Consider the following 121,896-nt stretch of genomic DNA (forward strand, 5'->3'; position numbering starts at 1 on the left):
CTATGGTTTGAGCTACAAGTAAAATATATGTGAGCCCGTTAGCAAAACTATTTGAAAATCAATCTTGATTTGAGATTGAGCAATCATTTGTTGGGTGTTAAAATGGACACCAATATGTCTTCGCATAATCATGTCGCTGGAATTGCAAAGGCTGCTTCTCATAAGATTAGAACAATTTTCCGAACCAGAAAACTGTACACACCTCAGCAATTTTTGATGCTTTATAAAGCTCAGGTCAGACCTTATTTGGAGTATTGTTCTCATGTAAGGAGCTCCGCCCCTGAGCATACCCTGAAGCTGCTGGATTGCATCTATAAAAGAGACGTCCACCTGATTGGAGACGCGAACATCACTTGCAACCTTGATAGTCTGCAACATCGAAGGAAGATTGAAGATTTGTTTCTCTTTTATAGATACTTTCTAGAAGGTGTTCAGGTGACTTGGCACATTTAATTCCACCAAGAGCATATCAGAAATACGCGACAAATTGTGGCTGCTCATCGTTTTGAGGTTCAATTCAGTACACCTCGAACTTCACTGTTCAAGAACTCTTTCATTTGGAGAACTGCTTCTATGTGGAATAAACTTTTCGAGAACGTTTTTCTTAATGAATTTATTCTTCAGGAAAAAAATATTGCAGATGGAGCTACCAAACAACCCCATGATTTGTATTTTTCGAAAAAAAAATATTTGATTATATCAAATATATCAAAAACATGAAAACATGTTTTTGATATAGGGACGAACAAAATGAAAGTTCGCCAATTTACAATACTGAAAAGACGACTCTGCTTGTTCCTGTTCCCGAATGATATTCTGAGTGAATCAGAACAGCAGGTCAGATACTTTGGTTCATCAGCAATTTTGAACATGGTAAAACTCCTCCTAAGGCCATTTTCATGATTGAAATCTATTCGAAAAAGTCATTGATCTGGACAATGAAGAAATATCAGATTTTGAAAAAGTATTATATATGATTGTTCAGCAAGACTCATTCAAATAGAATTAAAGAAAATATACCCTTGAAAAAATCAAGTATTCCATATACTTTGCCTGTTTTTTGGCATTATGACAAATTTTTGGGATTCGGAAGATCATTACAAGGATTATTTACAAGGCGTATCTCATAATTTCAATTATCAATATTATCAAAATAATAAATAATTCAGATAAGTCAAAAATTTTGGATTGCGAAAATACGGCAAGCTTTTAAAAGCATTTCTAGAAACTGTAAACACTGCAATGATAAAAGTGTTAATCCTGAACTTCCACTAAGTTGCACAATCCCATCATGCAAATATGAACGAATAATTAGACCTTATTTGAACAGTTGGTCAATACTCCAACCCAATCTTGATAACAAAAAGTTGAGTTCTAACGAATTCATAGATGTACTTTGTCAATTCAGATATCAACGTGGATTACTGCAAGAGATACTACAACTCAGCTGAATCAGAATTAGATATAATACAAGTGGCTCCACACATAGGTGGTGTATAATAAACATGATTCAATCCGCTAGAAAAGTAATGAAAGAAATTCTGAAGTGAAGATTTCCTCAAGAGTAAGTAATATCGTGAATTCCAGACTACTGACTTGTATTTCCTTCGACCACTCCAAACTCGACTCACAGGTTGCTATTGCTACACTCCTGATAAAGTAGGTAGCTTTCTTTATAATCACAAGGTCTTCCGACGATCCCATAATCCTCCTTCTCAACCAAGTGTCACCTTGTCTTTACGCTTGGCTGTACCGTACTGAGAAAGGTTGAGTAGCTAGAAACATTTGTCAGCGGTTTGCCCATTTTCCCATGAGTGCTAGTCCAATAGTTCCTCCTCATTGATCTATGTCATATCACTCAATATCCACCATTCATATTTTTTTTATCTCGGACCCGGATGTCACGCAAGTCGCTATAGCTGGACCCGTGACTAAGTAAGAAGCTTTCCTTGTAATCACAAGGTCTTCCGTCGATGCCACAAATCTTCTGTTGGCCTCCTGATAATGAATTCGCTAGTTTTTTCAACCCTCTTTTGCCTATCCTTTACACTTGGCTGTACCGTAATGTCGAAGACTAAGTAGCCAGAAACAGTAGCCGGTTTTTCCACTTTCCCACGGGTGCTAGTCCAATAGTTCAATTCCATTGATTTATACTATATCACTCATACCACCAGTCATATTTGTTTGATCTTGGACCCGTATGCCACGCAGGTTGATCTTACTTTTGTAGCAGGTGGAACATGATATTTCGTTTCATGTTCTTTACCTTATTGGATATCAAGTGCTTGGATATTCGTAAAAATTCACAGATATCCTTTTTGGTGGGTATAGATTTGCTGAAATTGGATTGGTTTCTGGATTTGGAAATTGAGTTCCTCTATTTTTTTGGATTTATTGCTGTTGTCAGTGATTCTGATAGATGAATGTATGAGAGAAATCAACTAGGCCGCATGCTGATGACGTATTGAGGCAGCGATTGGTATGAGTTGGTTTGCGGTAAACAGGATGTGAGAAGAAATTGTTGTGTTTTGTGATAATTATGTCCAGAAATGAAAATGAGGTGTTATTTTAGACATCTATTGTGATTTTTGAGTTGGAATGTAGAGAAACTTCAAGATCAATGAGGCCATATTTTTAATAAAGTAAAACAAAAGGGTAAAAATGACGTTCAAATGGAATGGAAAGCAAAATATTGTATTCCTGAATTTTTCCAACAGATTGTTGATGTATAATCAGAAAAGGTAAAGAAAAGGCTGAAGAAGTCCCAACAAACGCTATGTAACAAGCAGTAATATACAAGTTTCGTTAGTGAAACCTCCTGTCAAATACGATCAAATGCCTTGGAAGTATCATATGTGAAAGCACAAGACTTCCCGTGTTTCTTGATTTCATTAATACAAAAATGTTTGGCATGTGTGAGAAGGTCACCTATTGACCCTAGCTTCAGGAAAACAAATTGATGATCGCTCGAAATGTTGAAGCAATCAAAACATTCAATGATGTATTATTTGCCAACTTTCTCCATGATTATCAATATCGTGGCTAGTATAGCTAACAACCTTTAGTTTAATTAAAATTAAACCATACCGCCGCATCAAAGCTTGATTCATTGAAACGTCATTCTACTCATAACCGGTAAAACTATCCCACGACAAAGTATAGTGATAACTAGAATCGAGTAGAATAGAACAATACTATTTGCTTTATAAGTTTGCCTAACCGAAACAAATTACAACTACACTCAAAGCTTCCAATTCAATTTCAACATCAAACGCTTTGCGGAAACAATAATCATGCTTTGCAATCCGTAAAAAGCCAGTACAAGTTGCCAATTGATTGAGTGACCGAGTGACCACGATTCACATTACGTTTGCCGTTTTTCATCGATCACTGTTCTTCAGAAGTATGAAGACTGTTTCATTCTTTCTTTAAGCCCATATTTTTCCTCCAATTAATTTTTTCCAACTAACATTCGGTTAGTTGAATTTAGACTCAATTTTCCTGATGACTCTTCTTCTCTGCTTTGTGCAAATTGTGACTGACAGGGATAATAAGCATAATCTGATCTACAGAGTACACCTTTGAATCCTATTTCGAATGAATAATTCATTAATAAAATCGATTTTTAAATGAATGATTGCTTAGATCCCGTAAAGCATAATTATCCCGTAAAGCATAAATATGTAGATCTAGTCACCAGTTGATGGTTTATTGTTGAATAATTATATACTAGTAGGTACCAAAATGAAAGTGTTATGTTCGCTCTCATTCCCCATTCTCAAATCATTCTAGCTATTCGATTGATTGCCTATTATATATTTTGCACCTTGGCAAATCAATCATGCATGTCCGAAGTATTTTATTAGTCATAATGGCAAGCCTGTTACAATTCTGATTTATTTTCTCTACTCATAGAGGATATTTTTCTAACCAGTTGTAGGCGTACTAACTATTTTGTCTATCCTTAATCTTCGTTGAGTACTTGTTTTTGAACGCAATGTCCCCCAAGTGATAAATATCGGTTAGTTTATCCTACTCTGATGTCAGAAGTCATTTTTCTTGAAGAAATAAAATCAAAATAGACAGGATGTATTTTGTAAACATTACCAATGTTGTTTCTATCGATAATTGAATTGAATCAAAGTTGCCAGTTGTAGAAATGCGGGTTACTTCATAGTACTAGATGAATAATATATTTTTCTAATTTTTTTTAGTTTTCTGTATTCTGTACACCTACTTATTATAAAAAAAATTACGTCCTACCGCTGCCACTAGTTTTATGAGTCTATGGACGTCATTCAAAGACTCAAATTACAACTTAACACTACACTTCAAAACTATCGGCCTTGTAACCTCGTAAACTGTCACTTGTAACCTCGCTTATTCTTAGTTCTGAACCTTCAGGACGTAGAAATAGTTAAAATTTACAGAAATCACCCTGTCACATAGGCTTTGCCCTGTAAGTACGTGAAATAAAATAGGTAAGAAACAAATTCTATATGAAATGGTTGAAAAAGAAAAAAAATAATGATGTGAATAATGTACCAAAAACTTGAAAATAATTCGGAAGGTCCTAAGTATGTAATCCGCCATTTCGTAGCTGCGGCCATCTTGAATTTGCATCCTTTTCAAAGTGTACTACTATTCTACTAGTCAAATCCTGTCATTCAATTCCCATATTGGAGTAGTTGTGAAACAATAAGTAATCCGCCATTTTGTAGCTGCGGCCATCTTGATACGAAATGTATTAAATTGTATTGTTCTCAAAACTAACTGTGTTTTCCAAATATTAGATCAATCTGTTAACAGAAAGGGGTTCAAACGGGGCAAGCTAAATAAAACCGTTTCAAAATGTCCTATACCACTTGTCCACCTTCGTCACTTCTTGATGAAAAAACAGCAATCATCTCTGTTATTGTTGATATTTGTTGACTTTTTCCTCCATTTTTGACACGTTTTCCATTTCATATTTTTTATATGTCTAGAAGTATAAAAAATAATCACATATAATCGTTTCGATTTTGCTTCTTTGATTTAATAAGGATCATATTGTATGCAGAGAGTTTCTTATGTGATATTTCATTTTTAAACTTTTTATTTTATACTGTTTGCATGTTTGCAAGACAATCTGAACACAAAGAAACCAGTTTTTGCCAATTTGACATTGTAGATTGTAACATACTAATTATTTAAACTTTGCCTGGTTTGGTGATCCAAAATATTTTCAAATGCGGTTTTATCTATTGGTTGGGAAAGGGATCAAAAATGTTCGTAGATAAACAATTCAGTTTTGTGACGTTTCGGACTTTATTAAATCCATCATCAGTGCTCTAAAATAAAATAATTCAATAAGTGAACAGTATATGAAAATACATATTGCAAAATTTATAAAGTTTACACAATCTCATATTATGTAGAAGAGAAACAAACAGGTGCACTTACCAAGCATTAGTTATCCATGTCAAAAAAACGTTTAAAGTATATGTGTCGGACAACATAGGTACAAACGAAAATGAGGACTAACCAAATGAAAACACATACACTACAGTCACATCACATTGATATCGTTTTCATTTTTAATGTTGAAAACGAGCCACCTTGAATAACTTTTGGAACAATGATTTTCAGGAAAAATAAAAAAACACCCCAACAATAGTATACAGGGGACATATTTTGGCATGTTCACATTTGATCTAACTTTCCCTATCGCAGCCCCAGAGCATGTCACCATTTTTTTAAAGGGATCAATTGTTTTGAATTATCAGATGTTGCATGATGAACAGATTTGAATAATGTAGAATTCATTGAGCCACCCTGAATGAACTTCTGTATAATCTGTTACTTAGGTTTCATAGGTGTTTTTGTGAAGTATACTTCAAAAAAGTCTTATTTTGCCTAGTTAATTTTGAATTCGATATTCTCTTCATTTTGTATTCGTCTCATTCTACAATAACGATCACCTACTAGGTGAAGTTACAATTGGTGTTTCTGTTTTTGTGAATTCTTGAGAAGCAATGGTTTATACGCTTCTAGAGAGGATTGAAATAGTGACTTTGTACTACCAGAATGGAAATAGTGTTCAATGTTCAATGAAAATCATCCAGGAAGAAACGTACGACACAAATACGTTTCGGAATTATTGAACAAATTTATGGAAACCGGATCTGTTAACAATAAAAAGCATAACCGTTCAGGAGTTATCAACGATGAAGCTATTTGAACTGCAGTTAGCACGTAAGACTAGTGGAAAATTCGCAATCTCTCACTAAGTTATCTCGAGAATCAGAAATCAGTCGTACAAATGTTTTCAGGATCCTTCATAAGTACAAATTTCATCCATATAAGATTAGACTAGTTCATGAATTGAACGAAGATGGTTTCAATAGACGTATCGAGTTTTGCGAAAGTCTCATACTGAACGGATCAACTTGCATCAGAATTTCTTGTATACATTTTTTTTTCGGATGAATGAACGTTTAGTTTGAATGAAGAGTTGAATCGGCAAAATTGTCGATGTTGGAGTGATACGAATCCTCATTTATACCGTCAAGTTCATACTCGACCACCTCAAAAACTGATGAATGTTCGGGCAGGAATTTTAGGTGACCACATCGTATAACCTTTTTCAGCGATGATAATTTTACTAGTACATCAATAGGGATATTGAGGAAGATATAAAATTATCCTTGTTTGTACCAACGGAGTTTGTACAAAAGAGATTGGGAAAAAATTTGTTAGTTAACAATTGAATAACTTTTTGAAAAATGAAACTTTTTTTTTCTACGGGACTCGATTTATTCAAGTGTTAAGAAGGTACTAGATTTCTTTCAAATTTCTAAAATGACATTTTATGTTATAAAAAAATTATTTCTTTTGATAAACTAGCTTTAGCGGTAGCGCGCGCATGCTGTAACAGCCGCGCGGAACCCTATTTTCAACGTCAAATTAAAATTATAAATATTGTAGATAGAGTTTCAGGAGTAAGTACTTTTTTATCGGAAATTTCCTCCTCTTCAATGAGCTTTTTTCAAAATTGCTCAAATATTAATAGTTTTTGAGTTATTAACGAAAAACTAAATACCATTTTTTTAATCTTATTTTATTAATAATAATTGCAATTTTTGACCTGCACCAAAATCCTTCAAAAACAGTTTTCTAGAGGTGATTCCAAATCGAATGAGCTATCGCTCATACTTTTAGTACCTTTATCTCTATTTTTCATGTTTTTGAACTTGTTGATTAGAATATAAGGCCAGCACGTTCCTTTAATATCGTTACAATGTCAGCTCACTGACACAACTTCACTTTTCGATAACTCAAAACGATTTTTTGTTTTTTTTAATGTTTTCTGGGGTCACTGCTTAATTTGGACGTCGATTGCATTCTGCATCATCGGTGTCTCTACGACCCCGTTTAAAGTCAGCAAACCAACGTTAAATTTTTGTTTCTGATGGAGCGGAATTCTCATAACACTTTTCAAGTCATTGCTTCGCTTGAACAGTATTTTTTCTCATCAAGAAGCAGAGTAAAATTGAAACACGAAATTGTTTTTGGTCCAATTTTGAAACTAACAAAAGTAGTATCACTCTTAGCACAAACCTATGAGTAGAATATTATGAAATTTCAACAGCTTTTTTTGAATGTTAGTACTAACTGAAGAAGCGGTGAATGCAATAAGACTAACGCCATCTTTGTGTAAGGTCCGAGACTTTTCAGCCCATGTGGTAAAATGATTTAAAAGCCGTTAACTTTTTGTCACGCAAATTTTTCCATTTCCAAAATTTTTCCATAATTTAATTTTTTGTTTGCTTCAATCAGTATCTGGGTGTATGGACAAAGTGCAATTGTGCATGACTAGTGATTTATATTAACGTTTTTTTTTATTGAAACTTATTGAATCAACCCGTTCCACATTCTATACTTTCACTAATATAGGCATGGTTTAATTAACTACAACGTGTAATCGTTTGATGTTTAATTGAAACAATACCATATTGCACTAAGAAACAGGTGTGTGAGCAAAAAAAACTTGTGATACCTACTGCAGAGCTCATGTCAATTATGTGCACAGTTTTGTATCATCATGAGCCAAAAATACTGGTATTTTAGAAACTTTTCAACTTTTGTATGTACTATAATACTATTAATGATATCAACCTATTGTGCTAGCAATAGGAAATTCAATATTTGTGTCTGGTGTTGATTTCAGTTGATAGTCCTCAGAATCCGTTTTTCATAAACTAACTATCATGTAGAAATACGTGTAGTTAACACTGATCAGTTTTGATATAGCAATATGTTAAAGAACTAAGAAACGGTCAATGTACAAAATCTACCTTTTATGTTGAACTCTCTGATATCGACATACATTTCCCCGCATTCAATTTGTTTTCAATTGAAAAATTTAATTATGAAACAAAGAGTTTTCTTCACCTCCTGGTTAGTTAAACGCGCGTCGTGAAAAATATTGCATTTCAGGTGATTGGGAAATGTGCTTGTTTTGGAATACAATTTTTGTGTGAACGGTTAATAGTTGTGTGAACTTTCAATTATTTCTTTGAACAAATTCTTCGACATGGGGATCACTTACTATCAAAGACCATTGTTCAAAACTCGTTTGCCAAAAATTCAAAAGAGGTTCTCATTTCATTAAAGTTCAGTCTTGTGAAGACCTACCACCAAATACACTCCATTGGAAAATGTATTCAGTTTCTTGTTATTGCTCACGATATCATCATCGAAGCAGCTAGAAGAATAGACCTTCAATATGTCTTCTAGTAACAACTGATGGGGGTCAGGATAGATTAGCTTTCGTGATTACTTTCGTTGAAGACAGGGCAATCCTTGACCTTCTGGCAATATTATGTTGTCCAACATATTGAGAAATATTTTACACCAGCTAACTCCAGCTAACACTCGTTGTTACAGGTTTTACGGTTCTGTATCAATCATACTATAGCTCGGTGTTACTCATGATACATATGATTTGATAGTTCGTTCTGTAACCTCTGGCGTAAAATGAATCTATTGAAAACACTTTCCCAACACAAGAACAAAAATAACGGTCTCTTCGGGTTTCGGATAGATACTATTTTTTTAGGGCAAAATACAAGCACTACAGGAAAATTCTTAAGACGCTCCAAGAGCCGGTGACAGTGCGAAAGTAGTGATTATCATTGTATTTGAATCGCTGGTTATTTGGAAAAACGTTCCCAGAAAGTTTATTTCACATAAACGCAGTTTTCCAGATGGAAAAGATCTTAAACAGTGAAGTTCAAAGTATACTGAGTTGAACCTCAAAATGATGAGCAGCCACAGTCTGTTGCGTATTTCTGATATGTACCCCCTAGCAAGGGGGTTGAAGGCACAGGTAGAAGGCCTAAAATTTTAAATGGAAAGTGAGGCGAGTGATATATCATTTGAAAGGGCACAAAATTCTCTTTCCAATGATACCTAACTTGTTGTATTTACTTGAATAGTTATAAAAAAGCAAGAACATTTACTCGATATTTTTGGTGTTAATGAAAATGCGGAAAAAACGGCATTTTTATCACTACTACATTCCTTAATTTCTCTCGTGCGTTTTTTGGTTCAAATAACAACAGTAGATAAGTGTACAAAAAGAATTTAGGCAAACGTTCATTGATGCAGTTCGGTTGCTTTTGAAATTATTTCAACTTTACTGTAAAAATGATTTATTCCATTCCTGAACGAGTTGAAATTGTTAAACTTTATTATCAACATAACAGTTGTGCTAGACTTACTGCTCGTCTCTTTAATAACAGTCATTCCGAGAACAATGTGAATGATTCGTACGCTGCCAAGTTAGTCCAAAAGTTTGTCAATACCGGATCTGTCTGTAATGTGAAACACCAGCCACGGAAACCGATCAGAAATGAAGCAGTGGAAGTCGCTGTTTTGGGACATGTTGAATTGAATCATACTCAAAGTCCCCGTCAGCTTGCTGCAGCCTCATGTGTCTCCCGATCGTCCATAATACGGATATTAAAAGCCTATAAATTTCATCCGTACAAAATTAAATTAGTACAGGAACTCCATGAAGATGATCCTGATAGAAGGCTGCAATTTTGTGAACAACTGAGCCAGCTACTAATTGATGATCCGCACCTATCATTCAACACGTGCTTTTCCGATGAGAGTACATTTTTTTAAATGGAGCTGAGAATAGGCATAATTGCCGTTACTGGGATGACAGTAACCCACACTTCTTCCGAGAGGTCCATACCCAGTACCCTCGAAAAGTCAAAGTCTGGTGTGGCATATTAGGTAGTCATATCGTAGGGACATTTTTTATTCCTGGGAATTTAACTGGTGAGGTCTACCTGAACATGCTTGAAGATACAATTGATCCTCTCGCAACAGAAATAATTGAAAATGACCAAAATCATGATGATGATGGGCTTCATTTCCAGCAAGATGGAGCACCTCCTCACTATGTTGCTCCGGTAAGAGAGTTTTTTGATGACCGGTTTCCTGGACGGTGGATTGGAAGGAGAGGCCCCATCGAATGGCCTGCCAGGTCACCTGATTTATCGCCTTTAGACTTTTTCCTTTGGGGACACTTAAAAAATAAATGTTCTGCTACGCAGCCCGTGTCCATAGAAGATCTTCGCCAACGAATTACATCAGAATGCAGAAGTATAACACCTGATATGCTACAGAATGTTAGAAATAGATTTGAACAAAATCTGTATTATTGTATGGAAGCAAATGGGTCACATTTTCAGAACTTGCTGAAGTAGATTCTACTAAGTCAATTACACATTTCAAAGTACTGGGTTGTAGTTGTTTTTCTTCATAATACCTACATGTTTGAGTGAAATACAACAAATTAGGTATCATTGGAAAGATAATTTTGTGCCCTTTCGAATGATATATCACTCGACCCCACTTTCCATTTAAAATTTTATGGTTGTTACACATCTTAAATGTGTCCCCCTCAAAAGCAAAATTGACCTGTCCGAGCATTTTTGCGTTAAGTTACAAAAAAAGGAGAAAAGCAAGGTGCATACTTTTCGTTGGACCACTCTGTATATGAGAACAATACTCCAAAGAAGGTCTGATCTGAGCTTTATAAAGCATCAAAAGTTGCCAAGTTGTGTCCAGTTTTCTAGTTTGGAACAGTGTTCCAAGCTTTTGAGAGGCAGCTTTTGCAATTCCAGCGACATGATTGTGCCAAAACATATTGGTGTTCATTTCAATCCCCAACAAACTCATCGAATCAAAAGGCGGAATTGTCTGTCCAGTTCGGAGACATTTATCTGTTTGGAGAAAACCGATGCCTAGGTTTTTGTGGCATTGAATTGAACCTGGTTACTTTCACTCCAATTCGAAATTGCTTCTAGATCCTTAGTGAGATAAACAACCTCCTGCTGCCGGTGAAGATGTGCATCCGCAACCGATGTTCCAGAATCGAAATGAAATGACGAGACAAGTGTGCTGCCGTCAGCAAAGCAATATATTGGATTCTTCTTTTTTTCCAATAAGTCGTTGATATACAATGAAAAAATGTGACATACGATAGAAGGTCGCCTGTTGCTCCGAAAGCCATATTGATGATTGCTCAAGATGTTGAAGCCTCCCAAATATTTGAGGATATGGTGGTTTATGACTTTCTTCATGATTTTCAATATCACTGATAGCAAAACGGAGTGAGTTATAAAATTTGCCCTCCTTACACTTGTATGAAGTTCTTTATCACAATTTTTATATTTTGCAAATTTTTGTTACCATCATTTTTCTCACATCATATTTTTATAGTTCACCAGAGAAACATTCCTAATCTCATTTGAGACTTGGATAGCACCAGGTCAAGGAGCTGTTCAATTTGAATGGACCATTTGTAGTAATCATGTTTTTCCAAATCTCCAATTCAATTGGAGCATCTATCGACATATAACAATACCTGGAATATTATGGGATAATTTGTTTCATTTACTTCCATACCCAGCCAGTCAAAGTCTGAGATTCCTCATGAGTTTCTTTTTTTGAATAAATGGTGATTTTTTAAACCAATTTCACTAAAAAATCTGGTATTCCATTTTATACTGTACTATTTCCTTTATTAATAAATAAAATATTTCGGTTGCTGATAATCAGTTATTCCACTCAGTCTTCAACTGTTTACACTCAACTCATATAAAATACTAGCCACCTGCCCCGGCTCTGCATGGGTGCAATGCCGATACTAAAAATACAAAGTTTATATTTATTTAACATACATGATATAATAGAGAAACACTGATATAATGTGATGTCGTAAATGTGATGTCGTAAATACATCGTTAACACATTTTTTTGCGCTCACATTGTAAACCCTGGCTGAACCCTACGAGATAGATCATAATAATGTACTATCGGCCCGGGGACCGATACCGCCGCTGGGGTACCATATTGATCTATTTTAAATGCACAACGTATTTAAGGTACTTAATTGGATGAGGATTACAATGTTAGCGCAAAAAATTGTGTTTATTTACGACATCATATTAGAAACCTTTAAAATTATCAGTGTTTCTCTACTATACTTATCATGCATATTTTATAAATATAAACCTTCCTCTTGATTCACTCTATCTATTAAAAAACCCGCATAAAAATCCGTTGAGTAGTTTCAAAAATGTATGCATATATCATCATGTGGAAACAGTTCTATTTTCCAAACCGTAGCAGATATGAAGACGAATAAATGGGGAAAAAATAACCATTGTGGAAAATAGTACAATGATCAAAGAAAATCTACAGGGACTTTCGATCTTCTCGAGTTTTACAGCGAAAACTGAAAATAATGTACTTTTTAGTACAGTTCAATGGTTCAGCTCAGTATCACTGACGCTGCCTTGCATTGAACGCTGCAGTGAAATATATAGAACGAATCTCTTTCGGCGGTCGATGTCGAAGCTTGGCTTTGCAACTACCGCCTTGAGGAGCTTCACTCATCTTTGATATTTGTAGATTGAGTCTTCTTTCGATCCCATAGACGGCATCTTCTTCCTATGGAAGATGTCGTCGTCTTTGCTTTTAGGCTTGAACTCTCCAGGACAGTTCCGTGTTTCAGTCTAGCATCACTAATGAGACTAGCATCACTAATGAGACTAGGGGCCTTGCAGTGAAAGATGTAGTGAAAGACAGATATTAGGTTAGGTTAGGTCCAAAGTGAGTGGGTCTATTCAAATCTCCACCACAACCAGCAAGGGTTTATTATGGCTCACACCTATTCACACTCGATCAAATAAACCTAGCTTCTTAACGAAGCCAATTTGATCGTATGGTGAGTGGTTTTTCAGGTCAGATGGTTAGAGTACAGCTTTGCCGAACTCCAAAAACCTGATTGGCTCCCCAGCGGGGCAGGCACAAAGTATGCCAAACAGAGGCGACACACACTGTCTTCCGACAGTCCGAGTCTCTGCATATGATGATTCAAATGACAGTGGCCTGTAAGAAGGCCTGTTAGACATCGTAGTTCATCCCTACTGTAGCCCGACAACTGTTTGGCAACAAGCTTCGAAGGGTGAATAAATACATTGGAGTGAGCCAACCCTGGAAGAAGTACATTAATCTTCTTGCATCCAGATATTCAATATTTGTTTGGCAAACCCTAAAGCGATGCCAGGTTCTGGTCCGATGAAGTTGCTTGCAGCACCCTCCTTTGCAAGGAAGTCAGCAGCATCATTGCCTTCCAGTCCAGTATGGCCAGGAATCCAGATCGGAAACAATCTGTTAAGTCTTCCTATTAAGGATAGTTGTTTCTGCCAATTTGCTACCAATTTAGACGTTACTCGGTAGGATCCAAGAGCTTCCAACGCACCAGAACCGAAAGGTGTTTTTGATCCATCTGTGAACCAACAACAATCTGCTCTTAATATTTTCTTCTCCTGGAGGATCCAGTCCTCTCTACTCGGGAACAGTACTTTATGAGGCAGTTCTTAGTTGACAGTAGGAGGCATAAAGTCAGAGATCATTTTCAGAATGAATATGACACTTCCAGGGTCAACCAACTGTCAGAAGACAAATATCTGTGATCGATGTCGAAACTTGACTCTGCAACTGATCGCTTAGGGGAGTCTCGTTTATCTTTGATATTTGAGAATTGAGTCTTCTGTCGATTCCTAGAGGGAGATGTCCTTTTTAGGACAGACCAATAGTTCAGTCTGATTGGACATGCTGGTTCCAAACAGCGCTGTCTGGTGAAGGATCACAAGTACCTACATTTCTTAACAAAGTAGAGATCAATTTTTCAATAATGAGTTTCAAAAAAAAGTATCTACTCTTACAATAAATTTCACACCATTCTTCTTTGTTCTATTGCTAATGAGTAATACAATTTCGTTAATTCGTTCTTATTATAAATGAGATCACAATTTCAACATTTTCCGGTTTACAGATACGTATCAACGTAATAATTTAATTTCACTTTGCTGTCAACAGACAGTGAAATTTTAATAACCGTAATTGTTAATAGTGAATTTGTATAAAAAACGATTTATTTTTGAAATCATGTTGTTTCGACAAGAAGTTAAATCACATCTTTTGACGTTCCATTATGATTTATTCACCATCATAGGTGTGTTGACTGGGAAAGAAGTGATCATCTTTCATAAGCAGGCACTATCGTTGAATGCGGAATTCTTTGAGTTAATTTGTGTATACAATTGTTGACAGGTGTAATCAATAAGAAATGAAATACTTCTTGTCGGAAATAGTGATTCAATTATTTTGACTAGTGTGTGAACGATTTTTTTGTTGCATAGCCTTGTTCAATTTATTCTTGCAAATTGTCCGTCGCAGTAAATGACATACTAGTATGACATAAATTAGAAACAAAAAAACTGAAATTATTTTAAGGTGACTTTTATGAAAAAAAATACCTTTACTATAGTTGTTTTTCGAATTCAACCTTCAGTAATCTGCACAAGAGAAAGGAATGTGGGAAATTTAAAAAAATGTAGCACAACACATGATTATTCAACCCAATGAAGTTGGGGTAGTCAATTTTTTTTAAAATATCAGGAAAATGAGGAAAAACAAAATCAGCAAAAAAAATTCCTAAATTTTATTTCATACATAATTATAATTACCCAATTCGTGCACCTTTGCTTGATTCAAACCATTGAAAAATACGGAAAATGATTCAATGTCAATTGCATCTTGTAACAGCGGAAACAGTATCTTCAAAACTAAGGATCTGGCAAAACTTTCATGATTGATTTCTGAGATGTTCAATTCCTCTCAGGAAATTCATATGAGCTCTGAAATAAAAAAATGAAAATGAATTGAAATCAGTGTCACCTCTTTTTTTCAACAATTAATTTGTGAATTGAAGGGGTTATATTTTTAGGAGTGATTAATTTTTTGGGAAAGAAAGTTTTTGGCTTTCTACTACTCCATCTGATACGAAAAAAGGGATGAGAGAATCTTCCAAAGAAAGGAAGGAAGTAATCAATTTGAAAATCTATACATGAATTTAAAGATCATGCAGAGAAGTAACTTTCAGACACAAACTGAAAGAAAGTCACAAAGAACACTGTCACCCTCACTGGTATACACCGATGTTTCGCCTTAAGACACTTGCCCTAAGGCTCTTCAGTACCAAATTGGATTACATTATGGAAATGAAGTGTGTGTATTTTCTATAATGTTATCCAATTTGGTACTGAAGAGCCTTAGGGCAAGTGTCTTAAGGCGAAACATCGGTGTATACCAGTGAGGATGACAGTGTTCTATGTGAGTACAATTTATTACCATTCATTCAAAGTAGAACTCATGTGAATGATATCTGATTCTTATTCCACAACAAATGTTTGAAATACAAACTGAGTAGAGAAAAGTGTCTTCTGTATACTTCAGTGTTCATATAGAAGTATTTATTTCGAAAGAATTATTTTCTTTCGTGTAATTCAATGTTTATATGAAAGTAGCTGTTTCAGGAAGACTTTCTTTCAGTTTGTGTCTGAAAGTTACTTCTTTGCATGATCTACACATTCATGTATAGAGTTTCAAATTGATTACTTCCTTCTTTTCTTTGGAATATTCTCTCATCCTTTTTTTTGTATCAGATGGAGTAGTAGAAAGCCAAAAACTTTCTTTCGCAAAAAAAATAATTTGTATTTTTTAATAGATAGATAGTGCTGATTGACTCCCGATTAAACAACGCATGGAGCTGAACATTTGAGGTTTTTCAAACCTCTAAAAGTTGTACGGCTTGGGAAACTCTCACTAGAAATATTACAGATTTTTATTTCAATACATTTTGGTGAAGTGGAGTATATAATCAGAATAAGAAGCAGGGTCGTAGTAAAAAATAATATTCCTTTGGATGATCATCAAATTACTGAAACTCCCTGAAATATTGAAATATGTCATAGTATCAAAATATCTATATTATGAGAATAGTACCAACAAATAAGTATCAACTGCTGCAAAAAATACAGGTGCGTTTTTAAAATGTGTGTTGTGTGGGAGGGCCGCCATCATGTTGGTAATATAACTTAAGCCTTGTGACAATCGATACATTTGATGAATCATTTCGAAGGAAATCTCCATGAATTTCTTAGTTCAAAGAAATATGGTCCTATGACCTAATCCCCAATTATGACCCCCAAACATTAACCGACCATCTGTTTTGGTTATCGACTTCCCTCATCCAAAGTAGGTTCTCTGTTGAGTACTAGTGCATATTGTGTCTCTTTACTCTTTATCATGCCATTACTTTCAAATGTGGACTCACCAGAAAACAAAACATGTTTCAAAATATTCGATTATTCGCTAATTGAATTCAATGAATTTTCGCAATACCGAACTCTGGTATGATGATCCATTTCATAGAGTTCTTGATGTAATTCAATTCGGTATGGATGAACTTATTTTTAATCATCATTCTGTTCATGGAAGTACAGTAGAATAATACAACCAGTAGGCTCTGTTAAAATGTGATCCGCCCGAGTTGCCGGGGACCTTGCTCTTAGGATGAGATTCTCATACAACGTGTTCAGTGCTGTAGTATCGAAGGATTCTACGTTACCACGGGCATCGTATTAGTTATAATAAACGGTCAGAAATTGATATTGTGTTCATCTGCTGTCATTATTGTCTTTAGTTTTTGTAGTTGGTTATAAGTAACTTACCACAAAATCTTCTATAATATTCTTAAATATCGTTTTTATATGAGCCCACGCCTATGGTAAAAGAACGAAATTGGCTCCGCACTTCGTTTCGAAGTCACCGAGAACTTTGTGAATTCATGAATGAAAGTAGTGTGAGTGGGCTTACTGGTTGATTTTTACTATGATGGAAGTATGACTTTTACTCAACTCTTTTGCAATTTCCCTCGAACTTACATGATAATTTTCAACTGTTGAAAGCATTGCCGCTAATTCATTTTGTTCTTCAGTTGCAATTTTATTTACTACTTGCCTCTCCTTATACTTGACACTGTCTGTTTTCTCAAATCTTCCTTTAACCCTTCTAAAACTCTCTGGTCGTATGTACCTTGACTTGAAATATCGAACAGCATACCTACTGGCTAATGATCGATTTCTCTCAAACTGTAGATTATATTCATCATTTCTTCGGTAGACAACTTCATTTCGAGGAGAAAATAGTAAATTTCAATTAGAAATTCATGTGCTTAATGATTAACTATCAAAACTGTTGACAATTCCTATAACATTTAAAATTTCCAAGGATGATTTGATATAATCGAAACAACGTACATTTTGAGTAGATGTTACATGAGCCGCTCTCAGCGATTAGAATAATATGAAGTACGATATCCTGATACAATGAATAGACGATCCAGATTTTTCGAAAGAGATGTCCTAATTTCCGTAGGTTTCTATTATCTTGCTAAGGAATTGGCCTACTGCGAGAAAACACCGAAATTATGAGGAAAATATATTGCTTCAAAGAATTTTTTGCTATATTGCAAGATAAATAATAATTCAAGTTCGAAGAGAAATTGTAGATAAATTTGATTAAGGACTTTTTCATACTTTTCTCAAGAATTAGATACATTTCCGTTGGAAATAAAGTAGGAATCCCTACATTTTCTGATATATCATAGTGTGGACTATTCTGGGATGGCTTATGTACAGATTGTTCCATTTGAAAAGGCTGAGAAAAATTGGGTTCTCGAGTTATGTTAACCCCTGTATAGAAATGAAAATACACTGTCCCCAAGGATATTTGGTAGAAAAATATCCTCATTGTATTTGATCGAGTATGATACATTTGGTGTTGAATGAAGTTGAATGAACTCATATTTTGACATGAATTCATCTATAACTTCCACCCGATATAAACCAAAATAACCCTTCATTTTTGAGAAGCAATCTGCCGTAAGAACTTCATTCGAGTGAAAATATCTGGAGTATTCCATAGAAAAAATCATAAGTTTGATCTGTCACACATTTATTGGGCATCCTGTAGATATAAGTGATAGTTATTTAAACATAGTTTTCATTAATCTATACAACTTTTTCTTGATTTTTGTATTTCTGATAGGCAAGTAGCAATCATCCACCCACCTATCGTTTATACCTTATATAAAAGCCAGAGTCGACTTTTCGGGATAATTCATCAGTACCAGAAAATAGTCAACTCCGTCAAAAATGTAATCTACGCTCTAGCTATTACCGTTTACGAAATCCCCATGCATATAGTTGAATTTGAGGTTGACACTGCTATCTGAGAGTAATATCTTGAAATATGTTTCATTATCAATTATTATTATCAGTCGGTCGGTAGCCGGGCGGTTCAACGTGGGTGCTTTGTTCACTGAGTCAATCGACCGATGTGTGAGTCGATGGTTCAATCCCCAGGCTGAACGATCGATTTTTACTTGCTATTGTCCAACCCGTGTTAGGAATCACACGTTAAAAGGTAAGATCTCCTTAGTACTTAGCTCGCACAAGTTTCGATAGCTGGTTAGCAGAAAAAATGTATTTCAAACATATTAACTATATTTGAATTATCATTGAAGCAGTTTACCTAAACTTCTGAGGTTTTGTTAAAAACAGTTTCGAACGTTGTGAAGCTTTTCAGGTGAAATATTCAGAAACTCAGCAGTTCCTAAAGCGTTGATGTTGATTTACTAAAAATGTTGTTTATTTTTTTAATTGTGATTCGACAAAAAATCTATTGAATCAAAATCGGGTGACCAAGCAGACCACTCCACCGATTCTCTTCGGCCTATTAATCTACTAGGAGAAATGTCACTCAAATACTGGTAATCATGAAAAATAGATAGGTTCTCAACTTTTCGGAATATCAACTCAATCTCACTATTTCACTCAATATACTCTAGAATGTTCATCAGTTTCAATGTGATTATCCAGGAGATACTAAATGGAATAATGATCTGTTAAAACCAGCTGTCCAGCCGCTAACCAGATGCCCCCCCCTACGAACGACAATTCTCTCAAAAGTCGAAACTTGTGCGAGCTGAAGACTAACGAGGTCTTACCTCTCAATGTGTGATTCCTAATTCAGTGCTTCTACTTTCAACAGAAGATTGCAAAAATATGTATGTTTGTATGTATGTAAATATGTATGTATGGAGGTACTGCACTATTTATAAAAAATACTTTTGATTTCCACCCCTCAAACTTACAGCTGTATAATAGTGAACTAAATGCCGAATTTTGCGGCATAGAATTGATGAACAAGCAATTAAAGCAATACTGATGAACGCCGTGATAACTATGAGCAATTTTTTCTATTTATACAATAATGACTGTGAATAGCCAAATGTTCAATATACAAAATAGACCAAATGGAAAAAATCAGAAAAACTATAGAGCTGGGCTGAATTTTCTAGTGCATCGTCTTTAGACTTCTCCTCTCACACATGAGAGGTTCACAAAAAAACGTACATACAGGAAATAGCAGCCACCAACGGTTTCTCGAGGTGTATTGTAGATAATATAATAGGGAAGAAAAAGTTTAGGTTAAGAATGAACAAAATCTTTACTTTTAAAAACGACAAAAGCCAAGATAAATATATCTCAGTTCCATACCACCAAAGAACTTTGGAAAAATGTTCAAGGTTAGTTAAACAAGTTACCAACAACAGGCATCTATAGATGCCTATGAGATGAGATCTATAGATGCCAGAAAGGTGGACAGGTCACTGGGAGACATCTTCTCTATATCGGCATGTGTAGGCCAAGACTCGCCGAACACATACTCTCTTATTGACGATAACTCCGGGCACTCGCATAGGACATGCCTGACAGTCTCATCTTCCTGTTCACACATCCTGCATAGAGGTGTGTCCACTAGCCCCATATTATGGAGGTGTTTCCTTAGTTGACAGTGGCCAGTCGGAAATCCTACTGTTAAACGTAGATTTTTCCTGGTCATCGCCAGATATTTCTTCGGCGCCAGCTTCCCAGGGTCGCCCAAGGTGATCCTGGCAAGATTGCATCCTTTGATTCTTTCTATCCCATCTCTTTAACGATTGAGCATGAGTGTAACATTTGGCTGGTTCCGCGATTGTCAAAGTCATCAGGCCATAGGTGCCACTTGGTTCTAAAATTCTTAGTCCAGTCGCTTCTTTGGCTAAAGAGTCGGCAATGCGATTACCTTTACTCCTGTCGTGCCCTTTAATCCACCTCAGGATAATGTTATTATCTACCGAGGCTTTGGCTAAATCTTGGTGACACTCTAGTACTAGCCCTGAGGTTATACGTTGTCTGTTCAAGGCTAATAGGGCTTGTTTGCTGTCAGTGCAGATTGTTATGTTTTTGCCAGAAATTCCCTTCCTGGTTATTTCTTTTGTGGCGATTGAGATACCAGCCAGTTCTGTTTGGACCACGCTGGTATTTCTTCCCATTCCCCACTTAATCCTTAGGCTTAGTGATCTGGAGTATACTCCACATCCTACTATCAATAATATCAGTCTAGATGGTTATATTCTCGCAAACCATTTCTGTAGAAAAATAAGAGAACATGGAGGTACTGCACTATTTATAAAAAATACTTTTGATTTCCACCCCTTACACTTACAGCTGTATAATAGTGAACTAAGAGCCGAATTTTGCGGCATAGAATTGATGAATCCCAAAATTAAAATCATCATTGTCTAAAGGTCTTGCAATGGCGATATCGATTTGTTTTTCAGTAATCTAGAAAATCTCCTAAATGAGATGGTGAAGGCTGGTACGAAAATAAAAATCTTGGGAGATTTCAACATTGAGTTTAAAACCGATTCAAATGTCCTCAATGAGCTCCATTGCCTACTGCGTTCTTTTGGATTAAATATTATGATACATGAAGACACTAGAATAACAGTCTCATCCTCTAGTCAAATCGACAATATTCTCACAAATTTGAATAGTGATTATATTCATACAGGAGTTTTTGAACCCTGTATAGCTGACCATAAGGCCCAATATATCATTTCAAATGAAAAATCTAACTAATCAATAAAACTAATTATTCCAGGAGAATAACCAAAGCAACTTTGACTAAACTAAAATCCTCCCTTTCGGAAACGAACTGGGATATTTTTAAAAGCTCTACCGATGTTAACATGCTTGCTTCATATTTGTCCAATAACATGCCTCTAAGGAAATCCACACCTATTACCAATAAATCTCCAGTAATCTGGTTCGACGATTCCCTGAAAACTTTCAGAAAGACATTGACTAACGTCAAACTTATAGCTGACGTGAGCAAAGATTATTCTGATGTTGAGCTATATAAGTACCTAAAGAGGGACTATAAACAGCAAATAAAACTTGCTAAAAAACGAGCTTATGATGATTACATTCGTTCAGCAAAAAATTAATCTAATGCTTGCTGGAAGATCATCAATTTCGAACGAAATAAAAGAACTTGTCAAATTGCTTCCCATATCTCACCGGAAAATTTCAATGACTTTTTTGTGGATATTGCAGAAAGTATCATAAAATCTTTACCTAAATTATCAATACCTGATTTACAAAACTTTAAAAATTTTCCAGCTCCCTGCAACACCTTTTTTCTCAAGCTCGTTACCGAGCTTGAAATCATATAAGCGGTAAAATTTCTAAAAGATTCAAACTGCCTGGATGTCCAAGATTTAAATAGTTCTATTATCAAGGAAACACTCGACATCATACTATACCCGTTAACCATGTTAGTATATCTGATTTTTGAAACAGGCATATTTCCGGATTCTTTTAAGTTCTCCAAAGTGATCCCAATATTTAAAAAAGGAGATATTTCTTCCTTTGATAATTTCCGTCCTATTTCCATTATCTCAATTTTTAGTAAAATTGTTGAAAAATTTCAAAAAAGACGCCTAAATTCCTATTTTGAAACAAATAATTTTTTCTAAAACTCCCAATATTGTTTCCGCAAAGAAAGATCCACCTCGCAAGCTGTTTTAGATATAGTTGGATATGTCATTGATGACCTTGAAGATTGACTGCATACTGCCATTACACTTTTTGATTTATCTAAGGCTTTTGACTGCGTGTCACACGCTATTACTTGAAAAATTACAATATTATGGGGTGAGAGGAGTTTCGTTAACACTTATCAAATCGTACCTCACAAATAGATATCAAGCTGTTTCTTGCAATAATACCATTTCTAGTTTCAAACCTATAGTACATGGAGTCCCTCAAGGATCTATCCTTGGGCACTTTCTTTTTATCATCTACGTAAATGATTTCTGCAATTTTATGGCGCCAAATAAAACAATTCTTTATGCTGATGATACCACCTTAATCTACAGAGGAAATAGTAGATATGAACAAACTAACAGAAATATCGGAAGACATTGAAAATAAAGCTAATACTTGGTTTCTAACAAATAATTTGAAATTAAATACCAATAAGACACAACGTCTTCAATTCTCCACTGTAGGCCCCTCAAATGATAGTGTGAAATTGCTTGGCATAACACTTGACAATACTTTATTTTGGCATCAACATACAAATCAGCTTAGGAGCAAGTTATCCAGCACTATTTATGTTCTACGACAACTTCAAAATATTACCAGCTTCGATATATTAAAAATTACTTACTATTCGCTTTTTCATTCTCACATTGGTTATGGGATTGTTCTTTGGTGAAACTCACCTGGTTCTCTCAATATCTTTAGGTTACAAAAGCGAGCCATTCGAATATTGGCAGATGTAGGTGTCAGCCAATTTTCAAAAAACTAGGTATCATGCCTGTACCAATGTTATTCATTTTTCATTTGCTAGAAATCCACAGAATTGCGAGTACCTTACCTAAACGTTCTAATATTCATCAGTATCGTACGAGAAACGCTTAAAAGATCTGTACAAATCGATATCGTCTAGCTAAATCACAAAAAAATTATTTGGATTACAACTTGACTGTTTACCAGTCAAGCTGAAAGATCTTAGTATGAATAAATTCAAACAATCCATTAAACAACTACTATTGGAGGGCAAATTTTACTCTGTCTCTGATTACCTAGGGTATTTTAAAAATCGCTCCTAAGTCTCAACATACAAGCAACATACTCATCTGACTACCGTAAATATGCTATATCATGTTGTTCTTTCATGTTTTTAATGTTAATATTTATGTTGCTCTACTTTTTATCTTAAATTATATTTTATACTCATCCGATCTGAAATTACTTTTGCCGTGCGTAAGCATATGTAACAAACTTGTCATGACTTGCTACAAATATGTAAAGTGTAATGTTGTTTAATAAACTTCTATTCTATTCTATTGTATTCTAAGCCTTCTTTGGTTTTTGAGCCGTCTGTATATATGCCTATTGCATTTGTAGCATCTCACTCTGTGTTCTGCTTAATTTATATTTTGTAGGGTTAATTAAACACAAACCTGGGTTCAATTTCATCACTGGTTGCCTGCATCAGAGGTTGCGCAGTAAGCACTTTCCGCCATAGGCCCAGCCTCAATTAGCCCATTCCTACTTCGAGGTAGGACACATTGTAAATTTGATTTAAGACTAGTAAATAAACCAATATTACGAAATTAATTCAAGACATTTAAGACGCATGTACCTAGAAGAGATATATTATCTATATAAATAAAGATAACTTTGTGAGTATGATCAGTTTGATTTTTCTCTTGAAGGTGATCACTTGGTGATCGAAACACGTGTGAATTAACGGTTTGGTGTTGGAAAAAACTCCAGTAATATTTATAGAGCAATGAAATGAAAAACGATAAGGATTGATTATGAAGTTCTCATCTAATAAGGCGGTATGTTGGAAAAGGATATACAAATACAATAAATAATGTATATGAAATGAGAGGGAATATGTGCATCATGAATGAAACATAATGAACTGATGAGTGTTAATTTTAGGAAAAAATAATGAATGCAAAGAAAAACAAATAGTTTAATATGAAACAAGGAAGTAGTGAGAATATAATATCATAAAATATATGGCCAACTGAAAAACAAGGATGAACTAATCACCCAAGAAAGAAATAAGCACACATGAGATTGAAGCAGAAGTGAGAAATTACCAAAAAGAAGCTGGATGATAGACAAAATAATTTCGGAAGTTTTGATAATCATTTACATTGCAATTCAGATACTTGGTTTTTAGGTACATCATGGTTCTGACATTATGGTTGAAAGGCTCCCAATTCCCTCACAATATGCTGAAGAAGATGCTAAATAACTTTCGGAAAGGTTATATGAGTTGCATAGATAAATATTAGTGAATTTCAGTATATATCACATGATGTTTTGTCACATGTGATTAAGAGGAAACAAATTGAATGCGATAGAAACTGCCGCGAGTTCGAGGGTTTTTGAACCCTCTGTGTTTCAATATTGGTCGGATATTCATTCCTTCTCAACTTTTCCATGATTGTTCCTTCCACACCTGTTTCTTTTTTTTCTTATCTTATTCCCCAGCTTTGTTCATCTTTTTATTATCTCCAGTCATAATTTTAATTCTGCGAGCGTTCCTGAAAGGAACCAAGTGTCAATTAACAAATCTGAACTACCAATCATTGTAACCTTTCTAAATACGTCGAACAGGAAATGTTTATTATCGGAAATATTTTACACATGACAGATGCTGAAGAAGCTATTCTGGAGGTCATTATAATATTTACCGTTCATAATTATCACATATTTATTGTGAAAACATACGAGATTACTTTCATTTCTTCATTTTCCGCTTCATAAATAATGAAATGATTATAAAATGAAACCATTCGGTATTGAAAATAAAAAACTAGCATAATTGAATAATTCAAATATAAGATAGAAACTGCACACGTCTCTACAACTATAGTTATCTCATAACTAGAAAAAATGTAGCAATTTGCTTCTTTATTGTTTTTGTTTCCTATGTATTACGATAAATATGTCATTATAAGACTAGAAATCGATCTTGTGGCGAAGACATCACTTTCCCTTCAACTACTGTGATGAAGTAAATTTGATGTACGATTTCTAATGATGAATCAATTTTTCCATTTTGATAGAACATTAATTTAACCATCTTCGAATCTCTCATAGTTTCCAAGATCCCAATGGTGAGGATCGAATTTGAAACATACTGAATAGTTTCTAACACAAAAAATATAAACATGGAGTTGAGAAGTTGAAACGAGGGTACACCACGAGAAATTTGTATTATGGTGAAGAAATTGTTGTTTCCCAACATTCATTATTTGTTAACAAAATCAGAATTGGTTGAAGCTGAAAATAGTTTTATGTCACCCTTCTTTATATTACCGTTTGAACCCATAAACTCCGTGATTAAAGTTCTTGGGATCGAATCCTACGTTTATAACTACCAATTTTGAGCATTTATATTACTCTTCGGAAAATTCCTCACAAATGAATCTCATTTTGAAATATTCCTGATATCGGTCATAGAAAAAGTATAGTATTTTACTCGCAAGAAATGGCATTACACGCGACGCTGTAGCAGATCGAACAAAATTCCCCAGAGGACATTACAGCCATTTTGGTCATAATATAACGAAAAGTGTTAGGTAAGTCGGAAAAATTCTTGCTCCCTGGAAGCTATCTTGGCGTGCGCTGCCTATACCGTTGGAGTTACATGCAGATAATGTACCGTAAGATTGTTTATCTCAAATAGTTCTAAATAAAAGTCCGCCATATCATATATCTACCTATATTCCTATGTGATAACCACTATATGCAAAATACTGAATAAATACAGTTAAATTGGATTCTTTTTTGCAATACACATTTTAGAATATCTGTCAAATTCTTACATAAATTGATACAATTGTCGTTTTAAGTATTTGATATATATTATGTATATTACGCGTCGTGCCTACTGTAAGACGACGGTGGACGATACGCGGAAGTAAACGGGCGCTCTGAGCAATGAAGCGGCATCGCCGAGAATGCGACCCGAATGTGGACAGTTGCGTGATGGGCAGACGTCGTTGACGGTTGTGTTAGTTTTGCGAATTTCTTTATAGGTAACATAATTCCGATTCTCGAAGCTATTCATTACTCAGTGCGGTTGGCATATTTTTTTAGTTCTTGAATTTTTAAAGTAAAAATATAAATTTCTAGCTGTTGCTCGCTTTTATATTACCGTACAGCCGAAGCTACTGAACCTAGAATCTTGAAATATGCAGGTGAGTTCTTTGTATAGCGTAAATAAATTTTCAAAAAAGTTATTTTTATCTTGGACCTAAATTATTCAATAGCCTGTATGTGTAAACAAAAGAGTCGCTTTATATTTCGAATTTTAAGACGCTATTGAAAACCTATCTCATTCAAAAAAACTGCTACATCATCGAGGATTTTTTTATTGTATTATATTATGGTATACACTGAATGGTCATCTTCATTGTTGCTGTGTTACTATTTTGTAAAATAAATTGTATACTGTTTAACAAAAGAAACAAATATTGTAACTATTATGTCCATACATAAGTAATTACTTCAATCTGATGTAGCTTTGTAGTTTTCAAATAAGATTCACATGTAAGAATTTTTGTCACTTTAGTAACCATTTTCGTGACCACCATGTACGCCTTCACTTCTTCAATCTAATTCTGTTCGCACAAATCACTGTTACTAATATCAATAGTTCTTCCTCTATATTTGAGCAAAAACTGACCGGCCTTAACATGCTATCAATTGCACACAAACATACATTCTCCCACAAAATTTCATCAAGATCTCCTATTAATGGTCGAACAGCTAATATCTAACGTTGGATTTGGTGTGTGACAAGAAGTGGTATCCAATAAATTGGTTTTATCACTTATTGCATTTACACTTGCTTTTTTATCATTTCCAAACCCGCGAAAATGTTTCTTCGTTTTATCAATTGTCCCTTTGGATACAGGCGGCGTAAATTTTTATGAAATAAACAAGCAACATCCAGCTCATTAACAAGTTTACCAACGAAGAGGTCGCAAAGCATTACTGCCAACCACTGCTGAAGATGCCCATCACAGTTATGGCCAAAACGTTCGGATCTAATATTTCCATTGGACCATGGTTACCCAGCCCAGATAACCAAAGTTTGAAATATCCATTTGAATCCGGGTTTAATCTCCATAACCTTTCATCTGTATACTTTTCATTTCGTGTATTTCTGTTTAATTATTTTTCTAATAAGTAGTCATTGAAATTCAAAACTATAACACTGCTTTGACTTTGATGAAGACCTACCGATCAAATCGAATCCAACAAGTGAAAATTGGAAATGAAATAAGTGGCGAACTGACTGTACAAATTGGTATACCGCAAGGGACCGTTTTGGGACCGATACTTTTTCTCTTTTACATTAACAGTATAACAAAAATCACTAATTTCATAGGCGATATAATATGCTATGTCGATGATACTGCTCTAATTTACACGGGAATATCTTGGCATGAAATAAGAGAGACAGTAGAAACAAATTTACAAAAAATATACATGTGGTTAAATGTTAACAAGACAACGTATCTGACCTTTTCCCCCTCCCTTCGTGATCAAAACAAAAACTACAAAATGAAAATGCATATATTGCACTGTGATAATCAAAATACTTGTGACTGTCAGACCATAGAACAAACCACATCTATAAAATACCTTGGAGTTATATTAGATCAGCACCTGAAATGGACGTAACATATCAACTTTGTAACAAAAAGGCTCAGAGTATTAATTCACAATTTTTATGAAATACATGACATACTATCAAATCCTCTCTTGTCAAATCTATAATAAAATATTGTATTCCTGCTAACGGTGCAACATTCAAAAATGCTTTTAGCGCATTACAAACCACTCAAAACATTCTATTAAAAATTGTCTTTAAAAAAAATATACTCTTTTCAACAAGTGAGTTGTATCAAGAAATCGACATCTCAAATATTCATTCACTATACATTTATCATTGCCTAATAAGAATGTTCCATAAACGAGCAGATTTCGAGCAGAAACATACAAGACATAATCGATCAAAAATGAACCAGGACGTAAAAATTGAATTGTTTAATAAAACGGTCACCCAGATTTTTTTTTCTTTTATGGTCCAAAAATGTACAACATATTATCTTAAAATATAAAAGATATAACATTTTTCAAATGCAGTATGTACTGCACCCAGAAAAATTTCCAACTGTATACTGAAATGAATACTTATAATTTGTATATATTGTATACATAATCGAAATTTGACAATAATACCCCTAAGTGGTTATATCCCATATGAAACGATTCAAATTATCCAATCTCATTTGAACCCTAATTTTAAATACTCTCTCTATCCTCTTTCTATATTCATAAAAAGATTCACTTATCATTTGAATACACTTACATAAGATATACAAATGCCATGCTGATTTAGACATCACAAATCAAGCTATATTTGCCTAGTGCGAGTCTACTTCAGTGAGTCATTTAAAAAAAAACTCATAGAACTGTTCAATATCATTTCTATTTATTTCCACATTATTGATTGTTTTGGATATTGATGTTTGTATGTAAAATCGTTTTGAAAAATATATTGAATTGAATTGAAATTGAATTGAATTGTCAACTACTGTTTTGTCAGACATTATTTCAAAGATAATTAATTATAACATTTTATTAAAACAATGATAAAAATAAAAACAAAAATAAAAATGAATTGGCGCTCCGGGGCGACTTCATTGATTCCATTGCTTTTTCAGCTGCAGGAAAACCCGGAAAAACCTGCAGCACCACATCATCTGAAGATATTGATCTACCAATGTCCTCTCTCTTATAAAACAAAATGCAGGGGGTGTCTCCAGAGGCTCCAATAGATTCAATGCATCGCCAGAATACTTCGTGACACAAAGTAAAGTAAAAAAAAAAACATTTATTATTATTTTCAATTTCATAGCATCAAAAACAAAGGTTAAATTGGTTTTTGCCACTGAGTGTATTGCAGTAAATTTCTGTAAAATAAATTATACATAAAATATGTCTGGAATGTTCTTAAAAATATATAACTGAATGATAAACAGGGTACTGCAGTTGGCAAATTGGCCACTTATACATGACACATGAAAAGTTATTGTTGAAAAGTGTGCAACTAAAAATATCTGAGTTTTTTTTTTATCACACCACCATTTATTGATTTTCAAATCCATTACTTCTGGTTGATATACACTGTATATTGAATACTATAGATTATTCATTTCATGCTTTAACTGGTTCGAAAACTAATGCTGAGCAAGCTAATTTTGATAAGAGATATCGGACTCCACATTTGTGACCTTTGTAAAAGAGATCTCAAATATTCCATCTCTGTTGAAAAATTACCAAAAAGTAGATAATATTCAAATATATTCTTATTTTAATGAATGTGCAACTTTAATTTTCTTTACCAAATCACAGTGAAATGATTTTGTAGAATGTAATGTACTCAAAAGATTACTTAATATTTCTCAGATGCGTTCAAGAATTTTAATGAAGCTTATTGCAAAAATTGGAATTCAAAAAACTTATTGTTCTGCTTTGCTTCCTCCATCACATCACAAATTATCACTTATGTATACAGAGTATTCAAATTCCGATCTTACCAAAAACATTCATTAAATCCCAGGGAGGTTGCTAATGCTGATATGTTTCAACAAATATAAACTTGAAGTACACTCCTTTATGCAAGTTGTGTTTCGAAAAGAAATTTCATCAGGTCTTTACTGGTAAGAGGAATTTTCACATTGTTGTTGACTTCCCCATTTCTTTTTGGGTAGGAAAAAAGAATCACAAAATTTTTACCTAAATATTTAATTTCCCAACTCACTTCCAAAAAAAATAGATTATCAGTCAGATTGAAAACCCCATACTTTCAAACTACCTGCATCCCTTTTTCTGTCATAGTTGTCTTTATCGTCACAAGCATACGCTAAAAGATAAAGAGATGGGTGCCAAGCAACAGTAAAAGTGGCTGCTTCCACTGTAATATCCGATATTTTGTCACCTGTTTCAACAAAGCCTATGTCGATGATGAGATCTTCTGAAGCTGAGGCTAACAATTGCCCATCATGGCTGAATGATATTGTTCGCACAGGCCAGTCCATCCTAAAAATTATAACGTGATATAAAAAGTAGAAAAATTAACTAATAGTTCTATATGTCTTGTTTTTCAAAGGTTCATTTATAGTTTTATGAAATCGTATTAGCAGATATTCGGTGTGTGCACAAACATATTTCTTGTATATAATAAAATAAAACTGTTTTTAAGGATGTTACTGATACAAACTGATAATTCCCAATAGATGAAATGATTATAATGTATTTTTAGTATAACTTGCTCACAATAAAAAAAATGTTTCAGAGAGCTGAAGGGGACAACTGACAGTAACACTGGATTCAACCATAAATCAATCAACCATTCATTTATTTGATGAAAACCCCTATTTTAGACTTTGACAATTGATGGACTGTGAAATCTCACATTAACAATTACATCAATTGCAATCTGCATTTAATAATTTTTTTATATGTTTAATGAACATATCAATGTATTCAACTGAAAATATATATAAAATATGTAAACAACATAAGTATCTGAAGGAAACACACTTGGTAAACTTTTGTTTGACCAAAAATGCTAAACAGAAGTATAATTTGTCATTGGTTTGTAATGATTAAACATATAAAGTGCTATGGAATAAAACTAATACAGAAAAACACTTTAACACAAGTAATAACCGTCTTTTATTATTGTACTCTTCTTCTGCTAGTTCATTGAAAAACATAATTTTTCAGTTGATTTTAATAGCATTTTAAAAATATTTTCTGTATGTAAAAATCACATTTCTACACTTAATTAGTGATATTTACCTGGTTGTGCATAGTCATTGCATAAATTTGATATTATCATCATATTATTCAACTGAAAATAGGTTTATTATGCTCTTGAATTTTGTTTATATAGTGCCTAGTTCTCAAAAAAGAAAATAATAAAAATAAATTCCTACATGCATGTGAGACTATGAGACATAGAAACAAAATTAAAAGTTTTGTTGAATTTTTTTCATACATCCATTTATGTGATAAACAGCCAATCTTACAGAGTTCACTTTTTTGTGTTGTTTTGAATTTTCCAAATTTAAATGAAATGATATGCAATGATGTTTTTTGAAAAAAGCTTTTTGGCTTTCTACTTGTCCATCAAAAAAAAAATGTGGGATACTTCCAAAGAAAGGAAAAAAGATTAAATAAAAACTCTTCATAAATATATTAGATATTCACAGAAGTTTCTGACAGATACAAACTGGAAGAAAACACAATTTTGAAACAAGTACTTCCACATGAACATTGAATTAGAAGGGGGAGAAAAAATTTTTTTGAAACAATTACTATCGTATGAACATTGAAATACATGAAAATCAGTTTTTTCCGTTCAGTTTGTATGAAATTCATTCATTCATTCATTATGGAATTGAATCAGAAAAAAATTATAGAAATGCTACACAATGTGATATATGAACGAGTATTGATATAAAATGTCACTTACATGGAACACTATCACCCTCTAAATTGAAAGAAGTATATTTTCAGGAGAGATTAATTTTTGGCAAAGAAAGGTTTTGGCTTTCTATTCTTTGGAAGATTCCCACATCATTTTTGTATGAAGATGAAGAAGTAGAAGGACAAAACCTTTTTTTTCAAAAAAACTATCACTCTCTATGGTGTTTCAGGACAAGACAGTTGTCTTATCAGTTTTAGATAACATCACAAGATAAATCACTCATTTTCTTCATAACATTATGACTTTCTGTCACCGAAAGAGACAAATCTGCTCTTGTCAAGATCACAGTATGTATACACTAGGAATCACACGGTAACAGGTAAGACTTCGTTAGTCCTTAGCTCACACAAGTTTCGACTTTTGAGAGTTATCGTTCATAGCGGCGTGATAGCGTGTTAACGGGAAAACAGACAGATTTTTCATGCAATTAGTTGATCCCAGTCAAAGTAATTTCGTAGCTGGGATAACAATAACAAAACAAGAAATGGGTTTTTTTATACCAATAGTTTCAGAAAAAGTATTCCAAAATTCAGTTTTCTTCTGATCTAAAGGCATATAACAAACTTTAATGACATAAAGGCTTCAGTAAATCTCAATATACTCAAGAACGAATTGAAGAAGCTCTTAATGAAGGCTTCAATAAATCTCAATACATTTTAGAACGAATTGAAAAAACTCTTGCCTGAAGATTGGAATCCCTTGCTGATGTGAGGAATATTTATCAATATTAAAATTGCAATATTTGTGAAAATCCTTGATGTTTTTTGATTACCTTGTGATGATCAACAATTATTATAAGATGGTTAGCCACAGTTATCTGCTCTTCAATAATTTAGTTGATGATATTGTAGGGACTTCACTGTTTTTTATTATTCAGTTGATTTATAACTTGGCAAATACTTTTTTCTACTGGTTACTGGTCATATGTTTTCATGTGGGTTTTGTCAGTGTCTTTGTCAATGTTCTTTCCATAATAATAACTACCCCAATCAATATACCATCAATTAGAAAAAGTAACACATCAAAATTTTGTGAGAGATCAGAAACTCATTTTCTATATCATGCATTATCTTTTTTTCAGTCCAAGACTTACCTTGTAAAAACTCTCTGACATGCAAGTTCATTAATATCCCAAAGAGATACCAGGGCATCTGCACTTCCTGTTGCAAAGTATTTCCCAGTAGGATCAAACTCTATACAAATGCATGTTCCTGGATGAGCCTTTAATATATGTTGGCGTTTCAAATCTGGATAACTACAATATGGATTTATGGAGAATTGTTTTTATTCAAGGGTTAAGATACCAACCTCAAAATATGAATGCATCCTTGACCATTAGTCAAAAAAAATAAGTCGCTGGTATTGTTCCATGATATTTCATTGACCTCAAAATGAAATTGTTCTTCAGCTTCAATCTTATGTGTTCTTGCATCTATGAAAGAAACCAAATCTTCTTTATTTCCAACAGCAATAGCTTGACCATTAGGAGACCAAGTTATATTTATGTTTTCCCCTTTAGTGTTTATTGTGGCAACACATTTTTGAACTCTAGTATCCCATATTCTAACAGATTTGTCACCACTAGCTGTGCTGAGGAGATCAGGATGTGTTTGGTGCCAACATAGCTGGTCCACTGAACCACCATGTCCTTTAAAAGTGTGTTCTTTGTTCTATAATTGAAGTGAATTAAAAATTATATGGTGGAACTAGAACTTTTGATCTTAAATGAATCTAATGAAATTACATTAACATTATATCCTGACGACAACTTGGTTGATACAATGTTCGTCCAGAATAGTATTTTCAAAGTTCTGAAGTGTAAAAAAGTGATTTCACTAGATGCAAAAAATGCAACACTTCTCTACATATTCTTACCAGTCTGTCTCTGTCTAATGTATAAACACACACAGATTTATCAAATGAACCTGATGCCAATCGTTTTCCATCACAACTCCACCCCACTGAGTGTACTTTGGATGAATGCCCTACATATTCTTTAGATTTGCTGTGAGTTTTGAAGTAATTTTGGAGTTCTTCTATTTTTTCTTGATACCTTTTCATCTTTGAATTTTGAAATATATCATAGGAAGATATGTACAGAAAATCAAATAATCATTAGTCCTTGTTACACCACCAGTTCAGCGGAGGTCTAATCTGGTCTCTAAGCTAATAGCAGTATTGCAAAGATCCAATAATATTATCACAGCATTCAATAACACTTCCTAAGATCCTAAGAAACAGAGTTTTCAACGACGATCGTCTCTTTGGAAATTTATCACAACAAACATACAAATGCAAACAAGTTTGTTAGGTTAGGTTAAAATTACTTCACAGAATAAGAAATAATCAGAAGGCACTCGAACACGGTACCTGCCAACACAAAGGCGCCGACATCGAAAATTCAGATTGTGTTCAGAGAATCTTGAATTTTGTCATTGAGGGAAAATATGACTACTCATTCAAATTGTGTATGTATATCTAAGAAGAAAAATGAGAAATGAAACTTTATATGTCTTTTACCACTTTTATTTGTAACCAACAACGTTGTCAAAGCCAGAATTTTGAATGGCAAGTTCCAAGGTGAAAAATATTATTATTACGAATACCTAGTATACCTATATATGTATATGTATAAATATATATATATATATATATATATATTAATATATATATATATATATATATATATATATATATATATATATATATTAATATATATATATATATATATATATATATATATATATATATATATATATATATATATATATATATATGTATATATAACAGAATAATTAGTGACTGGATTAACTATAAATCGGTTCAATTTGTGAGGTTGCATTCAATAGCTGGACTGTTTTTTTTATCAACTGTCATTATTTAATGTTTTTTTATCTGTTTTTGAACCATGTTATATTTTATTCTCACGTTATTGTCCTGACGAAGGTGTGAAATATACCGAAAGCTTGACATATAACAAAGAGTTTTCTTTGTCACAGCCCAGCTATTGACTGCAACCTCACAAATTGAACCGATTTATATATATATATATATATATATATATATATATATATATATATATATATATATATATATATATATATATATATATATATATTATTAGGTATAACAAAAAGGATTTGAAGCTTTATAACTCCTATTTAATTATATGTGAGCGCTTTCGACAGCTGTAAATTCAATCCAGGAGCGAGTCTACAGAGGAGATGGATGTCGAGTTTATGACTCCAACGGACCTCCCTGTAAATTTAGTTCAGAAGCGAGTCTACAGAGGAGATGGATGTCGAGTTTATGACTCCAACGGACTTCACTGTGAATTTAGTTCAGGAGCGAGTCTACAGAGAAGATGGATGTCGAGTTTACGACTCCAACTGACCTCCCTGTACATTTATTTTAGGAGCGAGAGCTGCGGCGTACGCAGAATCAGTCTATGGTGGGGGAACTTACTCCCCACGAGCCGGTTAGCAAACGTTTGCGCTCAAGTGAGGTTTCACCAAAACTAGAGGCGAAAAAGCCCTGCACGGCTGAACCTAAGGCATCGTCAGGTGTAGCTGAGGTGCAAAAACCCTCATATGGGAAGGTTGTCGTGGGTATCAAGGTGGGAATCTTGCAACTGGACTATGCGACTATCTCATTAACAGAGCATATACTTTGTGCCTGCTCCGCTGGGGACCGAATCAGGTCTTTAGAGTTCGGCAGAGCCGTACTCTTAATATCTGACCTGAAAGACCACTCACCATACAAACTAATCGGCTTCGTTAAGAAGCTGGGTTTGTTTGCCCGAGTGAGAATAGATATGAGCCAGCATAAACCCTTGCGGGTTGTGGTGGAGGGTCGAATAGACCCACTCACTTTGGATCTAAACTAACCTGCACTGAGGCATTCGGACCGCATAAAAGGACAAACAGCAGGTTGACACGTTCAGTTTGAGTAGAGCCTTGATGATGACAGTACGACCAGCTATCGAAAGCGCTCGCATATGAATAAATGGGAGTTATAAAGCTTCAAATCTTTTTTTTATCAAGTATCGGTCAATTCTATCACATACAAATGAATACATATTCTCAATGAAGCTGATTGTTTGATTTGGTGAGTGATCTTCCAAGTCAGCAGGAGCTGAAGAGAATTTTTCATCAGTATTGTTTCATCACTATGTGACATTTTTGGATATTCTCAATGCAACTTGGATCTTACCCGAGTACACTTATACCTATACATTTTTATTGTTCTCTATTTCTTGGTTCATTCACCTTATTCACTGAATATTAATATTCATTCACCTGATAACAAGGATGGAATAATCAAAAACCTCCATCTCTTTTATTTCAAGGTCACGACAAGCGGGCATCCCCGATGTAGCACGTGTACGTATGCAATTCGTATTGCTGTCGATAGACAAAGAACTACGCTAGTGACACTGTGAAAGGTGTCAATGTCAAAAGTCCGGTTTTTTAATCTGCAGAGAATTTTATTACAATCAAAATTTGAATTTCCATAATATAAGAACGCAATGTCTAAACCTTCCAAAGTGAAGTCAAGAAGGAAATATATCAGTCCTGTATTTCATTTACAGTCTAAAGATGAAGATGATCAACACATAACCAAGGATGTAGTCAAGAATGTCCGAAAAACTGGTCATTTAAATTTGTCCTCCAAGCATTTGGCCTCTGGTAAAATTGCCAATAATTTTGACACACAAAATTTAACCAACTGATAATATTTCAGTACCAGATAGAATGTTTTCGATTTATGCACAAACAGATGAAAGTCAAGTAGACATAGATTTTAGCAGAGGTATTAAGGAGGATGAAGCATGGTGGAACATCAAAACATTAACAAACTTGGATTTAAGTTCCAATGTTTTAACACACATCCCAGGAAAAATAGGCATGTTTCAAGACTTGGTGATATTGAATGTAAGGAAAAAATATTTATTTGATTGATTGCACCAATAAATGTTGAAGATATGGAAATCTGTGGTACTTGAAGGTTAATAATAAGAGGGGATCATGCACCAGTTTCAAATCATATGCCGCACTTTCCTTCAAAAACCAATTTTGCTCGGGTTTCTAAATCTCACCATTGGTTTGTCTGGTGATGGTACTGAATAATACCTAAAGCACATACCATTTTCCAGAAGTTAACTGGTGTTGTCAAAGCCATCAGAGAAATGTGATGATCATTTCATAAAGAACAGACAAGTAACAAAAATTTAACTTACGTTTTGCCCTGTTGAAAAGACGAGTTTTTTGAGAATAATAACTCTAGAACCAAGATGTTTCATCTAATAAGCACACTAGGTGTTTGAATCAAGAAAACATGCCATAAGAAGGATTCTTCTATAGAGGAACTATCTTACACAGCTAAATATGATTCAAGTGTGGAACTTACATGTTGTCAATAAATTCAAAACTTCAAACATAGTCAAAATTCATTCTTTGAAAGTTCACTAATCCCACTCCACAATTTTATTTTCTTATGTTCAAAGTCTTACACTGAATTGGAAAGATGAAGCTAATTCTGGAGCAAATTGTATCCAAGCTATCAATAATACACTTTCTCTATACAAACTGCATACCTACATATTGAAGAGAATTCCTAGAGGAACAAGAATGTCTGCTGCAAAAGCTTTGGTGAAGCTATTGATGACTGCATTTAGAGCAATTCTTCAGATCATTGGGAGTATTTGCTTTCATTCACCTAACAATGCTTTTGCCTTCCACACATAAAGAAAATCATCAAGTAAAACAATTTCAATTCCTGTCTAAAAATATATATATTCCAAAATTCTAGGACCTGATTAGAATGCAAACAAATTTTTTCAAATGTAAATTGAATAAAATTACTGTAGGGACCTCACTTTGGCAATCCATATTTTTACTTTATTGAACAGTTTTGCTGATTTTGATGGCTCTATGTTATCTGAACCTCAAGATGAAAATCCTGCTGTTTGTCAAGAACCATTATTGAAAAAACTGTAATCTCATAGTCAACAGAAAACAAGTTTTGAATGTGACCAGATCATTTCTCACAGGTTCAGCAGAAGGAATAAGCTCTTATACTCACCCACTTAGAAGAGTTGATATTGAATTATAAACCAGTTATCAAACTATAATAAAGCCAAATGGAATATTGTTAACACTCTTGCCACACAAAAAAAAATCAATGCACCTGATATCGTTCGGAATGGAAAAACTTTGAATCCATTTATGTCAACAGCTTCAAAAAACATTTTTCCTGGATAGTCAAGTCACCTTACTATTAATCTACTTAAACTGTAGATATGGATGAGGGGTTTGTTCAATAATTTCTTCTAGTCAACATACTATGTTTTTCCGCCCGCTCTCTGAGAGAAACGTTTTACAAATCAAAAATCAATTGAAACATTGCAGATGCTGAAATGTTTTATGTTTTTCCCAAACAAATTTTTTTGTGCTCTATCAAACCTTCGACATTTTTAATAAATATGTTTTTGAAACACAGTATTTTTCTTGACAGACTGAAAATATCAGAAGTCATTTCCTTATACAAAAAAGGTGATCCAACAAATATATCCAACTACATAACTATCACATGAGGTACTTGTATATGTGAAGTATTTGAATCAGCTGTAAGTGAATGACTCCTTTGATTTTCAAATGAAAACGCAATGTTTTCAATAAATTGATGGATGTAGCCGTTACTACGGGAAATCATTATGAAGAAAAGACAATTGAAACTTTCTATGTTTTTTACCACTTTTATTTGTAACTAACGTTACTGCAGTTGCGTCCTATACGGACATTTTCAAACTTACTTACTTGTGACAATGTGGGTACGCTAATTTGAAAACCGGTGAGTAAACTAGATTGATTTGATCATTAAGCAGGTTGCACCCACAATGTTTATGCTTATGCATTTCCAAAAAATCCAAATAATTGAGTTAGCAACCCTTCCAACTTGTTCACGATATGGAAATCTCATGAAACTCAACATTTGAATGTTCCAAATTCTTATTCACAGCTGAAATGTTAAGGAGTTCCACTGATAATTCAATTTGATGCAAGAAAATGTATAACGGCGGAACATGAATAGGTGAAAAAAAATATCCAGTGCATAATTATGTTCCAAAAAAACTTTTCAGAAAGTAATAAAATTGTGTTTTGTTGAGTGGAGAGGTGCCATTGTATTATCAATATTCAATAGGATATTTTGAAGTTTGTTGATATGGTCGAACAGTTTACATTCAACGAATATGCAGATATGTGGTTTTAGCATGACGGTGCTCCTCCTCATTTTACTCTGATTATGCGAGACTTTCCACAATAGATGAATTGGTACCAATCTTAAAAGCCTACATGTGTGTAATAGTTTCATTCAACTAGAGATACAATAAATTGGCGGCAAGTATAAACCAAAGTGAAAAGTATCCAGATTATAATGGTGGCACTGGCAAAATTTGTAAAATCTTATACTGAATCTAATGAGTGGACTATTCATAAGGAAAGGCTTGATCAGCACTTTGAAGTTAACAAAATCAATGAAGTGAATATTGAAACTACAGTTCTACCTAGTTCTATTGGACCTACAACATACAAAACTTATTCAAGACTTGTCATCCTGCTCTTTCGAAAGAGAAAAGTTATGTGATTTGTTGTATTCGCAAGTTTTAAAAATTTAGCAATCTTTTTACCTATAGCTCCGAATCTATTGATTCCGAATTTTGAACTAATTTCATTTTGGTGTTGGTTATAGTGACTAATATAGGCAATCCAAGATCTTTCAACTTACCTATTTTCATTTGAGTGCAGTATATTTGCACGACAAGCTTCCATAATTCCCATCTTCAATGTAACCTGAGGGAAAACATTGAAAAATATTAATAGATTAGCTTTATGGTGGTATTAATTAAACCACTGAACCACTTAATCCATACAATATTATATTTATCAAAAATACTTTTATGAAGAAATTCGAATATGGAAAGCAATGTATTTTTACTCAATACCCTGATAATTGAAGAATATTTTTAAAAAAACCTATGCAGTGATATCTAAAACTTTTACGTTGAAAATTTTTTAGTAACTCCACTTCTTCATCTCAAAATTCTAATGGAAGCTTGATGTGACACACTGTCACTGAATTAATATATTACAGACAGGGGTACAGACTGTTTTATTTTTCATAACACACAAGCCAGTAAGTAATCGTAAATGTTGGAATTGAATAAATTAATTAGAAGTAGAATATAACAAATTAGTAGTTTAGCAACTAATAATACTAACAACAATTTTGAGTTTAAAGTGGATACCTAGAGGCAGGATTTCAGATAAGTTTTTTTGCAAAGCCTATGACCATGCATGAGCAGAAATTGAACAGTTTGAGACAGTTCATGAGGCCTATAAACCTAAAGGTTATACTGGCTTGTCTTGAGATGACAAAAATCTTGTTGGGTAAATCTAGAAGGTCATTCTTGATTCCTTATTTCTACTCATGGCACGAAAGTAGACAATGTTCAGTCATTATCTGGCACCTTCAAATATTTCTGAATTTCAGCAAATGGGTCAGACAGTTGAGCTCTTTGTGAAAAAGAATAATGATACGATATTTGTCGTGGACTTTTCAGCTCCTGGCGGGACGAATATCGTCCGAAAAGAGGAGGAAAAACGGATAAAATATCGAGATTTTCTCTTGGAACTCCGCAGACTCTATCCAGACCACTCTGTCAAGATGGTTGTTCTGATTGTTAAGTCCTTGGTGGAATGATGCCCTCTCTACTCTCAAATATTAAAATCAAACCGGCTTGCCGCAGTAGGGCAGAAATCTTAGCCGGACAGATGCAGGAGGCTGTCATTCTTGGCTCACTGCGCTTGTTCATGCAGCTGCAGTTTCGTAAGAATGTATCATCTTTCCCTCCCACCGATTTCCTGGAGTCTTTGAAGTCCACTAGATACTCGTTAGGACAACAAGAGGATTGTTCTGAATTCTTGGGGTTCTTGTTGAATACTCTTCGTGGGCAAAACAATAGCAGAATCAATACTCCTGACCACTCTGGATTGAATGATTCTGAGCAGTCTATCTCGTCTTGTGCTGGAAAAATCCTCACTTCTTTACTTTGTAGTAAATGTTCAAGAGGTAGCAAAAACCTATGTGAATTTCTGGAATTTCATCTAGTATTTCCTAATATGACTAATAATCAGTCCGTGCAAAGCTTATTGTTAAATCATCTGAAAATGGAATTTTTAACAGGTGATGATCGACTGTATTGCCTAACATGCGTCAAACTAACTGACTGTTATAAGGAAACAAGTATATTTGAGGCACCAGTCATCTAATAATAACACTGATGATCTTCAAACAAGACTCAAACACCAAACAAGCACCAAACTCTTTCAAAGTTTCGAAATAGATGAACACTTCAATCTAGCAGACCACTATTATAATATTCATGCAGTCATTGTTCACTGTGGTTCTGACGTTGAATTTGGTCATTATTACGCCTTGGTCAAAGATGGAACGGACTGGTTTAAGTTTGACGATAGTCGTGTCACGAAGTGTTCAGGCGATATATTTAATTTATTGGAGCCTCTGGAGGCACCCTACATTTGGTTTTATGAGAGGGCATTGACAGATCAAGATCTTCAGATGATGTGGTGCTGCAGGTTTTTCCGGGTTTTCCTGCGGCTGAAAAAGCAAATGCGCCACTGGAATCAATTAAGTCCCCCCGGAGCGCCAATTAATTTTTATTGTTGTTTTATAATTTCACAAATAATGATCACTTACCCCACGGTATGGGGAATGGTCGTTGGATGATAATGCTGGCGCGCCCTCCCGAATGTATCGGGGCTTCGGGGGATAGGGCCTGACCAGCGGACACTACGGTGAAAACATATTAATAATAATAATTACGCACTTATTGTACTGTATATATGTTTACTTTTACAAGAGTTGAAAAATACATCCTTTAATCACATTTTCCTTATTTCTATTGAATAAGACAATACTTGTGTGCTTTCTTCAATATTTTATTCAGCTACCTACTTGGCTGCAGATATATTTTTTTCAGTAGTAGTAGTATTTTATTCGTGTTGATGTCAGTGTTATAAATTATATTCAATTATATTATATAAACAATATGGAATAATTCCTATTTCTAGCAGTCTGAGGTCACCCAAGCTCAGCTTGTATTGTGTCCTTCAGGCTGCTAAGTTTTAACAAGAAAATTGTAATATAGGTACTACTGTAAATCTGTCTAATAAGGTAACATAGTTTGGTTTCAAGAGATAGGTTGAATGGTGACATATGGTAATTGATATAAATATTAATATGATTAAGATATGGTAATTTAGAGGTATAGAGGCATACAGCAATTTCTTATTCAGTGGCGATGACAAGTTTCTCTTTTCAACTTTTTATCAGTTTTCTGTAGGTTTCACAAATGATTTCTTTATACCTCTGTTACTTTATATTACCCTTCATTAGTATATAACAACTTTGTACTTGTTTTGTTTCAGTTACAAGATAACCTGTTAACAGAACTACCTGAGGAAATTGGTAACTTAACAAAATTAACCAGACTATGTTTAAACCACAATAAAATTAACAAACTGCCTAAAGATTTTAACAAATTAACGGAGCTGAAGTATTTATCTATGAGTCATAACTATTTGGAATGTGTTTCAAAAAGTGTTGTTGATCTAATCATGTTAGAAAAATTGGTAAGTAATTTGTCAGCATGAATATGTGGGTTTGTTACTTCTGCATTGAATAAAACAACTGTATTGATAAGTTACTTTGCTATTTTCATTTAAGGATATGTCAAATAATGCAATACAAAAATTGCCACCTGGAATTGGATTTTTAGTTCGTCTGATGGAGTTGAATATTTCAAACAATAAACTCACTGAATTGCCACCCGATATTGTTAATCTAAGAGGTAATATAACAGTAATAAATATAATAATGCCTATTGTATGACATTTCGATTCTTGACTTTTATCAAACCAAAATGAAGTCAACGATTTTATTATTTGTCATGTGACATCTGCATTCAACCTCCACAAATTTCACAAAAACACCGGATTTTTTACAATTTCATATCTTCGATGTGCATATCAATAGTAACTAGATGCTCTGTAATGGAATGTTTTGAATTGGCTTTCTGTTGGATGTAACCCATTTCTGAAAATGTTAGTTCCATAATTACATTCCTGGCAATATTAGGAAAATCAATAAATTGATGGATACAGCGGTTTCTACGTAGTAGGAAATCATAATGAAGAAAAGAGAATTGAAACTTTCTATGTTTTTTTACCAGTTTTATTTGCAACTAACGTTACTGCAGTTTCGTCCTATAAGGACATTTTCAAACTTGAACTCCTTATAGGACGAAACTGCAGTAACGTTAGTTGCAAATAAAAGTGATAAAAAACATAGAAAGTTTCAATTCTCTTTTCTCCATTATTCAGAAAATTATTGAATGAAATACAATCTCTATTTTGGTATGTATAACCATCTCTGTACATTATAATTGTTTCATTTTCATGTTCGTCATTAACTTCAGCTATTATTGTGATAAATTAAAAGTCAATTCTAATGAAAGCAAATTCTTCGGCGTAGGAAAGTCCACCTTTTACTTCATTTCATACAAAACAAAAGTCATCTTTAATCCCAATATTGTGAATCGGAAGATGAGAACGTGTAACTTTGTTTTATAATAGAGTTAACAGAAATTTGACTTGGGTGTAATTGGTATTACCTGGTATTTCCATCGTCTATCCTTATCTTTACCTTTGTCTCCTCGGGTTTCTTTATTTTTCCTTCTCTTCTTCTGTATCTGTTGCCACCTCAAAACAGCCACACTTTTCAGCCTACAGGAGTGTCCTACTGGACACTCTATATATAAGGTAAAATTTTTACTTTTAAATAGAATCAAAAACTAACTTATGGAATGAGTTTTTATATGCTGCTTTTAGCATCATTGGTTAACTCAAAACCAGTAAATGTTTTCTGTGGAATTCCATTCTGATAATAAGTATAACTTCAATGATGCCTCTAAACATTAGTGAGATTCCATCACAGAAATATACACCAAAGATTGATTTCATCCTTATTTACAATTTGCTCAGTTGCATACTCAAGTAAGATAAAATTTTTCATTAAAACACGATTGAATGTTGCGCGGGAACACTGTCAGTGAGGCTCCCTTAGGAGGTCGCAGGTTTTACTGTAGAAATTGGCTATTGATAAGAAAGTAGGCATGGCGTGTCTCACCTCTCACAATTTCAAATTTTTTTACCATAGAGCAGATAATTGTTAAAAAAAATCTGTTTTTCCAGGTAATGAATAATGGAGAGTATATATACTCGTATTTGAAATGTCAATGACATTGAAATTGATGAAAGTTTTTATGAAGAGAGCTGTCAATTTTGACTGCAACCTAAAACTTCATCTCTTTATCAAAATTTGATTTTTTCTTATGTTGATGAAAGCGATAAATCACAAGATAGCTTGCGGCTTCAATTCATTTTGTGAAATTAATTGCAAATTCATTATTCTGATTCATTTTTTCACATTTGTTTAAAAAAATCTGCTCAAAATCCTCAAAAGTCGAAACTTTTGCGAGCTAACGATTAAAGAGGTCTTGCCTTTTAACGGGCGATTCCTAGTAGAGGTTATTGGTCTTTAGGCAGTGAAAATCGATGGTCCGGCCTCGCGGCTTGAACAACCGTTTCACCTGAGGGTCGATTGGACGAGTGGAACCAACCACTCATGCCATCCCAACTGGCTACCATTCCATGTGAATGGTTACTTCTGAATTAAATTCATTTGAATTTATCCAAATCTGCATGAAATCCAGCTATAAAGAGTGTTTCCTAACTACGATACGAAACGTCAGAGGGTGATTCGTTAGGTCATTTCAAGAAAAAAGTTCTTATGAATATAAATCCGGAGTTGCTTCGTTTCTGAGCTACAGGGCGTCGATGTTAAAAATAAACAATATTTATAAGATTTTTAATATCCTTACACCGATTTGGTTTTTTGAAATAATAACTAAATTGAAATTATTAGGTCCAGTGGAGTCTCAGTGGGTACCACAGCCAACAATATTGGGAAAAAAAGGACGCCACTGACTTGTAGTTTTTTATTTTTTTAGATTATTCAACTAAAAATACAACTTTTTCGTTGCTTGTATTTCTTTCATATCTAGCTACGTTTTCACAGAGACCAGGTGACAGTGATAGCACAGTGCTGAAACATTTAGAACGCTACATGCAAGATTATGTGAAACTGGGAGTATTAATAAAAATGCAGGTGGTGGAAGACCAGAAACTGTAACAACGCCTGAACGAGAAGCTATACTTGACGGGATAGATGAAGATCCTTCAGCTAGTACCAGAAAGATTGCACTGCAGGTGGAAGTCAGCCCAAAAACCGTATGGACAGTTCTAAAAAGAAACCTCCTACATATCACAGTGTCCAAGCTCTACTCTACAAGTATAAATTATTGCAAAACAATGTGGATGCTATGGAGGTGTTATCTTTTATTAATTTCTGTGTGCCTCATTTTAGAACTAGACGTATAAAAACATTTTACAGCCGACTGGCAAGAACCAATTTGTATCTCAAGTCACCTATCTTTAGCATTTGCAATAATTTCAATTTAATTTCAAGTTTGTGTGATATCAATTTTGATTCCCTAGAATATATTGTTGACACTGCATCTCAGTATTTCATGGAGAATTTTTAATTTTCTGGTATAGTTTTTTTTTTATTATTTCATTTTATTCTATTATAATTTTGTTATTCATTTTCTCAAATTGTAACTTCGTAATTATAAGGATCTATATTATTTTTTTAACATACTTAGTTAACCCTGTAAATGGTTTTTAACTGTTGGGTAATACCCAAGCTATTTTTATTATTATCTTCTGCTTTGGGATTTTCACCTAAGATTAATGTGTTGCAGGTGGTTGATTCATACGATGGTACACAATAATAAATTTTTACCAAATATTTCATTTACAGAAGAAGCAAATTTTTCACGAGATGCTATTATAAACTTTCACGATGACCATTTTTAGGCCGACGAAAATCTCCACGTAATCGGAGTCATTTTCAGCAATAATTTTCGCTGAACGTTTGGGTAGGAATGATTGGTGACTACCTAATTGGCCCATTTTTCTTACCAGCAAGATTAAGAGGTGAATCCTACACTGACTTTCTGCGAGATCATTTACCCAATTTGTTAGAAGTGCCGATACTTGTAAGAGGCATCATGTGGTTAATGTACGACGCGACATGGCTCCAGCTCATTTTAGTGTTCAAGCTCGTCAGCATCTCGACATCATCTACCCTAATCGCTGGATTGGACATGCAGGACCTCAAAATTGGCCAGCTCGCAACCCTGATATGAATCCTCTGGATTTCTATTCATGGGGTCACCTGAAGGCTCTTGTTTATAAAACTCCTGTACTATATGTGAATGACTTGAGGAATAGAATAATTGACAATTGCAATTTCATATGGAATACTCCAGGTATTTTTGAACGTCTCAGATAGTCAATGACAAATCGATCGCAGTCGTGTATTTCATCGTAAGGTGTTTATTTTTTGTTGTCCATGTTTTTTTTTTCTCGAAAACTAAGCTTGATATGAAGAAAACACAAGCGACGAAAAAGTTGTATTTTCAGTTGCTTAATCAAAAAAAAAAAATTCAAGAAGAAGTCAATGGCGTTTTTTTTTCTAAAATTTATTGGCTGGGGTGCTCGCTGAGACGCCAGTGGATCTAATAATTTCATTCTAGTTCGGTCTTATTACTTCAAATAACTGTAGCATGTTTCAACCAAATTGGTGAAAGGATATTTACCGTTTTTTTTGTGAACTTCAACGCCTTGTATCTCAGAAAGGAAGCAACTCTGAACATATGTTCATAGAAACATTTTTCTTAAAACGACTTAACAAATCACTCTGTATAAGCTATACTAAACATATTTAAACCAAAGAGAAGCTCAAGTCATTTCCTTAACCTTTTTTTGAAAATGACAGATGTCTTTGGAAATGCTTCATTTTCCTTTCCACTATTTTTTCATTTATGTTGGTAGTATTCACAAGGATACTACACAAGAGTACTAAGAATGTGACATCAGAATTCCATTACTACTGCTAATAATGACAACATTTTTTTGAATTGTTAATTTGAAATACTTTTTCAGGTTTGTTGAAATTCGACATCAGTAATAATAGTATTAGGCACATGCCAGATATGGGAGAGTTGAGAAAACTCCAATGGTTGTATGCTCAGCATAATGATATTGAATATATTCCTAGCTTCAGAGGGTGTGAACAACTCCAAGAACTGTATTTGGGAAACAATTTTTTGAAGGTAAGACCTTGCGTTTTATTGGGTTGACCTCATTCTCAATCTTTTAGGAGATACCTATAGAGTTTTGCGAAACCATGACGCATCTGAAAATTTTAGAACTCCGAGATAATCAAATAGAAGTGATTCCTGTTGAAATAACTAATTTATTCCACCTTTCGAAATTTGATATAACAAATAATGATATTAAAGAGTAAGTATGTCAATTTATATACCTACCTAAGTTTGTTAATACCTATCATTTGTTTCATCTGAAGTAGATGAGCAAAGAGACTTCTGGCTCACCGGGAGTGGGGGTAACCTATCAGCGTCATCGAAATCGACGCAGGATGGAACGAGTATCGTAGCGATTTGAGCGTGGAACTCCGCCCCTCGGCCCCCTTGGTACTTCACCTAACCTATCGGCCCCCTTGGTACTCCACCTAACCTATCAGCTCCCTCGGCCCCCCTTCAGTCACGTGATTTTAAATAAAAAAAGTTTATAGTTATGGGATTCGAACCTGGGTCGTCCGCGCCGTAGACATTGTCCTTAGCCTCTACACCATCGTAAGATATTGAAGTTAACTGCGAATGTTGGGTATTTATAGCGTTAGTTTTGTCGGGACCGAAATTGACTCATTCATTATACTTGACAGCATTTTTATTTTTGATTTCCGTAGAATGTAATCGTCATTATCATATTGAAGATAGGAAAATATACTTAGATTTGGGAAATAATTAATATTTCATGTAAAGATGTATATGTGTGTGTAAGAGCGAGAGGCGCGTGTGACGTAATCGATGCACAAATTTACGTGGCTTTGCGTATATTGAGAGATTCATTTGAATAATTTATCGTACAGAATTGTTTCATGTCCTGTTATCAGTAACCGCACAAAAATAGGCGCTCGATTCATCGATACAAAAGTATATGGAAACACCAAAGTTATAGAACACACAGAGTCATCTATGAGTCACTAGCTGAACTATCTATTGGTTGAAGAAGGACACTGTAAACACTGGACTCATAAGACGGCATCTGTCAAATGTGAATACATGCCAGCATGGCAGGTTCGGCGTTGCCAGTTGTACAATGAATCATTGTTTATGGGGCAATGTGGCGTTGCCGGTTTAGGAATTAATCGTGAACTACTCGACGAAAATTGGAAGCGCGAAAATGATATATTAATAATAATGAATCAGATTTAAGAAAAAACATTACAGATTATTGAGGCTGTATCGTTTCAAAGTGTGATCCCTCAATGTTACAAGGTATCTCAAAATACATCATTGAAAACAAACATGGCGTCGAAGTGTACAGGGTGCGTCGAAATACATCATTTAAGAAAAAACATAACAGTTCCACGAGGCTGTAAGTTTTCAACGTGCGATCCTTCAATGTGTACAAGGTATCTCAAAACACATCATTGAAAAACAAATATGACGTCGAAGTGTACAGGGTGCGTCAAAATATATCATTTAAGGAAAAAAACATGTCGATTTGAAATATGATATTAATGTGTATACGGGGTGTCTCAAAATACATCGTTGAAAACAAACATGACGTCGAAGTTTACAGGGTGCGTCAAAATATAACCAAGAAAAAACATGTCGGTTCAACAGAAGTCTAGAATTCCAACATGACAAAAGGGTACAACGTCTCGTATCTCTGGGTTTTGGAATTAATCGTGAACTACTCGACGGAAATTGGAAGCGCGAAAGTGATATATTTTATAATAATGAATCAGATTTCAGAAAAAACATTACAGATTAATGAGGCTGTATCGTGATCTCAAAGGTATCTCAAAATACATCATTGAAAACAAACATGGCGTCGAAGTGTACAGGGTGCGTCAAAATACATCATTTAAGAAAAAACATAACAGTTCCACGAGGCTGTAAGTTTTCAACGTGCGATCCCTCAATGTGTACAAGGTATCTCAAAATACATCATTGAAAAACAAATATGACGTCGAAGTGTACAGGGTGCGTCAAAATATATCATTTAAGGAAAAAAACATGTCGATTTGAAATATGATATTAATGTGTATACAGGGCGTTTCAAAATACATCATTTAAAAAAAAAACATGTCGATTCAACAGAAGTCTAGCGTTCCAACATGTCGGAAGTCTCGTATCTTTGTTAACCAAGTTAGCATCATCAGGAGAAAGAGGAGATCCAAAAGTGTCGAGAGGTTAAGCTTAGTGGACTCAACGTGAGGGCGCGAATGGGGGAGCGAAGTATTCGACAATGACATTTCAAAATACGTGGTTTTCCGTGCGTTTTCGATCGTTTTTCGTGCGTTCACGATCGTTTTTCGTGCGTTTACGATCGTTTTTCGTGCGTTTTCGATCGTTTTTCGTGCGTTTTCGATCGTTTTTCGTGCGTTTTCGACCGTTTTCCGTGCGTTCATTCGTTATCGTTTCATCGTTATTGTCGTAACGGTTTTTCGTGTTTCAATATGACAGTCATTTATCATTTAACGCGTTTCGCTAACCAAGTTAGCATCATTAGGAAATGACTAAAGTCCATGCTTTGTCATATGAAGATTCATTTTGCGAATTTTCAGACTCTTGAACGGAACCTTGTGGAACACCCAACCTAACTTCTGTTACAGAGTAGTGTAGGTCAGCCAATCAGAATGGAGACATCAAATATTGCTCGATTGATTGTGCTAGATGAAATTGAACTGGAGAATGAGGGTCGAATCATAATAATAATAGTGATAAAACATTAAAAGCTTGAAAGTGACGTAGTCAGCGTGGGAGGTGGTGGCGTGTGTGAGGATTTGTGGAAATAAATGAGTTATTACAAAAAATAATAGCGCAACTGTCAGAAGGGCACTGAGTTGTATATTCACTAATAATGATCGGATCGTCGCACACGGCACGTCAAATGAAAGGATAAGAAATTGAGGAAGAATTGCAAATTCAACAAACTTGTAATTAAAAAATGTTGGGTTATGAACAACTATAAGTTTATTCCAATTGCAGAAGCTTGATTCAAAACGCAGAATTTATTGACAAAGAAAATGAAAAAATCATTGGATACTGAAACATATGATATATTTGGATTCCTTAGGGTGAGAAGATTTCGAATCCGTCAAAAAACGACCACTTCCGGTTTTCACTTCCGGTCCTCCGATTTCGATGACTTCAACATCAATGGATTCGTTTAGATGTCATGAAACATAATTAATCATTTGTCGAAGCCAAAAGGGCCTTATAACCTATTTTCATTATACTAGCAGCAACAGACCGATGTGGGTACTCATTTCAAATGATTTCATTTGTAGATTATGAAAAGTATGATATACAGTGCCCAATGTGAAACACCATAGAAAGAATTGTACATTTAAAGAAAATCATTGAACATATTTGAAATTAAAAGTTGTTGGGTTATGAACAACTACGAGTGTAATGTAATTGCAAAAGTTTCATTCAAAACACATAATTTGTTGACAAAAAAATGAAATAATCATCGTATACTGAAACATATGGTATTTTTGGATTCCTTAGGGTGAGAAGGTTTCGAATCCGTCAAAAACAGGTCACTTCCGGTTTTCACTTCCGGTCGTCCGATTCCGATGATTTTGACATCAATGGATTCGTTTAGATGTCAAAAAACATAGTTAATCATTTTACGAAGCCAAAAGGACCTCATAACCTATTTTCGCTATACTAGTCGCAACAGGTCGATGTGGGTACTCATTTCAAATGATTAACTGTGTAGACAATGAAAAATATAATATCGAGCGCCTAATGTGAAACAGCATAGGAAGAATTGCAAAGAGAATCATTGAAAAAACTTCGGATCGCCACGTACATCATGTCAAATGAAAGAAGAAAAATTGCAGAATTCATCAACAACGAAAAAACAAATATGGTGCAACATGTCAGAAGGGCACTAACCCACATCTTCATTAATAATAACTGAATCTCAACGTGCAGCAAATCAAATGAAAGGAAAACGAATGCAGAATTCATCAACAGAAAAAAAAACCGAGACGATGCCAAGAGGGCACAAAGTTGTATCTTCACTAATAATAGTCGCATCATCACATGTAGTACTTAAAATAAAATAGGGAAAAAAAGCAGAATTCATGTGTTTGTTGCGCTATTCAAATCCAAGGTGACATGGATCAATGTCAACGCTGAATGTGCATATAACAAAGACTCTTTGATTTTCTTTTGTTTCATTTCAGAATATGTCATCACTAATTTTTATATTCAAACCCAAAGTGACATTGATCACTGTCAATGTCGAATCTACATCCGGAGATACGCAGTTCTCAAAGCGACGAAACAAAGGCTCTTTGTTTCATTTTAAAATATGTCATCACTCATTTTACTATAAATACGTCATGCATGGCGAAATGAGTTAGTTGCATCCGTTGAAAGTGATACCAGTGATAAGTGCACCGATTCTATTTGAAAGTAAGTGTTTTAGGTTTGACTTTTTCCTCAGATGAATTTATTCAAATGTAATTTAATTGAAAATTGGTGAGAATTGTTGAATCCTTTGATTTCCAAAATTTTTCTCGATATATATGTTGGATGATTTCAGTCAAATGTTTTACATGTCGTGGTTTGTTTGAGATAGTATTCGCATATATTGTGAATCAAAACATAAAGCTTTCATTTTTTATTTTTCACAGATGGATTTACAAAAGTTGAATGCAAGTTCGATCGTGAAGAGAAAGCCAAGTATCAAAGTAGCAGATTTGCCTGTGGAGATGCCGCAGAGGATATTCACTGCCAAAATCGTGAAAGGAAAATTTGGTGAGGCGGTCTTGTTAGCTTTGGGAGATAAAGTATCATTTCTGCCCCACCGAGTGACGGAGGCGTATCGTCCTCACTTAGAAGAATGTTCATCAGGAAAATACGCTATTGTGTTCAAAGGGTTAATAGACATTGGGAAACCGAATCTTGTCGTTTCATTTGAGATTGTACAAAATAAAGGTTAGTATTGTTTCCAAATTTTTCTTTGTTTTATAGGCAAAGAGTTTTTGGGTGTATACAATATTTTTCATTCGGGTCAAAAATTCTCACTCACAGATATGATCCGCATAAAGTAGTGTTTTCATACAATATATTTCCTTCACTTAGTACGTGCAGAATATGTGTTTTAAATTCTTTATTTTGAATGACACTTGATTTTTTATTTTCATTATAAGTGTAGCAATTACTTCATAAAAGACGTTACCCTCTCTGTTGCCAAAACATTTTTTTTGGTGTATGTTTTTATTGAAAAATCGAATTTATTTCAGTGTATTTTTTATTGAAAAATCGAATTTATTTCAGAATAATACATCAACGTGTGCAGTATCAGTCAGAGTCATCTCAACAACAATATTCAAAACCGTCATAGCAACCTTTCCAGAACGAGATTCAAATATCAGCAGTTTCCATTTTTTTCAGTCTAAAGTTGCACATTATGAGGCTAGAATTTGTCGATATTCAGTGATTTGTTGGACAAACTGCACCTATTCAATATATATAAAACCGTAGTGAATTTGGAAGACTTTGAAGATTCATCGTGGTGTGTTCCAAAATTCAAGAAAAACACGCCGTTCTGTATGGGTCATTTCAAAGGAAATTTGTTCAGCTGCAGTCTCAATAACGTTGATATTTTATATAAATGGCTTTATAATATACTACCAAAATAAATAAAATACATATCACACACATCTTTTTTTGAAAATGAAAACTTATCTTATACAGGGAAAGTTGTCAAAAATATGCAATAACAAAAAATTATATACCAGATTTTATAGAGATGAAGAAACATCATATTGAAAGATACTAAGTTGACAAAAACAGGACATTTTAGAAATAAAGGAAAAAATTTTGTCTGTCATTTTAAATTCTGATTCGTTGGGTCGATATAACAAAAAGTGGCATTTTATATCTTGAATTTTATTCAGGACATTATTATAGATGATTGACATTTGTCATTAAATTTCAAGTGTGATATTTGGAAATTCATTTCGTATTGTAGTTTTTTCGAAATTCCCATTCAAAATAGCATCCTTTGATATAGATACCACCGGACGAGTCTATTATGTGTAGATAACCTGAGTTTCAATTGTTCGGAGTTCTGAGTTCTTGTACATATAAACATAACAAAGTAACGATACAGACAAATATGAAAAATCGTCATAAAATAATTCAAATCCATTCAAGTGAATACATGAATTGAAAGATATTTTAACCTCAACTTCGATATTCTGAAACAAAAACACACAGTATTCACAATTCCATCTTTCGTTATTCCAAGTTCATAGTCATCAAAATTGATTCGATTATAATATATATAGGAATATAAAACTATCTTCAAATACAGTTGCATGAATGCACATCAAGCATTTTGTCGTAGTACGGTGACCGGGGCAAAGTTACAACTTCAGCATAATATGAATGTTTATAAATATTAGGGAAGGTCAAGATCATCAACAGGTATTAAGAAATTTATTCGGTGTCCAAAGCTTTCGGAATACAATGCAAATAGTTTTCTTTATGACTATTCGTTCGATATTAAATATTATTACCTCAAAATATATCGAAATCATAACACGTTTGCGATTCATTTTTTCAGTTACATTTGAAAAGTGAGTTTCAGTTTGCAGAAATAATAGCCCACACATGTTGGAAAATTTCTATATTGAATTCAACAAAAATCGAGATACTCCAAATCGTGGAACCGTCAGTTACACCATTCCAGACGTTCCAAACAGCATATTTTTATTGTACTATAGCGATAAACAGATTTTAAAGCGGAAATACGGAAAGCGAATATATACGGAAAATCGTGGATAACGGAGCTTTTCAGTAGGAATACTATTTTAAATTACCATACCATAATACTGGAATACATTATCTCAAATGATGGATGAATATCGATTAACTTCGTGTCAATGTTGTATTTAATATCTTGAATCTTATTCAGGAAATTATTATAAATGATTGTTATTAGACATTCATTTTCAATTTCGATGTTTAGAAATTCATTTCCTGTTACAGCTTTTTCAAAATTCCCATTCAAAATAGCATCCTTTGATTTAGATACCGGACGAGTTCATTATGTGTAGATAACCTGAGTTTCATTTTTATGACAATGTCGTTTGGTGTGATCACGAGTCCATTATAACAGGGAGTGAAATGAATTCTCAGACATATGAATATAACAAAGTAACGATACAGACAAATATGAAAAATCGTTATGAAATAATTCAAAGCCATGAATCGAAATACATGAATTGCTTCGATATTCTGAAACAAAAACACTCAGTATTCACAATTCCATTCATTATTCCAACTATCTTCAAAATGCACATCAAGCATTTTGTCGTAGTACGGTGACCGGAGCAAAGTTACAACTTCAGCATATGAATGTTTATAAATAGTGAGGTAGGTCAAGATCTTCAACAGGTATTACGAAATTCATTCGGTGTTCATTGATCACGAAACGGTTCGTAAGCTTTCGGAATACAATGCGGCTGATTCATCAAATTATCACTTCGTGTCATTACATTTGGAAAGTGAGTTTCAGTTCAAAATGTCAGAAAGGCACTAAGCCAAATCTTTGTTGATGATAGTGGAACCTCAACGTGCAGCACATCAAATGGAAGGGAAACGAGTACAGAGTGAATTAATCGTGAACGACTCGATGAAAATTGGAAGCGCGAAAGTGAAATATTAATAATAATGAATCAGATTTAAGAAAAAACATTACAGATTAATGAGGTTGCATCGTTTCAAAGTGTGATCCCTCAATATTACAAGGTATCTCAAAATACATCATTGAAAACAAACATGACGTCGAAGTGTACAGGGTGCGTCAAAATACATCATTTAAGAAAAAACATAACAGTTCCACGAGGCTGTAAGTTTTCAACGTGAGATCCCTCAATGTGTACAAAGTATCTCAAAATACATCATTGAAAAACAAATATGACGTCGAGGTGTACAGGGTGCGTCAAAATATATCATTTAAGGAAAAAAAAACATGTCGGTTTAAAATATGATATTAATGTGTATACAGGGCGTTTCAAAATACATCATTTGAGAAAAAAAACATGTTGATTCAACAGAAATCTAGCGTCCCAACATGTCGGAAGTCTCGTATCTTTGTTAATCAAGTTAGCATCATCTCCAAGACATATTGGTGTCCATTTGAACCTCAAAAAACTTATTGAAGCAGAAGGTGGAACCCCAAAAAATAGGAGATATAGTACACCAAGTCAGTGAAGAGCGGCATTTTTCTGCAGAAAAATGTTTGAATTTCTTCAGATTTTCCAAATATCTATGCTTCTATCTACTAAAGTTAAGTATGTGTCGGTAGTGTGTAACGAAGGTTTCCATTAAATTCACTGGTTGCGCCTTCTGGAGGATGTTTGTTGCGATACACCATAGATGACAATATTTATTGTTTATCATTTCGAATCCGTTGAATAGAAGGGGTCTGGAAATAGAAAAAAAAAACAACGTTTTAACGCTTTGTAGACGTGTTTGATGCTCTATGACCAACACCCGTTATCCATATTTTCATTATTATCCCGATTGTATGACTACCAAACATTCAATATTATCGGGATTGAAGGGAGCTGATAGGTTAGGTGGAGTACCAAGGGGTCCGATAGGTTAGGTGGAGTACCAAGGGGGCCGAGGAGCGGAGTTCCACGCTTAAATCGCTACGATAATCGTTCCATCCAGCGGCCCCCTTGGTACTCCACCTAACCTATCGGACCCCTTGGTACTCCACCTAACCTATCAGCTCCCTTCAATCCCGATAATATTGAATGTTTGGTGGTCATACAATCGGGATAATAATGAAAATATGGATAACGGGTGTTGGTCATAGAGCATCAAACACGTCTACAAAGCGTTAAAACGTTGTTTTTTTTTTCTATTTCCAGACCCCTTCTATTCAACGGATTCGAAATGATAAACAATAAATATTGTCATCTATGGTGTATCGCAACAAACATCCTCCAGAAGGCGCAACCAGTGAATTTAATGGAAACCTTCGTTACACACTACCGACACATACTTAACTTTAGTAGATAGAAGCATAGATATTTGGAAAATCTGAAGAAATTCAAACATTTTTCTGCAGAAAAATGCCGCTCTTCACTGACTTGGTGTACTATATCTCCTATTTTTTGGGGTTCCACCTTCTGCTTCAATAAGTTTTTTGAGGTTCAAATGGACACCAATATGTCTTGGAGATGATGCTAACTTGATTAACAAAGATACGAGACTTCCGACATGTTGGGACGCTAGATTTCTGTTGAATCAACATGTTTTTTTTCTCAAATGATGTATTTTGAAACGCCCTGTATACACATTAATATCATATTTTAAACCGACATGTTTTTTTTTCCTTAAATGATATATTTTGACGCACCCTGTACACCTCGACGTCATATTTGTTTTTCAATGATGTATTTTGAGATACTTTGTACACATTGAGGGATCTCACGTTGAAAACTTACAGCCTCGTGGAACTGTTATGTTTTTTCTTAAATGATGTATTTCGACGCACCCTGTACACTTCGACGCCATGTTTGTTTTCAATGATGTATTTTGAGATACCTTGTAACATTGAGGGATCACACTTTGAAACGATACAGCCTCAATAATCTGTAATGTTTTTTCTTAAATCTGATTCATTATTATTAATATATCATTTTCGCGCTTCCAATTTTCGTCGAGTAGTTCACGATTAATTCCTAAACCGGCAACGCCACATTGCCCCATAAACAATGATTCATTGTACAACTGGCAACGCCGAACCTGCCATGCTGGCATGTATTCACATTTGACAGATGCCGTCTTATGAGTCCAGTGTTTACAGTGTCCTTCTTCAACCAATAGATAGTTCAGCTAGTGACTCATAGATGACTCTGTGTGTTCTATAACTTTGGTGTTTCCATATACTTTTGTATCGATGAATCGAGCGCCTATTTTTGTGCGGTTACTGATAACAGGACATGAAACAATTCTGTACGATAAATTATTCAAATGAATCTCTCAATATACGCAAAGCCACGTGAATTTGTGCATCGATTACGTCACACGCGCCTCTTGCTCTTACACACACATATACATCTTTACATGAAATATTAATTATTTCCCAAATCTAAGTATATTTTCCTATCTTCAATATGATAATGACGATTACATTCTACGGAAATCAAAAATAAAAATGCTGTCAAGTATAATGAATGAGTCAATTTCGGTCCCGACAAAACTAACGCTATAAATACCCAACATTCGCAGTTAACTTCAATATCTTACGATGGTGTAGAGGCTAAGGACAATGTCTACGGCGCGGACGACCCAGGTTCGAGTCCCATAACTATAAACTTTTTTATTTAAAATCACGTGACTGAAGGGGGCCGAGGGAGCTGATAGGTTAGGTGGAGTACCAAGGGGGCCGATAGGTTAGGTGAAGTACCCTCGGGGGCCGAGGGGCGGAGTTCCACGCTCAAATCGCTACGATACTCGTTCCATCCTGCGTCGATTTCGATGACGCTGATAGGTTACCCCCACTCCCGGTGAGCCAGAAGTCTCTTTGCTCATCTACTATCTAAGTGCATTATCTAAGTGAAAGAAAAATCATTTTCTCCTCTTCGAACATCTGTTTTGACCTGTTCATTTGAAGCAATATTTTTGACATATAAATATGCTACTACTAGTGGAGTGCCTGGAACATTCAAAACCATAAAACCTCGGATTAGAGTTATAGTGAATGAATTAATATGATCGATGTGGGATATTGTTTTTTAAACTTTAAATTGCAATGTTTACCCAAAATTTTTTTGTGCACTCCATTTTTTCATTGTTTAAACAAATTATTATAAAAAATTAATGTTTGAACATATATTTTCACTTTAAACAGTATTTTTTTTATTTATATGTTAAATCTCACCTGAGTAGACATATAGGAACATTTTTCAACGATACCTGTGTATAAAAATAGCAGTAGGGATCTCGAACATGTAGAAAAACGTGGAGGGGAGAGCGGTGCGACAGCTGCTATGTACAATGGAATTTCTCGGCCAGTTTAATTATGAATGAAACGTACTCTATTGTGTACATTTAAAAAAATAAGGTAATTAATTACGACTAATGAAAAAAAAAATATTAGTACAAAATCTGTTTATTTAAATATATTACATTGTTGTCTACATCAAATATTTTCTTCTACTTCATCTATCTGTATAATAGAAGGTGAAGGTGAAGTATTGGAACAACTATTTCCGCTGCACTGTAAACATGCTACACTGCAGTATAAACCACTTTTTCTGCATCCACACGCAGCTTCACATCCCTTTTTGCAATTACAAAATAACATTTGCAATAAATTATCCGGAGCAGGTAATTGATTCATTGTTATTGGGATGTACATGTTATTGGAAAACTTTCATCCCCAATTTTCAATAACTACGTCATTTCCTAGCCATATCTGAATTTGTAGGTAGGTACACTCTTTTAAGGTGCTCAAACGCTGCATCAGTTGTTGGAGGCAGTGATGACAAAAGAACACTCGTATTTCGTATAACGTAGCCTCTTTGTACGAAGCACAGAAGCCTAAAGAATGACATATATTTATTACTTTTTTAGAGCCAAATTTCCTATGAAACATCACAGCCAAAGTAATATGAAGTGGCGATAAAAAAGATCTTGGTCGTACAACTGATATGATTGCATGCGCAATTTACATTTCTTCTCATATCTCGGAATTGTTTCTGCATTATTTTTCTCATCTCTTAATATTATTTCAGATAGTAAAAAATTTAAAGATTTTGGAATTGATTCACCAACATCTTGAAGCATTTTGTCACTTGGCGTATAATTTTCATTATCGTACACTTGGGCTCTTATATCTCTCCGAATAATTTCGCTCGCCGCTTTCAGAATATGAAATTCTTCTTCTTCTTCTTTACTATTATATTTTTGATTGTACCAATTTTCTGTTAATACATCATGGTTAATTTTTTTAAAACATATAATGGTATTGGACCCAAATTTAGTTGAAATGATAATATCATCGTGAAAGTGTTCTATATTAGTCGTTTTTTAATAGTTTTTCCATCCGGGATATGCTCTGTAGTGATGACGTTTTTCAACTCTTGCATGGTAAATTGGCAATCATCATTCTCTTCTATGTACTTGTATATTTGCTCCATTGCTGCATCTACCATCGACATTCTCGGATTAAGTTTCTTTTCAACATTATTGAGGTGAATTGAATTTTTCAGCAAATTATAACAATCCGAATGATATTTTGCTGCAAGGGTCTGTAAGTCGGTTATACCAGAAATCCCCTTTGTGGATATCTCAATAATAATCAGTTTTCTGGACGGCTATAAAATTCGTGATGGATTCATTTAAAGTTGGAGTGTTGATGTATGAAATCTGCCTACGCCGAGCTTTATTTAATTTTGCTTCTTTTGTTTTATCAGCTTCTTGTCCGCAAAGAAAACAGTTTTTTTCCCAATTGAAGTTATTGAAATTCGTGCTACTTCGAAGTTTTTTTTTCGGAGGCGATAATGAGAGATTTTCACGGACCTTATTTTTAGACATTCCAATATACTTTTTATTAATATATTTTTGTCGACAACTTGAATGAGCATAAACAAATTCAGTTTGTAGGTGAGGTAACAATCCATCTTGTCGTTCAGTTGAAGCAGCTTGTAAAGAGGTTACTCCTCTACTAATTTTTATCATTTCACCTAAATTTGAATTTGTTTCGGAAGATGAACCCAGGTGTATACATATTATGCAGTTATTTTCATCAGCCATGCTGCTAGCCGTTGGTTTATCCATTGTTCGAAATCTAATAAAAAACAATTGATAAATAATTAATTGCATTTGATTTATTATTATCATATATATTTTTTTATTGAAACTGATCTTTAATTTTCGATTTATTTATTATTAAATTAATTCAATAATGAACTGTAGTTTTCAATCTAATCACTTTCCAAATTAAGCAATACAAAATAATTTATAATAGTTCAATATAAAAACGTCGTCTTCAATACATCTTCCAGTACAAAAATGTACAAGAATTTTTCACTAAAAAACTAAATTTTCACTGTTATAGAAGCACAATATTCATAGAACACATGTTACTTGCAACTAAACTAGCCGAGAAATTCTATTGTACATAGCAGCTGTCGCTCCGCTCTCCCCTCCACGTTTTTCTACCTGTTCGAGATTCCTACTGTTATTTTTATACACAGGTATCTTTGAAAAATGTTCCTATATGTCTACTCAGGTAAGATTTAACATATAAATAAAAAAAATTACTGTCTAAAGTGAAAATATATGGTCAAACATTAATTTTTTATAATCATCTGTTTAAACAATGAAAAAATGGAGTGCACAAAAAATTTTTGGGTAAACATTGCAATTTAAATTGCACTATAACTCTAATCCGAGGTGAAAACCCCCAGGCGCTCCACTATACATAAACATTTTAATACTTACAAAATGTTGCAAACAACAAGTTTTGAGAGGAGAGATATTAGCAGCCATTTGTTTGTTTATCAAAATTTAATAAATATACACTTTGAATTTACCAAGAATTTACTATAAAGGTTGCCGAATACCATGGGGTTGATGCCACATTTGCAAACGTTGAAGGTAGACGGAAATAAACTAAAACAAATCAGACCCGATATAATTCAAACAGGAACTAATAGAATTATGAAGTATTTGAGGGAAAAAATAAGTGAAGAGGATCTGCAAGCTATGAATATCCCTTCAGATGTTTCCTACGATTGCAAAATATTTCCCGATAGGTAAGGAAATTAATACTTCACATTCAAAAATGTTGATGACTTTTAGTTGCACTATTTCGTAGGTATACCATGAGGAATGGCAATGTTTTGAATTTGGCAATGAAAGATATATCTGAGATTCCTGAAGAATGTTTTCTTGAAGCTAAGGAGGCGAATGTAACGTCTGTAGATTTATGTAAAAATAAGTTCCACAATGTTCCTTCTGGGTATGTCATACTACACTAAATGTAGAAAGTGTATACGTATCCACTCTGTAATAATTTTTGACTTATTTTATTTTTTTCAGACTGTTATTACTTTCAGATCGTTTGACAGAGTTGAACTTGTCCTCGAATCGTCTATGTGAGCTACCGGACTTTCTTTCGGATTTAACAATGCTGAAATTCCTCGATTTGAGTAAGAATCAGTTGAACTCTTTACCAGAAAATTTTTCAAAAATGGTGTTCCTGAGAGAATTGGTACTGAATAATAACAAGTGAGCGAGATTCATATGATTTACTAAATGAGGCTGACGACATACAGGTCGAAACATTCTGTTTCACTATATGTTTCGAATAGTGTGCGACGCCCTGAATTAATACATTTCATAAGTTTTGTCTATAACACAGTGAAACTTGGTGCTAAGTTGAGAACCACTAACTAGATAAAAACGAGGTATTGATAATTTTCATACTGAATTTTTATCAACTTATTCAGTTCACTAATTTATAGAAACATTGTGTCTACTCTAAGGTATCATATATGTAGTTATATGTGACACATTTTACAAATACTGAAAACAAAATAAGCTTCTCAAATATACTGAATTTATTCAGTATGACAGTCAATTCACTCATTTTTGCTGATTATGGAGTTACTCTGTTATATCTTATTCAACACAACAGTATATAGGATTTTTTTATGAAGTGGGGGGTTTTCAAAAACTAGAACATACAAGTATGTATAGAGATTACTATGAATTGAACCGATTTTGTTAATATTGTTCATTTGAATCCATTTTTTTTTGGTGTCAATGGCATCGACTGGTTGGTCATTAGCGTCTTGTTCTGGTCAGGAATATTAATAACTCCCTGATCCATCTAGGGAACGTCAAGGGCGTCGCCAACGGGGGGCAGTTCCTCCCCCCCTAGAGATCAAATGTAGCTAGCCGCAAAGCGACCAAAGTGCGAGCAATTGACTTTCTTATCTATTAATGAATTCCACATTGCATGACAAAACGTAAATAAATTCACAAGGTTTAATGTATATTGTAGAAAGTATTGAAATATTCAGAATAACATTAAGATTTTGAAATCTGTTTTTAAAGTCGCCACCATTATCATCATGATTATATCAGATTTGCCATTAAACAATGTAAAAATATGTAGGTAGGAAGTAGGTATGGTGTGTGTTGTGTGCATTGCATTTCTTTCTACGACAGCCGTTCACCATCATTCACGTTAGTTTTGTATAATTTGTATGCGGCATACCGGCATATATAAAGTAGAAGTTATTGTTACGAACATACAATTTGAATTGGTTTTGTGGACAATGCCATCTATAAGTGTAAGTGTTGATAAAAAAACACCTACAGCCTACAGTTGAATAAATCGACTACAATCCTTGTAAACCTAGTATTGCTACTCGACGCTAGATGGCGCTTGTTCAATGAACTCTCTGGAATTTGGTAGCAGTTTCTAGACCGGGTCAGATGTTACCGTACATTCTAGTATGATATTCGTTTGGGTATATAAAGACTTGAGCCGCTGTGAGCGAATCACTTTTTAATTGGAAGCGATGAACGAAACAAGCTAAACAAGCGAATTGGAAAGCCATTATAAGACTACCGACTTGCCTGTATTAGCCGCGGTCAAAGCGTCGGAACACGATTTTACTTTCACTTAAAAACCACCGTGAGAATCCGTGACAGACGAAATTAAAAAGGAAGCTACTGCTGTTGCGGAGAAAGTCGGACTGGAGGAGTACATTACATCCATTACATCAATGCCGCGTTTTACGGGGAAACAACGTCATAGAAGCAATCATCCAGCAGAAAGCCCTTCAGAATACTGGAAGAGGTCTTTAGTAATACCATACTTGGATTAAATTATCACCACCCTTGAAGTACGTTTTGCTGAAGAAAACACGCCATCATTCGTATTATCTGAGTTACACCCGGCGCAGATGCAAAAGATGGCAACTGAAGATCTGAAACAAACTTGTGAATCTATTGCCCAGTTTACCGAACATAAAGAATGAAATCGAACTTTGGCAGCAATTGTGGCACGATAGGATTAATCTAAACAGATCTTACAGTTGTTGATGTCCTAAAAGAAACAAATTCCTTCTTTCCCGAAACGGAGAAAGCATTGAAAATTTTGAACGCTTTACCATGCACATGTACAGTAGAGCGATCCTTTAGCATCATTAGAAGACATGGCTAAGAAGCACCATGGCAGAAGATCACCTTAATGGTCTGGCCATAATGAGTGTACACAGAGCTATAATAAATAAAAACCTAAATAATTTTAATGATAAAGTGGTTCAAAGTTTTGCAGAAAAACCCCGCAGGTTATGTTTTAATCGATTATTATTTTTGTTAAAATAAATAATTATTACTGTGTTTGAAAGTTTGATATAGTTAGTTATTGTGCTGTCGAGGGCTTGTGAAGTTTTAAACATTGATATCGGAACCCTTCCTATTACAATCGTCATCGAGGCAAAGACTTCCAAAATGTAACGCTTCATGCTTTCGCCTGTACCAGGCGTTCAATTTTTATCCTCCATAATATTGCTCCATTGCCCCCCCCCCCTTAGTCATAAGCTGGCGACGCCTTGGGGAGCGTCATGGGTATTCGCAGTCCGTCAGCCATGTAACCATTATGTAACATTGCAGAATCATCCCAACTTCAACTAGATAAATACTCTAGTCAAGGGTAGGGCTTAAATGAATCATTTTTATGGCGAAACTATGAAAACCGTGTTTCAAAATGTCTATTGAATTTTTTCTCAAACGAATCAAGGGAATATTATTGTTGTTGAAGGTTTCGGGTCCCCTGGGAAGGGGATTTGAGGTTTTACGCTTTCATATATTCCATTGTGAAAATATTCTTAATTCCTATACGAATTCAGTCTGATAAAACAAAACAAAAAGTAATATGAATAACTCTTTTTTTTGTTTTAAAGTAAAATGTCTTTTTTTTTAAGGAAAGCCATGCCTATAATATTTTTTGTACAATTGTCAAAAAAACTTGACACTTCTGCACCTCTAGTGATGCGTAAATGTTTACTTTTTTTTTCATTGAAAAAAAAAGTATATTCATTGTGAAGGTTCATTCATTTCTGTTCTACTTTCTAATTTCTACACAAGTGAACATTTTTTTCCCTTGACAATAACTGATTTTTGGCAAACTCAGTTTTTATGGAGGGCGTGTTACAAGTTCAGCGAATGCATTAGATAATAATTGGTAGATTATGTTGAAATTGTCGTCTTCAAATTTTGTTTGAAAAATAAAAATGACACTTTTCAAAGGGTCGTAGAAAACTTTGTTGAAAATCTTGAATGATACATGTTTGGGCAACACATTGAAGAAGTCAATGGCTTCTTCCTTATTTCACCATTGAATGTTGTCTATTCAGTTTTTAGGTCGGTAGATGGCGAGTGCAAACTTTTGTCAGTTTGTAGAACTTTCGCAATTTTTTGAACATTCAAAAATGCAAATAATTAATATGTGTAAATGAACTAATGGGTTTGAGATTACATATTACAAATACAGCAAAACTAATATTTTCTCCTATTCAAAGATTCGAAAGATATGTATAACATAGTAAGTTGCATCTGTATGTTAGTATGTTGAACTGTTTTGCTGTGCATTTGTTATATTTCCAAAGCTTTTTTAATTTTTCAAACACATGAGAAGGACAAACATGTATATATTACAGAAAAACGAAGTTATGATTGCAAATTTAATGAATAGTGTAGAACATTATTACTAGCAAAAGATGAGTTCTTGAATTCATCAGAAAAAATTCCGATGTATCATAAATAAAATAATATGTGAATCTATCATTCAGATCGATCCATGGAATCACTGATGAATTCAAGAATTTGTTTGATATTAGTAATTTGCATAACATGTTAGGAATCACACGTTAAAAGGTAAGACCTCGTTAATCCTTAGCTAGCACAAGTTTCAGCTTCTGAGGGTTGTCGTTTCTAGGGGTGCGACAGCTGGTTAACGGAAAAACAGATTTTTAAACAGATTCTCAATTTTCAAAAATTGAATATTGATTTTTTTTTGCAATTTGAACGATGTTTTGTTCATCGCAGACTTATTCAAAACTACATGTAAAATTTCAGAATTCTTGAAATAAATGTAAATTTATTCTCTTCAGTCTGATCTTAAAGAAAATATTAATTTTTTTGTTTTTTGAGAGCAGTATGACTTGTTTATACCAATAACAAATAAAATTATTTTTAGATTCACTAAAATTCCATCTTGTGTATTTGATATGGTTGGCCTGGAAATTCTTCTAATAAAAGAGAATGGTGTTGAAGAGATATCAATTGAAGGTCTGAAACTTTTGAAAAGGCTCGCCACTTTAGATCTTTCTAATAACAACATTCATGTAGTACCACCAGAACTCGGAAATATGACACAGTTAAGGTAGGTTTGAAACGAAGATTTTTTGTTTTTTTAGTATTCAAAAAATGTTCCTTCTCTTTTGAAACGTTTGATACTACTATCCCTAGCTGTAATTTACTTTAATTATATCACCGTCTTGTCATTCGAGAATTTTGATAAATCTGTCATTAGTTTGGTACCACACAATTTTTCTTCAGAAAATTATAAATTGGATATTTTTTCCAAGAATTTGATTTTCACAATTTATATATATTTTTTGAAACAATCAACTTATTCGAAATAGACATGTTGAAATTAATTGGAATCACATAGCTCTTTTTAACAGGAGTGATATTCAGCTTTAAAGCAATGCATGTTCCAAGCGTAATTTTCTTGAAAACAAAAAAATTGTAAAAGATGTTACCAATAGTTTGTTTCAAGAACTGATGGAAAATTATATGCATATATCCATGTCATCTTTTATGGAAACAGTATTTTTTTTTGACGTCCAATGCGTTCTGCATCATCAGTGTCTCTACGACCACGTTTAAAGTCAGCAAACCAACGTTTGCTAATGGAGCAGAGCCTTTCTGTATCTGTAGAGTAGGGAAGGTGAGTGTAAGCCCACATCACTTGAGCCACATCTGACCAATTGTACATCCTCCCGAGGAGGTGTCCTCCTAGGTCATCGTCTATCCTGTCCTTTACAGGAAGGTGGACAGGTCACTTGGAGACGTTTCCTTTATATCGGCAGGTGTAGGCCAAGACTCGCCGAACACAACACATCCTGCATACAGGTGTGTCCACTAGCCTAATATTATGGAGGTGTTTTCTTAGTTGACATCAGAAATCCTACTGTTGAGCGTATATTTTTCCTGGTCATCGCCAGATATTTCTTCGGCGCCAGCTTCCCAGGTTCGCCCAGTGTGATCTTGGAAAGACTGCATCCTTAGATTACATCCCATCTCTTCAGGGATTGAGCATTTGGCTAGTTCCGCAATTATCGAAGTCACTGGGTCCTAAAATTCTTCGTGCAGCTGCTTCCTTGGCTAAAGAGTCGGCAATGCGATTACCTTTACTCGTGTCATGCCCTTTAACCCACCTCAGGATAATGTTATTATCTACCAAGGCTTTGGATAAATCTTGGTGGCACTCTAGTACTATCTCTGAGGTAACACATTGTCTGTTCAAGGCTAATAGGGCTTGTCAGCTTTCTGTGCAGATTGTTATGTTTTTGTCAGAAATTCTTTTCCTGGTTATTTCTTATGTGGCGATTGAGATACCAGCAACCACGCTGGTATTTTTTCCCATTCCCCACTTAGTCCTTAGGCTTAGTGATCTGGAGTACACTCCACATCTTGTGCCTTTTTTGGTTTTGGAGTCGTCTGTACATATGCGTATTGCATTTGTAGCATCTGACTCTGTGTTCTGTTTTATTTGTATTTTGTAGGGTTTATTAATCACAAATCTGAATTTAATTGCATCGCTAGTTGCCTGCAGCAGAGGTTGCGCAGTAAACGCTTCTCGCCATAGGCCCAGCCTCAATTGACCCATTCCTACTTCGAGTTTTACACCAGCCATATGCAATCGTAACATGGCCATTAACGCAACCTCCTTAACGTACAGGTGTAGAGGGGTCAGACCCGTAATTAATTCCATTGCCGCGGTTGGTGTTGTTCTCATGGCTGTGATGTTTAAACAAGCCAGTCGCTGTATTTGATATAATTTTTGGATGGCCGTTACTTGTAGAACTTTCGGTCCCCATGCAATGGCTCCGTACATTAACGTAGGTTTTATTATTGTAGTGTAAATCCAGGTGACCACACGGGGTGAAAGACCCCATGCGCGTCCCACTGTTCCCCGACATTGCTCATAAGCCACATATGCTCTTTTTGCTCTACTCCGTAGGTGAGAGTTCCATGTTAGCTTCCTGTCGAGGATAGTACCAAGGTATTTCACGTCTTCAGATTAGTTTACTTTGCTTTTGGAGATTTCGGGAAGTTAAAAGCCCGATAAACTTCTTTTTCTGGCGAAAAGGACCATCTCAGTCTTCTTGGGGTTGATCGACAGTGAGTGTTTCTTACACCATGTTTCTATTGATTTCAGCACATTCTGCGCTCTACCGCACAGTGTGTTCACAAATTTGCCGGTCTGCAAGATAACTATGTCATCTGCATATGCAATTGTGTAGAATCCATTATTGTTGGGGTGATTAATCAGGGTTTCCTTATAACACTATTTAAGCCATTGCTTCGCTAGAACGGTACATTTTCCCACCAAGAAACAGTGTAAAATTAAAACATGAAATTGTTTTTGATCCATTGTTCTAAAAATAACAAAAGTAGTATCACTCTTAGTACAATAACTCACAAACTTATGAGTAGAATATCATGACATTTCAACAGCTTCCTTTTGAAGGTTAGATATCAACTGAAAAAGCGGTGGATGCAATAAGACTAGCGCCATCTATGTGTTAGGCCCGATACTTTTTAGCCCATGTAGTATCTAACAATTATGATGACTTACTGGTCGAAAAAGAATTTGAATTTTTTATAGTTTTCAGCAAGTTGCTGATTTGTTGTGGTTTGTTGTCCGTTTGGTAAAAATTCGCCTCAATAGTGTTTATTTTTCATTTATTTCTTTTGAAATATATAATTTTTATAATACAACAGAAACTTTCAACTCGTGCATTTTATGATGGATTTTATTTTCAGGTGTCTAGAGTTGAAAGGCAACCCTTTTCGACAACCGAGGTATGCCATATTAGAACAAGGAACAGATACCATTTTATCATATTTAAGAGACAAAATACCGATATAATATTTAGGAGTCAAACATTCTCAGCTTTTAGTACAAAATAGGTCAGAAAAATTGTGAATAATTATTAGATCTGATTTAGATTTAAGAAAAAGTACTACCTACTACTTTCGTATCTTATAATTGAATTACCATCCCATTTGGTGTGTTCATTTGTACATACTCATTTTTGTAAAAATAATTCGTCTAATTCAGTATTACTTTGATCAATTTGTAATAAAGGATTATTGAAGAAATATAATTATTTTCTTTTTGATTGATAATCACTTGATATTAACAGATTATCATATTGTCCAATTTTGATTTTGCCAGAAACTTTTGTGAAACCTATTTACTATCGTACAATCATCGTCTTCAGGGTCATCACCCGAAGACGATTGTAGATACTAACAATCGAAACGTCGTGAACTAACGTGGCTTGGAATAAATTAAAAATATGAATATTGGTGATAGATTTCCGGGAGGTGGGACTTCCTCTTAAAACTTTTGAAATTTTTTCGAACCCCTCTTGAATTTTTTTAAAAAGTTGCTAGAGGTCATTCCGAAGTTTCAAAAAAGGTTCATGTGATCTAGACCACAGGAGTTCAATCACATTTATGATGTATTGCATTTGGAAGAGAGGTTCATCAACCATTTTGAATGCTTACAAATCAATACATTTGAGAATTCGTGATCATTGCTCAATAATCAAATATATTTGAATTATTTCACTTCATTGAATTCAGTTTGCAATGATGAAATTGGTAACTAGGATAGATCTCAAAATTAGGTAAAATGAGGTATCAGGTATAACTTGTATTCATTATTTTTCAGTTTATTGAGTTGTCATGTAGCAATTTGTCAAGTAGAAATAGTCATTAGGATTCAAATTACTATAAAAGCATGACACATAATTTGTTCAGTCAGTATTGTGAAGGTGCTATTGAATAGCGAAAAACGTGTCGCGGTTTTGTAAACTGTCAAGTGGAAATCTCACATTGAAGTGTTTCATGAATACGCTGTTATAATTAGGTTAAACACTTAAGTTTCTCAAAATATTCTTTATTCCAGTTTTATTTACACTTCTAAGAAAATAGGTGTATATCTAAAGCTACATTCTATTAAGATAATTATTTATGTGTAACCTTAAAATATATTTCAATGTGCAGGCGGTTTTGACACGCTGACAAACCTGGTTCACCGTTTTAGCCGATCATCATGGCCTTGAATTCTGGAAAAAAAACAATAATTTTTTTTATCTGAACTATTTTACGAATATCTAGATCGATTTGCAGAATCACATACTAGTTACAATGCTAAACAATTGATAGAATATTCAGGATGCCCCTAGATGAAAGGTTTATTACAGAAAATAAGAATTGAAATGAACAATCACAGGTATGATGGTACACGCTATAAAAATCTCATTCAATAAAAGTAGAAAGCAAGGTTTGGTGAATAGTAAAGAATAAATAATTTGTTTTTGCCATTCCTCCATTAGACCTAGCTGACAAATTATTAAATTTGAATATCAAAAACAATATCAAACTAGAATCATGCGACGTAAAAAACATGTTTCCTAACATTCCAATAGTCGAATGTCTTCCCCTCGTGAAATACATATTAGATAAGAGTAATACAAATCCATATACAACCACCAAATTTTGCAATCTCCTGTACCCATACATGTCTGAAACAAAATTTCTTCAAATATAATAATTTTTAACTACAAAACTCAGGTCTCCCTATGGGCTCACCATTAAGTCCCATTTTGGCAGACATTTTCATGGACACACTAGAAAATACCCGCATCCTTAATAACTCCTTTCCTCAGAAACATATTGTGTTTTGGTTCAGATATGTTGATGACTTACTGGTTGCTTTTCATGATTCAATCAATTTTTAAACTTTCTCAATAGTCTGCTCAACAAAATTAAATTCACAGTAGAAATCGAACAAAAGAAGGGGCTTTACTTCTTAGATTTGAATATTTCAAGAGTCAATAATGGTTTTCAATTCACTATCACATAAGTTATCCGCGTTTAGGACGTTGGTACACAGAGCTATCGCAATCCCTGCACCTGAGAAGGTACCAGTTTCTCTAATAGAAAAGAAAATATCAGGTAAAACTCATAATAAAACACTTGATAAGTAAATTATACCCAAACTGCAGAGAACACAATATAGTTACGTTTAGTAGCATCAACTAGGTACTCAGGTAAACTTTCAGAAAATATTCAAAATTACTTTTCTAATAATTTAGCCAGAATTCTGTTCAATGCAAAACCCAAAGGAGATTGAATGAAAAAATGAGGTACCTATATATAGAATAGAGTGTGGGCGAATGCTCTGCAGTATATACAGGCCAAACCGGTAGAAATTTTGACGTAAGTCTGCGTGAACACGTCTATTTGGACAAAAAATCTACAATATATGAAAATTTTCGAGAATCAAAACATAAAATAAGTAAAGATAACCTCAAACCCATACACATATTTTATAAAGGCAAGAAAATGAATTTGTTGGAAGCCATGGAAATTAACAAATCAATAAAAAACAGAAATATATACACCTAAACGAGCAACTCGATTTATGTAGGTCTCCACTTTTGAATATATAAGTTTAACAACCCCTATAATCTTCAATGTCGCATTTTAAAGTTTGCACCCTGGTTCGTTCAACTACCTGTCCTTCCATCTTACCTGGAAACTCCCAATATAACCGAGTTTTTAAATTTCACATATTAGTTTTACACTTGATAATGGCCTTAAACCCGAAATCGGTCGTTTAAATAAAATCAACTACTGGTAATTAGACAAAAGTGTTCTTATTCATTTCATTCAAGCAGGGTTCATGAATTACCACCAAATAAACAAGTCATCAGTTGCACATATTCCATTAGAAGTGTTTTAACACTTTTGAATACATATGTTTGTTGCAAAATGATTTGCTAGTTTATGTTTGAAATATTTTAGAATAATCTTACCTTCCCAATCTACCGTGCCAGAATTGTCAGTATCAATTTCTTTGATCATTTCATTCAGATCCTTAGGGGTCAGGTTGGGTTCCAGCTCTTTCAAAATATCTCTCAGAAGGTCCACCCCAATATAACCAAGACCTAGAATTTTTGAGGAATATACAATTGGTTGATACACAGGGTAAGCAATAACCATATATCAAATAATGTTATCGATATGAAATAATTGTCAGATACTGATCGAGATTTCCTAATGCAGGAAAAGTAAAAAAATAATGGAGTATTCGATATTCAAATTTCCTAATATTTGAAAATGAAACAGGTAAGAGATTGAGTTACCAACTGTCCGAAGTAAATTGTCTATTTCTCATTGTAATAATGAGAAATAGAAAAAGAGTTGATGACGAACCCCGGACGTTTTTTTAATGACGGAAGGCAATCAATATAAAGGACTGATGATATCAGAAAACGATGAAATCATTTATTTTTTATTGTTATATATAATTACAGAAATCTCAAGATGTGACTACTGGCTCAATAGTGACAGAAATTGGCGCTTTTACATTATATGTTATAAAGATAATCCTTTGCTAGTAGGTTTGTAAACCGATGTGTTGATGTTGCTTCCATCTTCTTCTTTCTATTTTCACCATGAAAAACGTCAACCTATTCTGGGAGTCTTTATCAATCATGCATTTTTCAGCTGCTCACGGAGTTTGTTGAAGTAGTCATAAAAAATGGGATGATACAAGTATAATGAAAGAAACAGATGAGGAGAAGCCAACCTCTTTGGGTTCAAGAACATAACTGTGACCTGTATGGATATTTTTTCAAAAAATATACAAAGATCTATCAGAAGGACCCATTGAGATTCTTTGATTTAGTCTTCATATTTCAGACTATCTGTTGTTCGCGAGAAATAGGATGATATAATGAGAAAGTTAACTTTCTTAGGTTCACAGACGAAGATGTGGACTATTAAGCGATCTGATCAATTAGTTGTCCCACCTTTGATTCATGAGAAAATTATTTCACAAACTGTGGAATTTAGGTAATTAAAGTTTCAGTCAAATTAACTGAACAGTATTTTCCTAATAAATGTTTGACGTGATTATCAGAATTGACGAATCTTCTAAATAATATTCACGAAAAAATTGAAATAAATCAAACACTTAATGTTGAGTGAAGCTTACCAAAGTAGATTAGTGAAAACATCACCCTAATCAGTTGAACCGTTTTTTGAGATAAGCGCACACGAATGTACAGATGAACAGATAAAATACCGATCATTTACACATTTATTGCATCTGATGATATTGATAACAATGCCTACAGCAGAAGGTATATCATTATGTGGATGATATGTAAGTTTTTTAAATATTTTATTGATGCATATGTATGAGTAGGAAGCCTAAACTAGCTTATTCAATCATGACTTCAAAACGATGTTGGATGTGTAACTTTCATAATTTTACAGAAATATAAGGATCAAATTATCAACCCTAGATAAATCCATTGGAATTAATCTACCTATTAGCAGTGGCTAAGGACCAAAAAAATACGATGATTTCGTTGTCACCCGGTATATTATAAAATCATCATCACTATTACTATTTGCCAGTGACGTCTCGTGCATTGGAGAACAGGGGAGGCTAAAGTCATAAAGACTATATACACACAGAAAAGCCCGCTGGAGGCGCGAACATTTTTTGGGGTACCGCACCTATTTAAAGCAAAATACGTAATATTTGTATAAATGCAAACAAAAATTGTGTATTGCCGAAAATTATACGTATGAAACTGACCATTAAAAAAGAAAAACAAGGAAAAAGGGTTGAAATTGAGTTATTTAATATAAATGAACTCTTCTCAGTCAATAAACAATACTTTTCTCTTTTTTTTTAATTGTTACAAATATTTTTTAAGCCCAAGTACTTATTTATGCCAACAGGGCCAACAAAAAAGTTTTTCTCGTTTAATGGAGCCGGTTAACCAATCGCATTTATCGTACCTACCAACTAATATTAAATCCTCGATTTTCTCGATTATCAGACGCTCTAATTGAAATAAAATTTAGTTGTTTAATTAGTCGCTTGTTGTATTCATATAAATTTCGTCTATCCATCTCCGTTCCCAAAATCCAATGAATTCAGAAGTATATTTCCTTTGTCAAACGTCAAACGAATGAAATGTTCAGGTGTCATATTCGATAATCTACATAAATACACAGGTCACGAGCAAAACCCGAAAATATAGTTGAAAAACGAATAATAATATGTATTTATTCACTTTCCTAAGATTGTTTACAGTAAATATACATGTACATATAGAAATGAACAGTGAACAAATAAAATACATCTTACGAGGCAAAATGATCTGCCTGTGTGTAATGTTTGGTTATAATAGATATACATTGTTTTTGTTGAAACATACAGTCTTCAGATGAAGACTATACATCGGTGGATGTTTTTGAAATATTCGTCAAAAACTAGAATTGTTGCATTTCGTTTTTTGGCTCTACTGCCTCCATTTCGAATGATATAAAAAAGGAGAGAAACTTTCGATACTGTTCTATATTTGTTATGATCTGATATAACCTAATTTGCAAAGCGACGTTTTGTTCAATTGAAACCTTAAACTTAATTTTGTTAAATGGAAACCTGTATACACAGCTGAATTGAAAAAGATAGAGTTGATGATGAAATATAATGAACGAAACGTCGCATTGCAAATTGGTTCATATCAGATTATAACAAATTATCAAACAGTATTGAAAGTTCCTCTACCTTTTTCTATATTATTTGAAATGGAGGCCGTGGAGCCAAAAATCGAAATTTGACAATTCTTGATTATTCTAGTTTTCCAAAACATGTTCTTCTGTTCCAATTTAAGCGATCTTGTAGGTCTTACCGTTTCCTAGATAGTAAAAGCGGGATCAGTTAAAAAAACAGCCTGTATATAGAGAAGACAGATAACAGGATCGGGGATAAAGGAAGAATATTTCAAAATCAACTGGTTATCATGCAAATAAATAGAGTGAAACAAAAAACTGTTCCCAAGGAACCTTTCGAAAAAATGAGAACTCAAAAAAATGCATTTATTTTTCAGCAATTAATAAGTGTATTTCAAATAATTACCTGGTTGCTATTACTGAAAAGAGGGGTTGAAAACGGAAAAAAGACTATTAACTGATCTCTCACCTAACATCCTATTTCATTCTTTTGACGTTATCAAAGAAAATATACTTGTTTTTGATTGAGACATTTTTCAGAAGTGAATTTATTGGGTTTTGAGATCAGAAAAGCATACTTTTACGAAACATTAACCATTTGAAGAAGGCTGTATCAAATTTGATTTTTTTATTGAATATTGGTTTTATAGGCAATCTGTATCTGTAGAGTAGGGAGGGTGAGTGTAGGCCCACATCACTTAGGCCACATGTGATCCATTGTACATCCTCCCAAGGAGTTGTCCTCCTAGGTCATCGTCCATCCTGTACTTTCCAGCAAGGTGGACAGGTCTCTGGGAGACATCTCCTTTATATCGGCAAGTGTAGGCCAAGACTCGCCGAACACATGCTCTCTCATTGACGATAACTTTGGACTTTCGCATAGGACATGCCTGACAGTTTCATCTTCCTGTTCACACATCCTGCACAGAGGTGTGTCCACTAGCCCCCTATTGTGGAGGTATTTTCTTAGATAACAGAAAATCCTATTGTTAAGCGAAATTTTTCCTGGTCATCGCCAGATATTTCTTCGGCGCTAGCTGCCCAGGGTCGCCAAGGGTGATCCTGGCAAAGTTGCATTCTTTGGTTTCATCCCATCTCTTCAGAGATTGAGCATGCGTGTGACGTTTGGCTGGTTCCGCAATTGTCCAAGTCATTAGGCCGTAGGTGCCACTGGGTCCTAAAAGTCTTAGTCCAGCCGCTTCCTTGGCTAAAGAGTCGGCAATGCGATTATAGGCAATATTTATGGATATAAATTACTGACTAATTGGACTCTTAGGATACCAATCCACATCCAAGAATGTCCAATGCATCCCAAAAAATTCAGGTGTGGATTTTGGGCAGGGGCGTCATTGGTCCATATTCCTTTGAGAACGAAGTTGGCCAGACCAACAACTGTCAACGGTGAGCACTATAGGTCGAAGATTACCAATTTGTTTTGGCGTGAATTGGATGATTTAGACACCAACAACATGTGGCTTGAACAGGATGGCGATACGTGCCACATTGGATACTCTGCACGAGAAATTTGAGGGCATGGTCATCTCAGGTGGAGGTGATGTGAATTGGCCATCGAGATCGTGCGATTTGACCCCGTTAGACGTTTTCTTGTAGGGTTTTCTCAAGTCGCAGGTGTATGCATGCGAATGAGCAATAACTACAGCGGTTCTCATAGCCAACATCCATGCCATCGGTCAAATTTAGCCTTATTTATCTACCAGAGTCATGGAAAATTATACTTTTCGGATGCGCTCTACGCAGAGAAGACGTAACGTATATTTGAACAATTTTATGTTCCACACATAAGGGCATCAAAGGCATACAAATTTACGATGATATCTCCTCACATTTTGTTTTATTTCACTTTACAGATAGGAAGAGTTTAATGAAAGACACTATATTACGCAACATCTTTTTGGGGTGAACTTTTCATTTTGACCTTCTTTCCAGTTTTCTCGATTCTTTATTGAGTAAGTTCTGTTTATTTTTCAGATTGTGGTAAGTTGAGAAACAAAAAAAACTGACAGGAAAATTTTATGTGCAATGAGGAATAAAAAAGCGATAAAATGTGTTTCCGTACCTTCCTTGTCATATAATCTGAAAGCATCTTTGAGCTCTCTTAGAATAGCTTCCGTATCTTCTTCCTCTTCAACCAAGAACCTAGCTGCCAAATGAGCAAATTCTTCGAAACTCATAACACCATTACCATCTGTATCTATTTCCTTGATGATTGCCTAAAATATGTGCGTTGTTAGTTTAACAATCTTTAGAATCCAAATTGAACGTGCAAATTGATAAGCAACATTTTCACTTCGATACCTGTAACTCATCATTGGTCAACCTATGACCTAACATATCCAGAATTTGCCCGATCATGTCTACACTGATTTCACGTTTCTTTTCAATATCGAACGAATCAAAAATTTGCTTCAACACTGAAAAAGAGATTTCAAGTTATTCTAGAGAAGATCTTATCTTTCGAGTACTACAAATAAATGTGTAGAGGGTCAATTTGATTTCGAAATTCTGCTCAAAAAATTTAAAAGGTTATAAAGAAGTAGAAAATGAGAAGTGGGTTTCGTTTTTTGCAAATATCTCGAAAAATATTGTAAACACATAATATCCCAAATACAGAAAAAAATTACTGAACAATACGTTGCAGAGATTTTTACAATATGAAAATTTTCAGGAAATCGATAAAAAATTTTATTCAAAACAGGTTTCAAAACAGGAGAATGGAAATGAACAATTTGAAGTATGGAAAAAAAAATTCAAATCAATGTATCAAACACATCTATCAACCACGTTTTTTACAAATAATCCGATTGTTAAATTTTTTCATTTCGGAACACTATTAAATTATTGATTTTTATTGATACGAATTGATATTGATATTTTTGGACTTCAGTCATTCAGTCATTCAAATAATGGTTTTCAAGAAAAAATAATTTTTAAAATTTTTCATTGCTCAAAGACGCATTTGTGAATTACCTCAATTGAAAAAATTATTATCTGCATTTTGTATTTGTTCTTCAAAAAATATTTTAAAGAAACATAAAAATATTTTTGAAATTAACTAATATCTAAATAATAAAAACATCTAGCAATATAAAGAAGTTTTTGAAAATAACTTTTTCCTTAAATATCGTCATTTTTACCAATGATTCTCTTAATGAAAAAATTCAATATCTTGTGTCATTTGTATATAATAATTTTTAAAACAATGGGAGTTGAGAGAGAATGGGAGAAAATGGAACATTTGGAATATTCAAAAAAAGTTTTCTGACACCAATTTTTACATTTTACTTGAAATTATTTATACAAATGGCGAGAATAATAATACTTTGACTGTTTCATTTGTTCGTTATAAAATATTTTGGAGAAACATAAAATATTTTCGAAATTAACTGATATCTAAATAATAAAAACATTTTTGAGCCATGAAAGGAAGTTTTTGAAAAAAACTTTTTCTCTAAAAATCATCATTTTTACCAACGATTGAATTCCCATAATGAAAAAATTCAATATCTCCTGTCATTTGTACCTACATATAATTCTTCAAACAATGGGAGTTAAGAAAATTTAAAAATCATACTCGTACAGTGTTATTGAAAAAAAATGTTTGGCACTTCAATTTGAATTTTTTATATTTTACTTCAAATTATTTATACAAATGGCAAGAATAATAATACCCTAACTGTTTCAACGGGATCTGTTCTGAAGCCCTCCACAATAGACTCACAAAGTGAAAATAATGAGGTCTTTCTTTTGAATTTTCAAATTGTAAAAATTGCTTACCTATAAAAACCATAACTATAGTTATAGCAAAGTAGATCGTTCAAAATGTTAGTATTTTTTGCTGTTAATCCAAAATTTCATTGAAGAATAAATTTATAGAATAATTGTAATTGCGAGTTGAATTCTGAAGGGTGACCTAATTAGGTACCAATACTGGAAACTTGACCCCAATTCGAAAAAGAGTTTTGAGTGAGAAACACACACGCCGAAGTGAGAAGGAAATTAAAAAATCTTCTGGAAATTAAGTACGTCCATCAATTACTATAGCAAATTATTCTAATTGCGATGTTGAAATTGAAGTTACCTCAAAAAGTATATAACTATTTTTGTAAAAATAACGTTAGTTCGAGTTTTCCATGTAATCGTTCTCAATCAATTGATTTAATTTTTTTATTGAAAAATGTTCTCCCAATTAATCTCTGATGAAATTTGAAATGAAAAAAATGGCTTGATCGTGGCAAAAATATGGTATGCAACATGTGCAAAAAGACTGTTCAATGCTGCATTCAACAGTATGATCCCTTGTCAGATGCGAATTTCAATAAAGAATTGAACATAATAAAATAAATAGCCCTCAACAATTATTACGACAGTAGTCTAAAACATTCTCTATTATTAAAAAAGTTATACAGCCAAGCTTTGAAGGAAGTTCATGCAGTTATAGTACCTCAACCTACTTAGGCCAACCCACTGCGATGTTTTATATAGGTCAAACTGGAAGAACGAACAAAGCCTGCATAAAGGACCACAGAAATAGTTTCCAGAATTGAAAAATAAACTCCACATATTCCACTTATTTAATCACAAAGGAACATGGGTTCACACTTGAAAATTCAAGCCCCTTCATTTTCAGAAGAAAGGTTCAAAACATAACCTGTTGGAGAGTATGAAAATAATCAAATTTAAAAACTTTCAATATCTTATGAACGATCAAACTGAACTGAATAATTTTCCATTATTGAATCTGTTCATTTCCAGGTGAGAAAAGTTAAGTGTACCTAATTACGGTACTTTCGGAAATTTAATTTATTCATACCTATAGTTAATGAATTTATACCTGACCTTTGGTAATATGTTAGAGCGGGGGTCTCCAAACTTTGAAGCCTTCGGGCCATAATGATTTTTTCAGTTTGTTCCAAGGGCCAATTTCTGCCCTTAACTATATTTCTAGACTAGAATAGTCGCAAAGTGCGTGACCTAAGCGCTTTTTTTGCATTTCAATTATTATTGTGTATTGTGACACTTATCGACATCTAGTGGCGAGTAGTGGTAATGTACTATCTTTTTCAGCTACCCGCTAGGTGGAATTAGGCGTAATTAAATATTTGGAATTACCGCGTTGGTTCGAGAAAGTTTTGGTTCTAGCTAGTGTATTCCGATCACCTCGAGATGGCAGTAATAATTGCATATAAAAAGGCTAGCGGCGCAACTGCGAGTTAGTCTGCGTAGGAAAGGCGAAGGAAGCGAAGCTGTCTATTGTGAAATAAAGTAACACTCGTCAATAAAAGTATTTTTTAGTATGGAAAAGAAGCGAAAAATCGACAGTGAATGCAGAACGTTCCTAGAAAAATGGAACTTTCAGTATTTTGTGATTGAGTCCAGTAATAAGGTGCTATGTTTAATTTGTAATGAAACCATAGCTGTTCTCAATGACTATAACATTAAACGACACTATGAATCGAAACATCTTCAAAGTTACTCCAAGTATACAGGAAGTTTGCGAAAGGAAAAATTTGAAGCTTTGAAACGCGGACTCAAATCGCAGCAATCTGTTTACCAAAGCGAATACTGAACAAGAGTCTGCAACTCGCGCCAGCTTTCGTGTGGCTCTTGAAATCGGAAAACGTGGCAAACCATTCACCGATGGAGAAATGATAACATAATGCTTGATTGCAGTAGCCGAAGAAATATGCCCCGAGAAGGTAAATTTATTTAAAAGTGTCAGTTTGTCAGCAAACACCGTGGCTCGGAGGGTGCAAGACATCGCAGAAAATATATCATCTCAACTGTCTGACAAAAATGGACATCATGAGTGGTTTTCTCTAGCATTGTGTCAGATACTGCTCAGGTGTTGATTTTTATTTTCGGAGTAGATAAAAGCTATGAAGTGTATGACCGACTTCTTGATATTGATAGTATTCACGGCACGACAACTGGGGCAGATATTTTTAAGGGAGTTGAAAACGCCATTAATAAAAAGAACCTTCGATGGAGAAATTTGAAATCTATAACAACTGACGGAGGCAAAAATATGTGTGGTGAAAATAAAGGAGTGGTTGCACTTGTGTCAAAGGCTGTAGAAAATGATGGTGGTTCAAAACCATTAGTCTTACATTGTATCATTCATCAACAGTCCTTGTGCGGAAAATGTTTGGATATGTCTGAAGTTCTAAAACCAGTCATATCAGTTGTTAACTTCATCAGATCCACTGGGCTGAATCACCGACAATTCCGCGAGTTTATTCAACAGATTGGAGAAAATGATTTACCATGTCATACTGCCGTAGGCTGGCTTAGTTGCGGAAAAGTCCGTAAGCACTTTTTTGAACTTCGAGCAGACATCGAAATTTTTTTAAATGAGAAGCAGCGCCCTTTCGCCGATTTATAAAATAGTGAATGGATGTGGAAGTTAGCCTTCTATGTCGATTTGACAAATCATATGAACGAACTGAATTTGAGATTGCAAGGAGAAAATCAGCTTCTTCCTGATTTATACACCAATATCAAATCCTTCAGGCAGAAAATAATACTATTTCAATCGCAATTACGTAAAAAATGTTTCACACATTTTGAAACACGTGAAATACTCAGTCACACTACAGATACTGAATTTCCCGACAATTTTACAATCGAAACTTTGAGTGCTTTGAAGATAAATTTTGATACTCGTTTTTCAGATTTTGATGTCATTGCGAATGAAATTAAGCTTTTTCAAAATCCTTTCGATTCTGACATTGAAACCCTGGCTCCGAAAGTCCAAATGGAAATTATTGATTTACGGTGCAGTGATATGCTTAAGAACAAATATCAAAATTCATCTTTGTTGGAATTTTATAAGAGTCTTCCACTGGAACAATTTGATAATTTCCATAAATTTGCTCGTGTGTTGTTTTCTGTTTTTGGTACTACTTACTTGTGTGAGAAAACGTTTTCCAAGATGAAGTACACAAAGAATGTTTACAGATCTCAATTAACCGATGAGCATCTCAAATCTCTTTTGATAATTGGTACAAGTAAAATTGATCCACAACTACAAAGTATTGTCGGTGGAAAATCACAATTAAATAAATCTCAGTAGTGTTTTTGTTTCACTGTGATTCATTACAATTATTTGTTAGTTATTAATATGCTTAAACTCAGATATTTAAGTTAAGTTTTCTTTGTCATCATTTCTGTCGTTAAGTTTTACCTTGCAAGTAAATAAAACCGAGTAATTATCATTCTGTGTTTTCTTCTTCAACTTATCACAGCAATAGTAACAACAATTAGGTAATCATTGGCTCTTGCGGGCCAGATTGATGACAGTTAATCCTTGGCTGTCGCGGGCTGGATTGATGCGGGCCGTAGTTTGGAGACCCCTGTGTTAAAGTATAAAATAGTTGTAATTTAGAAGTAACTCATTATTTTACACGTGAGAAAGCTATTGTATAGCAAAACACGTGTCGAGGTTTTTTTAAAACCCTTTATAGTTGTAATCATGCAATAAACTGTATATTTATGAGTTCAAATATGGATTTTCATCAAGTATCGGTTAGTTCTATTCTATTATGTGCAAAAAGCATTTTTTCACACTAGTAACATAAATTAATATTTTGCAAATGTCCATTTGTGCATCTGAAAAATAACTCTCATACAGGTTAAAGTTTACATTTTCATTCAATAGAGAATTGATGTTTAAATTTAAACAATGTGAATTTGCGTCACGTACTTGATCCAGTCAGTATTATTATATTCCTCACACTTCATATGTAACTGTCAAATTTTACTTACTCTTCAGTTGTTCCTTGGAAATATCCAATTTCTTGAACTTGTCATAGTCGAGGTCATCTGTTTCCTGAAACAATTTGATATACTTTGTATGACTGAATACGCCTAATTATGAGGTATTGACTGCAGATTACCAAACCGCATATTCTTGAAATTTTGATTATTTTCTAACATATGTTCAGCTTCATAAATTTCCTTCTTCAGTGTCAATATCAATTTGTTTTATCTAGTCCTGTGTCGGATTAACTCTTCGCGAGGCCAGCAGTTAAATTAAGTCGGTGTCTATTCAACGGGAGAGAAAAACCAGAAATAAGTGAAAGCAAAAAAGGGGTTCATACATTTCATTGAAAACGATATATAATGCAGACCTTTTTGAAGATGAATCTTTCATTTGGGAAGTGTAATTTCGGATGAACCTTTATCATTTACTCAATTTTTCTTTGAATGTGCGGCCCCGCGAATTGTCTGAAGCTGCATCACACGCAAGACCTTGCCTCAACCACCACTGCACTAGTCTACATCGATTCGTTTAAACTTCAGCTTCCAATAAGTTTAAATTTATTATTGCCTGTCCAAAGGATCATTTATTATAATCTTCTTTCAGGTTATTATCTTCATTGTGACAAAGCGGGTTGGTTGGCGGTGGTTGAAGGGTTTTATGATTGATTTTTCGTCTAGAACTGCGACAAATCCAAAGAGGACACGAACGAATTGCATCAGTTGTCTCCACAGTAAATGTTACTAGGGCAGTATGTGAGACAATTGAAAAATGAGCCCAAGCTTGAATTCACGAATAAAACACCCTTCTTACGAAAACCTATTCATTCAGCAGGTTTATAAGAAATATCATGTGGTTTGCCATTAACATTTTCCTAAAGATATATTTTAGTATCAAAGAAAACTTGAAGAGACCTGCTTCAATATTGTACAATCATTTGTTGGATTGATTCAATATTCTCAGTGAAATTTCCAAATCAACATTGTATATGATGTTTGAGTGAGTTCAATTGAATAAACGATCAGGAAATGCCTTCCAAAAGTTGTTATTTTGTTGAAAATATTATACTCGAATAGACTTTCGAAAGCCAACTCATAATAAATAGAAATGAATGGAACTCAAAAGAAAACTTGAAATATTTATTCATCTATGAATCGACAGAAGATTCAATGGTGTTTTAGACAGTTGAGTAAAACAATTTATCCGTATTTCAGCTTAAAATCATCAGCTATGAATCGTCAATGAGACCTATGGTGGGTCTGGTGTCAGTTCACGAATGCTTTGTTTTTGGGTTCTGGTTTCAATTAGCAGTGATCCGACCTAGTATTCTCGGTGAATACCACCAATGTTGATTTGGACAGGCTTATGTCTGAACTTCCTTCCTCGACATATCTTCATATAGGACCAGAGCCCTCTGCATGCATCTTCTCACTCTTTTGGTATATTTGCTCTAGACTAGGATTACTAAGTCATCTGCATAGCTTAGTACTTCATGTTCATCATGGTTCAGAATACTAGTAGAATTTCTATTTATAACTGGAGGCAAACTTCATCATTTGAGGTTCAAAAACTTTTTTGTGTATATATTGTCACCAAAAATTATTTAGTATGTGATTGATATAAAAAGAATTCAACTATGATCATATATTTTGTGTGACCTTATATCATGTTTCAGGAGATAACGTATTTTCAATTTAAAGTTTTCATGTCAGTTGAGGGAAAGTTGTTCCATTCTTGAGCAATTTAAATTGCAGGGATCGATGAAAGTTAATATGTCTCTGACCGTCACGAATACTTACTTTTCAATAAAACATTGAGTGATTATTTGGATACTGGTGTAAAATCATTAAAACTGAATGCTATTTTTTAATAGAATTTCGCGACATACGACTGAATGCTTCACAAGTAATTAGCAATAGATGGACAATAAATAGATCTGCATACACATTAAGTAACAACTATTGAGTATTGTCATTCCTTAGTTTTCACATTAAGTTTCCACTTAGGTTGGGGTTGAGCTTGAAATTGTAAAGTATTGTATTATTTTCATAGATTTCAATAAAGATATGTTACAATAATTAAAAAAACTCAGTAAAAATAGTTGTAGAACCAAGATAATCCGAAAATACGTTGAAAATTCTTGAATTCTACTTATTTTTTCAAATTATCTAAGGTGGAACTGCTGTATTGCTTTACTCTTGGAAAGTGGAGCGTACAGTAAAAGTGGATTAATTTTGAAAAAAAATAATGTTAATATGTGTAATATATTCCAAAAGTTTTGCAAAGTAACCCTACAATACGATAATTGTGGTCTTTTAATGAAATAATTGATATTATCCACTATAAACCAAACTCTCATGTTAGATTGATATCCATCATGAAGAATAGAATGACGGTCATTTTTTCATATCATGAAACGTTTCATTTTCATTTCTTCCTATGAAGAAACAGAAGAGGAAATTTTGGTAATGACTGATATTTATTTAAAAAAATATGTTACGTACACAGAAAATTAGCTATTTTAACCTTGATCAGTAGATCAAACGATCAAAATTTCTGCCCAAATTCAATATTAATAACTATTGTTAGAAAAGTTTCTCTCTTAGTAATAAATCACAATGTACGTACCAACATAGCAGCAAGTCGACTCATTTTTGTCTATTAGGTATCTGGAGAAAACTTCAGTAACCTCTCGAGTGATTGATTTATAAATGAACAACACTGAGTGCTATCACGAATAAAATAGTAGGGAAGTGATTGACAAACAATATAATTGTTTGTATTGCAAACATCATTGACAATTCAGTGCCAAATCTACGAAAATAAAAATCTGGGCAGGACTGATCGATTTTGTTTCATCATGAAACTTCATACATATAGTAGGTAGTAGTTTATTTATGTGCCAATTTGGTAATTCACATTTCAACTATGAAATCAACCATGATATAAATAAACAGAAATAGTTCCGTAATGAAACTTGAAGCTTGTTTATGAAATAAATAATATGAAGGTGAGGTTCAAATTTGAAAATTCAAAAAATAGTTGAAAGTAGGTACATATGATGATAGAAAATAAATGGTAGTAGATGGTAATTTCAAGAAATATTAAGGGATATATCGAGGTAGTTGAGTCTATCAGATTATAGATGAATGCTCGGGGTTTATCATGTATGTGAAATATTAGTTTATCACAAATTGCCTTATGTTATTTTAGTTTTTCATGTTCACTGAGAGTGAATTGAATGATGAGTCCCAAATATTCATATGACTGGATATGTAAACTTATGTCACTGTTTGGTATTATAAGAATGTATGTGTATGTGTCTAGATTGTTTCTGCCAACGAATCGTCTGATATAAATACTGTTGTTATACAATTGCCAAATGTCGAACATATTTTATTCTTGATATAAAAAGTTACTTGAACACCTTCGTTTCTTCTACAATAATATCTTCAGGAATCCCTTTAATGGGTTGAAGGTGAGTTTCTGAAAGTTCTTCCCCTCTCCCTACACCGTATGTTATGTGGTTTCCAGCAAGTATATATTTTTTTCTGTTTCAGGGTTAGCAGGTTCTTCAACTGTCAAAACTAATGTGGGACAAAATGTAACTTTCTAATCATGGAGGTTATGTACATATTGTTGATTTGTTGGTTAAGAGTAGTGAGAACAAAAGAAAAGAAATTTAGGCAGTTCGTATCTTCAAACTCCTTCCTCCCACTTATTCCCTTCATAGTTTGAACTTGATTTTCCTACAGCTCTTGAAAGAAAATAGGCCAGCAATATATATCGAGAAGAGAATCGGTCTCAGAATTGTTTCCTGTTGTACGCCACACATCATTAATCGGTATTCGCCCATTGTGTCGCTAAGTTTGACGCACTATTTCCTATCACTCAAATATGTTTGTTTTAAATAGCCCCAGACATTTTCCCATGATTCTTTTTTTTCTAGAGAAGGGTGTTAAAGGCTTCAGCAAGGTCTATGAAGAATTTCACTAGTTCCGACTTCCATTGTCTACTATATAAAATGATTTGAAATCCCTGAAACAAGTAAAAAAGAATAATTAAAAAAGGATAGCTGAAAATAACAATTATATTAAGCAACAATAAACCTGAAATGAAATGATAGTGAAATAACCTACAAGTAAAAATATAATAATTGAATAAATAAAAATTAAAGGAATGAAAAAAGAAAATAATAAAAAAGTGTAGAGATTCCAAGTCACGTTAGTTCACGACGTTTCGATTGTTGGTATCTACAATCGTCTTAGGGTGATGACTGGACTGATTCCTCCGAGAGATGACTATTTATAGGTCGTTGAAATACTTTCACTTTCTCTGCTTTCCATTTTCCGCTCCACTGATTCCGTGAGAGATGACCGTTTTGGCGGGAGTTGGCCATTTTTCGTATGATGATGGGTTTCCATATGTTTCGTATTTCTACGCTGGCCTGGCTGAATACGTTTTTGGACAACATGTATGCGGCTTCCTTAAATTTTCTCCTAAACCAATGTTCCTCTCTGTGCAAAATCTCAGCTTGGGACCACTCGATGTTGTGTTGATGGGTCCAAACATGGTCTGCTATTCCTGATTTGCTGGTTTCTCCTCGCTATGTGTGCTTCTTGTGCTCGGTAATGCGAACATTCAATGGCCTCTTAGTTTCACCAATATAGGATTTTCCGCACTCACAGGGTATCCGGTAAATGCAATTCTTGGAATCGCAGTCCGCGTTTGGGGGCCTGGTTTTCGTGAGGCTGCTACGGATAGTGTTACCGGATCTGAAACAGGTTCTGATGTTGTACTTGGAACCAATTCTTCTTATCCTCTCCGATAATCCTCTGATGTAGGGAAGTGCAAGCACTGGTTGTGACGGCTTCTCTTCCTTGCGAGGCTCCTGCTGTCTTTTAGCCAAAGTCTTTTCTACCATCGCTTTGGAGTATCCATTCCGCTGAAGATCATTTTTGATGATGTCTAGTTCCTTATCGAAACCTTCTTTTGTATTACAGAGCCCAAAAGCACGGTCTAATAGAGTCTTGATGATTCCTCTTTTTGTCGATTGATGGTGGTTGGATTCGTGGTTCAGATACTGTCCCGTATGAGTGGGTTTTCGGTATACAGATGTTTCCCACTTAGTGTAGGTCCTCTTCACCAAAACGTCTAAGAATGGCAATTCGTTGTGGATTTCCTTCTCCATTGTGAAAGTGATGGATGGTCTCACGCTGTTGATGTGTTTCAGGAAGGCGCCTAATTCAGTATTCCCATGGTTCCATATTATGAAGGTGTCGTCAACATATCTCAACCAGACTCAAGGTTTCTTGTGGGCTTCTTCAATGGCCAGAGTTTCAAACCACTCCATATATATGTTGGCTATGACTGGTGAAAGTGGCGATCCCATTGGCAATCCCTCATGAGTTCCCGCCCGCTCACGGGAATAGAGGAATCCTTGTTGAGGAAAGGCCTGAATTTTGCCATTACGCCAACATCTGTGCCCACTTTGGAGATAATTACTGGAGTGGAATCCACCAGTTCCCTTATTGACCAGACCGAGGCAGAAGAGTTCAGTTGGAAAATTAGAGAATAGTTGGATCGAGAACCAGTTCCAACATCTAACATCAGCAAGGAAGAACATAGAGCTCTGAACGGCCTACGAAGAGGCCTATTTTTCGGACAGGGAAAGATCATGGCTAACACCGCACTACAGTAAGCCCCCTCACTTGTATGATCTACCCAAAATCCACAAGAAGGACGTTCCGCTTATAACGATCATCAGCTCCAGAGATTCGGCTACTCAAAACTTGTCTAGATTTTTACTTCCCTTAATACAACCATTAGAAGGAAAAACATCGTCTTTTGTGAAGAATTCAAGGCATTTTGTCGAACTACTAGGGTCAATTGAGGTTACACAGGAAGATCAACTAATCAGTTTCGACGTGGAAAGCCTTTACACCAACGTTCCGGTTGAAGAAGCACTCCAAATCATACAGAGAGAGCTATCCGAAGACGGGAACCTGAAAGAGAGAACGAATCTACCTATAGAAGTAATTATGGAATTACTAGGATGCTGTGTACGAAACTGTTATTTCCAACTGAAGGACGAATTCTTCACACAAGATGAGGGACTGCCAATGGGATCGCCACTTTCACCAGTCATAGCCAACATATATATGGAGTGGTTTGAAACTCTGGCCATTGAAGAAGCCCACAAGAAACCTCGAGTCTGGTTGAGATATGTTGACGACACCTTCATAATATGGAACCATGGGAATACTGAACTAGACGCCTTCCTGAAACACATCAACAGCGTGAGACCATCCATCACTTTCACAATAGAGAAGAAAATCCACAACGAATTGCCATTCTTAGACGTTTTGGTGAAGAGGACCGACACTAAGTGGGAAACATCTGTATACCGAAAACCCACTCATACGGGACAGTATCTGAACCACGAATCCTACCACCATCAATCGACAAAAAGAGGAATCATCAAGACTATATTAGACCGTGCTTTTGGGCTCTGTAATACAAAGGAAGGTCTCGAGAAGGAACTAGACATCATCAAAAATGATCTTCAGCGGAATGGATACTCCAAAGCGATGGTAGAAAAGACTTTGGCTAAAAGACAGCAGGAGCCTCGCAAGGAAGAGAAGCCGTCACAACCAGTGCTTGCACTTCCCTACATCAGAGAATTATCGGAGAGGATAAGAAGAATTGATTCCAAGTACAACATCAGAACCTGTTTCAGATCCGGTAACACTATCCGTAGCAGCCTCACGAAAACCAGGCCCCCAAACGCGGACTGCGATTCCAAGAATTGCATTTACCGGATACCCTGTGAGTGCGGAAAATCCTATATTGGTGAAACTATATTTGGACATGTTGTCCAAAAACGTATTCATCCAGGCCAGCGTAGAAATACGAAACATATGGAAACCCATCATCAAACGAAAAATGGCCAACTCCCGCCAAAACGGTCATCTCTCACGGAATCAGTGGAGCGGAAAATGGAAAGCAGAGAAAGTGAAAGTATTTCAACGACCTATAAATAGTCATCTCTCGGAGGAATCAGTCCAGTCATCACCCGAAGACGATTATAGATACCAACAATCGAAACGTCGTGAACTAACGTGACTTGGAATCTCTACACTTTTCATTATTTTCTTTTTTCATTCCTTTAATTTTTATTTATTCAATTATTATATTTTTACTTGTAGGTTATTTCACTATCATTTCATTTCAGGTTTATTGTTGCTTAATATAATTGTTATTTTCAGCTATCCTTTTTTAATTATTCTTTTTTACTTATTTCAGGGATTTCAAATCATTTTATATAGTAGACGATGGAAGTCCGAACTAGTGAAATTCATCACGAAACATTGTCAATCACCTTCAAACAAAGGTCTATGAACATCAGGGGAGATGATCTGTTACGATTCAAGTTTTTGTAGGTGTCCGAAGCTAGTTCTAGAATGGCATCCTGAGTTGTATTAATTCTTATTATCTATGTAACCTAATGGAATAACCAATTTATAATAAATTAACGTCAAAGCTAGTTGTTCGAATCATTGTCGAATTGAACATCACAACTATTCCGTGTTTCAAAAACGTTCTGAGTAGGTAAAACTTAGAAACGTGGATAGTAGACACATTTAATTTTTTTCATTGGAAAATTTGAAATTTTATGAGTGATTAGTTCTTGGAGTCTGTAGAATGTCTACATTTATTACAGTCCTTATCATATTACTAGGAAAAGAGATAGATCAGATATTTTAGCATCATTCTAAGAAAATATGATATTTCTTTATTGTTCAAATTGAAAGTGGTATATTTTTAGGAAAGAAAGGTTTTGGCATTATACTTCTCCATCATCATGCAAAAGATGTGTAGACCATACCACGAAGTAACTTTCAGACACAAACTGAAATGAAAAGTCCTCTCAAAACAACCACTTTCATATAAACATTGAATTACCACACGAGAGAAAACCTACTTTCGAAACAACTACTTTTATATCAAATCAAAAATCAAAATTTATTCAATTCAGATTAATATAAAATATATACCATTCCAGCTTATTTTACAGAAGTATAAATTACATTTATGAAGGATCGTGGCTATCTAAGCAAAGCTTGTGTTACATTCACGAATCCAATACATTTACAAACTAAGATAAACCTACTAATCAGTTCTGGGAAGTCCTAAAAGGACGATCAAAATGACGAGCAGTCTTTTAGCATGATAAGAGCATTAAATACGAAAGTAGATACAGAAAGAACAGCTTGTGACATTGTATTGAGTGATTGCAGTATGGTGAATTAGTCAACAATCCAGTATTGTTTTCTATCTGTGGTAGTTGTGATTGATAAATGTTTTCAATTCTATTTTCAATTTAGTATAACTTTACATTACTGATACATTTCAGTACGGCGGTAAATAATTGTAGAGTTTTGGTCCAATGTATGTAATACATTTTTGATTGTGAGTCGGCATCGTGGAACCTTTGCAATCTGAGAAGTGTGTAAAGGAGTATTATATATATATATATATATATATATATATATATATATATATATATATATATATATATTCTGAACAAATGTACTCGTAACACTGGCTGTCCATAATATACAAAGGAAAATATACAGTTTTCTTACACTATATATTCCACTATATATTCCACTCTTCGTATAATGCTTGAGTATTATATCATTTACTCTTTCTGAACACAATTTTTATGAGTGAGTTTTGGACCAATTCCAAATTACGTAAGGAAGATTTCAATATTCCTCATACTATTAGACAATACCGTATAATGGACTCGGTCAGGGCATCATATACAGTAAGCAACATTTTTCTACTGACTATACTTCTGAGCTGATAAAATTTGTAAGTGAGCTTACGTAATATTTTCACCGTATAGTCAATATGACCATTCCAAGGAAGGCACTGATCCACTAGGACCCCTAAGTATTTTATTGTATCACTTTTTTCTATGAATGGACTAGTGCAAGGGAGTCTATCGTTTCAGCAAGTAAGTTTATGGATTTTAATCTCTGTAATAGTGGGCTGATCCTTATTTGTTGGGGAGAATGCAATACATTCAGTTTTTTTGACGTTGACACTCAATAAATTATTACTTAGCCAGTGGAAAATTATATTTATACCTACCTCCGCCTTTCTATGAGCTTCTTTCCATGTGTCCCCGACAAAATTCAATGCTAAATGATCCGCAAAAGACGTTATATTACCTTCGAAGTCCCTCACTGAGAAAATATTATTTATGTATTTTAGAAATAAAATAGGGTCAAGCACCATTCCTTGAGGTACGCCCCTGGTTATTAATAGGGGTTCGCGAATGGAATCATTTATTTCAACTCTCTGAATCCTATTGGACAAATAATCCTCAAAGATGTTTAACGCTACTCCTCCTATACCCGAATCATGTAAACGCTGAAGAAGTATATTGTGATCCACCGTGTCAAAGGCCTTAGCTAAATTTCAAAAAACAGTAATAGTTTTGTCTTGATTTTGAAAAGAATTGTTAACTAAATTGACTACTTCAAAGATGGCTTTTTCAGTGGACCTGTTTTCTCTGAAACCGAATTGACATTGAGAAAAAAATTATTATTTTCTAAGGGATGCACCACTCTTTTTTTCTACATTTTATGAACATTAAATTATACGAAAAACATTTTTTTCTAATCAGTTTGTATTCCAAGCGTTCGCTATGAAACTGAATCAGATACTATTCACGGGTGCGCTACACAATATAGTAACATTGATAACTGAAAGAGGTTGAATTTCACTTACATGGAACACTGTCATGCTCAATGGCGGACATCTGATGTTTCGGAATAATACACTTGTCTTTTAACCTCTTCAGTTTAGCAATTTAAGATGAAGAATTCAATTCATTCATAAAATTACGACTTTATGTCACGGATGAGTTGAATCTACTCATGTCATCGATGATAGTACGTAGTGACATTCATTCGCTTATTTGATTGAACCCCAGCCATAGGAATATTCCCACATTTTTTGTAAAAAGATGGTGAAGTAGTGGGGACCGTGGTTAGCTGAGAGGAATGAAAGTATTTTTTTTTTAAATTTGTCCTCACAGAACTTGATAAAACTATACAAAAAACCCAATGGACGAACATGAGGGTGGATACACCAATAATGTGATCACAATTTTCACCACATGATATTGGACCCCTAAGAGAGGTGAAAAGGGAGGTGAAGAAAGGGCCACAAAACGGGGGTTGAATGCACCATTTACCTCAACGACTTATTTCGTATTAAGATTCAGGTACCATAGTAATTCCTCGATATATTTACTACTTACTGAGGCATAGTTTATGAAAACATCATGATATATCAGTTAAAACCGATTTACATGACAATTTTTCCACTTTTGAAAGTTTTCAAAGTCAGAGAAAGCGTTTATTTGATGAACCACTTTTTCAATATTGTAATGAATCATGAAGCGGAGTTAACCGAAATCCCTCAAAATACGAATAAATTTTTTCGTAGGATAATTTTCATTGTGTTGAAGTTCATTCTAAGTAATTTTGTTTTTGAAAAAAAAAGTTATTGTGTTGTGCTTTCATAAATTAAAACGATATTTTGTATGGCCCGACAGTCGGACGAATAATATATTGATTATTGAATTAACTAAACTTTCACGCGTTGAAGGTGTTACGGTTTTTTTTCAAATTAACTTCTACACTGAAGATTAATGTTGAGTTGAGACTGGCCTGAACGGATTGTTCCTTTAGATGATTTGATTTATCGCCAGTCTTCAAGTATGCCAATGACTATATGTGAAAAGTTTCCTTTCCTTACACGAGGAATTGGAAAAATCTTGAGTATGCAGTAGGTTACCTCGTTCACAGGCAGATGGGGCGATGACAAACCTGTTGTTCGAGAAATGATACTCGGAAGAAATTCGATTTTCAATTATCGGAAATTCTCGACTTTATGTTGATGATAGACACTACCTTGCAGTGACGAGTGGCCAAACAGCCCGAAACAGGTCTGCAAGTTTTTTCCAATAATTGAAAATCTATTGCGGCAGTTGTATCGCAAACAGCTAATGCGGGAATAACTTCAGTGAAGAATCCTGCACTGATACCTGTCGGATATAAACGCCGTTCATGGTATTAGCCAGGGGAGTAGTTGTTTTCAGGTGGGTGTCGTCCATTAACCTACAGTGCAGGGAGTTGAGACTAGCCTGAATGAATTATTCCTTTACGTGATTTAACTTTTGTAAACAATGAAACCTCACTTTGTTAAAGTCTTACGTGATAAAATGAAACGAATGACTTATTCGTAATGAGGGTTATCGAAACTATGAAAAAGTTGAAAACAGTAATAATTATATTTGTTTGTGTGATCATTTTCTTTTGGGAACTTATTAACCACAATGCCCACCTTTCTTCAATTGAGAAACTTCGTTGAAGTGAAAGTTTACTTTTCAATTGCACTTATGTGCATGAGTTTTATTTTTCCTGTAATTGAGTGATTTGGTTTGTTTGAGCAGTAGGATTTTTTTTATCCACTGAAGGATACTGAGCGACTGAATGAAGTTGAGATTGGATGAAGTATTCTGATCCTATATATCCTTGAACTCACCATCGAATACCCACCCCCCGATTAACTCAATATCTGAAAATTAATGAGTAATGAGAAGTATACTAATTATAACACTAGGAAAAAAATAAACTTTGCTCTGAAAACTAGTTTTATTAGTGATAACTGGCATACATGGTGATGATGAATATTGTGAATAAATGCTATTTGAAATTCTCGTTGATAGTTTTCAACCAATCATGACAGCTTTGAATTCTGAAAAAAAATTGAGAAAACACGTTTCAACATTAGGTTTTATTCTTACCTTCCCAGTCCACTGTACCAGATCCGTCGGTATCTATTTCATCAACCATATTGTCAAGGTCATCTTCAGTCAGGTTGTCGTCCAACTCTCTTAGTATTTCCCTCAGAACTTCGATAGTGATGAATCCATTTCCTTGAAATGAAAAAACCATTCAGTAATTTCAAAGAACGAATCATAATGTATACAGATGGTCAACATAAAATTTGGCTAAAGTTGGTGAATCTATGAAAAATTACTCATCTCAACAATAGTAATAAAAATAGTAATATAATTTTGTAAATGTTTTCATGACAAGTGAAATATATTTTGAAATCTGAAGAAATGAAATTTAAACGTTTGAATGTTCTATTTCTATTTCACCCCTTTTAAAAATCTGGCCCCTTCTGTATAGTAGGAGCGTATTTCAACAAAATGTTTATGGGAAAATGGCTATTCCACAAAAAATATCTTCCATGAAATGATTTCTGTTATCGTTATTCGAGCATTTTGTAAAACCCATCGTCTCAGTGAACGCTATAAATAATGCCTCCAAAAAACGACAGCAGTGTAAATCCTAAGCACATACTTCAGACTCACGACCAAGCTAACTTATGGCTTACTATTGTTGAGTTGAAATTTTACCTAGTAATTTTGAAAAATTAAAACAGTACGTACTCATCCATCAATCTCACCTTCTCTATCATATAGTCTGAATGCGCCTTTCAGTTCGGTTTGGATCGCTTCTGTATCCTCCTCCTCTTCCTCTTCTTCGACAAGAAACCTTGCAGCCAAATTCGCGAATTCCTCGAAACTCACTTCTCCATTTCCATCCTCATCAATTTCGTCAATAATTTCCTAGTGAAAGAAATGATAAATTCGTAATAAATTGAGAACCGAAGGAGAATTTGTTCAATTTTTATCAAGCATCGTCAGTTCTATTAAATTTTTGATGAAGAATCCAATAAATATCGAACAAAAACCATTTTTTTTCGATAAATAATGAATCTAACTGATTTATGGTTCTTTACCGTCATTATATTAATTATATTATCAATTTGTCTTCCTTCATTTTTGCTTAAGCATTTAAATGAATTTAAAAACCTAGATCAATCACAGTTCTGAATTAGATATTTACTGCATATTAATGTATAAAAGAATCTTAGAACACCTGAAGGTTAAGCTGGTTGGGCCCAGTCTCCAAAGCCTCAATTCATCCGGGAGGGCGTGTCAGAATAATCAACAAATGGCAACTTTCCACAAATTGGGTAAGTGATCATTGGGTCCGAAAATTATGTACTCCAGGCAGGGTGAGCCAAGAAAGATAGTATTGTGCATTTCTGCCTCAGTGCGGCAAGTCGGTATTATCTTGAGATTCGAGAGTAGGGAGGGCATTATTCTACCAAGAACTCCAATAATCAGAACAAACATCTCGACAGAGTAGTCTCAATAGTCACTACGGATTTCGAAAAGAAAATATCGATATTTCATTCGTTATTTCTTCATTTCTGTACGAAATTAGTTTCACTTAGAGCTGAAAACCCTACGAAGAATATTGTCTTCTTCTGATGGTCAAAAAGGACTACATCAGACTTATCATCTTGTATGAATCTGAGGGTGAGAAATGAATAGTTTCAATAAGTTTGGCACTTCTCATTTCCCACAACGGATTCAATATTCTCCATACTATAGAGCAACACTGGTGTCTCGTAAATATCCTAAAAGTTCCATTGGCGGCAATGGATATAGGCTTAGATTATAAATTCTGGTTATGTCGACATTGAGTGCTTTAGGGCAGGTGCCTCGTGGCAGGTCCTGCAGCTGTTGTGAGGATTTTTTATACCCACCACACCAAAAACACTATCCTATCAGGCCATGATGAACCACTCAGTTACCGACTTCAGCCTACTCGACCTGGTGTTTTGATAAGCCAAGCCGACCAGGTGCTTTTATTTTAACCATTAAAATTATTGTTATAAAGATATTTTCTGAAGTAGCCATGCACAGATAGAACTTGACGCAGAAAATAGTTTATTTCACCATAAAATCTATGATAAACAAAATTATTCCAATGAACTAAGCAGTCTAGATGAACTGACCTATCATAAGGACGTGGTACTGAATTGGAGTTTAGATTAACTTCTGAAGCAGCTTATTAGGTTTTTTTGAAGGTAGTTGACAATGTTTTGTGATGCATTTCATTAGTTCGGACTTCCATTGAAATCCTACGAAAGAATCTAAAAAAAATTAAAAGGATTATCTGAAAAATAACAATTATATTAAGCAAAAAAACTGAAATTACAATGAAATAAAATACAAGCAACAATAAAAAAATTGAACTATTAACACGAGATGAAAATTAAATTTTTTTTAACAAGAAATGTAAATTAAAAATTAAAAGCTTCCAATTCAAGTTACTTCACGACATTTCGATTGTTAGTGTTATCACCCCAAGACGATTGTGGATACCGCCTTCGTCGATTTCATCGAAACCCGAGAACAAATTTTTATGCCGACGGAATCGAATTGTGTTATGTTGGCAGAAGTGCACTGATGGCGCTTATTCTGATTAAATTGAATAAGTATTCACTGACATATTACAGTTCAAAGTTTACTTATGTAAAGGAACAAAACTTTTGAAACATTCTATACAACCCGTTTTCAGATATCACTCAGTATGAATAAAAATATATTTTGCTTCATTCACTTAACATAGTCAAATTCAGATACATATAGAAAAGTTGATTTATTATCCAAGAAATAGTATATTACGAATATTCAATTGTTATTTCATTCAATTTCAAGTAATTTCAATATTGAATGAATGAAAAAATTGCTGCTGTTTTACGAATTTGCTTGAAACTAGGTGTGCATAAAGGTTTATGAGTTTACAACTACTTTTACTTCTCTATGAGCGAGGAACTTTCGAAAACTAAATCAATTTCTTCGTCATATCAAAAATTTCTAGTGAAGTACACTGGATTTCCCTTTCCGAGTCCAAGTTTGTGTTCTTGTTTCTCACTAAGAATCATATATTTTGAAACTGTCAGTTCAGTAATTAGGTTTCACGTTTGAGTAGGTAAATTTTCAAGGCTAACTTGCGAATCCAAATAATTCAAACACAACTGTAAAATAATGACTTCGCTCATCTGTAATTGGCTTCGAAAGCTATGGTACCTACTTACCCAACAAAAATCCGTCAAAGAACTCACGCTTTTTGCATAGGTTAAAGACAAAAGTTTATTTCAACTTACTTCTAATTCTTCTTCCATTACGTGTGTTCCCAACATATCCATGATTGTGCCGATCATATCCGCATCGATGTATCCCTTTCTGTCCACGTCAAAAGCGTCGAAGGTTGACTTGAGCACTTGAAGTTGTCGAGATTGAAAGTAATAATTATACTTTTCTGTTAGATAATAACAGACGATATTACATATGAATAAGAACAAAATTTTGATGACTATGGAGAATTATTTCATTGGTGTCTAATGAAAATACTTCTCTCAACTTTTTCAAATCAAATACTAGACATTTTTTTAAATTCTGCCTGAAGGTAAATAAATACTCGCAACATCAATACAACAAGTACTTACTCCGTATTTGATCCTTCTCTAGGTCTTCCTGAAATAAATTAAGAATTGTCGTTGTATAAATCATTATCGATCACTTTTAAATGGGATTGAAGGTGAAAAAATGCAGCTGCAAAACTATAATCTATTGCTCGTAATAGATGAACGATGTTACTTAAAATTGTTCGATTTTTGCTATCAACTATTGACTTCATCTATGTGCAACATTCATTAGTCTACTCGTTTACTTTAATCTGTACAATTTCAAAGTGAATCATTACATTTGTAATCGATTGAAACAACGTGTCATTATTTCTGCTGACACTACATTTTCATCGAGGGCTTCGTTTTGATTGAGGCCGACATTATTTCACTTTCATATAAAGCTTTAAGTTACTTAATCAGCAACTCCACCTAAACTGAAGTAAATACTACTGATAAATTAGATGCCTCGACTTTGAGTAGGTACCTTGCTGTGGAGAACTTTCTTCCATATACATCATAAATAGTATTTAATACTACCAAAGCACAGTAAAAACTTCCTTGGTGTAGTAGAGTGTGAAGGAGTTCCACAAAGCTTTGATTTAGGGCCTCTATTGTTTGAAATGTTCATAATGTTCTTCCATCAGTGCTGAATTATTCATATGATTATCTTTTTGGAGACGATTTGAGGGTTTTCAAATAAAACGGTTTGGGACTGAATGTTCTTACAGAAATATTTAAACAATATTGTGAAATGGAGCCATGATAACAAACTTCTATTCAACATAAATACATGTCGTGTTCTAACTATGAATAAAATAAAACATTCAATTATTTTTTATTACCCAATGGATAGGAAGTATTAGAGTGTGTAGACGAAGTTAAAGATTTGGGGGTAACTTTTCATTTTACTTTTTTCTTTGCCATAATATTATGAAATCTGATAATGGGATTTCTGGATATATCATCAGAGAAAGTAGGCATTTTGCCAGTATAAAAACTATTGAATTACTTTATTTTATCTTTATCTTATATCTTATAACTTGATATTCGTTAGGATAACAAGAGAGTTGCTCCGAATTCTTGGGGTTCTTAACGTTTTCATAAATCTCTAGTGAAACTTTATATGTTGAAGGTGGCATAATTCCAAATTGAATAGAAAGAGGACGACAGTGATCTTTGTAACCTGTCCCTGGCTTTTATTCTTATGGCCTTTTTCTGGCAGCTTATAATACTAATAGGGTTACCTGAATTTCCCCATATCAGAATACCATATGACATAACTGAGTGAAATAATCCATAGTAGGCTGTTTTGAGCGTCTCCAAGCTGACCGCATTATTCAATCATCTCAGCACAAACAAGATATTGGAAAGTTTGCTAGTAACAGCTTTGATATGATCAGACCAGCTCAATCAATAACGAATTCTAAAAAAAATAATATTTTCGTTGGATGCATATTTGGATTGAAAGATATAATCAAATTTTGAGTTTTATTTTCATTCAGAGTCTGATTATTAGCAGCAAACCATTTACATGGTAATATTTCGCTATCTCGCGTCATTAGTTGTAAGCTGGTTAAGTCTTTTCTAGAACATAATAGAGTCGTATCATCTGCAAACAAAGTACATCTTGCTGGTTTTATGAAACTGCATAGATCATTGATATAGATCAAAAGAATAGTGGACCTAAAATAGAGCCGTGCGTGACGCCATGCTTCATTTCTTTGAGATCTGACTACATGTTGTTCACTTCAACATATTGGAACCTATTTGTGAGATGAGACTGGGCGAACTTGAGAACTATGCCCCCTGCACCATAGTAACTAATTTTTTTCAATCAAGATAGTATGCGATACACAGCCAAAAGCCTATGTCAGGTTATTTCATATAGCGTTAAAGAAGAGTGCTTTTCCTATTCAAGTCCTTCGAGTATGTTGGAAATTAAATTGTAAGCTGCGTGAGTAGTAGACCTATTTCTTCGAAAGCCATATTGTGAACTGTTGAAGTTGAACTCAATTACTTATATATATATATATATATATATATATATATATATATATATATATATATATATATATATATATATATATATATATTATACTAATTGGGCGGTAATTGTTTGGTGAAGATTCAGAACCTTTTTTAAATATGGGTATCACTTTAGACATCTGGAAATATTTCCTTAAAAATATTTCGTTAATTAATGTTGTTAGTGGGATTGCGATTATGTCGTCCACTGATTTCATCATCTAGCTATTAGGGTCGTGTATATCGCGAGAACCACTGTCCTTGAGAGATTTTATCGTATAAACTACGTCCTGAAGACAGACAGGCTCCAGAAAAAAGACTCTCAGGGTGAAGGAAAGCTCTTGGAGTTATTTACGTCATTCATTGAGAGATCACAAAGAGCTGTAATAAAGTTTTTAGGTATACCTACTGGAGAAAAAAGTCATTCAAGCATTGTTCTGATATATCAACTGGTTTATTTACATGTAAGGGCTTTCTTTCGCCATCTATTATAGTCCAGCAGGCTTTGGAAATATTGAATATTACTGGAGTTTTTTCCCAAACCAAATCGTTTTTAACACCTCGACACGGGTTTCGATCACCAAGTGATCATCTTCAAAGAGGAAGATTAGAACAGTTTTAGGAATATTCCTAAAATTCCAGTCAATAGGAAGATTCCTCTTGAAAATGATCACTTGGTGATCGGAACACGTGTCGATGTGTTAAAAATAACGATTTGGTGTTGGGAAAAAGTTCCAGTAATATTCATTACTGCACCAAAGGTTCCAAACAGTGCATCATACGTTTGGAAATATTACTGGAATTTAAAATATACTGATCGTTCGCTTCCTTTTTTCGTTTTTGTAACTGGTGCTTATAATCTTTCTTCAGTGCCCTGAATGTCGACATATAGTATGGATTTCAAGTCATAACTGCTGCGTTTTTTACAGCCATGAGATTGATTCTCATTTCTTCAAGTGCATCATCAAACCAAGTTTATTTATTGTGTGGATACGTTACTTCAGTAGAATGGATTTCATAAGAATGTTGATGAGGATTTCTGAAGAACGACTCACACCAAACTGTTCGGTATTCAGATAATCCCAATTTACCCCAAGTGAATGATTTTTGTAATTCCTTAGACCGTTTTTGGTAACAGAAAATATGTAACTTTTCTCTGTGAAAATGTCCAGAGCCCCATTAGTGGTAGCAAACTTCCCTTTATGGTCAGAGAGACAGGGGTCAAGAACACCAGTGTTATATGAATTTTCAGGTAGTTTTGATATTATATTATCTATCCATGTACATGAATGAGCAGTTACTCCAGTGGAGCCATTGATGATTCTTTGAAGGCCGTATGAATCTAGCAAGCATTTAAATTGAAAATATGAAGTTGACTCAGACATGAAATCTATATTAAAATCTCCCAGTGAAAATATATCATATATCATAGTATGGTGCGAACATCAATACCGAGAAAGTAATTAAAAATATTATCTCTGTAGCAAAAACGTGTTTCGACTATTATGGTATTTTTGTATGAAATTTAAAACAATAGGATAGATTGTCCTGCAATTTTATTGTTTATACCGTTTAATGTACCTTTGTCACGCACACGTTCGTTACTTCAATTTAACTACCTTTTGAATACATATAGATCAAGATCTTCTCTTGTGTACATGCTTCGATTGGCTAATCAAATTGGTGTCTTGATCATTGGACATGACTTTATCTCAAAACAATATAAAATTATTCAATTATTATTTCAGTATAATTTAACCCTGCGGTTTTTGAATATCGACAGTTACGATTATGAATACGTTGTATTGTTATCATTATGTATTATTATTACGTATCTTAACCAAGCCAGTGTTGAACTAAAATAATTGTTTTATTGGTTCGAGCTTTCATTTGTTCTGTATACATCGTGTTACATTGTGATATGTTAAATATTTCATTACCTACCTACTCGAATAATTGTAATATGGAAGTAACTATTCTGAATACTACTGATTTGTTCTGTGTTATGGGACAATATTCTCAGGAACACATTTCTATTTTCAGCTTTTTAGCTTCTTGTATTTATATATTATTAGAACGTATTTTATTGTTGGTTGTGTTATACTATTTTGATATTTTTTATATACCATCTTTACCTTTTTGGACCTGTATTTATATTAGGATTTTCTATTTTCAAATAAATAAATAAAAAATTCACGCATTGGAAATGTGCCAAATAGGCAAGTGTTACGGATTGGCATTGCAGAATCAATGAAGACCATTGAAAGTAATGCTAAATTGAGTATGTTTTGATTCAATAATAATAATAATAAATGAATTTAGTGACAGAAGAAATAATACGATACAATAGAGAGAGAAAATACAAATTTGTCAATAGGATGTCAATGGGAAGATTCCTCTTGAAGATGATCACATGGTGATCGAAACACGTGTCGGGGTGTAAAAAAAAAGATTTGGTGTTGGGAAATACCTCCAGTAATATTCAATTAGGTCACATATGTTCAATAAAGCTGTAGCACAGCTTTAGTTTAATATGAAACCAGATTGCATAAAGAAAGTACATTATTATTTTGGAGGTGTCTTCTCAATTGTTGAGCAATAGCGTTCTCCACAATGTTAGAAAGAAGTGGAAGCAGACTTATAGGATGCAAGTCTTTGAATTCCATAGCTTCCCTTATGTTGGGTATTGGACAGACTGCTTCTACATACTTGGGAAAATTTTCTTCTCTTAGCAACAGTTTATAATATGTAAAATAACGGGTAATATAGATGGACAGCAAAGGTTCCAAAGAAATTTATCGGGATCATCTATTCCTTTTGATCTGCTTCTGATTTGTGACATGAAGATTAACAATTCATTCTCGGTAATCAATGTCAATTCTAGAAGTGATGTGTTCATGTTGTTAGGATTACAAAAATTGAAGAGAAGATTAAATATAGTTTTTTTAATGTGAATATTGAGTTTTTTTAGTTTTAACCATGCATCTTTAAAGTTATTATGATTACTATTAGAAGCGAAGTATTCGAGATAAGCCCTCGATAGAAGATTGAGTAAAGTTTCTAAGAGTTTTGTAATAATTCCAATCTTCAGCTTTACCGGGTTTTCTTAATTTATTTCTTTCTCCAATTTTCATCACAAGCTTCATCTTGTCTGTTATTCATGGTGTATAAGGTTTGGTCAAAATTTTTGTGACATATGGTGCAAGATTATTTAACAACTTATTTGTTAAATGAACGAAGTTGAAATCTTTAAAATTACGGAAAGTTCGCGTAACAAGGTGGTGTTCCACAATGGTTTCAGGAGCATGACAATAAACTAGAAAATGATCTGAAACATCCATTATGTCACAATCAGACCAATTGAAATTAACGTGAACGATAATGTAGTCCAAATTGTATTAGTTACATTAGTTCCTATACTTGATAATGGGATAAAACCCAAAACAGGTCGTAAATATAAAATAACTATATGGTAGGAATTGGACAACACTGTTTTCATTTAGTTCATTAAACAGATAGTTTCATTTCAGTATTGAATCTAATTTCATAAACGAAATAGAAATATGAGTATATTGAATAAATTAATCTGTTATTTCCTTTCATTCAGCCGTATTATAACTTAGGATTTTGGGAAATCTCTACTTATTTTTTGAGTATACATATACTATAATTGCCTGTTCGCAATGGATTTCTATTAATTTTCAAATACGGAATAGATGTGAATAAATTGAAAACACGCCTGTCGAAAGTCGGACAACTGAACGGCTTCCGACTATCGGACAATTCCCGATTGATTACTTTGCTGAGTTGTTCGACTACCAACAAAAACATCTATTCATTTCTTCATGATTTCTAATAATGATCAACAAACCAAACAAACCAAAACCTCATTGTTTTTTACCGAGAAGCAATCTTAGGAACTATTTGAGATTTATAGGAACGAAGAGAAAATGGGAAATTTTCGTTCTGAGTCAAAATAATGCACGTTTACGCCTAACCTGCCTAACTATAATGTATTACTTTCAAATTATACGTTGTTCCGAATTTGGAAAGCCCTCTCCAACACTTTGCACATTTTCGCGTTCTACTATTTCTGATATGACTCACTACTCACCATATTGCCTTCACTTTCATCACGACATGCAATTACAGGCCATCGTCGAAGAATATATCTTTTCTTAGCCACAAGCCAAGGAGGGGATGGTCGAATGAAAACAACTATATCGCATTTTTTATGTTTTTATTTAGGAACGAGACAAGCATTCGATTGTTCGAATTGTTTGGGTACAGTCACCTGTGTAAGTCACACAGTTGTGAGGCGAGTGAACTATTAGACGATGTCTTTTCTTTCGCTGTTGAGCTGTCTTGGAGGCGGTATACTTTAATCGTCCCCTCCAGTCATAACTTCCATGAACTCTGCAAAATATTTTATTTGAACAGACTGTTGATGTTATCAACTTCTATGCTTCAACTTAACTTCCTGAATATCTGATTGTCATATGTCATATTTTGGAGGATAATGTAATTCAATAACTACACCATAATAATTCATCTGAGGAATAATTACTTTGAAAATGTGATGACATTTTTTGTTCATAGTAATGATGAAGAAGAAATACCTTCATATGGCGAAAGATTAGCACAAGAAAAAAATATATAACTATCCCGAGAAACGGCATGTAAGAAAAATGTCTAAAACCGTTGCTTACCTGTGAAGATGCACGGTATTCAATGAAATTCGTTATAATTGTGAATCGAGTGAACCTTTGTGAATTTAATTACATTAAACATATCAAGTTTATTCATTTGTTTGAAGGTGGTTGACAATGTTTCGTGGTGTATTTCATCAGTTCGGACTTCCATTGTCTACTATGATATAAAATGATGTGAAATCCCTGAAAGAATTATCTGTAAATGTGATCCAATGGGTTCGCCAATTTCACCGGTGATAGCCAATATATATATATATATATATATATATATATATATATATATATATATATATATATATATATATATATATATATATATATATATATATATATATATATATATATATATATATATATATATATATATTTATATATATATATATATATATATATATATATATATATATATATATATATATATATATATATCTATATATTTCAATATTAAATTCTACAAAAAGGATTTGAAGCTTTATATCTTCTATTAATTATCTGCGAGCGCTTTCGACAGTTGGTAGTACTGTCATCTTCTGGCACTCCTCAAACTGAACTGGTCATCCTGTTGTCTGTCTCTTTATACAGGAAGGCTTGTCTTTCACTTTTGATATTCTGGTCTGGCCAAACCTTCAAGACGGTATGGCCCTTATTGACTCATGTTTCATCCAAATAAAAAATAGAATTACTCAGTGTTCTGCCTTTCTTTATTTCTCTCAAATAGTTTGTTCCCCATTCTACAATATCTGATTTTTCTATCAACATCATCTTCCTATCTTGTTTTCCAAAAGTGAAGTTCAGCTCTTTCATAATTTAGTTCTTCTTATAACAGGAAAAAACTGTCTTCACGAATAACTGACGAAACTTCATTTAATGAAGGTATTTCGTTTTTCGGCTCCAAAAAGCTGAAGTTATTCTTGAGGATTCTGAAAATTGTCGATCCATTGACACAGATCATACTTGAGCATTTTTGCACTACTTCCTCCATACTTTTCATTTAGGGCGGATATTGTATTCTTAGAGAGTTATGAGCATTCATAACAATTGCTTTTTCATTTACATTTAATGCTGACAGTTTTGGACGCTTCACGGTTCCCGAACAACTAGCTTCCAGGTTGTATAGCTTTTTATTCAACGCGCTCTCGAAGTAAACGGAATAATATCACTAAAACTAAGACTAACCCCTCTACCATGGCCTTCCAACTCGTAACAGAAAATATTGTTATTTTCTTATTCTACGGAAAAGCCAAGTCGGCCAAAAATAAATTTTGTATATTCATTTATTCAATTTGTTGAGAGTCAACGATTTCAATGACACTAATATATATATATATATATATATATATATATATATATATATATATATATAGAAATACGGAATAATGTTGGGGATGCAGTCAAAAATTGCTGGGCTGTTGTTTAAAGAATACTCTTTGTTATATGGTCGAGCTTTCGAGAATGTTTATTCCCTCGTATTTCTCCTTAACTAGTCAGTCAAGACTACCCATCGCTTTATATATATATATATATATATATATATATATATATATATATATATATATATATATATATATATATACTGCTGTAGTTTCTCTTATTCTACGAATAAAATCTGCTACAAAAAAATGCAAAGGCCTTCAGCATTAGCACGGACTAGCTTGAACACGATTCAAATGTTCAGTACCTTAACCCAGAAAACGGAAAATTCTCTCTGATATCGTTTATGGATGATATCGTATTCTCCATGCATCGTATTCTCCAGACACAACTTCACAATTTATTGAAGATATATTGAATATCAGAAGGAAACATTTCTGAAAGTGATTTATAGAAGAATATAACATTTATAGATGGCGTGTTAGAGAACTGATATGGGCACTTGCACTATTTCTTGTATACGAAGTAGAATATAATGCAACTCTAGAGGAAGGACGTATTCTTTTGAGATTCACATCTCCCTATATATTTCAATGACAGTATATATTTCGATTTCCATGAAATAGTGGCTTAGTCAAGGGTCGAGCAAAGAAGCAACTGCTTCCTGGAGAAAAGCTAGAAAAAGTTTGCGTCAAATATGAATAAATTTGGATACTATTTCAAGGCAGGGAAGCAAAATATAAAAATTTATTTTTCAGGGGTTTTCTCTATTGTAGCTTTCGGTTCGTATATATTTGCCAGGAGGTCTACAGAAACAAGAGCCTATAAACGATTTTTTTACCGAGTAATTTCTAACAAAAACACCATTGAGAACTTTCTCCTCGGACAAACCAGTTTATATTCAATTATTTGTTCTCTGTGTTTCACAGACTCGATTACTGAGGTCGATTATTAACCTCCATACTGAATCAGTTTAACAATGAAATGAAAAAATTAGATGAACTTTGCAATAACAAAGACGATTTTCTGGAGGTGTATTCATTTCTTTTTCTAGTAACAGGCCAATGCGCGTATTTTCTAGGAAAGATATGACACTGAAGTTTCGTATTCACCAAAATCGTCAAATTTGAATCATGTTTCGTTCGAATCGTAAATTGAAAGAGTCGAAAAACTAAAAAAAATGGAAAAAAGTCGAAGTGACAGTATAGAGTCCAAAATTCGAGCAAAAGTTCAAAATTGGAAACTGAGCAACATTTTTTTTTACATTTTTCGAAATTTCCAAAAAAAACTGATTTTTTGAGAATTTTCGGAAAAAATGTAAAATTTGACAGGTTTGACATGATGAGAGAAAATGGATTGATTTTTTAGTCATTTTCCAAGCACAAACTAACTGCGATTAAATTTTTCTTTATATCTATTAATGAAAAAAACTTCCATATGTCGCAAACTTTATGTGTGACATTGTATGATAACGATAGACAGTATTGAGTGATAAATATTGAAATGGAAAACTGTGGTCAGATGATGATGCGAATCTTACTCAGGAGAAAAAAAAATTAGTAAATTCATCAAAAGAATCATTTGATGAACCTAACCTAATTTCTTTAAGTATTCCACATGTGTAATAATCAAGGCGCACTTCAGTCTAAACAATAATTCAACAAATCCAAATAAAACTGTAACTATACATTTTTGATACAGTGAAAAGTTGCATCTGACGATCAACGTAATTGTCTAAAATCTATTAACTTACCATCAAAATCAACAGTTCCAGACCCATCTGCGTCGATTTCAGCAATCATCATGTCCAGTTCATCACTTGTTATTTTATCATCAAGCTCTTTGAGAATTTCTTTCAATGTACTAGTTGTTATATAGCCATTACCTACAAATATTTTCAAACGAATACCCTGTCTGCATGACTGAAAAACATGATGAATGAATAATTATTCAAGAACTTACTGACCCGGTGAATTTCGTACCGCCTTAGAAATAATAAATGTGTTAACTCATCAGCTGAGTTATATCAACGTTTTTAAATTGTTTTTGAGAAAAACGAAGTCAGGTCATATTAATACGGCCAGTGTTGCCAGTGGCAACATTGTTAGCAGTGTTGCCAGGCCAGTGTTGCCCCTGTTGCTAACAGTGTTGCCAGGTCAGCAGTAGACTTTATGTCAACTCGATACAAAAAAAAGCAGTATGAAATACATTTGATAGATACTCGATTTAATTATTATAGATTGATTTGAAATGTTCTTTAGTCTGATAGCGTTGCGTCTTCGTTGTGAAAGATTCGACACTATGGTAGATATTGCTTCTATTATGAATTTTCAATGCTCACACAAACTCAAATGTTGTAACCTAAATTGTCTTCGCGCGCAACATGACAACTGTCATTGTTAAGACTCTAGTTATTTTTCCCTTCAGGAATCGCCAATAAAACTGTGTTTTTAGTCTAACAAAATTTTAATGACTTTTCTAAAATAACTTTCGACAGTCTTCTTCATCAACAACTATATGGTGAGCAAAAAAATATAAAAACAAGCAACAAATTGAATTATTGGAAAATCTGAATAACAGATTTCAACAGTCATATCCCAACAAATCGAATATTGGTAATTTTTTGACCTCAAAATTTTTCTCAACTTTTCAAACGTTTTAGTAGTTGTTCTTTTATGCTGGGCGTTAACAAATCCAACAAATCAAAAATCAGGAAAATTAGTACAGCCGTCTTAATATCCTCCAAAGTGCGTTGGACGTTGTTCACAGTTGGTGCCTGAGGAAGCAGATATCTGTCAACCCCAGCAAAACTGTGTCAATCTCCTTCACCAAGAGAAGGAAATTGGACGATCTAACGCCACTTTCCCTCAACGGTGTGGTCATTCCATTTGGAACGGAGGTGAAATATCTTGGCATTGTCCTTGATAAAAGACTCACCTGGAACGCTCACTTGGAAAAAGTTTTACACAAAGCCAGACTGTCTCTATGGACATGTCGGATGATTTGTCGTAAAACTTGGGGTTTAAGTCCAAACAAATCCATTGGATTTATGTGATGATTGTCAGACCAATGATCACGTATGGTGCAATTGCTTGGTGGCCGAAAGCTTTACAGAAAACGGCTCAAGCGAAGCTTTCTGGCATACAGAGACAGGCTTGGCTATCAGTGGTGCCATCAGTATCACACCGTCAGCGGCCATGGAGATCCTTCTAGATCTACCTCCTCTCCACATTTTCCTGGAAAGAGAGGCTAGATGGGCTGCATACAGTCTTTTGCACATTGCCAATTGCACAAATCAATTCAATGCAGAGTGCAACAGACTGTTGGTTGATATTGGAAGTCACAGCATTTTGTAAATGACCTCTGACTTTATGCCTCCAACTGTCAACTACGAACTGCCTTATAAAGTACTATTCCCGAGTAGAGAGGACTGGACCCTGCGGGAGAAGGAAATATTAAGAGCAGATAGTTGTTGGTTGACAGATGGATCAAAAACACCTTCCGGTTCTGGTGCAGGTGTTTTCAGTTGCAGACCCAGGACAGAGTTATATACCTGCCTAGAAACGTATGCAACTGTATTTCAAGCGGAAATTTACGCTATTGAATCATGTGCGGAGAGATTGCATAAATCCAACCTCACTCACAAGTCAATAAAAATATTCTCCGACAGTCAAGCGGCGTTGGAAGCTCTTGGCTCCTACCGGGCCTAAATTGGTAGCAAACTTCCAAAAAAACTCTCCTCGATAGGAAGACTGAACAGATTGTCTCTGGTCTGGATTCCTGGCCATACTGGCCTGGAAGGCAATGAAGCTGCTGACTCTCTTGCAAAGGAGGATACTGCAAGCGGCTTCAGTGGAATAGAACCTGTCATTGGCATCGCTTTGGGCTTTGCCAAACAAACACTGAACACTTGGATGGCAAGAAGATTTATGGACTTCTGGCAGAATCTTCCAGGATTGGCTCACTCCAAGACGTTTATTCACCCTTCGAAGCTTGATTCCAAACAGTTGTTGGACTACAGTACGATGTACTGTAGTGTACAGTACATCGTACAGTACTACAGTACACTACGCAGTACACTACTACGCAGTACACTACTACAGTACGATGTACAGTACTACAGTACACTACGATGTCTAACAGGCCTTCTTACAGGTCTGTGTCATTTGAGTCATCACATGCAGAGACTTGGAGTGTCGGAAGACAGTGTATGTCGCCTCTGTCTGTGTCCCGCTGGGGACCGAATCAGCTTCTTTGAGTTCGGCAGATCCGTACTCTCACCATCTGACCTGAAAGACCACTCACCATACAAACTAATCGGCTTCGTTAAGAAGCTGGGTTTATTTGGTCGAGTGTGAATAGGTGTGAGCCACAATAAATCCTCATGGGTTGCGGTGGAGGGTCGAATAGACCCACTCACTTTAGACCTACCTACCTACCTACCAGCCGTCTTGAGTTATAAATGATTTAATTAGCCCGATTTTGCGACTTCGTTCCATATATTAGAACCACTGCAGAAGCATTAATATATCCGAAATATAAAAAAGAGTTGGTATTTCTAGTAGTTCTACTACATCAAATAAAAATTCCCCCAAATTCTCGCTGATTCATGTGAATGTCCAAAGTTAAAGTAATAAAAGAGACTTTATTGATAGGTATTCTAAATGATGAGGTGGTACCAGATTTTCTATGTATGACGGAGCATTGGCTGGACGAGTCTAAATTAGAATTGATAACCCTTAATGGATACAAAAAAATGTCTCTATACTGTAGGACTCAACACTCTCACGGAGGGTCGGTGATTCATGTAAGGGAGGGAATAATGCGAGATTGTCAGGGAGTAGCGGATTTACAAGTTTTCGCGGAAGATCTATGCTTCGAATTATCTGCGGTTGGTTATAAGAGTGATTCCATGATTATTATTGTGATATATCGGTCTCTTTCCTCAAATACCCAGGATTTTTTCTATCGACTTGAAGCTATTTTGGCTATTGTAACAAAGAAATGGATATTACTCTGTGGCGATTTCAATATAGATGGATTGAAAATAAATTGTAATGACACCAAATTTTTATTTGACATCATTGAGTCATTTGGTTTGATCAGTCATATTAAAGTTCCAACTAGAATAAGGACTCACCAAAATGGTATTACATCTGCAACCAACTTAGATTATGTAATTTCTAATTCATTCATCTATCAAGTCAAAACTTTCGATCCGGGATTCTCAGACCATTTAGCCCAAATGTTGGAATGGCCAAGGGTGGAACAGGTGAGTTCAACTGATAAAAAAATTGAAAAACGCTTGTTGAATCCGAACACTGTATCAGAGTTCGAATTTTTGTTTAATAGGGAAATCATTGAACTGAATACGTTTGATGAGGTAGATATTGCCTTCGATACCTTCTGGAAACACTTCCAATGGTGTTATCAAGGTTCACATCCTAAGAAACTATTGAACATTAGTAGAATAACTAAGAGTTATAATCCTTCGCGATAAATTATAGAGGAATTAGGTAATTTGAGACAGATGAATTGGAACAGGAAAAATACTTCCGATGAGACAATCCATTTGAATTACGAAACCAGGAAGCGTAAACTAAAAGTGTTATTGTGCCAGGAAAAAAAGGAATGATTCTAGCAATAGAAATGAAAAGATTTGGGAAATAGTCAATATGAAACTTAACAGGCAATCTACAGGAGTGAAACGAATATCAATAAAGGTGAAGGATGATATACTTGATGATCCTATCAAAGTTGCAAATATTTTTGCGAAATATTTTGCAAAATCTATATAAGATAAAATTGCCAGGGTTTATAAAATACCTATACAAAACACCGGCACAACAGGGATACATGTTCCCAATTCGTTCTACTTCTTACCTTTTTCTGATTATGAGATTAAAAATATCATATGTGGACTAAAAAATAAGAAATCTCTTAGTATTGACGAAACTCCTATGGAACTCATAAAAAAATGTCAAGATCTCCTTTCACCGTATTTGTCGAAACTAATGAATATGTCTGTCGAAAATGGCAAATTTCCCACTGCCTTGAAGGTGTCGAAGACAATACCTTTTTACATAAAAGGTGATCCAGAAAATATTGACAATTATAGGGGAATAGCGGTGCTCAGTCCCTTTTCAAAAATTTTCGAACGAGCTATGTATGAGAGACTTTCAGATTACTTGAAAAAATTTGATTTGCTAACTACCCATCAGTATGGATTTCGAGAAAAGAGATCGACTGAGAGTGCTACGTCAAAATTGGTGCAATACATATATGATGAAATGGATGTGAATAATTATGTGGTAGGAATATTTTTTGATTTGTCCCGTGCTTTTGACGCGATAAATCTAGACATTTTAGAAACTAAACTCAATGTCCTGGGTATTAGATATCGGGCAAATAAGTGGATAATGTCATTTGTAAGGCATCGGCAAATTTTTGTCAAAATTGAAAGGGAACTTTCCGAAGGTGAAGTTATTGATATTGGAACCCCCCAGGGTGGTATCCTTGGACCACTTCTTTTTATCTTATATGTGAACGACTTACCAAACTTCATAGAAGGAGGCAGATTGTTCATGTATGCTGATGACACCTCGATGGTGATTACTGGCCACACACTGGAGGAAATTTCTATCAAAACCGACAATGTTGTCAAACAATTTCTTTGGTGGTGCGACAATAACCGTCTAATTCTAAATTAGGAAAAAACTAAAATTATGCAATTTTCCACAAATCACAGGTCACTGTCCAATAATATATCAATCAAAATAGATAATTTTATGGTCACTACCAGCCCGACCAATACCTTTCTCGGCACAATTATTGATGAAAAATTTATGTGGTCTGATCAAATCAACAGCGTATGTCAGAGATTGAACAAATCGTTTTTTGCCCTATATTCACTGAAATCAACCTCGAACAGATCATCCCTGCTAAACGTTTATTACGCCTTAGCCTACTCAGCTATAAGCTATAATATCACCACATGGGGACAAGCTACAGAACGGAACCGGGTATTCATGATCCAGAAACGCATTATTCGATTAATATATAGCCTGGAATACCGTGAATCGTGTAAACCAACTTTTAAATCTCAAAAAATTCTTACCGTAACAGGTATATATTTATTCAAATTATTGATAGACACACATAGGAATATCATCAACCTACAAAAAATTCAGCTCTTCATCAATACTCTACGAGAAAACAGGAGAATATACATCTCAGAAGCTTCAAGCACCTCTCGTATAAAAAATCACCAGAGTGGACAGGAAGTTACTTTTATAACCTGCTGCCGAAGGAAATAAAAAATACCACCGTTAACAGATTCAAAAACCTTGTAAAAACTCTACTGGCTGACAATCCGCTTTATAATATTCAAGAATTCGTAGATCTTCTACGAACTAACGAAAACTACACTTATGTGGCTAATGAGGTAATGAAGTTATCTATCTATCTATCTATCTACCTGAATATTTCATTTCCTGGTCGTACCCCGCAAATGATTGAATGCAGAAGGATAGTTGTGATGTTAACGTTAGCCACTTAATTGCCTTGACTGATAGCCTATCCTTCACCAAAAAATTGATATAAAAATCGATCATATGCTGCAAGGCCAAAAGCAGATTAACGAATACGCAAGATCGACGTTAGAACTGAATCTGAAGTTTTCAAACATTGATTGTGGATATTTAGGGCAGTGAAAAAAAGTAATGAAAAAGTTTTAGTACTAGTTGGAGAGCTGCAACATATGTTAAAACATACTTCTGCGATTATTTGGGCGCACAATTAAATCTCTGAGAACTTTGGAGGTTTTGTTTTCCGGATTCTATTTGGGGGTCGAGGGGTACATGAGTGTCAGATGTGTATCTACTTTTATTGAATTTTGTTTTTATTCAATTTCTTGAATGCCCGCAAGAGTTGAACGTATACAGAAATGTTTTACTGAAGACAGCGTCATGGTTTTATAACTTCTTTATAAACACTAACTTTTATCGAGACTAACCTTCTTTATCATAGAGACGAAATGCTTCTTTCAACTCTTGTTGCATAGCTTCAGCGTCTTCCTCAACCATGAACCTCGAAGCTAAAGTGATGAACTCTTCAAATTCTAACTCGCCTGATCCTATATGAATAAAATCGAACTCAGATGACCATTTATTTCCAAAAGTAATCATCTCACCGTCTTCGTCTACTTCATCTATGATCTCCTTCAACATTGAATCCGTTGTTTGAATCCCAAGCATACTCAAAATTGTACCAATCATGACTGTACCGATACTTCCTTTCTTTTCTACATCGAAAGTGTCGAATGCATTCTTCAGTACTGAAATTAACACAAGAGTTTGGTATCGAAACTGATCATTTGATGAAATACTCACATGCAATTTGATCTTTACTCAGTTCTTCCTGAAATAAAGGATCTCAATTATTTGATATTCGGATTTTATCACGATACTTACAGACATATTATTTCGATCTGGGGATTTTTTACAGACTGGTATTAGAGAATGCAATTACAATTTATCTGGCACTATAACTTATATGAAAGTTCAGCATTCTCGAAATAGATTTTCATAATTATTTTCTTACCAATGATTTTTTTCAAGTAACCTGCTATTAATTTGTACTTCAAAATTAGTTGTCGCCACAGAAACGTATTCATGTTATTTTGACCTCATTGATAAATTTGTCATACATAAGTGATCCTTTTCAAGGCAGAACTCACTAAACAAATTTCCTTAGACATATCCAATTTACTATTTTTTCTCAAAGCACTTTTCACCAAACAAATGTTCTTCATCACATTCTTTGCGGTATCCATCGGGGATGATCTTCTTTGCCGTATATACAGTGTGTCCAAGATAAGGATCCTAAGCATGGGAATCTCAGTACCTGTTGGAGATACAGCTTAGGTTAAATTATGAAAAAGTTGTGTTCTTTAAAGCTTATTTATATGCCGTTTAGAAACTTGAAGAATTTTCATGGCCTGCTGAGATATTTGGGAAAAACGAGAATTTGACAATATCAATTTTATTTTTTTCTGACTTTATTTGAAAAGATATCAAAAAACGAATAACACATTTTCATTGGCACTTTTAAGGTACTACACGATGGTATTTTTAGATTTTATATCCGACGTTTCGTTTTCAAGAAACCATCATCAACTTAATTTTTTTATATGACCCGAAACAAAAGTACACCCTGTATCTGATTCCATTTTTTATTACAAATTCAACGATGTATCACATGACATTGTTTTCTTTTTAGTTTAAAGGAAAATTACATTTTTTCTATTTTTAAAAAAATCTTTAAGTAGGCGTTGCAAACAAATGCTTTGACGTAAATACCTGTCACCGAGCCTGTCAAATATTATTTAATTACACGATAAAATAGTAATTGTCGTTGTTGTTAGCCAGTTTGTCGAGTTGTTGTTTTAAGGGTTATTGTTACTGTTGTCGTTATTATTGTTTATTGTTGAATAGATAATATTGTGTTATTATCGTCGAATATGCCGGGTGAGCATTATAGCCATGAAGAAAAGTTTGACATGCTAACGTGCTACATTTTGTGTCACAAAAATACTGTAAATACAGCAGCAATGTATCTTAATACATATCTAGAAAGAAAGCAGCCATGTAAGTCCATTTTCTTAGAGCTGGCTCGAAATTTAAAAGAATATGGTTCATTTAAAAAGCCTGTTTTATCTCGAAAAAAGGAATCTTCAGAAGAAGCCCAAAATAATGTTTTACAAGCAGTTGTTGAGAACCCTGAAATATCAACTAGGCAAATAGAAAATAATGTAGGAGTAGCCAAATCCACAGCTCAATTTATTTTGCGTAAAAATAGATATCACCCCTATAAATTTAGGATTTGCCAAGGACTTAAACCAGGGGATTTCGAACGGCGCCGAAATTTTTGCGAATGGTATACACGCGCGTGTGAAGAAGATTATAATTTCCCTTCAAAAATAATATGGTCCGACGAAAGTATGGTCACTAATAATGGTATCTTCAACCGCCGCAATACGCATTACTGGGCTCAGCAAAATCCGCGTGTTAAGAAAATATCAAGATATCAAGAACGTTTTGGGTTTAATATGTGGTGTGCAATTTTAGGAACTAAAATACTAGGTCCGTTTTTTTAATATAATTCTTTGACCGCCGAACGATACCATCATTTATTGCAAAACTATGTAGAAGACTGTTTAGATAATTTACCTCTGGCACATGTCAATAACTGTTGGTTTCAACAAGACGGTGCTCCTGCATATAATTCTAGACAAGTTCGAGAGTATCTTTCGCAGCGATTTCCTGGAAGGTGGATTGGAACCTACCTTTAGTGAAGTGTCTTGGCCAGCGCGATCCCCTGACTTAACTCCTCTGGACTTCTTCATATGGGGTTTTGTTAAAAACCGGGTTTACCAACATTCTTTTGAAACTGAACAGCAGTTACGAGAATGTGAAACTGTCGCATTTAACAGTATTACACCAGAGATGTTACGTGATGTTTTAAGTTCTACAGTTAGAAGATCATACTTATGTTTGGAAAATAACGGAAACCTATTTGAACACCTCCTTTGAATTAAATAAAAAATGTGTTAATTTCTTTGTTGTTTTCATTACTTTAAAAAATCATTATTAACCTACTTAAAAATACATTTTAAAAATAGAAAAAATGCAATTTTCCCTTAAACTAAAAAGAAAACAATGGCATGTGTTACATTATTGAATTTGTAATAAAAAATTTCGAGCCAGCTCTAAGAAAATGGACTTACATGGCTGCTTTCTTTCTAGATATGTATTAAGATACATTGCTGCTGTATTTACAGTATTTTTGTGACACAAAATGTAGCACGTTAGCATGTCAAACTTTTCTTCATGGCTATAATGCTCACCCGGCATATTCGACGATAATAACACAATATTATCTATTCAACAATAAACAATAATAACGACAACAGTAACAATAACCCTTAAAACAACAACTCGACAAACTGGCTAACAACAACGACAATTACTATTTTATCGTGTAATTAAATAATATTTGACAGGCTCGGTGACAGGTATTTACGTCAAAACATTTGTTTGCAACGCCTACTTAAAGATTTTTTTAAAAATAGAAAAAATGTAATTTTCCTTTAAACTAAAAAGAAAACAATGTCATGTGATACATCGTTGAATTTGTAATAAAAAATGGAATCAGATACAGGGTGTACTTTTTTTTCGGGCTATTTAAAAAAATAAAATTGATGATGGTATTTTGAAAACGAAACGTCGGATATAAAAACTAAAAATACCATCGTGTAGTACCTTGAAAGTGCAAATGAAAAAGTGTTATTCGTTTTTTGATATCTTTTCAAATAAAGTCAGAAAAAAATAAAATTGATATTGTCAAATTCTCGTTTTTCCCAAATATCTCAACAGGCCATGAAAATTCTTCAAGTTTCTAAACGGCATGTAAATAAGCTTTAAAGAACACAACTTTTTCCTAATTGAACCTAAGCTGTATCTCCAAGAGGTACTGAGATTCCCATGCTTAGGATCCTTATCTTGGACACACTGTATACGGTGGTGATCCGAAAAGTTTTCGACCGAACAAAGATACAAGATACAAGAAATTATTTCAGATTTTTACATTTTTCAACATATAATTTTTTTAACTCTATACAGCGATGCTTTTATCTCTGTAATCCAAATAACACCGGCGATTTTCTCTGTAAAATAACCGTTCACGATGGTGATTTCCTCTTCATTTCACGAAAATCTTCTGAGCGCAATGTTTGGATGAGGAAACAAAAAGAAGTTGCTTGGGACTAGATAGATAAATATGTTTTCACCGTGTTACATGTATAAATATATTTATGGCATTTCAATATACAGGGTGTAACTGAATAAGTGTAAAACATTTAAGGAGGTGATTCCTCATCGAAAAAAAGATAGGATCTTTCATATAAAGAAACTTCATTGGAGCATCCCTTGTTAAGATACAGCCCCTCAAAAGGGGTACATAATATTTGTATGTACAATGGATAAAATAATACAATAAAACATATAATATTTTGAAAGAGAGATGGCGAATTTTTCATTAGTACAATGTGCCCTAAAATGGCAGTACAAATAGCTTCATCGTTGACAACGCCTGAAAGGTTATGCTTTTTATTGTCAACAGATCCAGTTTCCATAAATTTGTTCAATAATTCCGAAACGTTCTTGAAACGTATAAACCATTGCTTCTCAAGAATTCACAAAAACACCAGGTGAAGTTACACCAATTGCAACTTCACCTGATAGGTAATCGTTATTGTAGAATGAGATAAATACAAAATGAGGAAAATATCGAATTCAAACTCAAGTAGGCAGAATAAGACTTTTTTGAAGTATACTTCATAAAAACACGTATGAAACCTAGGAAACAGACTGAACAGAAGTTCATTCGAGGTGGCTCGTTTTCAACTCAAATATTTTTCAGCTGCCAAACTATGATCAAACATAATCAAGCGAGGCAATAATAAATAACATAAACAAAATAGAACATTTCAGAAAAGCGATGTGTTGAGTGCATGACCCAGTTGCTTTGTTATGACGAGAAACTCGACTGTGAAGTAAAAGCAGTGCTCAAGAATACATTTTTTGTGCGTTTTTTGAACTGATCGAAAAAAAGTGATTTGATTCTCTCCAGCAAGCAGTTATATAGATTGATATTCAGAAAATTATTTTGAGATTTGGTTAATATATTCTTACTGCTTTTTTGTTGTAGAAAGATGGTTATTGCACGAGTGGCATTTCTCCATAAAATTGTTTCATAGTGAAACAGAGAGAAATATGTCATTCTCAGAGATTCAGGTTGAATTGTTTTTTTCAACAGAGAAACAGAGTACTTGCTAATTTATTACAGATCTGTTCTATATGATTCGATGTGAGTTTGTCATCAATAACAATTCCGAGTAGTTCCCAATTGTAAGTTCATATTAGAGAAGAAGGTAAACCAATTTTCAGCACGTTTTCAATGTTATGAGAAGAAGAAGTGAGTTCCATAAGGTTTTTACCGGTACCGGTGTCGTCGGCGAAGAGAACGCTTTTATTGGGTAATCTGAAGTTGCATAGGTCATTTATATAAATGACAAATAAGAACGGTCCAAGCACTGACCCCTGCAGGGCACTATGTTTTATAGGTAGAAAGTCAGAGTTTCTTTGATTAACAGCAAAGCATTGTTTTCTATCTTCTAAATATGAACTGAATAACTTCAATGCCACCCCTATAATACCGTAATAAATAAGTTTCAAAATGAGTATCTTATGAGAGACACAGACAAAGTTACAGAGTGTAATATCCGTGACTACACTTTGTTCCAGAACCTCAACTATGACTTTCAATATATTAAGAATTGCAAGAGTTGTAGAGCGATTTGCTCGAAACCCATACTGTGCATTATTCAAAAATTGTTTTTTTTTCAAAATATTTCACTAGTCTATTTTTCAGAATTATTTCGATGATTTTAGCAAATATGGAAATAATGAATATTGGTCTATATTTGTCGATTTCTGTAATATCTCTTTTTTTATGAATAGGAATAACTGGTAGATTTGAAACCATCTGGAAAAATGCCTCCACTGAATATCAAATTGATCATTGATGTTAGTGGCGCAAGAATTAGATCAGATGAGTAAGGCGGATGGTCAAGCAGTTCAAACCGTAATTCGTGGATTTTCGTTATGGAGACAGCTGAGGTGTGAGACATTGCGTTGTCTTGGTGAAACAGGATTTTCTTCTGCGATTTTTTCGTCGGTCGTTGCAGTTATTGGATGTCTCGAACGTTTATCGTCTACCAAGCTCTTACGGCCATGTTTGAATTCAGCTGCCCAAAATTTCACTGTGGTGAATGATGGTGCTGAGTCCCCATACACAAAATTCACCTTTTCTTTAATTTTCGTAGGAGTATTGCCTTTCGAAAAGAAATATTCAATTTGTTCAATTGATGACCTTTTATTTTGTAAAAATTCATATCGAATATAGGATAGAGAAAATAACTTTTACCTAATTTCTGCTAAGTTCATTATTTGTTACGACCGGTTTCGGTTTGTTGGATTATTCTCAAGTAACTGAAATTGAACTGACTGATATTGATGAATATGCGATAAAGAAAATAACTTTTGTCTATGCATTTCATTACTTCGGAATTCCATTGTCTAATATGATATAAAATGATTCGAGATCCCTGAAAGGATCTATGGAAAATAAAAAAATTGAAATTACCATGAAATAAAATACAAGCAACAATCAAAAATTCAATAAATTGAACTATTAACACGAGATGAAAATTGAAAATTATTAACAAGAAATGAAAATTAAAATAGGATAAACAAAATAATTTTCATTTCCTGTAAATAATTTTTAATTTTCATCTCGTGTTGATATTTTTAATTATTTTATTGTTGCTTGTATTTTATTTCAGTGTAATTTCTTTTTTTTCCTTGATATAGGTGATTGATATTTTTCAGCTGATATTTTAAATTTTTCATAGATTCTGTTTTCCGTTCATGAACTCGGAAGGAGATTAGGCCAAGCAACGAAAGATCACCGTTCTATTGAAATATCTTCGAAACAAGCCGGGATATGTGGATATTCATCAGTCTCCTATCAAGGTTAATTCACAAGTGATTTATCCACCTTCTTCTTTTTCAGTGCGGTCAATGGACTCAGGTCATTCTTGCCCTCCAAAGATGGGTTGCAGACCTCGTAGTTCTGGTCCCCTTTCAGTGGAAGAACTTCATGAAGCAAGAGCCCAATCGATTCCTGTACGAAACCCTACTTCACTTGGAAGGATCGATCGCAGCTTGAAAAATGGTTCCTATGAAGATTCTATGAAACATGTTCTTTCTTGCGAATCAGTAGAGAGTTGTCCTAAAAATCTAAAGAAGAAAATTGGATTGGATGATATAAGAAACACTTGCTACATTAATAGCATTTTACTAGTGTCGTTCATAATGAAAAATTTCAAGAACGAGGTTTTGATAATGAACGAGAACGGGAATGTTTCCTACTCATTCATTAAACTCAAACACCTGTTCATGCAGCTGCAGTTTCGTAAGAATGTATCATCTTCCCCTCCAACCGATTTCCTGGAGTCTTTCAAGTCCACTAGATACTCGTTAGGACAACAAGAGGATTGTTCCGAATTCTTGGGGTTCTTGTTGAATACTTTTCGTTGTTTACTTTGGAATTTTCAACAGGTGATGATCGACTGTATTGCCAAACATGCCCCAAACTAACTGACTGTTATAAGGAAACAAGTATAGCTGAGGCACCACTCAATCTAATAATAACACTGATGATCTTCAAACAAGTCTCAACCTCTGACGGGAGCAAGAAACTCTTTCGAAGGTTCGAAATAGATGAACATTTCAATCTAGCAGACCACTAATATAATATTCATGCAGTCATTGTTCACTGTGCTTCTGACGTTGAATTTGGTTATTATTACGCCTTGGTCAAAGACGAAACGGACTGGTTTAGGGTGACGATAGTCGTGTCACGAAGTGTTCTGGCGATGTATTGAATATATTGGAGCCTCTGGAGACACCCTACATTTTTTTTTATGAGAGAGAGAGGATATTGGCAGATCAAGATCTTCAGATGATGTGGTCCTGCAGATTTTTCCGAGTTTTCTTGCAGCTGAAAAAGCAAATGAGCCACTGGGATCAATGAAGTCGCCCCGGAGCGCCAATAAATTTTTATTGTTGTTTTTACTTTTATCGTAGTTTTTTCTTAAATAAAATGTTTTTAATTGACAAAAAAAAGATTCTCTCAATTATTTCATATCAATTTATATTATTTTATATCATGTATACAGTAAAGACACGCCCGAAGAAGCCATTGCATGGGGAAACACCTGTTGCGTTTTTGTAAAATCTCACAATAAAGTGTTTTTTGAATACGTTCTTGTTATGAGTTGGAGGAATGAATAATCACAAATTGAGTATAGATGAAATGGAATTGTTGTCGATTGTATTGATTCTAAACCAAATTTTATATAAACAGAAATTCTCTTGTGATTGCATTCCCTTTAACTTCGTCGGCGAGTGGATGGTTGAACAGCAACTATAACAGCCAGCCTCCCCTACATTTTCATGCTTCAATTATTGCATTGCAAACACATCTTACATGAGATCATCTCCTGTGAGCTGATAGGAATACTTTTTTTACAAATTTGAAACTTTTGTATCCATGATAATATTGTTAATTAAACAAATATTTGAAGGACAAAGTTATATCAGATGGTCTGAAATTTTCGTAGGATAAGACACAGATTGCGATAC

General features: G+C 34.2%; 6 protein-coding genes and 1 long non-coding RNA gene across 9 annotated transcripts; 2 read left to right on the plus strand and 5 right to left on the minus strand.

The window, feature by feature from the left end:
- Positions 1-15,059: 15,059 nt before the first annotated feature.
- Positions 15,060-17,965, minus strand: LOC141484863 (uncharacterized). Its single transcript, XR_012466848.1, has 2 exons — positions 17,358-17,965; positions 15,060-15,269 (listed from the first exon to the last, which is right to left on the minus strand). It is a non-coding gene; the product is annotated as an uncharacterized lncRNA (long non-coding RNA).
- A 12,243-nt stretch (positions 17,966-30,208) lies between these two features.
- On the minus strand, positions 30,209-34,316 carry tex (THO complex 3 homolog tex). The gene is made up of 4 exons (XM_023160771.2): positions 33,850-34,316; positions 33,283-33,644; positions 33,068-33,229; positions 30,209-30,518 (listed from the first exon to the last, which is right to left on the minus strand). The coding sequence occupies exons 1-4, from the start codon at positions 34,033-34,035 to the stop codon at positions 30,260-30,262; spliced, it is 969 nt and encodes a 322-aa protein (XP_023016539.1). The 5' UTR covers positions 34,036-34,316; the 3' UTR covers positions 30,209-30,259.
- A 2,087-nt stretch (positions 34,317-36,403) lies between these two features.
- f-cup (leucine rich repeat containing flyers-cup) lies at positions 36,404-68,797 on the plus strand. The gene is made up of 11 exons (XM_074180132.1): positions 36,404-36,662; positions 36,718-36,908; positions 42,486-42,689; positions 42,784-42,907; positions 47,187-47,356; positions 47,404-47,546; positions 60,946-61,149; positions 61,212-61,355; positions 61,436-61,624; positions 65,610-65,795; positions 68,468-68,797. The coding sequence occupies exons 1-11, from the start codon at positions 36,503-36,505 to the stop codon at positions 68,571-68,573; spliced, it is 1,821 nt and encodes a 606-aa protein (XP_074036233.1). The 5' UTR covers positions 36,404-36,502; the 3' UTR covers positions 68,574-68,797.
- On the plus strand, positions 47,564-53,016 carry LOC141484774 (uncharacterized). Its single transcript, XM_074180133.1, has 2 exons — positions 47,564-52,294; positions 52,637-53,016. The coding sequence occupies exons 1-2, from the start codon at positions 51,991-51,993 to the stop codon at positions 52,639-52,641; spliced, it is 309 nt and encodes a 102-aa protein (XP_074036234.1). The 5' UTR covers positions 47,564-51,990; the 3' UTR covers positions 52,642-53,016.
- A 798-nt stretch (positions 68,798-69,595) lies between the features above and the next one.
- Positions 69,596-84,821, minus strand: LOC111505878 (troponin C, isoallergen Bla g 6.0101). Its single transcript, XM_023160770.2, has 6 exons — positions 84,666-84,821; positions 82,043-82,106; positions 76,574-76,689; positions 76,335-76,488; positions 71,536-71,667; positions 69,596-69,780 (listed from the first exon to the last, which is right to left on the minus strand). Exons 1-6 carry the CDS (start codon positions 84,687-84,689, stop codon positions 69,755-69,757), a joined length of 516 nt encoding a protein of 171 aa, XP_023016538.1. The 5' UTR covers positions 84,690-84,821; the 3' UTR covers positions 69,596-69,754.
- Positions 84,822-93,756: 8,935 nt separating this feature from the next.
- On the minus strand, positions 93,757-103,705 carry LOC111505875 (troponin C, isoallergen Bla g 6.0101). Of its 3 annotated transcripts, none has more exons than XM_023160765.2 (6): positions 103,600-103,705; positions 97,500-97,527; positions 97,158-97,273; positions 94,599-94,761; positions 93,928-94,059; positions 93,757-93,878 (listed from the first exon to the last, which is right to left on the minus strand). In XM_023160765.2, the coding sequence occupies exons 1-6, from the start codon at positions 103,600-103,602 to the stop codon at positions 93,853-93,855; spliced, it is 468 nt and encodes a 155-aa protein (XP_023016533.1). In that variant the 5' UTR covers positions 103,603-103,705; the 3' UTR covers positions 93,757-93,852. The 3 variants fall into 3 exon arrangements, with proteins under 3 accessions (XP_023016533.1, XP_023016532.1, XP_023016534.1); XM_023160764.2 differs by having other exon boundaries at positions 97,158-97,312; positions 103,600-103,693; XM_023160766.2 differs by having other exon boundaries at positions 103,506-103,603.
- A 3-nt stretch (positions 103,706-103,708) lies between these two features.
- TpnC41C (Troponin C at 41C) lies at positions 103,709-114,178 on the minus strand. The gene is made up of 6 exons (XM_023160768.2): positions 114,040-114,178; positions 113,959-113,986; positions 113,760-113,903; positions 113,583-113,702; positions 107,322-107,453; positions 103,709-103,901 (listed from the first exon to the last, which is right to left on the minus strand). The coding sequence occupies exons 1-6, from the start codon at positions 114,043-114,045 to the stop codon at positions 103,867-103,869; spliced, it is 465 nt and encodes a 154-aa protein (XP_023016536.1). The 5' UTR covers positions 114,046-114,178; the 3' UTR covers positions 103,709-103,866.
- Positions 114,179-121,896: the final 7,718 nt, after the last annotated feature.

Source organism: Leptinotarsa decemlineata, unplaced genomic scaffold (genome assembly GCF_025532065.1).
Source record: "Leptinotarsa decemlineata unplaced genomic scaffold, Ldec_3_MD MMD2_tig00026294_RagTag_RagTag, whole genome shotgun sequence".
Lineage (NCBI taxonomy): Eukaryota > Metazoa > Arthropoda > Insecta > Coleoptera > Chrysomelidae > Leptinotarsa > Leptinotarsa decemlineata.

Coding starts and splice junctions, on each gene's coding strand:
- f-cup (XM_074180132.1), top strand. CDS start 36,503: ATGTCTAAACCTTCCAAAGTGAAGTCAAGAAGGAAATATATCAGTCCT. Junction 36,909..42,485: donor AAGACTTGGTGATATTGAAT/GTAAGGAAAAAA, acceptor GTTTTGTTTCAG/TTACAAGATAACCTGTTAAC. Junction 42,908..47,186: donor CGATATTGTTAATCTAAGAG/GTAATATAACAG, acceptor ATACTTTTTCAG/GTTTGTTGAAATTCGACATC.
- TpnC41C (XM_023160768.2), bottom strand. Junction 113,703..113,759: donor AGATGAAGTAGACGAAGACG/GTGAGATGATTA, acceptor TTATTCATATAG/GATCAGGCGAGTTAGAATTT. Junction 107,454..113,582: donor TCGTCTCTATGATAAAGAAG/GTTAGTCTCGAT, acceptor AAATATTTGTAG/GTAATGGCTATATAACAACT.
- LOC111505878 (XM_023160770.2), bottom strand. CDS start 84,689: ATGAGTCGACTTGCTGCTATGTTG. Junction 76,690..82,042: donor TTCCAAGGAACAACTGAAGA/GTAAGTAAAATT, acceptor TCTCTTTTTCAG/TGTTGAAGCAAATTTTTGAT. Junction 76,489..76,573: donor TGACCAATGATGAGTTACAG/GTATCGAAGTGA, acceptor CACATATTTTAG/GCAATCATCAAGGAAATAGA.
- LOC141484774 (XM_074180133.1), top strand. CDS start 51,991: ATGGATTTACAAAAGTTGAATGCAAGTTCGATCGTGAAGAGAAAGCCA.
- LOC111505875 (XM_023160764.2), bottom strand. Junction 97,313..97,499: donor AGAGAAGGATCAAATACGGA/GTAAGTACTTGT, acceptor ATTATCTAACAG/AAAAGTATAATTATTACTTT. Junction 94,060..94,598: donor CAGACTATATGATAGAGAAG/GTGAGATTGATG, acceptor TTTCATTTCAAG/GAAATGGATTCATCACTATC.
- tex (XM_023160771.2), bottom strand. CDS start 34,035: ATGAAAAGGTATCAAGAAAAAATAGAAGAACTCCAAAATTACTTCAAA. Junction 33,230..33,282: donor GGATGCATTCATATTTTGAG/GTTGGTATCTTA, acceptor TCCATATTGTAG/TTATCCAGATTTGAAACGCC. Junction 30,519..33,067: donor TGTCAGAGAGTTTTTACAAG/GTAAGTCTTGGA, acceptor TATAATTTTTAG/GATGGACTGGCCTGTGCGAA.